Source organism: Erpetoichthys calabaricus, chromosome 12 (genome assembly GCF_900747795.2).
Source record: "Erpetoichthys calabaricus chromosome 12, fErpCal1.3, whole genome shotgun sequence".
Classification (NCBI taxonomy): Eukaryota; Metazoa; Chordata; class Cladistia; order Polypteriformes; family Polypteridae; genus Erpetoichthys; species Erpetoichthys calabaricus.
The window spans coordinates 48,711,368-48,855,546 of record NC_041405.2 but is presented as its reverse complement, the minus strand read 5'-3'; the positions used below and the strand labels follow the sequence as shown (position 1 = coordinate 48,855,546).

The window sequence follows — 144,179 nt, the reverse complement described above, 5'->3', positions numbered from 1 at the left end:
AAGGAGCGGCTTCCGTCTGGCCACTCTACCATACAGGCCTGATTGGTGGATTGCTACAGAGATGGTTGTCCTTCTGGAAGGTTCTCCTCTCTCCACAGAGGACCGCTGGAGCTCTGACAGAGTGACCATCGGGTTCTTGGTCACCTCCCTAACTAAAGCCCTTCTCCCCCCGATCGCTCAGTTTAGATGGTCGGCCAGCTCTAGGAAGAGTCCTGGTGGTTTCAAACTTCTTCCACTTACAGATGATGGAGGCCACTGTGCTCATTGGGACCTTCAAAGCAGCAGAAATTTTTTTATAACCTTCCCCAGATTTGTGCCTCGAGGCAATCCTGCCTCGGAGGTCTACAAACAATTCCTTTGACTTCATGCTTGGTTTGTGCTCTGACATGAACTGTCAACTGTGGGACCTTATATAGACAGGTGTGTGCCTTTCCAAATCATGTCCAATCAACTGAATTTACCACAAGGTGGACTCCAATTAAGCTGCAGAAACATCTCAAGGATGATCAGGGGAAACAGGATGCACCTGAGCTCAATTTTGAGCTTCACGGCAAAGGCTGTGAATACTTACGTACAGGTGCTTTCTCAATTTTTTTATTTTTAATAAATTTGCAAAAACCTTGAGTAAACTTTTTTCACGTTGTCATTATGGGGTGTTGTGTGTAGAATTCTGAGGAAAAAAATGAATTTAATCCATTTTAGAATAAGGCTGTAACATAACAAAATGTGGAAAAAGTGATGCGCTGTGAATACCTTCCAGATGTACTGTATATACATGGTCCCCCTATTTTCAGGGGCTCAAAAGTATTTGGACAAACTAACATTATCATAAATATTATGTTCAGTTTCAATTTCTGGTTGAAAATCCTTTATAGTCAATGACTACCTGAAATCTGGAACCCATGACCATCTCCAACTGCTGGGTTTCCACCCTACTGATGCTTTGCCAGGCCTTTACTGCATCTGTTTCATTTGCTGCTTGTTTGTTGGACTTTCTGCCTTCAGTTTTGCCTTCACCAAGTGAAATGCATGTCCATTTGGGTTGAGGTCAGTTGATTGATTTGGCCACTTCTTTGCCTTGAAAAGCACTTGGTGTGCTGTCACAGTATGTTTTAGTTATTGTCTATCTGTACTGTGAAGCGTCGTCCTATCAGTTTTGCAGAATTTATCTGAATCTGAGCGGACAGTATAGCCCTGTACACTTCAGAATTCATCCTGCTATGTCTGGCAGCAGTCATATCATCAAAAAACACTAGTGACCCACTTCCATCAGCAGTCACGCATGCCCATGCCATAATACTGCCTCCACCATGATTTACGGATGATGTGGTATGCTACAGATCACAAGCCATTCTTTCTTTTCTCTATACTCGTCTCTTTCCTACATTCTGGTGTATATTGATCTTAGTTTCCTTTGTCCAAAGAAAATTGTCCCAGAACTGGACAGACTCTTAAAGTTTTCTGGCAAAGTCTAATCTGTCCTTCCAATGCTTGAGGTTTACCAGTGGTTTGCACCTTGTAGTAAACCCTCTGTATTTACTTTCACTAAGTCTTCTCTTGATGGTATGTTTTGGCAATGATAGGTCTACCTCCTGACGAGTGCTTTTCATTTGGCTAAATGTTGTAAAGGGATTCTTCTTCACCCAAGGACAGAATTCTGTAATCATCCAGCACAGTTGTCTTCTGTGGTTTTCCAGACCTTTTCTAAACAGTTCACAAAATATTTATTTTAAACCCCTTGAATTAAAGCTAAAAAATTAAAGTCTATACTTCAATCACATCTTGATTGCTTTCTTTCAGATCCATTGTGGTGATGTACAGAGCCAAAATTATGAAAATTGCGTCACTATCCTCATAATTATGGAACTGACTGTACATCTGAAATAATATGTCCCTTAAAAGTTTAAGCTATGTAAAGCAGAGATATTACAATGTCAGTCACAAAATGCAAGGTCAACTCTTTTCTGAAAATTGTGTTATCAGTGTAACAATCTTGTATTTTATTATCTGTGGGGCTGATTCTATTTGCTATCTGCTGTGCCTAAATTAATCCTGTAGACACTACTCCTGTCAGAACTATGCACCCTGCAGTTTCTGAGACTGCTTCTTTTGTCTCTAACAATCAATACCCTCTGCAGGGGTGAGAAGCTGAGTTTAGCAATTTGTCCTGCTGGCCTTCATGTTCACCCACCAAGCATTGCACTTTCCAGCATATTAACAATGCAGATCTGAAACCTACAAGAGGGTGGAGAGCAGCACTGGAAGGATCTGAAAGTTGGCAGGCCTCAGGGCAACTCACTCAATTAGCACGTTCCCTGAATATACAGGGAGGTGGAAGGGGTGGTGCGCTCCTTATCACACATATCTTGTTTTTTTCTTGTAGATGAAAGGGGCAAAAGCATTTCCTGTGTCAACTTAGCAAAGATATGAACAGAGTTTTACTACAGTTTGCAATACTAGACAAAGTGGTTCAGATTGTGTCTGCTTGCTGATAGATATTTAGATGATACAAGTTAGAGAGGAGGAGACAACACTGAGCAGTCTTGACTTAATGCCAAGTACACCAACACAACTCTCAAGCCACAAATACAGAAACAGAAGACACACAGCAGCAGCCCAGAACCCCATAATCTTGCTGCTTCTTCTTGAAGATACAATTGGGTGCACAGTCTTAAACATTTTCTAAGTCCATAAAGTACATATAAATAGGCTTGGCAATCTCCCATGACCCCTCAAGTGTCTAAGAAAGGATAAAGAGTTGGTCCACTCATCCACAGAAGAGCAGAATACACATTGTCCCTCCTGGATCTGAGGTTCAGCTATCAGACAGAATCTCCATTCCAGTACAACAGCATAGGCTGAAAAGTGTATTATCTCAGCAATTGGAAGTCATTTGCTTATCCCCCATTTTTAAAACAGAGACTCATCCCACCTATCACCCAAAACTGAAGTAATGTGTTAACTAAAACCCACCCCCACCCCCCACCCCCACTACCTAGTTGCTTTCAGAAGTTCCAGTAGAATCTCATCTACCTTTGCACCTTTCCTCTATAATTTTACAGATTCAGTGACCTCAGCGACAAAGATGGACCCAACACCATCCAAAACACTAGCTCCTCTGAGAAGGGTGTATACACCGAGTTTAGGAGTTCCTCAAAGTGCTCTTTGCATCACTCAACAATATTATCAGTTCAAGTCAACAATTTCCCACCCTTGCTGAGAGCTGCCCTGGCAATGTCTTGTCTGCCTTAATGAGTCATCACATGGTTTGTCAGCACATCTGAAACCCATCCAGTATGACCTCAACAAGCTCCCTTAGCACACAGACCTTCACATAAGCTGCTGCCATGGGGACCACCTATTTGACCTGCCATGACTTCTCAGTCAAAATCTGTAGAACCTCCAGTTAACTTTCTTTGGAAGGCATCTTGACAGCCTTCTGTAGTGTTCTGTGGGTGAGCTGGACTAGAGAGAAAGTGACGGAGACAATACAAACTTTTCTTGTCTTTAAACTGGAGAACCAAAAGAAGAAGCAAGGAAGAGATTCAGTAGTGTGCAATAAATTAAACTAAACTTGTGAGTTGCTAACCAGGCAAACGTTCAAAAAATCAATAAACCAAACAAGAACTTGACTTGCTCAAAATGCAAAATAAATCACTTTTAAACTCTGAAAAAAAAACAAAGTGCAGATTCTAAACAAACCACAGGCAGGTCTTTTATATCATGGCCATTTTGTATCCACACACACCATAGCAACACACAGTGTTGTAGCAATGAACACTTAAAATGAGGCCCATGACATCACCAGCAAGATGCTAAAATATAAACAAGAACTAAAATTTACTTCAACTCTGACTGAGCTCCATTCTAATACACAGTGTTGGGATGTGTCCATCCAGTTTCAGAACAGACCTTGGGTGAAATTTCAAAATAACGAAAGGCATGAGCATCCTTATCTGATACTCTAGGAATCTCAGGGGTCTTAGGTTTTCCAATGCATAAAATACTGAATACAAAAGGCAATAAGATTCCAGAATTTTTTGGACATGATATTATGGCTCACCTTCCAACATGATAGGTGAGGATACGGAAGGTGAAGCAACATCTCGAAAATATCAGCTTTAACTGAAAGTCATGAAAGGTGGGGGGCAGCTTCTAATGGGCTTAAAAGTCACTGGACCTCTCTGATTAATTCTTTTAGAAGGACTCATAAACCTGGGTACAAGAACTAGATGATCAGCAATGTTTTCTAATTTTTGTTCAGCTTTCAACAGGTTTCCACACACCTTGGACAAAGTGTTCTTCAAAATATATAAATGATGTGCAACAGTAACAGTAGGTATAGTTATATATCCAGGATAGACAGCTAGAGCATAAAGCCATAAACACACTCAGTGAGTGAAAATTTCATGGAACAGGATTCCATCCAGGAATATTCTACCAATGGAATATTATATCTCCAATTAATCTGGAAATATTACATTGTGGGTATTTTCCCTTTTTTGCTTACTGTATGTCAATTTATTTCAGGGTGATAACTAAAGTAATTATTGAACAAAAGCCCAAAACTCCTCCAAAATCAAGAAACACTTGATTCTGGAAAATCATGTAATCTAAGGATATCGTTAACGAATGATGAAGCCAAATTCATTGGTTTTTATCTTCTAAGGATTTAAATGAAAGCCTTAGAAAATCAGTGTTAGCATTAGAATTGGTCTAAATCCATAAGACAGAGAGAGTTCGGCAATGAAATTGAATTCCTTAACATTATCAGTCATATCTTTATTGATAGACATCCATCAAAAATGTAAAAATAATTAAAAATTAAAAATAATAACCATCAGGCCTGAGAAGCATTTAGCTTCTGAGTAGTTTTGTAAATAAGTAAAGTTTTTATGGTTGTTCAGTATCTTCCCACCAGACCCTCAATTCTTCAAAAACCAGCCACATTTCCCATCGGGATTAATAAAGTATCTATCTATCTATCTACATAACCAATATTTCCCAAATCCCATCATCATAATTTTGTTCAGCAGAAATTAATTGTTTCAAACAAAGGCATATGAATGCAGTTTCTGTGTATGGGTAGGAAATTACACCTCACTGCCATTAAAGGGTATGATATTCGAGCTTTGATGACATCTCTTAGACTGTCAATGCAATTGGTGCATCAGACACCAATCCAAATCTTTTATTGGTGTTCTTTGTACAAGTGGTATTAAACGTTATGATAGCATTAAAGATCTTCATAAATCATAACTAATAGTTTGAAAATCTAATCAATCACTGAACATGCTTCATAGATTCTGGTATTAGCCATTTCTTTTTAGAGTCCATATTAAGAGAAAGAGATTTTGTATCTTAACTTTAGCACAGACAAGTAATAGAACTCATTCCTTTAACATGACTAATATCCTCTTTGTACATAACTGTGCAAAATGTCCTATAGGGTCACCATAAGAATCCATGTCAGAGGAAAATTTGATAACGTCATCTACATATACAAGAACAAAAAAGACCTATGATAGAAAAAGTGCAGTTAACAAACAGCTGAAAAACTCCAGGAGTGTTAGCTAATCCAGAGCGCACGACAAGGCATTCCAAATGTTTAGATAATGTATGAAAGTGGTCTTCTACTTGTTCCCTCCTTGAAATCTGTTTACATTAGATTAGGCACTACCTAAATTTAATTTTATTAAATTCGGTTGGTTCATTGATTTTGTCTAGTATTGACAAGATTAACTACCATGATTAATTTTAATTGTGATTTTACTAATATCCCTATTATCAATACAGGAATGTAAAGAGCCATCCTGTTTCTTGACCAAAAAAACTGCACTAAGAGGACTACTAGAAGGCCCAATTAAACCAAGATAAAGTTCTTTTGATTGTGTACTGAATTAGATAGGATCAGAGTTGACTTAAAGAACTTGAATCAGGAGACAGAATGAGATCAGGGTAAACAAACTAAGATCATAACCGGAAGTCAAATAACCTAATAAATAAGTCCCAGGTCATTAAACAATAATCATAGTCAATATGTGGAGTGAGAGGATCAGAAACCAAAAGTTCAATTAACCAGAGCCAAGACATATGAAAAAAAAAAAATTACAGCACAGAAAGGAACTTGTAACCAGGGAGCCTTTCCATTAATAATAATTACATTAGGGCTTGAGGCTAAATCCGCAAACTTGGACAACCAGAAATTGCACAATGCTGGTTTTTATACATTTGACCTAACTGTGTCAAGCTCTGCATACTTTCAATCAGCTTTATCTAGCAATGGGATAGCAATCATCATCAAAAAAGTCACAGAAAGGTGGCACACATAAAAAATAAAAAGAACCTCAGGAGAACATAAAAAAATTACTAATATAAGTAAAAACATATTGAAAGAAATAACCCTCAAAACAATCAGTGTTTTTACATGTGCTTCAATAACCTGGTTGTTTACAGAAACCTGATTTCTAACATTCCGTTGGAGAAACCAGGTTTACTGAGGTTGGTTTCTCAGTGAATAAAATGATTATGTGGCCTTGTAAACCTTTACCGAGTTAATTTTAAGGATTTTGTAGCCTGCACATGTCCACTGCACTCTGTGAGACTGCACATGTATTTACTTTGCATGCACTTTCAGTAGCCATGGATAGAAGTATCCACAAAATACATTTCCAGAAGCAAATGTTCAGGCAAATTGCATTATTCCTTCTCATGGCTGAAATAATCTGTTTCAGTATTTCAGAAATTGCTAAATGTATGTTGATGTGCTAAGCTCAGCAGCACAATCTCAAAAGTAGTAGGATAACATATTAAAAATAACGTACGTTATGTAGTCTGATTACTTTTTAAAATAATAACCTAATTCAATACTTATCTTATTGAAGTAAAAATATCTGTTATTATTATTCCTGCAGCACTCAGTGTGAGGCCAGAAGCACACGTCCCAGTATGCCGGCCCTTTGCAGGGCTCAATCACACAGCCAAGCAGAAAAGAGTGTGTTGTGTGTAGTGGAAACCTAAACATATTTATGAAACACAAGACATTATCACAGTGTCATGCTTATTTTATTATTCACTGTGTACGATGATGGAAAAGAAATTGTGAACAATCTCATATCAGTCTTTTTGTCTTTTTTCCAGAATATGAATTCATCCATCCCAAAGTCCCAAGTTTAATTTCTTAGCTAAGAAGTATAAACTTACACAACCTCATCTCCCCCAAGTCATTTAATATAATATTAAATTCTGTCTATGTTACATTTAAAATCTCTTATCCAAAGCACTTGCAGCCACATGTAATTTTGAATTTAGAGTTATTTGATTATGGAATGGTAGTGAATAGTACACATTACAAAAAAATGTTTATAAGGAAACATTCAATACAATTTACTGTATAATGTATTCAGTGGCATACATGACATCAGGCTTGAAGAACTTCTTCAGTTAGAAGAGAGAAACACCACCATCAAGATTTTACAATGTCTCCACATTCTGCTTTATTGATAATGAGAGATACTTCCTTTTCTTCTCAACACTGTTTGTTATCTGTAGCAGTATCTGCTGCTCTGCTTAAGTCTGTAACCATGAAATTCTTCTCAACATTACAAAAGGTCAAAAAATCAGAGAGCAAAAGAATGATGTATGACTAGTGATAGTGCTGAGATGCAACTGAAGCCTTGGACATGAGTGTGATGAGGGCCTTCTGGTTAAAATACAAATACGCTGGAACAACATCACTCACACAATGAACCCCAGCACCTACCATGTGGATAAGGGTCAGCTAGCCAACATGGCCAACCTGTTAATAATATTACATTAAGTTACTATTCTAATATTAATGTATCTTTATGCTAATGCATTGGTTTTAGATCTTAATTTCAACATCGAGTGTTATTATTTACTCTCAAAGTTTAGTTATTTTTTGTGTTTTTCCATCCTTGATACTTTTCTTTCAATAGACAATGACAGTAGGACCACAGAGATAACCACAAAGAAAGAGTTTCTAAATCTTTCAGTTACCTTTTATCATCACTTTGATGTTATTTTAATAATTTCATTTCTTAAAAGAAACAAACAGAAGTCATTCTCAAACAGCTAACACTTGCTTCCACTCATCCATCCATTTTCTGCTGCTTATCTGGGTCCAGGGCATGAGAGAAGTATTCAAAGCAAAGAGGCCCAGATGTCCCTTTTCCCCACCAACGTCTCGAGTTCTTCCAGGGGGATACCAAGGCTTTACCAGTCCAGTTGGGTGATGTAATCTCTTCAGCATGCCCTGGATCTGCCTTGAGGTCTCCTCCTGGTTAAACATGTATGAAAAACCTCCACAGGGGGGTGTCCAGGAGGCATCCTAAACCATCTGAACTGGCTCCTTTCAATGTGGAGTCACAGCGGCTCTACTATGAGTTCCTCACAAATGTCCTCCTCAGAATCTCTAAGGCTAATCCCAAACACCCTGCTTATTTCTGCTGCTTGTATGCGTTATTTAGTTCTTTCAGTCACTATCCAAAGCTCGTGGCCATAGGTGAGGGTTGAAACATAGATCAACAAGTAAACCTATGGTTTTGCCTTTTGGTTCAGCTTACGACTGACCAGCGCAATGTCCGCATAACTACAGACACCACACCAATCTGTCTGTCTATATGTTTGTCCCTTCTTGCCTCAGTTATGAGCAAGATCCCAAAATACTCATACTCATCCTCTTGAGGTAGCACCTTCTCCCCAAACTGGAGATGGCTCTCCACTCCTGTTTTGACTGAGAACCTTAGATATGGAGTTACTGATCCTCACCCCAACCACTGCATACTCGGTCACTAACTGTCCCAGTGCAAAAATGACATCATGACCTAAAAAGCGTGACATTTTATTATATTCATCCTAAATGATACTCATATACGAAAAGGGCTCAAAGTACACTTTGCTGAGCACTTTCTCCCACCATCTGGAATTATGGATATCAGATCATGCTTGGCATTGCTTGGGTTGTGTTTACAGTCACAAAAAGATTTGAAAAATGTTTATGTATTTTGGAGCTTTTCAAATTTCTCATTTACAGAAAGTGACTGTATAAATCACCTGGGGCCAAGTACCTGCTGTGTCACTGTACCTGGGTAGCACTGAGCGATGAAGTGGAGCTGTTTGGTTGACAATGGACTTTCTGGAACCATCCTGTCTGTTGCACGACTTTCTACTGAGTGCCATCCAGGGGTTGAGTATCTTGCGATGTGTGTTATTTATACAGTATAGGAGTACTGAGATAATCGAGAGGTCTGGGGATTCGAGCAGAAGAAAATGATGGTGAGCAGCAGCCTCCAGGTGGATGGCATGGGCTGGAAGTCAAACATGTGACGTAGTGGAGCCCTGATGATTCATATGTAGAGAAAAGGCATTGTGAAGAGGTGGCCATATTCCAGCTGGTACTCAACTAGTGATCATTCCAAGTGTCCATGCAGAGGGAACAACAAGTGGTATCTCAGTGTTTAACAGGAAAGGTGCCATTCTGCATTGCATTCCCTGTGGATCCTAATAGCGGAGACATTTGTATGAGCAAGTGAGGCTTTAGTGATCTACCTGTTCTGTGTTGTCATGTTAAACGATAAGTACGCCTGACTCTCTGACCACTCCAACCTGCTCATCCTGCATGGCGTCTGTGTGTGTCTGGGTGTGTGTGTCCCTATCTCTTTTCTCCTGTTCTTGTTACAATATGTATATCAATCAAAAAGTTTCTCTAAAAATGTTTTAATGCTTTAATATTAAATGGTAGTTGCTTATATGTGTGTGGGTTACTGTAACACAAGTGTGCAGTGTGCTCAAGGTTAAGAATGTTGTAGAAATGACTTACAGAATCTTTATATATTAACCATTTGTATTTCATATTGTTTATTTAACGTTATATGTAACATCATGGCTTAAATATATTTCTGTACTGGTTTCCACGGGTCTCTTGGTACTGTTTGCAGCAATGACCCCTATTGCAAGTTACATAATATACAATCTCTCACTATAAAAGATGGTGGCACACACAACCTAGTGTTTGAACTTTAGATCATGAAAGAAACACTTTCATAATTTAAAAACTATTACACATAAAACAATTTAGCAACAACAAAAGGTCTTGTTTTGACATTGTTATTTTGGAAATTCTGTCTCTAGTTACTGACCATCGCTTGTCTGACTCTTCTTTGGAATATTCTATTCTGTGAAGTGCTATAAAAATAAAATGTATTATTATTATTATTAAGTCCCTTTAAACAAGATGCTTTCCAGCTGCTCTTAAAATAAAACTAGCAGTCTAGTTAATGGTTGCCATTTTACATCATTTTTAACATGACTCCTTCCCTTCCCATATGCACCAAGGAAGAGCAGTTTGTAGGTCTCTATTTCTTTTGGATGAAGGTACAGTAATCCCTCACTTATCGCGGGAGATAGGTTCCAAGGCCGACCACGATAACTGAATTTCCGCGAAGTAGGGACACCATATTTATTTAATTATTTAACGTGTATTTGGACGTTTTTAAACCCTCCCTGTATTGTTTACAACCCACCCTTTACTCTATTAATAACAGGGACAACTGCTAAGCAATATGAAATCGGTAGATAAGTTTACACTTACTGTATAGCGAAGTACACGTAGCTATATATGACGTGATGATGGTGATGAATATGCTGCGCAGTAAAAATGATGACGATGAAGGTGATAATCCCCTGAATGCAGTAGCAAGAGCACGTTAATGCTGAATGAGTGAGATGAGACTTCCTGGTTAATGCAGCACTCCGTTGCTGAGCCAATCAGCAGCACACAGGAACTTAACTGCGTGCTCTGATTGGGTAGCTTCTCAGCCATCCACCAATAGCATCTCTTGTATGAAATCAACTGGGCAAACCAACTGAGGAAGCAAATGCCAGAAGTAAAAAGACCCATTGTCCGCAGAAACCCGCGATGCAGCGGAAAATCCGCGTTATATATTTAGATATGCTTACATATAAAATCCGTAAAGTCGTGAATCCGCGAAAAGTGAACCGCGAAGTAGCGAGGGATTACTGTATATCAGAAATACAAAACTACTGTTGAAAAAACATATTACAAAATGGAAGAAAAAGCTCAAGGAGTCACAAATGAGAACAATCAGGTCACCTGTCCACATCCACTGCTATTGACAATATTTACCATGACTGTGATATGTCTCTGGCAAACAGGCTTATGACCACTGGACTAAGTGTGCTGGCCCACATCTCACTACACAACTTGGAGTTGGAGAGCTCCTCACGCCTAACAACTGCAGTTGTTGGATCTCATCTTGAGTATGACAGATAACACAATTTGCTGATGATTGCTCAACACAGTGTCAGATGTCCTACTGCTCCACAAAAGTATTGCAAGGTCATCACATTTTGGCAACCAATCAACATAGAGAATTTTTTTCATTCTCCACTCTGCCATGGTTACAAAATAGACAAAATGCAGAATAGACAGTTGTGCTCGTTCAAAAAGTTCCACAAGGCTCTCTTCCATTAATGTGGTCCCGAACACCCTTTTTCTTTTGTTTCTTAAGGTAAGTAACCATCCAAACAATCAGATTGCGATTCAGACCTATATATATATGTGCATGTATATATAGTGGTGGATGGCCGGGGCACTTTCCAGGCTGGGACGCCTTTGTAATGGAAGCACTGGAGGAGAGAGAGTGCTAATGGTATTAGCTCCCCTGGAACTCTAGATGGCACCCCCTGGGTTGCTCTGGCACTACAGATTCCCACAGGGCTTCATGGGAGTTGGAGTTTGCACAGCCTTGTTGGGTTCTGTGGGTGCCCCCACAGGATGTTGCAGGGGCTGAAGAGCCCTACTACATTGGGTTTCCGTTTCACCCAGATCATGCTAATAGGCCCCCAGAAGTGTTCCTGACTGTAGCATAAAAGAAGCTCATTGCCTTCATTCCAGAAGCCAGAGTCGGAAGGGAGAGGATGGTGCTTGCCGGGAGGAGTGGAGGCGAAGAGAAAGAGAGAAGCAGCAGGAAGAAGGCAAAAGAGTGCTGTGTGTTGTACTTATTTGTGCTTGGCACAATCTGCAAGTGGCAAATGATTTGGGAAGCATTTCCCACAGAAAATAAAGACTGTCTGTGTGGCAGAGACTTGTGTTCACATCTGTCTGTATCAGGTTTGGGGAGTGGTGTGCCCCCTGATGGTCAGTATATATACACGCACAAGGGTCATTTGATAAGTATGGTAAAAAAGAAAGTTAAACACTGTGTTTTGGGAAAAAAACACTTCAAACATCTGTAGAATGTAAACAACACAGCTTCAGCTTCTAGCTGAAATTTGGTCTGACCTAGTTTGAAGAGTGACGTTTGCTAGCCATGATGTCACCAAATTAATTGTGGTGTCATCTCATAGAAATTTACCAAACTTATCAAATGACCCTCATATATACATATACACTGTATATTAGTTTTACATAGACAGACCAAAAACCCAGAAAAACTTAGATAAATGAGGACACAAACTTTATTAAAATACACTAGTTGCATAGTTGCTTCTACCGCCATGGACACTGTGTTAATGATGTGATTAATAATAATATATTTCATTTGGATAGATAGAGATATCACCCCCATGAGATATCTGATGCTGGACAGTCTTAGAATATTTTAAAAATAAGACCTCATTTGCTTTGGAAGGTTGATTTGTGGGGCACATTTGGAGGCTACTGTAGCCATAGTGAAGATAGCTCAGCTCACTGAAGTTCTTCTACAAGGAACCATTTCTACAAAACATGAGCTTCAAAGGGAAGCACTGAAAAGTATCTCAACTGAAAGGAATCATTAGTTAAAACTATGTATCCGTGGATTATAAAGTCTGTATATTAGCTTGAAATGCAGGGTTTAGGTGACATGAATTACAAATTAAACAAAGACAAACTTCAGTGTAGCGTGCACAGTTTCCTCCAGGACATCATAATGTTGGACAAACAAGTAAGAATTTCCCTTTACTCTGTACATTTGAAAATGCTACTACTAATACTACTATTAATAATAATAATAATAATAATAATAATAATAATAATAAGGCTGAACTAGCCTCTTGCTAATAATACAGTATAAGGGGTATAAAGAACACGAGTTATAGATTACCAATCAGTGGACTATATGAAACGGCCAAATGGATTTGTCCTTCTCCTTGTGGCTAATGCTACTCCATTGTACTATTATGGTGAGCCCATGATGTTTGGAACATATCCTGCTAAGATTTGGATGTGGCAATTTTCTCTGAAGGCAAATTCAATGCTAATCATTGCACGATTTTTCAGATTGATTGTCATTGTCATCCGTTGTTGCAGAATTTTCATGCTGCTGGTAGAAATAATCCTATCAATAATCTCTTAACAAACTCAGGTATGTGCCAGTACATTCTAGGCCACCACTTTAGATTGAATCAAGCTGAGCGTTAATGTGAGATTCTTAAAAAAGGTCTAAGATGGTGATGTCGATCTCCTTCAATGAGGTATGAATGGCATTCTCATCCCTACTACCAATTTTATGCCAGTTTGTTCTAGTGCTACTTTAGCCTATTACGTTAATATATGGCAGTGATCAGTTCTTTTATTTTCTTTCTTACTATCATCTGAGCTCAGTCTTCTAAACAATTAGCACAAGGTCCATTACATATCCACTCACTCACTCTTTGATGCAGTTTACAGTATCCACAGTTAATTAAAGAAGCCCAAGTGTGCACGGAGAGAACATGAAAACCACACAATCAAGGTACCAGGGGACACCAGCCTTTGCTAATTAAACCAAAAATTAAAAAAAAAACAAGGAAGCAAAATAAAAATGCAGGACAGTTCAGTTTTTTGATCATTAGTCAACACTAGCTTCACTAATATAGATCTTCTCTTCATAAACATCATTAGACGTGTGTTCATGTGATGCACGCCATGCTACTTTATCATCATGCATATGGCTGTTGAGGACATTATCTATTGTTATCTATTGTACTATTTTATAATAACAAATACAAATACAGCACTAACTGGAGATTTAATCTAATCAGTCATTGTGACATTTAGTTTTTATTTTTCCAATTTGTAAGTAGTATATTGGTCATTCCTGATCCCTAAAATCTGTGTTCCAATACGAGCTGAAGGGTGGCCAGTGGCTATTTTGGTAGTACTTGATCCAGCCCTGGGCATTCCATCCCCGGCTCCACTTGCATACACTAAGGGCCAGGTATGACTCCGTGGATAACTAAACGTGCAAGGCTTTGAGCATATGAGAAGAAAATCAGATTACAGAGAGGAAAAGTCATACAGAGATAGAGAGGACATGAAGACTCCACCCAGACAGCAACAGGGCACAGAGGATGCCAGATCCGTTATGCCACAGCACTTAGAGCTGAATCACTGGTTATAATGAGTGCATGCAATACAGTAAAAGGAACAAGTTAGTTATCTGTTTAAATCACGCCACCAAAATCATCTAGGGTTGTTTCCTCCCTTGCACCCATTGTTTCATAGTTAAGCCGCAGCCCCTGGAATGTCTTAAGCAGGTTCAATAATACTGTAGATTCATGCCTTAACAGATCTTTATAACACACCAAAAATCACATCTTACTTGAATAAAACTGAAGCACAGTGAAGAAGCTGAGCTTTGGGTCAACCCTGGAACCCCACTCTTGCTGAAAAGTGAATATCAAAACTCCACGTCCTCAGAGGGCCATTGACTTTTGAATCTGCACAATGGCTCAGGGCCAGGTACTCTCTGTGCTGCACTGGCCACTAGTGGCAGCAGAAGGCATTACCATCCCATGGAGTTCACAGATCAAACTAGCGCTGCACATTTGTCAGGATTGTGACCTCGAAACAGAGTGTGGCACATCCACCAGTAATATTTTGCTTTTATGTGCACATTGGAATGTGCTGTCTGCCGGGTGTGTCACTGAAATCAAAATCCACTAACGTAGTAACCTCGCACCACCCTGGTCCTTTTTAGAGCGCATGCGCCAAAGCAATTTGAAAGTTTTAAATGCTGACTCACTTCTTCGTGTGCGTGTATGCTTTTGGCCAAGGTAACGGCTGAGTTATGCTCTCACAGTTATTGGGCCTGAGGAAGAAGTTTGTACTTTCTCTCTGATTGACCCCATCTCCATTTTCCTCCTTTTGTCACTGCACTGTTGCCTGGCACAGCTACTTTTTAGGAGAGACTGCACCTCATGTTAAACCTTCCTCCTTCGTTCCTGCTGCTACACCTCTGTCCTCCGTGTGACTATCATTTGGTGATTTTTTGACCATTTATTTTCTTACTTTTGTTCCGATTATTTATTCTGTAAAGACTTGTTTTGATAGTACTGTTACATTTTATTTATTTTTGATGAAACAGATTTGCTTATTTGCTTGTTTCATATTGTTATCAACACCCCCAATTGAGACTGTCATGGTAATTTATTTCCTCATTAGATGTGCACATGGGGCAGCACGGTGGGGCAGTGGGTAGCGCTGCTGCCTCTCAGGAGATCCAGGTTCGCTTCCCGGGTCCTCCCTGAGTGGAGTTTGTATGTTCACCCCGTGTCTGTGTGGGTTTCCTCCGGGTACTCCTGTTTCCTCCCACAGTCCAAAGACATGCAGGTTAGGTGCATTGGCGATTCTAAATTGTGCTTGGTGTGTGTGTGTGTGTGCGCGTGCCCTGCGGTGGGCTGGCGCCCTGCCTGGGGTTTGTGCCCTGTGTTGGCTGGGATTGGCTCCAGCAGACCCCCGTGACCCTGTAGCTAGGATATAGCAGGTTGGATAATGGATGGATGGATAATGGATGGATGTGTACATCCTGTAAAGGAGACTTGATCCTGTGTTCTGGCAGTCCATCCAGCCCTGTACCTAATGCTGCTGGTGGGTGGATGGGTTGACTGGTTGACTGGATGAGTGAATATATGAGACATCATTTCACATTCATCACGTGTGGAGCTGATCTGAACCTTTTCTGTACTTTGTTTGTAATGGGACTAGAAAAAAGGTAAACAAGAAATGAGAAGAAGAAGCTGATTTCATTCTGAGTAACACTGAAGACCCTCTCTGCAACGATAAGGAAACAGGAACAAGTAGGACCCCTCTACTCCCCCGGGTCGATGCTTAATGATATGCTGTTTGTGTTCAAAACTCACATTTAAAGGCTTTTTTTTTTCTCTTAAAAACAGGAAACAGTCCAAGGGCTGGGGAGCTTTTTTTTCACATTTTTCTTCCATTATTGAGCTGCTTTACGGAAAAGGAAAAAAATATCCGCTATGTCAAAACAAAAGCTGGTGCTAGAAAACAGCCCTCGTTGCCGAAAATCTTTAACCCTTTCAGTTACTCTTTTAAATCAGTACAAGTGGATAACTGAAACTTGACATGAAAGCACCTTGTGTCTTCAAAATCCTGAAGCTCCAGCTTGTCCTCTCGTTCTTTATCAGCTCTAGACTCACTTGCAGTATCTATTATCCCCTAGCAGAGCTGAGCGCCTCTTCTCTCTAAGCTAAAGCAGGTTGCAATCAGCACTAGACAATTCATTTTAACATGAAGTAGTTCTCTTTCACTTCTAAGGCTGCTGTCTCTCATATGGTGTTGCTCTTTATCAGTGCTACAGCACGTCTCTCTAATCTCAAGCGACTCTTATGTAGCCCTGAAAGGCTTCTCTCTAACATGAAGCTGCTCCACCTCAGCCTCTAACATGATGTAGCTTCAGATCAGCTCTAAGAATTCCATTGCTAATGTGACACAGCTCTCTGCTCCTGTAATAACTCCTGTCTTTAATATTCACTAGGACTTCTGTTGCTAATCTGAAGCTAGTTGTTCTCTATCATTGCTCTTCTCTCTAAAATGAAGCCACTCTAGGATTCCTCCAGTATGAAGCTCTTCTACAATATGAAGCAGGTCTTCAATAGCTCTAAATGTTTCTGTCTAACATGAAGGAGTATTTCATTAAATCGAGTACTCCCCTCTAATGTGAGGCTGCTTCTTACTACTGGTCAATTTCTACTGTACTCTAGGAAATTTAGGTCTAGGATTGTAGTGGTAAAGCACAATTTGAGGTGTTGGTTTAATTAAAAACAGTGTGCTCCACCAGAAGGGGTGGGCATAGGTGTGCCCATTAACAGGGCTAAGTGGCACCAGGGTGTCAGTGATGGCAAGGGCCTTTTTCACCAATATCTCTTGCAAGACAAAATTAAATGATTAAGGGGGACACCAATGAATAAAGTGATTGAGCATCCACGAGTCGAAATGACCAAAACCAGAGGCGCTGAAATGGTCAAATCCTACAACGAAATTAAGAGTGAGAAACGACCTGGTGTCAATACACTGTAAGGTAAAATGTATGACCATCTCTCTGTTAAGGAGTTAATTCACCCAGGGGCCTGTGGGAGTCTTAATCTGGCCTTGTGCAGATGTACACGGCTGAGCCAATTTAATCGTTAGCACTGTTAATTAAGGCATCTGCACCCACTGAAGTATAAAAGGAGCCTTAGCAAGACTGACAGGGGAACAAGAAGGAAAAATGAAAAAGCAGAGGTTAAAGAGGATCAAAAGAAAGGAGAGGTAGAATCGTGGCAGGGCCGGTGCCGCTATACAGTGTAGACAAGAGTTCGGGAAGTATCCCAAGGAGGAGTGAGAGAATAGCACTCATGGGACCATTCCAGTTGAGCACGCAAGGAGCAGAGGTGAATCCCGCCGATAGGGTAGAGGCAGGGACATGAGCCAGATTGAAAGGTGACTGTGTTTGCCGATGGATGTCTCCCTTTACTGAAACAACCTGAAAGGGTGAGCAGAGGAGATATTTGTTTTAGAGGGATGCACCAAATCAAGGCTTGTGATGATTTTTATGGTGTTACGTACATGCCCCATGAGAGACAGCTTAAATGCTTTAGTCAATGTAATTACCCACCGGGACAGAAGCTAGCACTGTTCTCTGATCTTTTCTCTCTTTCTTCCAGTGCAGAACGGGTGATTGATGACCCCCCCACCACTGACGTCACCTCCAGTGTCCATCCTCCTGGACTCACCCATTCTTACCATCTTCTTTATCTATTTTACCTATTTAACTGATCACTCCTACCACTTTCTTTTATGTGGATTGTTTCCTTATCAGTATGCTACTGCTGGAGTATGTGAATTTCCCCTTGGGATTAATAAGCTCTATCTATCTATCTATCTATCTATCTATCTATCTATCTATCTATCTATCTATCTATCTATCTATCTATCTATCTATCTATCTATCTATCTATCTATCATAAACCAGGAAAGCAGTTACCTACTTTGGTTCTATTTGGACTTGTGTCTGCAAAGACATCACCGCAACTAATTGAATCTTATTCTTTTCAACTGTCAAATTGTCAAAAATGGCAGGCTCTATTGTTGGCATGGAGCTAGACAGTTTGACATCTGTGGCAGAGCGACGGGCGCTAAGCAGGCTCCTATCAATTATGGAGAATCCACTGCATCCACTAAACGGTGTCATCTCCAGACAGAAGAGCAGCTTCAGCAACAGACTGCTGTAACTGTCCTGCTCCACTGACAGACTGAGGAGATCGTTCCTCCCCCAAACTATGCGACTCTTCAATTCCACCGGGGGGGGGGGGGGGGGGGGGTGGTAAATGTTAACATTATATAAAGTTATTGTCTGTCTTTACCTGCATTATTATCAATCTTTAATTTAATATTGTTTTTTGTATCAGTAAGGTGCTGCTGGAGTATGTGAATTTCCCCTTGGGATTAATAAAGTATCTATCTATCTATCTATCTATCTATCTATCTATCTATCTATCTATCTATCTATCTATCTATCTATCTATCTATCTATCTATCTATCTATCTATCTATCTATCTAAATTATACCAGTTATACCAACGTAGAACCCCAAATCTTTATCTGTGTTCTTTGTGCCATTTTACAATTAATAGATCCTGTCTAGTTTTAATCTTTGCTTTTAACCTGTTTATTGGAGTATTAATTGATGATTGAATTTAACCTCCACCGGAGCTCATTCGATTCTCCATATGCAAAGTACTTCTTGTTAACTGAAGACGAGCTTCAGCAATTCATGATTATGTGCACACTCGTTTGATTTAAGTAGCCCTTACGGCAGATCTAAGTGGTGGCTCTGAGGCTAGGGATCTGCACCAGCAATTGGAAAGTTGCCAGTTTGCATCCTGTAAATAGCAGAAGTGACTCCATTCTATTGGGCCCTTGAGCAAGGCCCTTATCCTGCAATTGCTATGTCCTGGGTATGATGTTAATCTGCATCCAGCCCTGCAGGCAGGTCCTTCAACTTACAAGGGAAAATCTGGAGGTTGGTGGCAGAATTGGCACTCCAGCCATTGTTCCATTCCATTCAAATTAGTGTGGTGCTGAGGTGTCACCCCTTGCATGGCTACACTCTGGTCCTAATTTGGGATCCTGGACTGGTTCATCATGTGGTAGATGTGGTAACACACTGTATCAGTGCGTGCCCCTATCCTCTATGGCAAATTGTCGGTAATATCTATCAAACTTTGGAAAAAACAGAGGAGAGCACAATACCTGAAGATTGAGTACTTGTGATTTTAAGCATGAAACTGATAAGATGCTTGGTAATTTATGGAACAATTTGGAAAAGTTTAGAATATTAATTGTCATAAAATAGAAGAACATGTAACAGATATAGTGGCAGTCTTTCAGCAGTTGATTAATAAATGATAGTTGACCTAGAGAGAGAGAGAGAGAGAGAGGTGTTGACCTATAAAAATAAAAAAATGGAAAAGGGTCCACAATAAAGAAAGTAAGAGTGAGAGGCTGTGTGTCAATCCATAGCTGACCCATGTTAAAGTACATTAAGGTTCAGATTTTGTGCATTGCATATCTAAAAATTACTGGAATCATTCATTTATTTATGTTTCCTTTGAATCGCCCTGTTTGATCATAAACCTACTAGTCTGTGAATGTCATACTTCAAACACTTAAAACAGGCAATGGGGAGATGGCCATCCCACTTGCTTCAGTCCCACAGAAGAGCTACTGAAAAACTTAATGCTGGCCATTAGAGAAAGGTGTCAGAATACACAGTGCTTTGCAGCTTTCTGCATAGTCACAGACCATTCAGGGTGCTCATGCTGTCCTTTATCCACCAAAGAAATTGCTTCCAATGGGTGTGTGAGCATCACAACTGGACCATGGAGCAATGGAAGAAGGTGGCCTGGTCTGATATATCACGTTTTCTTTTAGATCCCGTGGACGGCCAGGTGTGTGTGCATTATTTACCTGGATAAGTGATGGCAGCAGGATGCACTATGGGAGGGAAGAAGACAAGCCAACAAAGGCAATGTGATGTTCTGGGCAATGTTCTGCCCAGAAATCTCGGATCCTGGCATTCATGTGGATGTTACCTTGACATGTGCTACCAACCTAAAGATTGCTGCAGAGCAAATACTTCCCTTCATGGCAAGGGCATTCCCTGATGGTAATGGCCTCTTTCAGCAGAATAATATGCCCTGACACACTGCAAACATTGTTCTGGAATGGTTTGAGGAATATGACAAAGAGTGTTGATTTAGCATCAGTATTCCCCAGATCTCAATCTGATGGAGCATCTAAAAGGGGTTTGTGCTGGAAAAACAAGTCCAACATATGGAGGACCTACCTTATATCTTACAGGACTTAAAGGATCTGCTGCTACCGTCTTGTTGACAGATACCACAGGACACCTTCAGAGGTCTTGTTGGGTCCATACCTTGACATGTAAGAGCTGTTTTGGGGGACCTATACAATATGAGACAGGGTTTTAATGTTGTGGTTGATCAATATATACTGTATATTTCAGTCTGGTCCATTATGACGTAGGGTTATGCTGAGAAGCCGGCTTCGTGAGATTAAGGCCAGAGTTTTATTCTAATTTTGAGGTACGCCTGCATCTTGCATTTTGTTGAGCCTAGCAGTCGTGATAAAGGCACATGTGTGATATTCTTTCTTTTCAGTCAGAGTTTTGACTTTCTGCATACTTACTTCACCTTTGATTTTTGGATAGCATTTTGGGCTCTGTTTCCTCCGGGTACTCTGGTTTCCTCCCACAGTCCAAAGATATACAGGTTAGGTGCATTGGCGATTCTAAATTGTCCCTAGTGTGTGTGCTTAGTGTGTGGGTGTGTGTGTGTGTGCGTGCCCTGCGGTGGGCTGGCGCCCTGCCTGGGGTTTGATTCCTGCCTTGCGCCCTGTGTTGGCTGGGACTGGCTCCGGCAGACCCCCATGACCCTGTATTAGGATATAGCGGGTTGGATAATGGATGGATGGATGGACTTTGGGCTCTGGCAGTTTGGCCATCTGACTTATGGTTTCTGTTACAAGGAGGATTTTTCTTTCATCTCCCAATCCTGTGTTTGTGTGATGTCTTTTGCAGTCTTTGCTGAACGCCCCATTTTCCTGACTAATAATCTGATGGCCCATTTAATATATTTATCCCCTGTTTGTGTCAGCTCAGTATTTTTTGCATCTTATCCACAGTATACCTTTTTGTGATCACATTTACTAACTTGACAATTCTTCTGATTTTCCCACAAAGAAAGGCCACTTAATATCTCTGCTGCTTGCTAAAATAACTTGTTCAATAGGACACCCCACCTGTCTGACTGAACATGATAACATGATGCAGCTCTCGGTGTTAAAGATCCTTTTAACATCATGACGCAGTTCTTTGTCAGTTTGTGAGCTCCACTGTCTCATATAAAACAACAATTTATGAGTGCTGTCAGGAATGTGAGCCTTTGGGCACATAACATTAAAGGAGAGAATGAAGGAGTTGCAGCAGGTGCCAGAGATATGACATGTCTGTGTTTTCTCCAAGATTCCAGAGAAGTCCAGAAGTCACTACACTAGAAGAATTTCTTTGATTTTGACTTCTCACATTTCAGTTGTATGACAAGAAAATCAGGTGGATGAAACTCCATTCCCTACCACACCTGTAACTCATGGGCTATAGTCCATATAGTCGCGGGCAGCAGTGTACTTGAGCACAACTATCCTCATCAATAAATGGGAGTTTCCCACCTGAGATTCCAGTACTTTGTCACCTTTTTTGTCTTTATGTATAGTTCTGACTCATGCCTGCTGTTGAAGCTTCAGTTCTTAAAGTCTCACCACATTTCTTCAAAGTTCAGTAATACATATCCTATACTCCACTTAACCATCACTCACTTATGAGTCATTTTCCTGCTTTCCCGTGTTTCTCTGTTCTTTATTTTCATGTTTTTTTCTTATGTTTTTGAGAAAGTAAACAAGAATACATGCAATGGGCTAAAGGTTGGCTGTGGTGTAAAATCTGCTGGTATTATTGTAAAATTATGCACAGTTCACACCAGAAATATTCTGTAGAGATGAAGGTGGTTAACAGTCTATGGTGGCCAAGGACACACCTTTGGTTAAAACAAGCTGCAAGAAATATCCATTATTCCTATGGTGATCAAAAATGGCAATGCATCAACTTTCCCCTTCTCGGTCACATTGCTCATCTTTCCAATATAATAAACATTTCACCCAAAATGCAGCCAGTTCTTCTGCCATCTTCTGCAGAACAAGTTACGCATCCAGTTCTGAGGCAATTTATTTTATTAACTCTGAAAGTTTCTTTTAAGATTCTAGTTTGGGCTCAAGTGTTTTACTTACCTCAGCATCGACATTCATGTCTGTGATGACTCTTCCTATGAAGTCAGTAGACAAATTTGGAGAAGATGGGGGCCATGAGGTGCTCCTGATATCTTTACAAAAGGACAAAGGTCCAAGTCTTTACAGTCCTGGTGCTCCCTCTTTTGCTATATGATTGGGAAACATGGATGAAGACTGGACTCCTTTGGTACTGTGTCTCATTGTAGAATCCTTGGGTATCGCTGGTTTGACTTTGTGTTGAATGAGTGGTTGCTCATAGAGTCCCAAATGAAGCACATTATCTGCATTGTGAGGGAGTGTCAGTTACGACACTATGGACATGTGATTCCCCAAGGGTGATCCAGCTTGCTGGAATCCTTATTGCTGAGAACCCTAGTGGCTGGACTTGGCCAATGGGATGCCCAGGTAACACCTGGCTGCAGCAGATAGGTAGTCATTTCTGGAGGGTGGGACAGGACCACATGTCTGCCTGAGGGATTGCCAAACAGGATTCTGAGGTGTTTCATCGTGTGGTGGGTACGGCAATGTGCTGTACCAGTGCATGCTCCCCAACCTGACATGACCTGACAGTTCTATGTGACTGTGTAAAGTGAAGGGCATTTAAAGTGTATGAATTTTTCACGCATTCAGAAGCTGAGGTTTTACTATAAATATATCTGGCAAGTATTGTAATTTTCTTCTTTGGGTTGAAGGACTTGTGCTTAGGTGCACCTACCCTTAGCAACATTTTTCTGGCACTTTTACAGACAAGCCTGAAGATCACGCCTTACGGAAGCGATACTGTCATATATGCATGTGACTCTTCTGTTTTTAGCTTGGCAGCAGCTCCACAAACAGCTAGTTTCCTCTTAGAGTAACTGTTCAGTGCTGTTTCAGGCCATGCTCTATAATTTGTATTCTGCAATTACGTAGCGCCCATTTGTATATTCACTTTGTGGATTTTTGTATTTGTCTTTTTTTTTTAAAGACTTATAGTTTTGCCATCTTTCTACACTTTTTGTTCCATTTACTCTTAGACGCTTTCACCTCATTGTGTTCCCTTTGCCCTATTTTTACCCTATTTGTTTCCTGACTTTTTTCCAGCTATTAATATTTCCGTGTCTTCTAACCATTAAACCACATCTTTATGAACCGTCACAGGTTCTCTGGGCTGTCTTAAATACAGAGGCCCATTTAACATTTAAAAAGTGGAGACTTGCAAAGAGACAAGAACCAAGAATGGTTGTTATGAACTCAAAGTGACATGATATTCTTGTTTCCTGTACTCTTAATAATGTTCTTGATGGATGGATGGATGGATCTTTCTGAAATATGCACAATGCTAATATGAGGTTATGCATTCCCATGAACACTTCTCTCAGACTCACATGTATGAGTGTGACAATAAGCATTTTTACTGCAATCCATTAATAATAAAATTACATTAATGATTATATATGCTATATGTGGACTACAAGTTGAATAACTTTCCTGTCTTGTTATATTTAATTTATTAGGTTTACATAAACTGAGGAATTTACAGGAAAACACATTTTGTTCTAATAACCTGCAAGTTATATATGTTTTCTCTAATCTTAATATATAAACAATATGAATGGGAATTTAAATATATATATTTTATTATTGACTTAAAACCTGCTAAACACAGAAATTGTAACCATCATACACAACAATAAAACCACTGACAGGCGAAGTGAATGACATTAACTATCTTGTTACAATGGCACCTGTCTAAGGCAGGACATATAAGGTGAACAGTCAGCTCTTGAAGGTGATGTGTTGAAATCTGGAAAAATGGGGAAGCATAAGGATCAGAGTGACACTAACAAACTAGATGGGCAGAGTCCAACATGGCAGTTCTTGTGGGGCATTCCCAGTATGCAGTGCTTAGTACCTACTAAAAGTGGTCCAAGGAAGGACAACCAGTGAATTGGTGACTGGGTCATGTATGTCTAAGGCTCATTCATGCGCATGAATTTCCCCTTGGGATTAATAAAGTATCTATCTATCTATCTATCTATCTATCTATCTATCTATCTATCTATCTATCTATCTATCTATCTATCTATCTATCTATCTATCTATCTATCTATTAGGTGCAAAGGGTATTCCATCTGGTCTGGTCCCACTGAAGAGCAACTGTAGAACAAATTGCTGAAACACTTAATATTGGCCATGAGAAAAGATATCAGAACACACAGTGCATCAAAGCTTACTGTATTTGGGGCTGTGTAGCTGGGAACTGACCCCTATTCACCGCAGAACCCACTAAGTTAGGCACATGAGCGTCAGAACTGGACCATCGACCAATGGAAGGTGGCCTGGTCTGAGGAATCACATGTTCTTTTAGATCATATTGTCAGCTGGGTGTGCGAGTGTCACTGGGGAAGAGATGATAAGAGGATGCACTATGGAAAGTAGCAAAGCCAGCAGAGGCAGTGTTATGGTCTGGGCAATGTTCTGGTGGGAAACTATGGGTGCTGGCATTCATGTGCATGTTACTTTGACACATACCACCTGCCTAAAGACTGTTGCAGACCACATGCACTCCTTCATGGCAAGAGTATTCCCTGATGGCAGTACCCTTTATCTGCAGATCCTGGCTGTGATTGGCAGGTGGCCTCACCCATAAAACACTTGGAAAATAACAGAGGCAAATGAAATACATAGATGAAACCAAAAATCGAGAATGATAAACATGATCAACACAAATAAAAGAATCAAAAATTACCAAAGCAGACACAAAACATGAATATGAAGGAGGAACCAGGGCTGGAGTACTGGTGCCACCATGCTGCCTATTGCAGTGCATTGAATTGAATTTTCTTCTCCACCTTTGCCTTGTTCCATCTCCATTGGTGTTTGTTATTTTGTTCATCAGAATGGCCAGTGCATGGTCACAAACTCTGAACTATTGTCTCTCTCTCTAATTAATGCTGAATGTCTCTTTAGGGGAGAATTGCACCAAGACATGGTGACAGATGTGAGTGCCAGGTGCCGTACTCTGCGTTGCCAGTGGAGAAGCTTTTCTAGGTTCTCACACTCAGATGAAGACAGCCCATTATTTGACACTCTGAAGTGCGCATTCCTCAGGCCAAACACAGGAGTGCAACAATCCATGACCTTCCCTTAGGCCCTGGACCACCTCGTTCCTTGCATTGTCTTTACTGGACGTCATTTCCCTGACATGTGCCTCTAGTGCAGCTGGCAGACAGGAAAACCTCTGGGTCAGAGGACATGAGCTCCTAGCTTTGTGAGGTGAACTATTTTTTGTATGAAAGAACTCGCTTCCCAGTGTAAAAATGTTGAAAAGATTCTACTCAAATAACTCGATTGACACACAGACAAATAGAAACTGAGACACACACCCTACCTCCAACATATGTGATATATCAAAACTACCAAACCCCAGTGTGCGCCTGGCCTTGTTATCTCACTGATCATGGTGCCGGAGAGTGGCAGCATGTTGTATGTTGATTAGCAAATAAGGATTTCACGTATGCTGTACGTGTGACATTACTGACCTTATCAACTTATGAACCTTAAAAACAGTGAGCATGTTCTTCAAACTGTGCTACTCAAAGCTGCACCTAATTCCCCCACTTAAAAGTAGCAGTTCCCTTAAATGGGGGAAAACAATCAAAAGAAGCAAAAAGAGAATTGCATTGGTCACCTGCTTTTGCTGTGTGTCTGATAAAGACCACAGGATCTGCACTCTCACCTTTAACATGTTTGTAGCAGTTCATATGTCATTATTCCAGCCAGGCAAACCCTCATGTCAGCCCTGCTGAGCAGAAATAATACTGAGATGAAAACAGATCATGAAAATGACTGCCGGAGCTGTGAGAGAGATGATACTGTCTGAGCCTTCATGCTTGATTTTATTTAACAAAGGAAGAAGGAATATTATTCTGTACTTTAACCACTACCGTTAATGACTAAAGACACCAGTGATGTGGAATATTTTAAGTTGTGGACCCCTAGGCCTTTCTGATTTCAACAGCCTCCTTTTATGAACCTGCCAGAACTGTAGAATAATATTTTCAAACCCATTTAATTCAGATCAGGACCCCATGGAGCCAGAACCTACCTCTGCAGCACTGGCTGAAAGGCAAGAAGGAGACCTATACAGGGTACCAGTCCATCTCAGGGTCTACCCACATTCACATTGCTCATCTTTGGTGAGGTGGGTGGAAAGCCAGAGTACTCAGGAAATCTCACATAGACATAGGGAGAACATGCAGGCTTCACACAGACAACAAGCAGATACAGGATTTAAACCCAGGAGACTGGACCTCTATGCTACTCCATCATTTATATTTACTTCTTTGGCTGACGCCTCTACCCAAGGTGACTTACATTTAATTCCACTCTTCCACCCTCATCCCTCTCTGACTGCTTGCAGGAACTTAAATCACGGTTGTCTGCTAACTTTGTAAAATTAAACAGTAAGAAAACAAAGGTTCTTCAGGTTCTTCTTGTCAGAACTAAAACTCTTTTGGCCAAATGTGACAATATTTCTTTAACTATTAATAATTCTCTAATCACTTCTTCCTCTTAGGTTAAGAGTCTTGATGTTATTCTTGATAGTACCTTAAAATTTGAAGCACATATTAATAATATCACTCAGTCTGCATATTTTCATCGACATAATATTTGCCATCTATACCCGTTTCTCACAGCTAGCTGGTTACATCTCATACTGATTAATGTAATTCTATTCTCTCTGGTCTTTCTCATACGCTCCTCCAGAAACTCCATCTCGTTCAGAATGCTGCTGCTCATATCATTACCAGAACCCCTTCCACAGAACATATTACTCCTGTCCTTCAGCAACTTCACCCTCTCCCTGTTGAATACTGCATTGATTTTAAGATTTTGCCTTTTACTTTCAAGACTTTCCACAATTTGGCACCTCCATATCTCTCTGATCTTCTTCTTATCTCTACTCCTTCCTGTATTCTTAGATCCGCCTCCTCTATTAACCTTATTATACCTCCTGCTCGCCTAACTACTATGAGGATTTAGAGCTTTCAGCCCAGTGGCCCCCTCATCTCTGGACCCCATAAGACATCCGTAATATTGATTTTCTTCCTACCTTTAAATCCACCTTAAAACTCACCTCATTAAGCTTGCTTATTCTGTTTGATATAAATTTTAGTTGACATATTTAATTTTTTAACTCTGTTTAAATTTATTCTATATGGTAACTATTGCTATTAATGTGTTTTATAAGGTGTACTTGAGTGCCTTGAAAGGTGCCTATAAATAAAATAAGAGAATAATCTACTCTATATATATAAAATCCTAAGCCTAAAAGTGTAATGATTTTATGTGATGTTTCTGTCACGTTTTTTGTCACACTTTAATTCGGGCTTATTTTAAAACCTACATATATATGTTTGGTATCATTCTTTTCAGAATTTATTAAACTTTAATGTGATGTTGTTAGATATTCAGATTCTTATTCTGTTTTTAAATTATACACTAAAAAATATCAAGAACTCACGTCCCGCGAGACGAGACTTAACCAAGAGTGCCAAGAGATTTAACCACGCCCGGGGCCGGAAATAAAACACAAAGAGTAGGACAGCTGCTGTACAGGCTTTTAAATGTTGGAAGAACCACACAAGATGCAGATCATGTGGCATGGCAGCAGCAGCAAGCCAGCAGCTGATCGAGCAAAGAGGAGGTAAAAAAAAAACTATATTTGTTTCCCATTGTATCATCGTTTAAGAGGGGGTTTCGGAGGAGCGACCACATCTCCTTGGGGTACATTCAGCCCCCCTCTTCAGAACACGAGCAGCAGACTGGCCGCAACTGGGGGTTGGACACCAAAGGCGCCAGGGGGGCTTACCCCCCCCCTAGTCTTTGTAAATAATACGCAACCGTGGCTGTCCGTTTGTCTGTCCAGGATTTTAAATCACCTGTAGCTCACAAACTGTTTGCGTATTGACCTGAAATTTGGTACACATATACTACGTGACGTCTACTATCCGCTTTCAGGTGACGATTGACCTCCAAGGTTATTCCTATTTTTATTTTAATTTTATTTTATTGTAGAATCAACTCTCAGCAGCAGCCAGCAGGATGGCCGGTGGTGCATACATACCAGCGCCGTTCTCATCTCTACCACCTTTGCCATCACTTCCCCTCCCTACCTCTTCATATCTTAAATCTTTCTTGAGGCAGATTGAAGAATTAAAGAAAATACTAAGTAATTGCAACACAAACACTGACTTAATCAGTTTTAATATGAAAAGATGCCAACAAAAGAAGAGAAGAAGTGGGCCGATAGGGTGGAGAAAAGAAGTGCTGCTCTTTAAGCAGAAGGCTCATCAACCTCTGAGCAAATGAATGCTAAACGTACAGAGAAAGAGGATGAATACTATGAATGCTCAAGTCAAATGTATTCACTGCACATTATCGTGCAGTGTGCCGTTACTGGTAGTTTATGATACAATTGATTACATTTCTTTTTTGTTGTTCCAATTGGAGCTCATGCATGCTAAGTAACTTGTTGATGGTCACACAGTGTCACTAATGGGATTCAACCCAACAACCTCATTGCCTGATGTCCAAAGCCTTAACCACTACACCACACTCCCTGCTAGCCAGCTGCACTATAGCTTTCTCTAAGTCTGTTAATCTTTACATTACATAGCACAATTAACCGTTCAGATCATCACAAGGTGCTTTACCAGGTAGAGAAGCTGGCAATACAGTTGTAAATGATGTGCAGAAAACAATTAAAATAGGCAGTAATATAACACTCTTAAACCCATCCATTACACGGCTTACTCATATATAAACCCATACTTACACAAATATGGGACCAACTATGAGTCAGCAATAAACCTGAAACACAAGTCTTTGAGAAGTGGGAGGAAATCCCACTCAGCTGAACCATGTACTGAGGAGACAAAACAACTGACCAAAGGGACTTAATCCAAGAACATCTCAGGGACTGTTCTTGCCTTGTGCCAAATGCTTGCTGGGATAGGATTCAGCTGCCCCTTAACCCTGCTCTGGATAAGGAGGTTTGGAAGATGAATGGATGGTTGGGCAGATGGACATTTGTAGGAAACCAAGAGAGATACATTAAATCTTGAGCCGTGATGTACAATTTGTGGAATGAAATAATTGTGAAGCAAATTGCTGGGCCAAGGAACAACCCAGTATCAATATTTTCATGTATGCAGTATAAACAGAGCAGACAAGTGTTTTGAAGTGCTGGTGCTGACAGCTTACTAAGGTCAGAACAGAGTTTTATAGATGAGCCTGCACCATACAGTAAGTCAAGTGAGGTGAAATTCATCAGGAATGGCCTTCAAGGCCTGTTAGTGGACTTTACTTTGTAATGCACTTATTATGTCAGTTCATTATATAGATATATAATAAGTAGATACTACAGTGACTATAAAATGTATTCACACGTTCTCTAAGTGTCCATATTTTATTGTTATAGAACATTGAATCACAGTGGATTTATTTTAACATTGATCAACAGAAAAAAGGCTGTAATCCTCCCATCCTCTCTCTGTCTCTCCCTCTCCATCTCTCTCCATGGCCAGACCCCTTGCCTGGCTGGGGCACCTTCTTAAAGGAAGCTTGGGGGAGAGAGCATGCATAGAGCACTATGGCATGCTATAGACGGCAGCCCCCCTGGGTTGCAGTAGCCCCACAAATTCCCACAGGGCACTCTTGGAGTTGGAGTTAGATGGCTCTGCCCTGTTGTGCTTCCAGGGTGTGCTGCAGGAATTGCAGAGCCCTACTTTGTTGGGCTTCCCTCTCACCCAGAAGTGCGTCCGGACCACACTAACAGCCCACTGGAAGTTCTCCCAGATGCAGGATAAAAAAAGCCCACTGCCACTTCTCTAGGAACCACAGTCGAGAGGAAGAGGGATGAAGCTTGCTGGAGGAAGAGTTTAGCCGGAAGAAGAGAGAGGGAGAAGGAGGGAAAGGAAGTAAAGAAGATTGCTCGTTAATTATGCTTTATAAACCGTGCTTAATTGGCTATATTGTGCTCTGCAGGTGGGAAACAAAAAGGAAGCATTTCCCACAGCTGAATAAAGCATGTGTTGTGTTTGTGAACTTGTGTCTGCGTCTGTCTGTGTCGGGTTTGGGAAGCTGGTGCACCCTCTGCAGGCCACTATACTGTATACCTATTTACTATATACATATATAGTAAAAGAAAAGGCCAAGCACAGGTAAAGATTTGGGGCACCAAAATCATTGTTTAACTGAGCAACAAAAAAGTTTTAAGTACAATTTACAACTCGTAAAAACACAATGAAAACTAAGTTGCAACTTTAAAGAAAGGAGTCCATAAGAGTGACTGCCATCTCTGGTGCCATCAACATTGAAATAGATCAGACACGAAGGGGCCCCTTTAATATGACAAACCTAAATCTTCATTGGTGCAGCCAGTTGGTTTTAGAAGTCCCATCATTAGTTCAATGGAGATCATCAGTATGGAGTTATCTAGACCTTATCTAGAAGGTCTTGTGCTGAGTCACTATGGTGAACTAACCTACACAACAGAGACAAAAGAGAAAAAACTACAAGCAACTCCATGAAAAGGTGATGGAAAAGCAGTGAGGGGTTGGAGACAAGCTGTAAATCTGCTTAGAGAAGGCCATCCACAAAAACTGAGTGATTGTGCATGAAGAAGACCAGTGAGGGAAACCACCAAGAAACCATTGAGAACTCTAAAAGAGTTATGGGCTACAGCGGTTAAGTCTTAGAGAGACTGTGCAGACAACAACTGTTGTCTAGGTGCTTTGCCAGTCGTAGCTTTATGTAATAAAGTGGCAAAGAGAAAAAAACACATAGCATCTCATCTAGAACCTGACAGAAGACAAATGGGAGACTCTGGGGTCAGCTGAAATAAGGCTTTTTGGTCTAATGAGGCCAAACACACTAAAATCATTGTTTGAAATAAGCCAAACACTGCACATTACCAAAAACACACCATCCCCACCATGAAGCATGGTGGTGGCAGCATCATGCTGTGGGTTGCTTCTCTGCAGCAGGCACTGGAAGGCTTGTGGGCCTATTATGAGGCTGAAAGGCTTTGCAGACCTTGACCTACCCAGTGCCTCTGAACCCGCTTCTCCTAAATCTCTAAAAAAGATGCTGCCTTTGTGGATACACCCTTGACTGAGACCTGGTGCTTTTCGCCTTCTTTGGCTAGTGTTTCTTTGTCGGTTAGCCCCTGAGCAGATGCACCCAGGAAATACTCAGACACCACCCTCAGCACACCCTGCCCCTGCCATTCATCATTTTGCTGACTTGTATCTGCAAAATCATTGCACAAGTGATCCAGAGAGCCTGGTAATCCTCAGCAGCAGCCTAATTCTTTCCAGTAGAAGGCCTGCCCCATACCGTAGGGGCTTTCGTTCCAAAAACAATTGGTGGTAACCTCCCCTAAAGAGGGTAGAAGTGACACTATGTGATTTTAGATGAAGAAGGGTTTATACCCATATACATTCCAAACCATCTTTAATCAAATTTAGAATTGCTGGAAACAACCCTGAGCAGCACGCCATTCCATCACAGAACATGCATACACACACAAACCCATTTACACCAGAGTCGACTATAACCTAACATGTCTTTGAAGATGTGAAAGGAAAGCTGGAGTACTTGGTGGAAAGCCCATAAAGACAGAGAGAACATTCAAATGCCAGATCAATCATGCCTAGATGAGAATCAGATGAGACAACCAGGGCCATCTTAACGCATGGACATGCTGAGTCAGTTGCCCGGTGACCCCACAAACATAGGGGCCCCGTACTAATCTATGTTTGTTGTGACTTGCTGAGTGGTTGTGTAGGTAGGGGCCTCAGTGCACTGCTTTGCCTGGGGACCTATAATGCTGTTAAGATGGCTCTAATAGCAACACTATCCACTGTATCACCAAGCACCCATTAAGAAGAAGAATGCAACAGAATTTGAATGGTCAGTTAGGCACTGACCAGATTCTGCGAACACTATGAAAATCTGAACTGCTTTTGTCCTGCAAAGCCACTGTGATATGGAAAGTTATAAATACAAAGTCACCACTCCCCAAAAATAACAAATAACACAGGAATTTGGTCTAGTGATAGCCAAAGCCTGATAGCTAATCTGCCATGGGGTCCCATAAGACACAAGAAGAGAGAGTGGAAGAAAAAAAATTGAAAGTTGGTCAGATTTAGGATCTAAAGGACAGTAGAAGAGGAACAAAGAAAGGAGTGAAAGGGACAAGGCAGAGTCACACTGATGCCAGGAGGATGGCTGAACTAAGACCCAGACTACCACAAAGACCGAACGATTCAGATTTAACAAGGACAGACTGAGAGTCCAAAAGATTAAGACAAGAACAAAGTGGGCCTGGGGCAGTGCAGAGTAAATAATAGGGAGGGGTGCCTTCTCCTAATTGTGAGGCCTTCCTCCTCCTCCCAGGCTCAGCTCGCTACCCTCAGTTCCTCCAGAGCAGACAGCAGAGGCAGAAACAGTGCAATGTGAGGAATGCAGCTGTGTGAGCCAGCGGAGCTCCCCGTGAGGATATCCTTATTTAGAAAATGAGGAGGGCTTCCTGAGCTGGCCACCTCTCAACACTCGTAGCGCCCGTCTTCTCGTCCCCAGACCTTCAGACCTTCCTCTGTCAGGGATGTACCAAGCACTGGAAATGTTACCGATGCTCTGAAGACCCCCATCTGGTTCAAAAATGACACCACAACAGAGCAGCAGCAGCAGCCAGCCAACTGGGGACACCGAAGAGCTGAGGAGCCGAATCCAACAGTGGGAAAAGGTGAGGGGAGAGCCAGTGGCTGAAGCTCTGGGGATACCAGACAAGTTCTGCTTCCTGGCATCTAAGAATGTACAGGGCATCCTTCCAGAGTTCCTCTCTCTGAAAAGCGAGTCGTTTGATGTCCAGACCAATGTTTATGCTCGGATAATGGGATTGTGCAATGTGTAGGCCAGTGGCAGTCCAGGTCAGGTGGCAATATTGGGGGTTTAGCCCTTTAACAAATTCAATTTTACTGTCATGTGTAGAGTATAGAACAATGTGGACAGACCAGGATTCCTGATAAGTGCAAGCCAGAGCTCAGGACGGGATACGGGGAGCCATATTGCATGTACAACAGTTCTCCTATGGGGGCTGTGGAGATGCTAGCTTTGATAAGAAATTAAAGAGGCACTGGGGGTTTTGTTATCTGTAGACCAGTACCCATGAGACCCTTGGGTGTCATCACCTGTTAGTGATGCTCCAGTGTGGACGTCAGGTGTCATCATTTGCTGACCAGTGCTCAGGTGTGAATACTAGGTGACATTGTATGCTGGGAAGTGCTCTGGTAGGAGTATCATCAACTGTTGACCAGTGCTAAGTGGAGATATTGGAGTGACACTATATGTAGATCACTGCCATTGAGGGCATGTCAAGTGTTTTATTATCTATAGATTATGACCTATGTGGAGATAACGATTGTCCTAATGAGACCCCTGGCCAGGTGTGGACACTGGGTGTCATTTTCTGTTGGCCTATACTGATTTTATGATACTAGAGGTTGATATTTGTTGGCCAGTGGTCAGGTGTGGACCCTGGGTGTCTTCACCTATTGGCCAGTATTCAGTGTGGATATCTGTTTGCCTGAAACAGGGATACTGGACATTTTTATTTATTGGTACAATCCAGGTGTGGACACTGGGTGTCATTGTGTGTTGGCCAGTGCTCGGGAGTGATACTTGTTGCAATCTCTTGACCAGTGTTCTGGTGGGAATACAGGGTATAATTATTTATTGGCTAGTAGAAATGCTGGGGTTCTGATTATTATTATCTGTTGGCCATATCCCAATTGTGGACATTCAGTGTCATTATATTTTGGTATGGACACGGACTGTCATTTTGCTGTATGTTGGCCATTGTTCACTTGAGGATAGTGGGTATCATATGTGGTGTCCCATGCTGAAAAGGGTCAGTATGAGTCCTTATTAGTCTGCCAGTTCTCAGATGGGAAGTTGGGTGTCGTTGAGTGTGGGTCAGTGCTCATATCAGGAAACTGGGAGTTATTATGTTTTGACCAGTACTCAGAAGTGTCACTGGGTGTCATTATGTGTCAACGTGGTGATACTGACTGGTTTATTATCTGTTAAGAACCAGGCTAGGACTCAGTTGAGGATGTTAGATGTTCTTCTATATGTCCACCAGTACTGATGCAATGGTAATGAGTATGATGTGCCAGTCATTGCTTTAATGGTTTGTTCAATGTTTTGATATCATATGAGTGAAGCTGGTTTAGGTGGGCAATGCTAAGGTTGGCATACTGAGTTCTGTGTTACATGTATGAAGGCAGGCCAGGGCTCAAGTGAGAATACTGGTTGCAATTATCTGATGTCCAGTGCTCAAGTAGGGTATACTGGGTGTCATTACATGATAGCCAGTGCTCAGTTGGGAATACTAAGTGTCATTATATGTTGGCCAATGTTCAAGTGAGAATACTGAATATGAATAAATGTTCACTAATGCTCATGTGGGAATACTGAGTGGCATTACATGATGAACGGTGGTCAAGTGGGAATACTGGATGTCATTGTCTGTTGGCAAGTACTCAGGTCAGGATACTGGATGTCAATATGTGATGGCCATTGCTCAGGCGGGGTTACCCATGTGTTATGAAATGGTGGCCAGTGCTCATGTAGAGATGCTGGGTGTCATTATATGATGGCCAATCGTCATGTGGAGAAACTGGGTGTCATTACATGTTGGTCAATGCTCAGGAGGAACACTGGGTATGATTACATTTTGGCCAGTGCTGAAATGGAGATACTAGGTATTTTATTATCTGTTCATAGGCAGACCAGGACATAGAAATATGGGAACCAATACTGATGCAAGTGTGGTGGCTATTAGGTGTTGATCACTGATCAGATAGGCTGCTCAGTGTCTTGATATCCAATGACTGAAACCAACTTTGGTTCAACCAGTAGGGATAGTAGACTTTGTCATCTCTCTTGTACTAAACTGCTCCCTAATAACTGGGCATGAAAGCTCCAGACTGGCCTTCTCAGGTCGGGGGTTCATTAGGTCCACAAAGACGAGTCTGCCAAAGTCCTCTAGACATCAAAGCAGGGCTGAAATTGGAGTGCTGACCAGATGAATGACCTTAAATCTGCAGTAGTTTTTTGCTTTCAGATGGCAAACTACTTGCGTGTCCTGCTCAGAGTCTTGACAGTCTGGAGCCTCGAGGTGGGTCCTGCATATGGCGATCTGTTACTTGAATGTGTCACTTATGTTTACAAGTATAGCTGAGTGTGAATAAATAAGTCAGACTCATGGTGCCAGGTGCTCAGTGCCTTCAAATGCTGCCGTGTGCAAAGCTCTCTTATTTCTGGTGGGTTTTACCTGCTGCTTTCTGAGCTGTTCTACTTCCCCGACTTAGAACCTCATTTTCAATTCACCTTCATTCTGCACAGAAGATTCTGGATAACAATGCATTGTCAAGAGGAGAGGAGCTAGTGCAGCCAGCCATCACATATTCATTCATGAGGTTTGGATTGGGTTTCTAAGTTGTACCAGAACTGGACTACTGTTATCTGATTTGTGAAGCCAGGACCAAAAACTGGTGGACATCTGTATTTTGGCCAGGTGAGGGGAATTCATTGAAAGGAGAGTTTGATGGTGTTTATTACGGTGTGTGAATGAATGCTACTGGGGAAATGTTGTCATCTTCACTGTGAGGACTTCAGATTGTGCTGTGGAGGGGTAATCAGCATGAATGGCTATTGGGAAAGATCACCAGTTTCTTAATGGTCTGGCGAGGGGAGTGGGGTTGAACTAGTGGGACTGGAGGAAATATATAAAGTTCTTAAGTGGTGCTGCTGGGTACACTTGGTTGTGTCCATTTTGTTGCTACTGGGAGACATCATTGGCCTTCACTGTGGAAAACTGAATATGGGCTGCCAAGTAGGTAACCTTTGTGATAAATGCACTGGTTGTAGTCACAATCATCAGATCAATGATTCTGTATCTTAGACAGTGACATTTAGTGAGGAACTGCACCAGGGTTCAAATTAAATGACCCTGTTGCATCAAAAGAAGTTCTCCTTTGTCTGGTTTAGCTTGGTTTTCCTTTTTTTTTTTTTTTTGTTTTTTACATGGTCGGCAGGACCCAAGTTCACATCCCAGAAGGAGTGCTCACAATGAATCCATTTATGAGGTTTGTCCCAAATTAAAAGAGAGAGGGTGCGGGACGTGTGTGTGTCTGCATTGCCGCCTACGATGTGTGTAAGAGTGCTGTTCTTTTTGATAGACCCAGAAACCATTAAATGAGAAACTCAGTTCTAGAGTGAATTGTAAAGAGCTTTGTGAAAGCGCTATATAAAAAAGACTAATGCATTAAGGAATACACGTGAGCAGGAATCTTCTGAACAGGCTGGGGTAGAGCATTTTTGCTTCTCACCATGCATTACAAACCAAGGATAAAGAGCAATTAAATGTAATAGATTAATCTGTACCTGATATAGACTAACAAACCACACACTCCACTGGGGATTTACAGAACATCAAGATAATAACATTGCATCTATACAGCTTACTGAAAGCCACTAAATCTAACTCAGGATCGGGGGGCCTGTCTCAGCAACACTGAGCACAAGACAGGAATTGCTCCTGGGCAGGGCACTAGTTCATCACAGGTGCCCCCACACATACTATTTTAAAATTGGCAATTTATTTAACACAAATATTTTTAAGGACATGGGATGAAAGCCCCAGTAACAGAAGGAGAGCTCATGAAGTCACGAGGTAAATGAGCAGATCCCCCCAAAGATGTTGACATGGTACAGGATTTGAACCCAGCAGGTTGACTCTGTGAAGCAGGAGCACTGAACCCCGCTGCATTGCTCAATGCTCAATGCAGTATTGAATATGCAATGAATATGCAAGTGAATTTTAACAGCATGCAAAGCAGCTTTATAAAAGCATTGCATGAATTACGACACTGACCAAGACGGTCACATTACACGACTTCTAGTTCTGGGGTATGTCTGACTTGATGACCGCTGTTGCTGATCCTGTCACCAGACCATATCAGTTTAAACAACTGAAAATCACTGGACATGTCTAATTTATTGAGTGTGTGCTGACCTTATAGCACAGTCTTGTTTGCCCCCTTTTTGTGACTGCCTGATGGAGCCGATGCTGTATGAAAGGTCAACAGCTATGGTGAGATCAGCCACCATCTCAGGGCTCTCTTTTTTCTTTTATCCATTCTGTTGTGGTACGTAGAACACAAGAAATTAGACAGATGAGCTTCTCTTCTGTTTGTGAGGTAAAAAACACCCACATTCTTCATTCCTCATCACTACTTTTTGGGTACTGTACATCTGGATGAGCAGGGATGTCAAGTGCCCATGGTGGGCCTAGGGAAAAGACTTTTACCTCTTTGTGGTTTAGCAGAAGGTCCCCCATGGGGTTCCACAGCAGTCAAAGATATGTGCTCCTCCACCATTCGAAAAAGACAGGGTGGGTAATCCCACATTGGGCTTGAAAAAATATTAAACAATATGTACTGTAGGAATCATGGGCCTGGGGAATCTTAAGCCTTGTCAAGCCTGCATTCATTGGTTATCATCTCTCATGCACACAGAGCCCACCTCGGTGACTAAAGAGCAAGTCATGGATTACTTGGATTGAGTCTGGAGGCATGTCACATTATGGGATTGGCTTCATGGCTGCACACAACCAAGTGTCCCCAACTTGCTAAGATTATGTAAATGAAGGCTATGGCTGAAAATTGCTGGAAAAGTCGTCTAATGTGACATGGCCTTTAGTGCATGCAATTGAGCAGTTATAGAAACGACTAGTGATGTGCAAAACAGCAATTTTGTAAAATTGACCCTAAAATTAGTTTTGAATATGACTGAAACGCAAAACAATTCAAAATGATATTTTGTGGGTTTTCAAAGTTTTTTGTGGGTAGAAAATAAGGACTATTGCTTCCTCTTATTCTGAGATCACGACCCCAGTGTTCCACGGCTTCATGCGTTGTCATCTGCCTTGTACACTTCCTGTCTGCACATTCACACTGCCTTGTCATATGTATGTTTGGGGTCAGAGGTAAGACCATCTGTGTAAGCCAATCCAATATGGGATCCTCCCGTAGGTAGCCTGATGGCCATATACTTAGGCCAATGGATTTTAGCAGCAGCAAATTGCTTGTGGGCTTAAGCTCTCCTGCTACACTCATCTTTGCCCTGCTCTTCAATAGAACAAACCATGCCTTACATTTTGTACACGGAAAAAAGATTACAGATGAGATGAAAGTCAAAACACAATTTGTTTTGTGACTTTTTTCATGAAGCAGAACTCTGTTTTCCTGCTATTTCACTTTTGTGAGAATCATTAGAAGCAATAAAGTCAGCAGTCTGACAAAATGACAGGCAAGTACCAGAACACATGTGGAGTATATGACAATTATAATGTGATCCCTTTACTGGTAAACTGACTGCTTCACTACACCAGGCCTGTCACGTACATCACCCACAGATCCAGTGTTCAGGGTTAAAATCCAATGAAGTTATCATTTTCTCCACGTGTCTATATGTGTATTCCTCCCACATCCAAAAAGACACACTGGTAACCTTGACTGGTAATTCCAGACTGACCTATGTGAGTGGGTCCTGTAATGGATTGGCATCCTGCCCAGGACTGTGCCCAGCTTTGTGCTGTTGGGATAACCCCAGCTATGGTGACCCTTGTGCCTGATGTGTGAGTCTAAACATGTCATTCCGCTTTTCCTTGTCAGGTGGCTGCTTGTGCAACCCAAAGGCCGTGCTGAAATGTGCTGTCTGTTCTGTGTCTATTTACCGGTCCATCTAGATAAATCGGAATAGAAACATTAAAATCTGATGAAAAACAGAGTGACTATTGGTGGAAAACTATGCATAGAATATGATCATGTTTTTAAATTGAGCAAATCTGTCACGGGGCAGTAACAGTACATCCTCCACTTTCATCAGTGGCTATTGGATTCAAATTGCTGGACGAGCGCTAAGGCATTACATACATACATTGTATTTATATAGCGCCTTTCCCATGCCATGTTTCAATGGCTTCAGAAATACGGGGTGTTTGGTAAGGATCCCTAAACTGAGAATAGAAAAGGGTAAAAATATTCATTGTGGGATGCTGTTAATGTCAAATATATATATTATATATTATATATATATAATATATATATATTATATTATTATATATATATATATTTCTTCAAATTTGCCACCCAAATACCGAGACTGGACTGGTTTGGAATTGTCACTTAACATAACACAGTTTCATGGCAAAGTGGCGGGCACAGACGAACAAGGATTTAAATACAGTCTCTGGAAACTACATAACAGACATTCTAATCTATCTATACAGTATAACAAATATTTCATGATTTTCTATAAATAATATTCTACAAACTGCTCATCCAGACATCGGTCATAAGGCAGGGTTGACCATGGATGGAATGCTAGGGCACTGGTGTCATTTGGACAATTGCTAATTAACTGAACAGATTTTTGGAAACAAGAGGAAATGGAAATATCCAAAGTAAATCAATGTAGAAACTAAGCAAACATACACACTGTACTAATCAGGACTCGGCGTTGATATTGAATCATGGACGCAAAGCTCGTATATTTAGTGGCACACTGGAATGAACTCAGGAGCATATTAAATGTTCAAGAAATCACTTCAGAGTACAGTTTCAGAAAGTAGAAATACATTGTTTTAATGATCTGAGATTCATTTGATTAACTTCTGACGCGAACCAAGCCTCTACTCTGCAAAGAACACTATCTCTCTATATGTAAATCGATAAGATGTCCGTCCATCAGGCTTCTATGCCCCTGCCTGAACATAATGTCATCCGGCGTCGACAAATGAGCAGGAATGTCTGATGAACAAAGGCAAGGGCTTAGCGTAAGATAGTAAATCATACTGCATATGTCCATGCATCCTAGACATCATGTCATCCAGCCTCCACAACAGAATCAGAAGAAAAAGGCACCAAGACGTCCAAAAAAAGAGGGATGTCAGGCATATCCGGTGAACAGAGATTCATAAATGCATGACATGACTGAAACAGAGGGACTTCCTATTGTAACATTAAGCCAATTTTAATAAATGCTAGTATATAAATAAAGTGAAGTGAATGTGTGGCAGTTCTTGCTGTGGTCATGTCCTGGTGTGCCTGCCTTTCTTTTTGTTAGAGCATCCAGGTTTCAGCCTGTGGTATACATATGTAGTTCAGCCAGCCAGATCTGAACAAGAAGTATGTATCTTTTTTGCTGTTCCTTATACTCATTATCAATGTTTTACTGCTCTTGTCTGTGAACATTACATGTCAGTCAGACATCATTCAGTCAAAATCAGCTTAATCTAATACAGGGTCATGAGAGGACAAGAACCTAGCTGGGCAGCACTGAACGCAAGGCCGAAATCAGCCCTGCAAAAAGGCACCACTAAATCATGGTGACTGACCCGTACACTGCACATCTTTTACAAATACAGGAATACCACAGAGAAGGTGCAGACATGACGCATCATGGCAGAAGATGGCTAGTCCACCGTGTGTATATATATACAGTATAATGGGCCACATCTTTTTCCATTTTCAGGTTTATCAATACTGCTTTGGTTTATGAACTTTTTTTGTGGTCTATCATCTTAGCTTGTTTCTTCAATAATGGCTATCTACAGTGTCTGGTTGATATTTTCTATTGCTTAAATTGGACAAAAATGTGATCACCAAAACTAACTAAATAAATAAATGAGAAAGCTTAAAGTATCACACTGGTGTTCTTCAAATAGATATTAGTATTGTTTAGGTAGCTGCCAGCCGGATGGCAATATTATTATAGATGCAAGTAAGAACTTCAGTGTACTCTCTATACATATGACAATACTACTACTACCACCACTACTACTATTATTACTACAACTTACTACTACCACTTCTACAAGTTACTAGTACTACTACAGCTACAACTAAAACCTACTATTACCACTACTGCTACACTCTGATACTGCCACTATTACTACTACCACTACTACAGTTTACTATTACCATTTCTACTCCTACCACTACTACAACTTGCTATTACTACCACTGCTACTATTACAACTACAATTTATTAGTACCACTACTAATACTACTGTTACCACCACTAATACTGCTACTACAATTTACTACTTCTACTATTACTACCAACACCACTACTACAATTTACTACTACTGTTACTGCTGCTAACCACTACTACAATTTACTGATTCCATTACTACTAGTATTACTACTACAATTTACTATTACCACTGCTATTGCTTCTACTACCATTAATGCAATTTGCTATTACCATTTCTACTACTACTACTACAACCTACTATGACCACTATCTACTACTACTACATTTACTACTACCGCAACTATTATGACCACTACTACTATTACCACAATCCCACTAACATGCCTTCCAATGAGGAAGCAGAGCCTGGGGACTCGGAGGTGGGCTCCCCCATCTCTGGGACTGAGGTCACCAAGGTGGTCAAAAAACTCCTCGGTGGCAGGGCCCCGGGGGTGGATGAGATACGCCCGGAGTTCCTCAAGGCTCTGGATGTTGTAGGACTGTCTTGGTTGACACGTCTCTGCAACATCGCATGGACATCAGGGACAGTGCCTCTGGATTGGCAGACTGGGGTGGTGGTCCCCCTCTTTAAGAAAGGGGACCGGAGGGTGTGTTCCAACTACAGAGGGATCACACTCCTCAGCCTCCCTGGAAAAGTCTATTCCGGGGTTCTGGAGAGGAAGGTCCGTTGGATAGTCAAACCTTGGATTCAGGAGGAACAGTGTGGTTTTCGTCCTGGTCGCGGAACAGTGGACCAGCTCTACACCCTTAGCAGAGTCCTGGAGGGTGCATGGGAGTTCGCCCAACCAGTCTACATGTGTTTTGTGGACTTGGAAAAGGCGTTCGACCGTGTCCCTCGGGGAATCCTGTGGGGGGTGCTCCGGGAGTATGGAGTACCGGACCCTCTGATAAGGGCTGTTCGGTCCCTGTACAACCGGTGTCAGAGCTTGGTCCTCATTGCCGGCAGTAAGTCGAACCCATTTCCAGTGAGAGCTGGACTCCGCCAGGGCTGCCCTTTGTCACCGATTCTGTTCATAACTTTTATGGACAGAATTTCTAGGCGCAGCCAGGGTGTTGAGGGGTTCCGGTTTGGTGGACTCAGGATTGGGTCACTGCTTTTTGCAGATGATGTTGTCCTGTTTGCTTCATCAGGCCGTGATCTTCAGCTCTTTCTGGATCGGCTGGGATGAGAATCAGCACCTCCAAATCCGAGACCATGGTCCTCAGCCGGAAAAGGGTGGAGTGCCCTCTTAGGGTTGGTAGCGAGATCCTGTCTCAAGTGGAGGAGTTCAAGTATCTCGGGGTCTTGTTCACGAGTGAGGGAAGAATGGAGCGTGAGATCGACAGGCGGATCGGTGCGGCATCCGCAGTAATGCGGGCTCTGCATCGGTCTGTCGTAGTGGAAAAGGAGCTGAGCCGTAAGGCAAAGCTCTCAATTTACCAGTCGATCTATGTTCCTACCCTCACCTATGGTCATGAGCTATGGGTAGTGACCGAAAGAACGAGATTGCGAATACAAGCGGCTGAAATGAGTTTCCTCCGCAGGGTGTCTGGGCTCTCCCTTAAAGATAGGGCGAGAAGCTCAATCATCAGGGAGGGGCTCAGAGTAGAGCCGCTGCTCCTCCGCGTCGAGAGGAGTCAGATGAGGTGGCTCGGGCATCTGATCAGGATGCCTCCTGGACGCCTCCCTGGTGAGGTGTTCCGGGCACGTCCAACCGGGAGGAGACCCCGAGGAAGACCCAGGACACGCTGGAGGGACTATGTCTCCCGGCTGGCCTGGGAACAAATTGGGATTCTCCCGGAAGAGCTAGAAGAAGTGGCCGGGGAGAGGGAAGTCTGGGCATCTCTGCTCAAGCTGCTGCCCCCACGACTCGACCTCGGATAAGCGGAAGAGAATGGATGGATGGAATGGATGGATACTATTACCACTCAGAAGTTGGTTATTTATTACGCATGGTGCCCATCTCTTTAGATGCACTTTACTTTATGCTCATGGAGCTCAGAAGATGAACATCATCATAAATGTGCCTCTCAGAAGAAATTTGGCTTGTGTGTGACTAGTGTGTGTGGCTTTGAATCCTCTTCAAGCTCAAGCTCAAGTTCCTCATTACGTGTATGCAGTAAAGTGAGACTGTGACTTGCATCAACAGGTGGCAATGAACACAGCACCAGATGATAGATATTCTACCTTCCTCCTGAACTGGACCCCATTTTCCACAAATGTCTCTGGTGTTGAGGTGTTGAGCTGACGTCCCTCTCCTTTGTAACCTGTCAGACTTTGCACAGTTTGTGACATGCTTGTGTGTTGCCTACTTACTGAATTTATCAAGCTTCAGTCAGGTGGTGTTAATTAAGGTTTGGTTCCAAATTTCATGAAAACGTTTGGCCACCCTATTAATGTTTCATGTGGACTGTGAGGGGTGCCTGCCCCTGGCAAGCATAGCTTGGAGGCTTCATGGCACTTTTTGTTTACTCAGGAGCAGTCAGACATGACAGGTGTTGACATATCAGGGACATTTTGTTTACCTCCGTCAGATAAGCCCAGGATTTCAGTGTTTGCAATGCTGCAGTTTCCATGGCAGCGGGGCTGTTGCGGCCAGTGGGTGTTTAAACTGCCCCTCTAATGCTAAGCAGATAGCGCCTGTGTTCTGCAGTGTTTGTGTTTCACAGTGTGCAACCTCGGTCTCCACTTCACATGCCAGCTCACAGAAAAACAAGATGACATTAAGGAGTGTCGCTGTTTAGACAGAACGCCAGCCTGTTTGTTCGAAGGGGCAGATGAATCAGAAGAGCAAATGTGCAAGAAAGGCAATCTATCGTGTGACAGCAATGTGGTAGATTAAGTGCAGTCAGGTCATGTGTGTCGCAGTAGTAGTAGTAGTTGTAGAATTTATTAATCACAAGCCTTTCAACATGTCTGTTTCATGAACCAGGTGCTACGTATTGTGCCATATAATTAGCTTTAACGTACCATATGTAGTATACCATTTAAGATGTGATGTAGGCCAGGCAGAGCCCAGTGTCTATGCAAAGTGTTGTGTTATAGTAGTAGTAGTAGTAGTAACATTGTCACAAGTACAGCATAGAACGAAATTCTTACTTATGACTGACCAACATGCAACACGCTACCACTCTTTGGTGTTATAAGATAAACCAGAATGTATTCAAATACAGAAATTTGTTATTGTCCAGAAATGATGTCTAAACTAAGTAGTATACAACATGGACAGTTGAAGCCTGGCTCAGCCAAATACTGGAGGTCTAATTCATGGGCCTAGACAACTAATCAAATAAGTACGTCGGAGCCCATCATTATGGAACAGAGAGTACCTAAGCTCAGGCAGGACTTAAACAAGTCTATGACAAAAAAATGAAGTAAGACTTCAAAGTAAGGCAAAGTTAGGCTTAACCGCAGTGAGTGACACATCAGATAGCCAGTTCAAAGCATTACATGACCATGGTGACCAAACACAATGCTAGTGGCACACGTTGAAATTTAAAAAAAACCCTGCCACGTTACATTTCTAAAACTGCGTGTAGCCCAACTCCAGCCTTTAGGCAAAGTATGTGACATGTGGGCATTTCTGCTGTAAAGTGGGATGTGCCAAACAATGCGTGCTATAAAAATATTATACAGCCCGTGCCATGTAGCGATAACCATTCAAAGTTTGACATGATGAGTGCCACACAAAATCAGTGCATTTTACACGTGACTTAATAATCCAGTTATCCACAGAAACCTGGTTTCTGAAATGCCATGTCAACAATAGTTCTGGTTAAGAGAAACAAGGTTATTGGACTCTGAGAAACTGGGTTAACAAAGGTAGATCTCTTCAGATGTTTGACCATGTAAACCATTAACCGGGTCACTGCTAAGGAATTTGTAGTCTCTGTATGGACATTGAACTCTGTTAGCCTGTCTATGTGATCGATTCACGTACGCTTTCAGCAGCCACGGGCAGAAGCATCCACAAAAGTAATTTCTTGAGGCAAATGATCAGGCAATCTTATTATTCCTTCTCCTAGCTGGAATAATCTGTCTCAATATTTCAGAAATTGCTAACTTTAAGGGACAAGCTGAAGGTGCAATGCCAAACTTAGCAACACAATCTCATGAATAGCAGTATAATATGTTATAAGTTACGTTGTCTGATTACCTTTTAAAGTAATAGGAAACCTAATGCAGCACTTTATCGAAGTAAAAACACCTGCATTGTTATTATCCCAGCAGCACTTGGTGCAAGGCAGAAAGCACACATATCTGTACATGCCATCCTTTTGCAGAGCTCAAGTGCACAGCCAAACTGAAAAGAGTGTGTTGCATGCAATCTGTGATTAACAGAAACATATTAATAAAGTGTTAGTTTAGTTTTAATCCATCTATTTGTGTGGTTGAGTGACATGAGTGTTCATGCCACACGTTATTGGTGGCTCAGGTCGAGAATATAAAAAGGGGATGGATCTAATTTACTTCACAGCACATAAAGGACTAAACGTATTTATGAAACACAAGAAGATGATTGAATTTGGCTGTGTTTCCAGTCAGTTTCACAAGCATTCATATAAGGGCTTAGAATTTAATAATACTGGGTGAGTCAAAATTAAGTTAACATTTGAATGGTGGAAACAATTTATTTGCAAAACATACTTCATATGTGCAAGATGATTTACAGGAATGTCTCAACCTGTTCGCCATCATGTTCAACACATGTACCATATGTGGCACATACTGTAAATTGTCCACAAAAATTGCATATAAGTAAATACATAGCAGTACCATTAGTGTTAACATAATTTTGACTCACCCTGTAAAGGCTGGCCAGTGAAATGGACAGCTTTTCAAAATAAGAAAGTAACATAAAAGTAATGCACTGTTTGTAATGCATTACATTTTATAAAAAGTAACTCTATAACACATTGAATTACTTTTTTGTAAGTAATGGGTAATGTAATTAAGTTACTTTTAAAATTAACGTTTCCCACTCTGCTCTGGATAGATAGATAGATAGATAGATAGATAGATAGATAGATAGATAGATAGATAGATAGATAGATAGATAGATAGATAGATAGATAGATAGATAGATAGATAGATAGATAGATAGATAGATAGATAGATAGATAGATAGATACTTTATTAATCCCAATGGGAGACGCAGCTTCCATGTTTATGTTCAGATTCATGGTGGCCGATGAAGTCGTTTAACCCTTTTTTGCCCAGTTTAAGGACACTGACACTTTTCCAAAGGAGAACTTCAGAAGTGTACTTTTATAAAGCCAGGTTTCTGCCTTAACCAGGTTATTCACCTTAGAGTGGCTTAGTGTGTGCACGTAAACGCACTGAATGTGGTGTTATGTATACAATTTCATACCAAATGTAATCTGAGCTAAAAAAAGATGCTATATACAATACTAGCTGTCCCCCATGGCTTTGTCTGCGTATTAATGAAACAGGACAGTGAGGAGGGCCCTGCCTGTCTCCCCACTCCTGACGTCACGCTTCCCCCTCTACTCGGCCCACAGCCTCTGTTTCGAATTAGCACAAATTTATCGCTATTGCAAGCGAACTATGATTCTTAGCGTGATGAGAGAAGTCGCAAAATCAACCGGAATGTTCAAGCAAATTATTGAAAAAAACCCGATCTAAATCTGTTAAGTAGTTCTCTTAAGTAGCTAAGTAGAAGTAAGATATGCCCCGAAGCTGGCACATGAGTGAGGAGGGCCCCGGCCTCCCTCCCCTCAGCCCACTATGACTCTCTTGGATTCGCGCAAATAAATTGGTACCACAAGCAAACTATGATACATAGCATGATGACAGAAGTCACAAAATCAACCAGAATGTTCAAGCAAATTACTGAAAAAAACCTGATCTAAATCCGTTAAGTAGTTCTCTCGTGAAAAGCGGGTGGGCGGACGGACAGACAGACAGACAGACAGATGTTGGATTTTATAAATATAGAGATATGTGTGGCATGTAAAATCTGACATAAGAAGCATGTTGTGTGTCATACAAAGAGTACTGTAGCACAGTTAGTGTTGCCTGCATTGTGTGAGCAGTTCAAAATGAAATGTGTTATAGTAAACTGGCATGTGCCATAATGTGCAAAGACAGCTCATAATACATGTGATGAGTGCAGTGCAAAGCGCGTTATTACCAGCACGGTATGGCATAAACAGAGTGTCCTAACAAGAGTGATGCGTGAGAGGCAAAGTGCAGTGTGTCATAATAAATGTGATATGCAATGTGTGCCATAAAATTTATACAGCAGGTATTATATGTGCCCAGTGTAGAATGTTAGAACATTACAAAATTAGAACAATTGTGACGAGAACAGGCCATTCAGTGATGTATGCCATGTAAGTTGTTGTTTAATATGCCCAGCATTGTTTGCATACAAAGTTTGCATTTTAAAGTTCAGTCTGCTCTGTTAGGAGTGTCATAGTGAAAGAAATAAAATGAGTTACAAATCACAGCAAATTATGCAAACTCATCTTGAGGGGGTGCCTGGAAAGGCAAGGGAATCTCCAAGATGGCAAAGAACAGAGGGCAAGGAACCACTAATCAAGAGAGAGCCACACTGGTACTGGCAGTATGAAAACAGAGTCTCTGCTAGGGGGTGAAAAATCTCAGCCAGCGTCACAAGTGTGACCAAAGGAGAGTGACATACTGGGAGGGAACATTCAAAGTCATCTCAGAGTAATTGATGCCAAATGCCACTAGATGTAGATCTAGCCTGGTGTCTGTATGGCCAAACAGGGGATTCCAAGATCCCATACAGTAAATGATTCTACAGCTTGGTCATGTAAGACAACTACAGAGGCTGAAGATGTCAGGCATGAGCTCCTCAGTGTCAGGAAGAAGAGAGGTCACAGTTATGAGGGCGAAGGAAGCCAAGCCAACAAGACATGTTGATTGTCGTGGAAAGTGAGTTAGCCACCCTACCTGGTAGACAGGGGTCCAAACCTGTGCAAGTTATGCCCAGTGGGCAGGTACGGTTTGGATTTGCTTCTTACTTTGTGTTCCCCCTTGTTTCATTTCTATACTCAATGCACATTTTTAGATATATGCTGTGTCTAAGTATTATTCTGGGTGTGAAGTGATACCAGATGAGTGCTCTTCTTTCACAGTACTTAAGTGTCCCAAGTGTAGAGGCCCACAGTAAGTGTGAAGTGTACTCTGCAGCTCCCAGGTACCATATATAGCGTGCAGGACAAAGTATGATCCATGCCCAGCAATTCATATCTAGATTGGCTTTTGGACATCAGACCCTGACTTGTGGGTTCAAATCCTGCTACTAACACTGTGTGACCAACTAATTTCTCCAGTTTGTGAAAGAAATGTAACCAATAGTATCTCAGATGCTGTAAGTCGCCTTGGACAAAGGTGTCAGTCCAATAATAAGTATTAGTGATGATGTCTGCCATTCAATACACTTTTAACCACACTAAGCAGTGCACTTATTAGCTGATGTGTGTGAATAAAGTGTGTTGCATGTTGAGCAAACTCTTGTGTGCAACACCTACCTCAAAGAGCACTTGGTTTTGTAGATCAGAATCGTAGGCCCCTATCACTTTAAACCACAAGTTTGACAAGAGGTGGTCTAGTTTACTCTCTCTCTTTCTGTCTCTAGTGCTACAACACATCTCTTTTAGCCTACTAGAATGTTCTTGCAGGTCTCGGGCCTCACCTGACTCCTGGTCAGCATGTGGGCTCTCCAGTGGCCTATGAGTTTATCATTTGAGCATCGACTAAATGACTGTGTAGCCTGACCCCAACCGTTTCTGCTGCTTTTTTGAGCGAGGTAGAAACTCCTGCTTCTTCTAGATGTCTAAGTGATGTCTAAAAAGATGTTGACTGCATCTTACATACACCCACAACCTCTTTCTGTTTCTTTCTTTAGAAAATGAAGTCAACAATGCAAAGGAGGCGTTCGGCACCATCAGCAATCAGCAAGGCCCTCGGCAGGTCCCGGGTGCAGAGCAGGTAAGAGCCCCCATCCCTTAAATCATGTGGTAGGCTGTTGTCCTACTCAGGCCATTATCAATCCTGTCTAGTCTAGTTTAGTTTAGAGTCAAAGGAGAGACAGAGCTTACCCCAGCAAACTCAGGAATAAGGCAAGAATCAGCTGTGGAGAAGGTGCCAGGCCTTTATTTGACCACTTTATGAAGTAACACATGCTGCAATACATCGACACTCACAAACTCATACATGGCACACTCTGGAGAGGACAAGGGAATTACAGAGGGCATCAGCCAGCATGTCTGGGACTAATGGCTTATAAGCTAACATGCTCACTTCACACCAATTCTACCTCAAAGTCCCACCGCCCCCCGATTCAGCCCTCTGCACAGTCTCTGCGGCCAAGCTGCACTCAGACGGCACTTCCATGAAAGAATTCCTGACTTTATTTGGCTGCAAAGAGGAGTGCTGTGGTGGAAACTGCCGCTGAAGCATAAAGCAGGAAAATCTAAACAGTGCTTTGCAAATATCCCACCAGATTTCATCACAGGAGCACAATAAGGACTCAGGCGTCCCCCTTTCGGATTCTCTTGTCTCTTCCACCTTTTTGTCCCATACGTCCCAAAATGCTTAAACTTTCAGTGGTCTTCTACTTCATCAGTTTTACTGTCACTTATTGGCTCAGTTCTCCTGAAGCCTTGTTAGATTCTTTTCACAGACCACCACAGTCAGTTTAATTTATATAGCACCTTACAACATTATCACAAGTTATTTTTAAAAAAACAATACACATAGGGTTGTTTTGTTAAATTTGTAGTGTTTTATGTATTTATTATGCCTAGAAATTCACGCAGTCTCTGGTTTTTGGCTTCATTTTCGGAGAATGTAAATCATCCATTCAACCATTCAATGTGAAGCATACTTAATACAAGTTATGAAGCCTCAAAGATCTAAAGTAACTAACAACATGGGACACAAGGTGAGCACAAACCCTAGAGCAGGGGCAGTCTAATACAGAGTTGGTTTAAATCCATCAGTCAGTCATTGCCTAACCCACTTAGTCTCCTGAACAGGGTCACAGGGTCTGCTGGAGCCTACCCCAGCTAGCACAGCACAGCAAGCAAGGCAGGAACAAACACTGGACAGGGCACCAGTCCATCGCAGGGCAAACACACAGAAATCCACACCCTAGCCACACACCAGGGTTAATTTAGGATCGCCAGTTCACCTAACTTGCATGTCTTTGGACTGTGGGAGCAAACTACACAGAGAACATGCACACTCCACACAGAGAGGACCCAGAATGCAAATCCTGGCCTCCTTACTGAGAAGCAGCAGTGCCACCACTTTGCCACTCCTTAAATCATTCAATCCATCTTTATTTTATTTAGCACCTTTAAAAAGCTACAGTATTTACTTCAGTTGTATGATACTATTGTGTTCAAGAGAATTACTTACAAACCCTTTGAAACCACATCAGTTGTTTTTATTCTTCACCTCCTGACACACCTGTACGAGAAAATTCCCACATATGAGAAACGGTTTGACTCATCTTGATGTCTAGCTATGCATGATATTGAGCATTTTGGCCCTCTAGACCACCTCTAGTCCAAAACAACCCTCCTTTTTAGGCAATTTTTGGACGCTATTTTGTGCAAGAAATTACACCCTAATGGTGAAGAGTAAACCAATAGGTGTCAGCAAAAAAATAGAAAGATTTGATGTTGTGCTTGTCACATCCACCAACCTACAGGGGTTCACCCACTGATGAGAAACGATGGGTCAAATTTGTAACTTTTCAAAATGTGGATCAGTAATGTCGGCAATGGAGTGCTATTTTGAGGATGATAATCTAGAAAATGATGTGACGATTCTTTACTTGTCCTCCTAGCCCTTTAAGAACCAGTCCCAGAAAGTTAAAAATGATACATTTCAAACATAAGCATATGGGGTCTTGTTTTAGACTATTTAAAGGTAAGTGATTATGAAGAGGAGAAGAGAGAAGTTGGGAGCATGCACTGATACAGCACATTGGCACACCCCAACCCCCACAACAAACCACCTCAGGATCCCAAATTAGGACCCGAGTGCAGTCATGCAATGGGTGACACCTCAGCACCACATTAGTCTGAATGGAGTAGAACAGTGTGAGGTGTTTTATGGTGGATGGAGTGCCAGTCCTGCCCACAACCCCTGAGATTTCCCTATAAGTTGGAGGACCTGCTTGAAGGGAAGGATGCAGATTAATGTCATACCAAGGATGAGCAATTGAAGGTTAGGGGTCCTTGGTCAGGGACCGAAAGGAACGGAATCACTTCTGGGATTTACTGGAACTGACATTTTTTGTTTTTCTTGTAATACTTTACTGTTTGTTATGACATAATTCTTCTGAGCCTGCAGTCTGAAGAAAAATTCTGTATTGGTTTATATCATCCATCCTTCTATTTTTAAATACCAGTGACCTATAGAAAAAGATGTAGCTGAAACTGAAGACAAAGAAGTGAGGTGTATTAAAAAAAACTAAAGTATGCACAGGGTGCCATTATATATGATATGATATCAGGAGTTCCCAAGTTCAGTCCCGGGGTACCTCTGCGGCTGCAGGTTTTCATTCCAGCAGTTTCACAAATAAATCATTCAGACTTACAAATTATCTCATTGTTTAATTAGTCTTCTTCTTCCCTTATTTTGCATTCAGATATAGGTATGTGCAAGTATATTTTCATACAGTATAAACACAATTCAGAAGTTTGCCTTTTTGACAGATCTTTAAATGTTCATTTTCTTTTCCTAAATTCTTTTTTCAATTCATCTTTTCCTGTGGAGTTTACTCCCTTAATTGTATCCAAATACTGGAAATTAATGATGAGCCATGCAGACGCAGGTGCAAATATCACTGAATGTTAAAGGGAACAGCAACTTCAGTATAAAATTCATTTGTGATCTCATTATTAAAAAAAATGTTTAAATGAGCAGAACTTAAAAAAAGAGCAAAATTTTTAAAAGCAAGAAAAGAACAGCAATTAATGTCACATTCATTTCCAGATTGACACAAAAAAGGCAGAAACTGGGAAATAACAGCTTCTATAATAAAGACAGGCCGGAAAAAAAACATTAGATTGATGAGACAAAAGAGTGATCCCCGATTTGTGAGACTGTTTGGAATGAAAGCCTGTAGGCACAGTGGTACCCCAGGACTGAATTAGGAATCCCCTGTTTTATTATATTATATTACCTTCAGTCGCCAACCCCAACCCCCCACCCCGGCCTGCACTACGTGCCAGCCATTTCACATCTCTGCCATTCACGTATGTGGATTTCACTTTCACCAACCAACAAATGTTTTAATTCTCACAGATACGCCTCTTCATTGGGAAGAAACACTACCTTTCCCTGATGGCAACACGAATTAGATGATCTACAAGTCTCCGACTTAAAGTTTAAATCCGAACAATATATTTGATCTCTTTTCACTGTTCTGTTATTTCACCAAGTAATAATTTCCATTTGTTTGTGCTAATGCGATATTTACTATAATTTTTTTGAGACTTTCGAATTTTAGTACTTTCATTATCTCTAACCTTTTTTGCATGTGTACCTCGCCAACGTTTTTGAACCTCTTTACGACATTCTACATTGTCTTCTACTATTTGTCTTTTATTTCTAGCCCCGGGCGTCGTTAAATCTCTTGGCACAAAGTCTCGTCTCATGGGACATGAATGTATCTCTCTGAAAAAGTCACATCTCGTCCCAGGCTAAAAAGTCTTGTCTCGTCTCAGGATTTTTTTATTATATTATATTATATTATATTATATTATATTATATTATATTATATATATTATATTATATTACTAGGGGGCTGTGCCCCCTACTTGCTACACTTTCCCACCCCACAACCCCCACCCCCGTGGGTGCACTTCACGCTAGGCACTTTGCGTCTCTGCCTCTTGCGTTGTGAAGGGGGGGGGGGGGGGCTGAATGCACGCTAAAGATGGATCAGCTGCTGGCTTGCTGCTAGCTGCTACCGAGCTGCGTGATCTGCATGTCGCGCTGCGTGTCGATCATTTAAAAGCCTGTACAGAAGCTGTCTTTTTGTCTCATTTCCTTGTCTCGTGGGACGTTAAAGTGTCTCCGAGAAATTGTTTGTAAGTAGGACATGACGTGCAAGAAGTCTCATAGGACTTCAAAGTGTCTCCCTGAGATGATCACGTCTCGACCCAAAATTTTTTTATATAACAGATAGATATTATGTTATACAATGAATAACAAATACAATAAGAAAATGACTAACCTAAAGTCTCTCTCAGTCTGCTTCAGCAATAATGTCTGTCTAGTGTAGCAGCAGATCCACTTTCCCACACTGCACACTTAACAACACTCCTTTACCGTCCTGTCTTTACTCCAAACCCATACTGGCCACTTTTCTTCCTACCAGATGATCCCTTGCCAGCACTTCCACTCCAAACCCCATGCTCATCCTTATAGCGGCCAGAAGGGCCTTTTAGGCCTCAGCGCACAGACATTTTCAGGGTCACTTCTTCTCCCCTAGGGAACACTTCCAAGCCAGGGTCCAGCATGTTATTTTGCAATTGACACCAAGTCTGAGTGTTAGTGTTAGAGTCTTAGTTAGAGTCTTAGTGTTATGGACTGTCTGTGTAACCCCACAGAGGTTTGTCTACAACAAATAAAAAGGCCCCAGCATTATGCAAGGGTCACACATTCAAAGCACATATCAATCCATTAATTTCTAAACCCACCTAAATTTTGCACTGTGAGGTTTAGTAGGAGATTCATGCAGCAGCAGCAGCAACAGTAAGAATCATTCCTGGATGGGCACCACTCCACTACATTTGAAATCAATCAGTATTATTTGATATAGTGCCTTTCACAATCTGCTTTGAAAACTATTATACTATACTGGTTTGACGGTAGATTTGTTTTACTAGTAATAAGGTTAATATTTGTGACTATAAATGTACTTAACCTTCAACCTGAGAGTTGGCTCTGTGAGGGTTTAAACCACCAAATTCGACCATACATTAATTTTTAAACCCATCTAACCCGTATTTTAGAGACTTGGGGAGCCAGTGTCTAGTTAAAGATGGGAAAATATTATCCATTTAAAATTAAATCTACAACACAAGAAAGTGTGCAGAAAGTGAAGGGGTCTGAATACTTTCTAAATCCACTGTAGTAATCTACTGTATAATATAAAAGTTTACCACTTAGAAGGAACCCTCAAATGTTCGAATTCTTATGTCACATGCTTTCCTCATCATTCAATACTCAAGCCATTCTGGTTATAGAGCTGCTCTTTATCTTCAAATGGTCTCATCCTATGCACTCCTATGCACTATGTCTTCATACTCTCCTGGCATGCTTACTTCCCATGTCCCTTGCCTTTATACACTGCAGTATGCTGTAATGCCATTCCCTATGAAAGGCACTATATAAAATCAAAACTGACTCTCAGGCTTTGTTCTAGTCAGTAGACCATTAGTACTGGTCTCCACCTTTCCTGATGACTTTCTCATTGACATCACACTATTAAGCAGACACCGGGGACAGAATCAACCACAACACTGCAGGCAGGGTACAAGTGAAGACAATAATGGGAATAAACAGAGAACTGTTCTTTACTGTGTTCTCATTCCTATCTTCAGGGATGGACCCCTCCTGCTACCAACTACCTCTGCAGCCAACAGCTCCCTAATCCGGGCATTTGCCACCCAGAAGTCAACATTCATCATGGAGGAGCATGTACAATTGTCGGCGGGCCTCCAGACCCAGGAAAGACACCTGCTGCTGTTCAGTGATGTCCTCGTCATCGCCAAACTCAAGTACTCAGGCCGGCAGACCAGTTTTGCTCTTGTGTTATTAATAACTTGTCTGGCTGATTGGACATCAGTTTCCCAGAACTGGCAGAGCCTTGCCAGAATGTACGAAATAAACCTGAGTGAAGCGAGATGGGGGTGCAGAATGTTCTCCACTTTTGACGGGCCGTAGTGTTACTTAAAGGGAGTTTCTCAAAATGTTGAGAAGCTTGTTTATTAGATGGAATGTGTCAGTCTGATTATGGGAAACAGTGGCCTCATGTTTGGGTTAACATTGTGTGCCTCTCATAGAAGACTAAACTGGTGAACTGAAAGGTCAGTCCAATCCAGTGTTGTCACTAAGCCGTGTCACCTTACTTCTAGCAGTACATCTGCAAAGGCTAAATTTTACACAAAGTAAACAATTTGAAATCAGGAAGCTGGCAATCAGGTCACCTTGGAGCTCTTTGGGTAAAGAAGAAATATCGAGTCACATCAAAATGCCTGCCTCTACAGGTCAGCATGGACCTACCAGCTGAATATCAGGATAATCAAACTCTCCTCCTCTGGACAATTGGTCTCATCACAAATGATAAACTCATAGTGTACTGTAGGGGCCACTTAAGAGCCATCCTCAAATCCAAATAAAACAAAAGGAGACCAAAAGTATAAACATATAAGGGAGCATAAAGGGGAAGGCTGAACACAAGAGGGAGAACACAAAGTGCAAAACAAAAAATGACTGATGCCTCTCAGGGCTTGCCTATACAGTTAAAGTCCCCTTACTATGGTGTGGGCAGGTTGGTCCTATAGCTAACAGTCCCACCTTCCACCATACTCCTCTCCACACCTCGGTCCCCTACCTCCACTGGTTGAGCCCTTAGCAAACTCCAAGCTCACTATTATGTTGGCCAGATAGATTTTTTAATCCCAAACCTTCTGAGAGACCCCTTAGTGAAACCTCAGATCTTTTATAAAGTGTTGGAGCAAAATGTCTAGGTTTCCATATTCAGGGCCTTCATCAGAGGATTAGGGGACACTGCATCTCTTTACCATCAATAGGACTAGAGAGTGTCCAGACAGATTGCGTTCCCTAATGACACATAGGAATTAAAACATATTCCAGCGGGACTCCATTCTGCACCCTAACATCTTGTAGAACTCCCACTTTACTGAAATGACTTTGTGTGTTACTGTTTAGTTACATTCAGGGTTTGTACAGCCCTCTACTGGTCCTTTAGTATCCCTAGTTGGCTATACAGACACTCTTACTATCACACTGCCTTTCCCACAGGTCCTCGCTGAGTCTGAAAGTGAAACATCAGGTACCTCTCTGTGACATGTGGGTTGCATCCTGTGTGGTGGACGTGGCTGATAGGCAGTCAAGTGCTGAAAATTCTTTTGTCATCGGCTGGCCAATCAACAATTACGTGGTCACACTGAGGTATGATGGTAGTGCCTGATAAAATTATCTGGAGAGGACAGCATGAGGGCTGGCCAGTATATAGCCAGTCAGAACAGTGTGATTTTACTAACCAAAGTATTCGATGCAATGTAAACTATGCAGATCAGTGATGACAAAGTCATGGTCTAAATTGGTCAGTGGGGGCAAACAGAAAGTTTTACAGACTGGACAGTTTGGGTTCTGAAGGATTTCATCTGGGAGTAGGAAGGACATCCATCCACATTTAGAATTGAGATAAATGAGGTTTCTGTAAAGCAGGCTGCCCTGTGTGGGTACAGACAGGTCATCTCCCCAAACAGGACAGTATGATGACATGGAATCATTCATCTGGCAAAAGTAGCAACTACTGGAGTGTAAATGTCATCTCTCCAATCAAGGAACTGTGAGAATAGGAAGGTCATTGTGTAACCCAGGCATTCCATGGGGTGGAGTGTTTTAAAAAGATCCTTGTATCCAAACTGACCACTACATGGTGGCAAAGTTGTCTCTTCAGACTTAGAAGTGTAGGATTGAAAGGTCATCTCTCCAAACTGGGAAGTGTGAGTGTATAAACAGATCATACTCTTCAAAATGGCCAGATGCAGAATCGCTAGAACCTGGACAGTGTGAAAATATAAAAGGAGAATACTCTCCAAATCCATTAATGTAAAGTTTATCTCTCCCAAATGGCCAGTCCAAGAGTAGTAATTTAATGATCTAAAGTTGCTAGTTAGAGTCTAGAAAAGTCATCTCTCCAAACTCTGATAGTACAAGAGGAACGTTTGTCCAGTCTTGTGTAGGTCACCTGTCCATACCAAAAAGAGGGAAGGTAGGAAAGTCATTCATGCAACTTGAAAGTATGAGTAAGACTTCTGAAAAGCTAGCAATGTCTTTGAGAAACAGAGAGGACATCTCCTCGAACTGGACAGTGTGAAACTGGAAAAGTCATCTTTCTAGACTCACTAAGCAGTGTCCTTCCTGCGTGTTCATTTTCTTGCCTCAGGTGACTCAGACTGTATTGTGGCCCATTGCCACATAAATAGTGAGAAACCTCTGCTAATGCATCTTTTATTGAATCTTGTTGCAGTTCCCCATCAGTCAAGCAGAAGTGGCTCTCAGCTCTACAGTGGTGAGACTCTCCTTTTTTTACTCTCTGCATCTTGTGGTTAGACTGCTGAAGGCTACCACCCTCATATTTCACTTTGTTGGACTAGTGGCCCATAACTTAAACACTATTGAGCAGGACTTGTTTTCCTTTTTAGGCAAATCAGTGAAATCAAGCGTGAAGACTACCCAAGACGAGTGCCAATGGAGCTCCTTCTGCTGGATATTGGGAAGCGAACTACAGTGAGTGAATTCTGGTGGTGATTCTATTCAGACAAAACCCCATTCAGAAATAAGCACTGTGACTTTCATTGTTTTTTTGGATTTCCTAGCAGACAATGACCCTCAGTGTGGGGAACTGGGACACTGCAGAGAAGATTATTAAACTGGCCACTCAGCAAATTGGAGTTGTAGTAAGTATGTCAAGCACATCGGCACTAGTACATCATTTCTTCAGTACTGAACCTCTCAGTTCCCTCTCATAAGCAGTGCAGGGACCAAGTGACCAGTATGGTGGTCTTCATCTGGTGGTGACCATTTCACACTCAGAAACTCTTTTACATACTGAGCAGCTTCTATTAAGCAATCTTTTCCTTAACAAATAGTTCCCACTATTTATGAAAAGTTCCATTCCTGTTGGTCTTCATTTAGCAATCAATTCCCTTCAGATACTCTTTGCCATTTGAGGAGCTTCCAATAAAACAGTCTCTACATGGTGTCTTCACTGAGGTAATCTTTTCTTCCAGTGATCATCTACCCTTCTGGAGGTATGATGCATAATGATCACTTTCTTCTCTAATGGTCTTTGCATAGCAATCCGTTTTCCTCTTCCACCTAGCAAGCAGCTCTCACTAGGGTACTGCTCTTTACGATCAGCTCCCTTTTTGGTGGTCTTCTTCTAAATGTTCGCACCACTCAGTAAATGATACCTAGTGATCAGCACCAAGTATCCTGTAAAGGAAGTGCTCAGTGATTTGGAAATAGCTGAGAAAGAAGCACTGCTAGGATTACAAATGTTGAAAACAAATAAAACACTGGAACCGGATAACATTTATCCTAGAGTGCTTAAGGAAGTTAGTGATTACATTCTGTATATAAATCGCTAGCAAATATTTTTCCAAAATCACTGCACACTGCACACTGGGGACATTCTGAAAGACTGGAAGCTAAGCAATGTCTCATTAAAGAAAGAAATATGATCAGGCTGATCCAAGTAGTTATAGGTCAGAAAGAGTAACATGCATTACAGGTAAACTAATGGACATGACTGCTAAGGTTAAGAATCAAAGAGGTGTGTTGGTGAACAGTCACTAAGAGTTTAGACAGGAAGCTTGTGTTTCACTCAAGAATTCTAAGAGGAATAAACCAAAATTATTTAACCAGAGAGATGCATATGATAATGTTAATAACACAAGAAAGGCCAGCACATCAGCAAAACAAAACCTCCGAAGAAAGACAAAGTCACTTAGCCTCTAACATCGGCAAAACAGTATCCCTTTTACTTTTCCTCATGCTGCTAATACACAAGCGATGTGAGCACATCGGCAAAACAAATCCTCTTAGGAGAGAGATGTCCAGAGTAATTCCTTTCAATCGCCTGACATCTCTACATTTCAATTTTTTTCTGACGATTTCAATAGTTTCTAGGACCCCAGGCTTTTTACAGCATGGGCTTACACAGCTAGTGTATTATAATTTTCAATGATGGCCAAATGAGAGGTTGATGATCAAACTAAATCATGTTAGAACTCAAGGTGAACTGTGAAGATGAATGCTGAAAAGCAGAAAGTGAAGGATTATGGTGAAAGGATATTTTTCTGAATGTAGTGATGTTAAAACTGGTGTTCCTCAGGGAAGAGTGCTGGGACCTTGACTAGTTAAGTTAGCTGATGACACCACACTAGGTGGAATAAAAGAATCAGCAGAATCAGCAGAATCATCACAGATGGATGTGCATGGAAATCAGGCCTGGGCAGATGAACTTTAATGTAAGTAAATGTAAAGTATTACATGTAGGAAGTAGAAATGTTATTTTTGACTTCACAATGGGAAATCTGAAACTTGAAAGTACAGCTCATGAGGTGGACTCTTCACTTTCTACAGCCAAACAATGTACAGGGTGATTAAGAAGGCTGATAAGATGTTAGATAATGTTTCAGAATGTGTGGAGTGCAAAGCAATCAAGGTTATCATCATCAGGAGTACTCTGTGCAATTGTGGTCTCCATACCCCATAAAACATACAACGGTGTTAGAGAATGTCCAGAGCAAAATGACTAGACTGATTCCAGGACACAGAGGTATGAGCTATGAGGAGAGATTGAAGGAGTTGAACCTTTTCTAAGATTAACATGACACAGTGTTTGAAATTATGAAGGGAATTAGAATGGTAGATAACAAGATTATTGTAAATTGAGTTCTTCAACAAGAACATGGGGACTCTGATAGAAGCTGATTAAGAGTAAACTTTGACAGAAAGTTTTGTTCACACAGTAAACCATAGACACATGGAATAAATTGCCAATTAGTGTGATGGGCAGCAGGACATTGGAAACATTCTGATCTCGACTTGATGTTATTTTGAAGAAATTTTTAGGATAGGATTGGAGAACTTTGTGGAGCCTGTTCTCATTAAAATTGCTGTTATGTTCTTATGTTCAGTCTAGTAGTTTTCATAATGTTGATTACCCCTCAATGAGGTTTCCCTTTCCTTTCTGATCAACTTCCACTCTAGTGATCATCACCATCTGTTCAACTCTCCTAAAAGCTCATTCTTCTGCCTTTCTGATTGTCTTCACTTCACAGTCATTTCCTAATCTAGTTTTCTTCACTTAGTGATGAACTCATATTCAAGTGGTCACCTCCTAATTATTATATCACACTCAGGTACTCTTTTGTTTATTTTTTTGTTGGCTCCCATTCTAGTGGTCTTCAGCAGGTCAGCACTTCCCTAGTTACCTCATTCATAAGCAGTGGGCTCTCCTGTTACCGATGTCTACTGATCATCTTTGACTCAGATAGTCTGACCCTGCAATAAACAGCTAGCTAACAGATACTAAGTGGTGCCTCTTATGAATATGCATAACACCGCCTCAAATGCCCTTAACAAAAGTTTTGGACTGAGTGTTCCTTTTGATTGGGTAATATCAGTCTCTTTCTGATTTGTAGGTTCAAATCTCTCTGCTGACACAGTATGACCATGAGCAAGTCACTTGACATTCCTGTGCGCCGGTTGGAAAATCAAAAGAAATGTAACTAATTGTTACATAAATGTTGTAAGTCGCCTTAGATAGAGGCGTCAGCCAATAAGTAAATATAAATGTAATGAAATGTAATGGATATCCTAGACATTCCAATCAAGATGCTACTTACTGGTAGTGTCACTCTCGATAGCCACCTGAGCTAATTGTTTTCTAATATTTCTATTGACCAATCTTTCCTCTGTTTTCTGCTATTTCAGATCCATCCAGGGGAGTATCACCTCTGGGTGATTTCGGGAAAGGATGACACACCCCATCTTCTCCTAGGTAAGAATGTTAGCCCACCTGACTCCTTTGACTGCCATATCAGTGTCTGACAAAGAAACAGCCTTGCAATTCTTCAAGTCAAAGTAAAATGAATGGACAATGTTATTCAGACATCCACGTCACTACCAGTTTTGGTTACTTTGTTTGGTGAATGCATGGAACAAGAAGCAAATGAACTGGTGACCTGGTGCATACCAGTCCTAATACAGTATGTAGGCCATTGCATTGCCATGCAGTTCCAGCTAAGGACATCTCTACTTATCTTACCCACAGAATTCCAATCAATTCTCATTATTCTTGGTTCCTTCAATAGGGCACGAGTACCCCTTCAGTATCATCATGAGTTGTTTCAGAGATCTGGTGGAGCCGTCTTGTGGAGACCCTGTGCAGGACTGGAACCTCCTCCTGGAGCAGCTCACTAAAAGTCAGCAGTGCAGATTCATTTTGAAGCCCCGCTCCGCAGCACGCAGGAGAGCTGGTGAGTGTACCTGAGTAGGACAATCATGTATAGAGGATGGTCCAATGTCTATAAGAAGAGCCAAGACAGACAGACAGACAGACAGACAGACAGACAGACAGACAGACAGACAGACAGACAGACAGACAGACAGACAGACAGACAGATAGATAGATAGATAGATAGATAGATAGATAGATAGATAGATAGATAGATAGATAGATAGATAGATAGATAGATAGATAGATAGATAGATATAGGCTTTTTACAGAAACTCAAGAAAATTATAACAAACAACAACAACCCTTTCAAACACACAAGAATTACAAAAAGGCCCAAACATCTGACTCATCTAAAGATGAGAGAGCAGTCACAGTGAGGCTTTATGAAGGTTTATTGCTATTGGTATAAAGGAGACCCCAGTAACATTTTTGACACACTTCTTTTGGATAATTTGTAAGTTAAAAATGCTTAATACTTTTGTTTCAAGAAGAGGATGTGCAGCACAGGTCATAGATCATCAGAAAAAGATGTTTTAGGGCAGGTTTATGCTTTATGCTCAGAACATGTTCTTGCAGGCATCACAGCTGCCATGCGTTCCCAGCATTCATTTGATGCATCCTCTGAGCAAATCCTCAAAAATTAACAAGACACGTGTGCGAGTAGTAGTACTAGCAAAAATTCAGGGGACGCAGTGTTCAAGTTGGAACGTCACGTCAAAGCCTCTGTTTACTATCAACATGTGACAGTAAACCACCTTGCAGATCGTACAGGATCAATGTGTGTGCTTTGATGTCTGACGAATAGTTCAATGTGGTGAAGCAAATCATCAAACTTACTGTAAATGCTGACATGCAAATGTATTCGTGGTGCTTTTCTTCATCTATTTCTCACATAGGCAATACAAGAATCACATATTCCCTTCGTAATGACCCGATACATTTTAAAGGTTTCACATACAATCTGTGCCATCTTTTTTTCTTTTTTTTTTCTGCACTTCACAAAAGCATATTTGAATCACGGTGAAAAAAAATATTTGGGACACAGTGAAGAAAAAATAGGTCTATTTTGTGATTAAAGTGGAAATTAGACCCGGGTTCACTTCCCGGGTCCTCCCTGCGTGGAGTTTGCATGTTCTCCCCATGTCTGCGTGGGTTTCCTCCGGGTGCTCCGGTTTCCTCCCACGGTCCAAAGACATGCAGGTTAGATGGACTGGTGACTCTAAATTGGCCCTAGTGTGTGCTTGGTGTGTGGGTGTGTTTGTGTGTGTCCTGCGGTGGGTTGGCACCCTGCCCAGGATTGGTTCCCTGCCTTGTGTCCTGTGTTGGCTGGGATTGGGTCCAGCAGACCCCCGTGACCCTGTGTTCGGATTCAACGGGTTGGAAAATGGATGGATGGATGGATGGAAGTGGAAATTTCAACTTTAATCTTGTAGTTTATTTTGTCATTAAAGTAGAAAGTCATAAACATCATCTTAAAACTGACCTATTTGTTAATCGCTATGCACTTCTGGGGGTTCCTCCTGCTCTGATAGCGGCAGGCAGCAATTGCCACACAGAACACATTACATTTATGATATTCCAGCTTTCTGCACATTTAGAATCCTTAGATTTATACTTGATATCACTTTCATGATGAAATGTGTTAAACATGTACTGTATATTTCATTTTACAGATAATTATATTGTAAGTAATTACACATGTGGGGGCAGCACAGTGGTGAAGTGGTAGCACTGCTGCCTCTCAGGGAGTCACATCCCTGGTGTTCCCTGCCAGGAGTTTGCATGTTTTCTTAGTGGGTTTCTACAGTGTGTTCCGGTTTCCTTCCAAGGAGACACAGCTTTGGAGATCTGGTGATGCTAAAATGACGCTAGTGTATGTGTGTGCTTGAATTCACCTTGTGATGAGCTGATGCTCCGTCCAGTAATTATTTCTGCCACACAGAATGGGTGCATCCCTGGATTGATGAATGTAATCATCAAACATTTATCTCTTTCAGAAATATTGTGGCAATTCACAACACAGTGAAACCGAATGTTGTTTTCTCACTGTGATGATATCTTGCACTGCCACCCAATGGAATCCACCAGATTTACATAAAGTATGACTGCAAGTAAACTTTAAACAGTACACTACTTGTGTAGCAGTAGTATCCACAGGCACACGCGCATGCGTCATGTCATGTAAAGTATAAACCCAGCCTTAGTATCAAAGTAAGAACAGATCTGTGCAAAGTGTTTTAAATTAATCACAAATATAAAATACGAAGTCATTAATCACCCCACCTCATCAACAATCCCCCCCCCCAAACATCTACCCTGCCCTCCTTATTTGCTGTATTGCCTTGGATTCCTGTAAGTCTAATTGTTTTCCTCTGATGATGATTCCTGATAGGAGTTGAAAGTTTAGGAATAAAAAATATTTTAAGATATGTGATTCATTTTCTCCCTTCATGGATTTCCAGCTACAAATACGCAAACTGTATCACAGACCTTTGCTTCTCTCTCTCTCTCTATATATATATATATATATATATATATATATATATAAACTGTGTTTAATTACGAGGGAAATTGTGTGTGCATGTCTACAGGGGGGCAGGTTAGGGGTAGATGTATGTGTGGGTATCAGCAGGGGCAGATGGATTTCACAGCTCTGGGGAAAAAGCTGTCTTTCAGTCTGCTGGTACGTGTTTTTATGTTTCTGTACCGCTTCCTGAAGGAAGTGGTACAAACAGTCCATTTCCTGGAAGGGTGAGACCGGCAGCTATAAATTTGGCCCTCTTCTGCACCCTTCCAGCATATACAGAGTCCAGGTCTAGGAGAGGACTTCCCACGATCCCCTGTGCTGGTGTCACCACCCGTGCCAAGTCCTTCCTGTCCTGTGCTGTGCAGCTGCCGTACAACACTGTCATATTGTGATAGAGAATGCTTTCTATAGCGGATCTGTAGAAGTTTGTGAGCAGCCAAGAGGAGAATCCAGCACATCTCATCTTCATGAGGAAGAAGAGTCTTTGTTGGGCCTTCTTTACCAGGTGAAATGTTTTCAAAGACCAGGTCAGATCCGATGTGATGTGGATACCCAAGAACTTCATATTGTCCACACACATTACAGCCTCCTCATATATGCATATAGGAGCATGTTCTGTTCTTCTGGACCTCCTATAGTCCACAATGACCTCTTTGGTCTTGCTGGTGTTCAAGATGAGGTTGTTGGCTAAGCACCATAGTGCTAGTTGTTGTGTCTCCTCTCTGTAGTGAGTCTCATCATTGTCTGATATGAGACCCACCACAGTCGTATCATCCGCAAACTTCACAACCATATTTGTGGCATGGATGGCACAGCAATCGTGCGTAAATAACATGAAGAGTGCTGGGCTGAGCACACAACCCTGTGGCGTGCCTGTATTCAGACCCAGAATGGCTGATGTATGATCTCCAATTCTAACCACCTGAGGCCTGTTGGTGAAAAAGTCCCTGATCCAGAGACTTAATGATGTGGACAGACCCAGATTATGAAGCTTTTGTACCAGGTTGTCTGGGATTACGCTGTTAAACGCTGAACTAAAATCAGAGAATAGCATCCTAACATATGTATGTGTTAGGGCACTGCAGATGGGTCAGTGCTGTGTGAAGTGCTATTGAGATGGCATCCTCTTTAGATCTGTTCCTCCTGTAAGCGAACTGATGGTTGTCAAATCCAGCAGGGATGGCATCCTTGATGTACTTTAGGAGGATTCTCTCAAAGCACTTCATTATTACTGGGGTCAGAGCCACAGGGCTGTAATAATTAAGGCAGGTGACCGCTAATTTTTTAGGCACTGGCACAACAGTGGAGGATTTGAGGCAGACAGGGACCATTGCAAGTTGTAGAGAAAAGATTGAAAATGTCCAGAAAGACTCCTGCCAATTGATCAGCACAACAATGTGAATTTCCCCTTGGGATTAATAAAGTATCTATCTATCTATCTATCTATCTATCTATCTATCTATCTATCTATCTATCTATCTATCTATCTATCTGTCTGTCTGTCTGTCTGTCTGTCTGTCTGTCTGTCTGTCTGTCTGTCTAGTTTCAGTGTCTTACCCGACACCTTATCTGGTCCTGCAGATAACAGGCCAACGCCTGTTGGCGTTGATCCTCCTCAGGGCGGACCTCACTTGGTGTAGTTGCAGGACTAGAGGCTGATGCTGCTCCTCCAGCCAAGGGAGATGTACAGTCTCCCTGCTGCTAGATGCATCAAAGCGTGCAAAGAAACTGTTCAAGATGTCAGGGAGACTAGAGTCATAGCTGACATGCTGATCGCTGCGCTAATAATCCGTTATGGTCTTTATGCCTCTCCACATGTTCCGTGGGTCGTTGTTATCAAAATACTCCTCGATACGCTGTTTGTATCTGTATTTTTCCAGATTTATTCCTTTTTTTAGTTCTTTTCGGGCTTTGCTATACAGTATGCCAGCCTGTTGTCTGACCTATGTGCAGCGTCCCAGGCTTTAAGCAGGGACCTCACCGTACTGTCCGGCCACGGTTTCTGATTTGGAAACACCCTAAAGGTCTTCGTGGTCAGGACAGCATCAATACAGAACTGCACATAGGATAGGACAGATGATGTATATCCCTCTAAATCTGAGCCCTCTTTGAATGCTCCCCATTCTGTATGCTCAAAACAGTTCTGTAATGGTTAAGATGCCTCCTTAGTCCATACCTGTACTGTTCTGGTAGTCCGTTTCATCTTGCAGATCATAGGAGTATAGGCTGGAATCAGCTCTGGTATCAGCAGAAGGATGTGTGGAGGGTGCAGTACTCTGAGGTGAGAGTGAGAGTGGGTTAGGGTGGTCAAACCTGTTAAAGAAGTTGTTCATTTGGTTTGCTCTCTCCACGTCTCTCTCAATGGTGGCACCCCGCTTTGAGCTGCAGCCAGTGATGATCTTCATCCCATCCCACACTTCCTTCATGCTGTTATTCTGCAACTTCTGCTCCAGTTTTCTTCTGTACTGCACCTTCGCCGCCCTGAGCTGGACTCGGAGTTCCTTCTGCACGCGATTGAGCTCATGCTGATCGCCGCCTTTAAAAGCCCTTTTCTTCTGGTTCAAAAGGCCCTTGATGTCACTTGTAATCCATGGCTTGTTGTTAGCATAGCAGCGTACAGTTCTTACTGGAACTACAATGTCCATACAGAAGTTGATGTTAATCGGTAGTGCAGTCAACAACCTCCTCAATGTTCTCACTATGTGATTCCTGCAGAATATCCCAGTCTGTAGTTCCAAAGCATTCTCTCAGAGCCTTCTCTGCCTCCGGGGACCACTTCCTGAATGAGATGGTGGTTGTAGGTAGGACCCTCACTCTTGGTTTGTAGTGAGGCTGAAGCAGAACCAGGTTATGATCTGCTTTCCCAAGAGCAGGCAGCAGGGTGGTGCTCTATGCGTCTTTAACGTTTGCATACAGTAAATCAATAGTCTTATTTCCCCGGGTGTTACAGTCCACATACTGGGAGAAGGCAGGTAATGTTTTGTCCAGTGTCACATGGTTAAAGTCTCCAGCGATTAGCACAAGCGCCTCAGGGTGCTGCGTTTGTAACTTAGTAACAGCAGAATGGATGATGTCACTCGCTGTCTCCACGTCTGCCCAAGGAGGGATATACACAATAACAACAATGACATGTCCAAACTCTCTGGGCAAGTAATAGGGATGCAAACTTACGGCCAACAGTTCGATGTCCCTGCAGCAAGTGGAGACTTTGACGTTAACATGTCCAGAGTTTCACCACCGTGTATTAACATAGAGAGCGAGTCCTCCTCCTTTGTTTTTCCCACAGGTACTTGCATCTCTGTCCGCTCTAACTGTGCTAAACCCGGGTAGCTCCACGTTAGCATCAGGGATGGTGGTAGTTAGCCATGTTTCACAAAAGCACAACAAACTGCATTCTTTGTAGGTTCTGACATTTTTCACCAGCGCAGCCAGTTCATCGATCTTATTTGAGATTGAGTTCACATTTCCCAGAATCACAGAAGGCACCAAGGGCTTAAAACGTCACTTTCTCGCAAGCCGCTTCATTTTTAGCTTAGTGCCGGCTCTGCTGCCACGATACCGCCTTCTTACCTCGTCGGGTAAATAGGTTACCACTCCGGCACTGGCATTTGTTCTCAGCACTCGAAGTTGAGTACTTGAATAGATGAGTCTCGGCGTTTAAAAATCCTTGCCCACATTGTAAAAGTAAGTGTGTCCAGGGAACGAATCCACATAAAATAAAGTGATAGGAGTGATCAATAAAAAAAGAGAAAAATAAAAGTAGAAAAAGTAGAAAAATAAAGTCGTACACGGAGCTGCTGAAAAGGCTGCCACTCTCAGCGGCGCCTGAGTCATTGAGTACTAGCTAGTACCTGGTTAGACCCCCTTTTGGCTTCAGAACTGACAAAATTCTTTGTGTCATAGATTCAACAAGGTGCTGGAAACATTCCTCAGGGATTGTGGTCCATATAGACATTATAACATCACGCAGTTGCTGCAGATTTGTCAGCTGCACATCCATGATGCGAGTCTCCCATTCCACCAGAGGAGCTCTATTGGATTGAGATCTGGTGACTGTGGAGGTCATTTGAGTACAGTGAACTCATTGTCATGTTCAAGAAACCAGTTTGAGATTATTTGAGCTTTGTGATATGGCACATTATCCTGCAGGCAGTAGCCATCAGAAGATGAGTACACTGAGGTCATAGAGGGACGGACATGGTAGGTAACAATACTCAGGTAGGCTGTGGCATTTAAACAATGCTCAGCTGGTATTAAGGGGCTCTTCTGCATACCTCAGTTGTAATGACAGGTTATTTGAGTTACTGTTGCCTTTCTATCAGCTCGGACTAGTCTGGCCATTCTTTGACCTCTGAAATCAACAAGGCATTTTTTCCCAGAAAACTGACACTCACTGGATAATTTCCCTTTTTTGGATCATTCTCTGTAAATCCTAAAGATGGTTTGATCTTCTGATCAGCAGTTTCTGAAATACTCAGACCAGCCTGTCTGGCCCCAACAACCATGCCATGTTCAAAGTCACTTAAATCACCTTTCTTCTCCATTCTGTGTGTGTGTGTATATATATAAATATAGGTATAGGGTATAGGAGCTGGTATAGAGTATAGAAGAGCTTGGCATGTACAGTATGTGTACAGAATGAGAACAGGGTCGTATGTACAGGTAAAGAGATCATTTTTATGATCCTATAAAGGGAGCATTGGCATAAGCATAGGAGAAGAGCATGTGAATGTCCATTCTTGTATGTGCATAAGCATGTGTCCATTATTAGACAATGTGTATGTTCCAATTGAGAGACTGTCTGTGTACAGGATGCCAGCTTGTATAGCATCTACATGAGGAAAGCATCTACAATTCCTTCACTTTTTACACATTTTTTTTATGTTTTAGCCTTTGGTTAAAATCATTTAAATTCATTTTTTTAAATTTCATACAACACTCATTTCCCCAGAATTACCAAGAAAATCAGACTTTTAGAATTTTTTGCAGAAATATCACATCGACATTGAAGTATTCAGAACTTTTGCTATGGCACTACAGATTTGGCTCAGGTGCATTTCTTCCATTTATTATTATCACTGACCTTGTTTGGATTCCACCAGTGGTCAATTCATCTGATTGGACATGATTAGGAAAGAGCAGGTGTTTCTACACAAGAACTGCATTTGAGTTACTGAAGAGACAGTTTCTGTGTGTGTACCCCCTGAGTATACAGAATGGAAATTAAGAAAACACATGTTTGAACACAAGGGAGGTGACAGCGTAGAATGGGGCAGGGGACGAACTTGTCTTTATTATGCAGCAGAGCAGATAGGTGAGACTAAAACAAGAAAGCAAGTGTGACTACATGGGAAGATAAGCATTGTGCAATGGAGGAATGTGTGTGTGTCCACAAGGAGTGCCTTTGTCTGCAAATGTGTTTACCTGGGAAAACAAGTCTGAATACACAAGAGCAGGAGCAGCATACACTTGTTCTAACCAGGGCACATCTTCTCCATGTTACACTCAATTCTCAGCTGAGTTTGAGACTTGGTGCCCAGACCTTCACAAGCAGCTGGCTTCTGGAATCTCTCTGAGATTTTTCACGGCCAACTGTTTACAGATAAAGAGCTGAGCCATTTGTGATCCTGGGTGGATAAGAGGTAACTCTGAAACTCAGGGAGCAAATGGTTTCCTGTCACGCACGGCCAGCAGTCCAGGGCGCCTCCTGCAATTAAGGGCCAATTTGTAGTTGAGGAAGAGGCTGCTGTGTCTGTCACGGAAAACTGGAACACCCTACCCCATGCATTCCAGTGTTTTCTTGTGTCAGGGCACAGGGCACCATCTGGAGCTGGCACCAGTTGGGGTAAGTGTGAGCAGCCAATAGGTGTGTCTCAAGGCTTCTTTATGGAGGGCATTGACTGTTTCTTACAGTTCACACAGATACACACACACTATCCAGGACTAAAGAAAAAGCATCACTACCAATACATACAACCGTAAGTCCCCAAATAATCCTTTACACAAAATTACATGTAATCTCCCTACCACACACAGACTGCATTCTCTATGCACACGCCACACCACATTCACGGGTATCATATTTACATGACAGCATACTGAAACATGCAAACACACACAAACACATACTGGTAAGAGCTCACAATCTTCTGCACCAAATCCCAAGTGTCCCTATATATATATATATATATATATATATATATATATATATATATATATATATATATATATATATATATATATATTGTAAAGAAAGACACAAACTGCGCATAAAGGGTTGGGGTTTTCTGGCCCCGTATACTGTACAGTATGCAAAAAGAAAACAATCATACAGTCCAGAGTACTTTGCATTACACTACTGAACAACAAGATGGCGTGATGGGGGAACATTTATAGGGCGGACTGGAATAAGCAGAGGAATGTTGGGTAACGAGTTGTGTTGCATTCTGGGATCCTGACGTCATCAGAGGGGAGGAGGATGTGGAAGTGGAGGAACGGGAGCCGGCTCAGGGTGTCGCCGTTTCCTTCTTTCTGGGAAAAATAGAGAAAGAAAGGTTAGTTGCCTGCCAGTCCCTTATAGCCTTCGGTTTTGCACTACTTCCTGGGCCATTCTGCGGCTCCCCATGTGCGCGTGCATGACAATATATATATATATATATATATATATATATATATATATATATATATATATATATATATATATATATATATATATATATATATATATATATATATGGATGCACTTATTATAATGACCACTCTCACTCACATACAGTACACTGACACATAAAGAAGCACATGCATGCAAGCTTTATGCTTACTGCTTTGTTTCCATATTTCAGATTCCTTACAGAAGCAAATAAAAAGAAAGAAGTCTCTGATCGACTGGGCCCTGAGAAGAGGGCAGAGCAGTGCATCTGGCAGCCAAATGGAGTCTCCAAAGTCACCTCGTAAACTCTTTGGTCATTCACTGTCCTCCATCTGCCATAATGGGAACTTGCCCAAGCCCATCATGGTGAGTGTGACATGCACCCCACTTCCCAAGTGTGTAAATGACATCCAGCAGGGATCACATTAAGCTATATACGCAAGTAATTAATGACTACCCAGACTTAAAGCCTGCCTTGCTACAGTAATACCTAATTCTCCAGATGCACACTGTCTATGTGTTTTGCATGTTCTTCCATTGCAAGTGTGGGATTTTCTCCACATTCCCTAAAAAATTGCTGTTAGAGTAATTGGTCACACTAAAGTGGTCCACTGTGAGTGTGACTGACATCCCCCTCAGGCATACTGCCATTTTACCTTTATAGCTGCCAAAATGGTACTATCCATCCATTCATCCATCCATCCATTATCCAACCCACTATAGCCTAACTACAGGGTCACGGGAGTCTGCCGGAGCCAATCCCAGCCAACACAGGACGCAAGGCAGGAAAATGGTACTAGCTCCTGAAAACATTGAAGTGGGTAAGTGGGTCTGAATATGGATGGGTGGATGGATGGATGGATGTCTCTTTCATCCATCTTACTGATTAGGGAGCATGGATCCATAAATAACTGAATCAAACTTGCCCACTTGCCAGGGGGAAACTGAAGCTGAATGTGCTGTGTGACTGTCTCCCGTAGGACATGCTCTATCTGCTATACAACGAGGGGCCCTCCACAAGGGGCATCTTCAGGCGATCTGCCAACGCAAAGACCTGCAAGGAGCTAAAAGAGAGGCTGAACTCTGGAGACTCAGTCCAAGTGGAGGGAGAGTCTGTTTTTGTGGCTGCCGCCATTATCACGGTAAGAAGGTGACTGAGACCAGAGTCAGGGCTCACATGTGCTAAGCCTCGAGTGTGAGACACAAAAACACAAATAATAACTAAACATAGGATGCAACAAAAGTATTTGCTTTAACTGTCCACCCTCTTTATGAATCCATGTGTAGGATTTTTTGCGAAACATCCCTGGAAGCATTCTCTCAGCAGAGCTTTATGAAAAATGGATGGAAACCATTGAGATTGAAGATCAGAATGAGAAACTGGAAGCCATGAAAAGGTACAATTCTGGAAAATGGCAAATTGTGTTGAATTGTGAATGTTGGAAATCAAATGTGCAAGTACGAGAAGGATGGGGATGGAAATGCGAGTGTAAATATAAATAATCTGCAGGAGTCCATCTGTCTGTTTGTAAAAAAATTGGAAAACACTGCCAGACAGATGGGCCAAAAATCTGCAGTTTGCAGCAGGGACTGGCTAGTGCAGTGGTTCTCAATCTGTGAGGCGGGCCCCCCTAGGGGGGCGCGAAGTAACAAAAAGGGGGGCGGAAAGATGTGAAAAAAAGAAAACAAGAATCAAAAATATGAAAAATACATCTATTGAAACCAAAACAAATTAACTTAAACTACATTCTGATACTAGAAAAATAAATCTAGAGTTAGATAAATGCAGATAAAAGTTAAGTAGGTATAATAAATATGCATCTATGATATATCATTAATTTAAAAAGAACAAATTGGTATTAGTGGGCTCCTTTCAAAAAAACGTTGGGGGGGGCCACGATTAAAACTGTTATGAAAACTCGGGTCGCAAATACTTAAAGGTTGAGAAACGCTGGGCTAATGCATAAACTTAAAAATCAGAAAATTGAGATATTTACAGTATTGGGGTGGCTTTTAAACCCTTTTGCTGCAATGTGATAACCAGTAAGGTTCTAGGAGTGGGAGAGATTATAGAAGATTAAACTGTGCCTCCTCAACAATGGAACAAAATGATGAAGAAAGGTTCAACCAACCACTCCAGCCAGAAAGAAATGAGGACAACTGGGTGAGAGTAGTGGTTAGTGCTGTTTCTTCAAAGATGGGTTCAGATCCCAGTCCATTCACTTATTGTTTACCTATGTGTTTGTGTGTGTGTGCGTGTGTGTGTGTGTGTGTGTGTGTGAGGTTTTCTCCTGGTACTCCAGGTTTCATCCCAAAGGCACTTTTATTTAGTTTATTGGTCCAGTGAGTGACTGAGTGAATGAGCATTGTGATCAACTCACTGGTCCATGCTATTTCAGTAGTAAAGCCCAAAAGCTGCTGGAGTAGGCTCCAGTTCCCAGAAACCCTGAATGTGGTGAGCAGATTAGAAAATAGATGGATGGACACAAATGGAAATAAACTCTCATTTACATAATCTCTCATATTTGTTTGAAAAATACAAACAGTTACACAGTAGAATAGAGCAGTCTATAGTATAAAAAACAGAAAAGAGACCTGAAGAGCGTTGTGATTTCATGTAGGAAATCCATCCTTCCATCCATCTTCCAAACCTGCTTTATCCTGAGGAAGATCATGGGGTGACTGGAGCCTATCCCAGTAAGAATAAAGCACAAGGCAGGAACAGTCCCCAGACAAGCACCAGTCCATTGCAGGTTGAACACAAACACATACCAGGGCCAATTTAGCATCACCAGTTCATCTAACCTTGGACTGTGGGAGGACATCAGAGCACCCGAAGGAAACTCACAATGACACGGGGAGATATACAAACTCCACACAAGTTGGACGCAGGGTGGGAACCCTGGACTTCATGTCGCGAGGCAGCTGCACTACCACTGTGCCGCCATTCAGGTGTGAGATAATCTGTTTAATGCAGGAATCAGTGAACAGAGGGTTAGCAAGATAAGTGCACCTTGATGGAGAAATGAGGGGCACAAAAGACAAGATGTGGTTGCTGCGATCATTCTTTTAAAGAGTCAAAAATGTAATATGACAGAAGGCTGGGAGGTGGGTGGAGTCAGTAGAGGGTCACCAATCTTCTTCCAGGTCAATGACTCCGGAACTGAAAAAGAAGTAAAACCTCACTAGAAGAACCCCAGTGCAGATGGATAAGCTAGGTGAGATACTGGGCTATTAGCTAAATGAACGAGCCTGCTGGACTGAATGGTCTCTCTCGTTTGTCAGATTTCTTTTGTTCTTGAACACAGGCTGTCTCCATTTATTTTAAAATCTTCCCCCATAACTCCAAACTGGGTAAACTGTGACAAATCTGTGTTTTGTACTCTTTATATTCCATTCATTTTGTTTTTGGATTTTTTTAATACATTTTTGGGTTGCTTGTAAATATTCCTGTTGTTCTGTCAATGCCATATTGTGTTCCATGTGTTGCTATCAGGATTGTCTGATTCCTTTGTAGTTTTTTCTTTTCTGTGAATTTTGCCATTTCTTCCACTTGCTTGTTTGTTCTTTGTAATACTTGGAATTTTGCTCTGGTTTCATTCCTCTCAGTCTCTTAATGAAATATGACCCAAAGTGCTTGACTTATGTCGACTTTCAGCAGTTGGCTGAACCATTAGCCTTCTCTACTTTTGATGTTCATTGCCCTTTTGTGCTTTCCTTATTTTACTGTTGATTTTGTACATTTTGTTGATCTTCAGGACAGTTTTGATTATTTCTTTGGCTTCTTGGCTGTCATGCCTAGCAGAGAAAGAGAAATCAGGAGATAAAAGGTGTTTTGTCTTGGTAAAGTAATATATTGCTCTTACTTAATTTGTAGCCTTTGTCAGACTGCCTCAAATCTCACAGACTTACCACTGTTTATAAGGTATTGTACCATATAACTTCTCCCCACCTTCCCTTCTACATTTACAACCTCAGGCAATTAGGTGTAGTAAAAGACAAGCAGGAGTTAAGTTACAATTTAAGTAATGTATTACTGATAATATTCATAAATAATAACAATATGCAAAGTACATTTGAATATTGGCAACCATACAACCTGATAAATGCTGATGTGTAGTTTCAGGTGGCACATAGACTTGTAGTTACTTTAAATGTCTCTAGTTCATTTTTGGTCAGCTTTCTTCAGAACAGGTTGCATGTCTATCTCAATATGGCTGCCGAGTTGTGGTCCTCATGGCAATGGTGTGACAGAGAGATGCTTCATCATTGTGATGTTTGTAAGAGACAGAGGGAGGGGTAAAGAAAGCAAATGTGTAGATTCTCTGTCCAAACCCTACAGCCAATAGGGCGTCATGTTACTTAATGGCTTCTGATACAAGCCAATTCCAAACAGCCATACTTCAGACCAATGGAGCAGAGAATACCATTCACACCTGCCCCCAAAACCATTTGTGGAGCTGATGTTTGCCAGCTAGGTAGTTTGGCTTTCCTGTGGGGGTTGACTGAGAGAGTCCTGCAGAGGATCACTTGCCAGACAGGTTTGAGGCACTTCTCCTAATCCTGTCGTAAAAAAATTACAAAGAGACTCAGTCATAAAAGGGGGGAAAGGGGTTCTTAACCATCAAACCATTGCTGTTTTTAGCAATGATAGACATTCATATTATAAGTTACAAATAAACACATACAGTATTTTGCGCACCATAAGGCGCACTGGATTGAAAGGCGCACTCTCAATTGCGGGGCTTATTTCTGTACTTAAGCCATACATAAGGCGCACTGTATTATTCGGCGCATGCAAAAACAAGGTAACAGAAGTAAAACAATGAGTTTAGTTAAACCTTATTCTACTACGTATTTAAAAATACACTCACATTGTTTTTTGATCAGTTTGTTGTCACAAATCCATCGAAGTCCTCACCTTCTGTATCTGAATTGAACAGATGGGCAAGTTCGCCATCAAACATGCCGGGTTCCCTCTCGTCATTGTCGGAATCAGTCTCGTTGCCGGGTGGCTGTTCAGCAATGATTCCAGCTTTCGCGTAAGCTCGGACAACAGTCGAAGCAGACACCTTAGCCCAGGCATCCACAATCCATTCACATATGGTGGCGTAACTCACCCGGCGCTGCCTTCCAGTCTTAGTAAAGGTGTGTTCGCCGTCTCTCATCCATCGCTCCCATGACGCTCGCATCTTCACTTTGAACGCCCTGTTTACACCGATGTCCAGCGGTTGGAGTTCTTTTGTTAATCCTCCTGGAATGATGGCAAGCTCCGTATTCATTTGCTTCACTTGTTTTTTCACAGTAGCGGTGATATGGGCACGCATGGAGTCGCAGATCAACAAAGACGGTGATGCATGGAAAAACCCACCCGGTCTCTTCACATACACCTCTCTCAGCCACTCTCTCATTTTCTCCTCGTCCATCCAGCCCTTTGGATTGGCCATAACGATGACTCTGGCTGAAAACTTTTCTTTTGGCAGCGTCTTCCTCTTAAAAATGACCATAGGTGGTAGTTTCTGTCCATTACCGTGGCAACCAAGAACAACAGTGAAAGCCGATTTCTCATGCCCCGTGGTGCGTATGGATACCGTGCTGGTCCCCTTTTTCTCCACAGTATGGTTCACGGGGATGTCAAAAGTGAGAGGGACCTCGTCCATGTTGGTGATGTGGTTGGGCTGGATTTTTTTGTCGGTAATCTTGTTGCTGCAGTAGGTGCAGAAGATGGTCAGCTTTTCTTTGTAATCCGCTGGCAGTTGCTGCGCCACGGTAGTTCGTGCGTGGATGGCGAGATGGCGCCTTTTCATAAAACGAAAGCACCAAGACGGACCTCCTTGAAAGTGCTCGAGCTTCATGTCTTGTGCTATCGTTATTGCCTTTAGTCGAATGGTGACTGTAGAGACGCTTCTCCCGGCTGCTCTTTGTTCAAGAATCCATTGTTCAAGTTGGTCTTCCAACTCTGGCCACCTCGCCTTGTTCCCGCGGAAACTCTTTTTTGTCTTTTTAACTTGGCGCAATTCATTCTCCTGCTTCCTCCACTTACGAACCATAGATTCATTGATTTTAAATTCTCTCGCTGCTGCTCTATTCCCATTTACAACCGCGTAACTGATAGCCTGTAGTTTGAATTGTGCATCGTAAGCATGTCTCTTCTCTGATGCCATTTTCAGGGTCCTTAGCCAAACAAATGTGGTTTCGCAGTGCACCAGTAGTACAATATACCTACCTGCCGTAGGCGTGGCGGAGGTAAGTGTACGTGGCTTTACGTAATGTTCTGCAATTGGTTTATCGCTGCCAGCGTTCATAGTGTACGTATTACTACGTCCCTATGTCGGCAGGAAATGGTCTGACAGTCAATCAAGCAGAGCGCTTACTAAAATGCACAACAACATTTTTACAGATATTGGAACTCAGTGCACACATAAGGCGCACCGAATTTAAAGGCGCACCGTGGATTTTTGAGAAAATTAAAGGCTTTTAAGTGCGCCTTATAGTGCGCAAAATACTGTACAAAATATTTATCGACTTATATGCACAATTTCACACCAGTGCAGTACAAAGGACTAACAGGTGTAATCGCTGCCCTTTTCTTTGTTTTTTTATTCTGTCATTGTATGTAAAACGTGAACAATCAGACAAACAAGTTTCTCTTCTGTTTGTGAGGTCCAAATCACTTGCGTTCCTTCTTTTTTATTGTTGCATGATCTGCATTGAACTATAGGGTGAGCTTTCATTGTTTTTCAGTCACCCTATGAGTAAAGACAGGGGGTGAGTGATGGACTAGTTGGAATAAATCACTAGGTATGTCAGACCAGAGGACTGCATGTTCACACACGAGCGCGCCTCCGACTGTCACCAACTAGCTATGATTATGTAAATGAAAATCCTTGATGTGATGGCACAGAACCTACTTATACCTAAATATACAGTAAGCTACTTTTCTAATTCTTTACATCACATCTGAAAATTCAAATAATCCAGAAATGAGAGACACTGACCTTTATACTCCCTAATCTGTGATGTCACATGTAGCCTGACCACAAATGTCACTCCAGTGAAACGCCTAAGAAACCAGTAACCAAAAAACACAAGGAGATTTTGATAAAATTTGAAAATGGTGTCACAAGAAGATGTTATAATATTTCTGAATCTTTAAAATGAGAGAATTTGACCAAATTGCGGCACGGTGGCGCAGTGGGTAGCGCTGCTGCCTCGCAGTTGGGAGATCTGGGGACCTGGGTTCGATTCCCGGGTCCTCCCTGCGTGGAGTTTGCATGTTCTCCCCGTGTCTGCGTGGGTTTCCTCCGGGGGCTCCGGTTTCCTCCCACAGTCCAACGACATGCAGGTTAGGTGGATTGGCGATTCTAAATTGGCCCTAGTGTGTGCTTGGTGTGTGGGTGTGTTTGTGTGTGTCCTGCGGTGGGTTGGCACCCTGCCCAGGATTGGTTCCTGCCTTGTGCCCTGTGTTGGCTGGGATTGGCTCCAGCAGACCCCCGTGACCCTGTGTTCGGATTCAGCAGGTTGGAAAATGGATGGATGGATGGATGAATTTGACCAAATTAATACCAAACTTTGATTCAACGACCCAAAAAATGTCCTAATAGCAGCCACTAAAACATTTGATTGCAAATGCTAATCCCAACATACAGCAGACCTTTGGGTCTCATTCTTGATTTACTCTTTTGGTTTAGCTGATTTGATCTGATAAGGTTTGGATTACCTTTGCTTCGCTAATTTTTGCTGACTGTTTAATTTGTTCTGTGGTGTTCTTCGAATTTCATATTGTTATGTTTTTAGAATTTGTATTCTTTTCTGCAAAGTTTTGTTTTCTTAAGAACAATTGGAACAATAAATTACACTTAAAGAATCAAGGTTTTGTGATTTGGGGCCAGGGGTTTAGGGGTTCTCCCCTTTCCCTTCTTGGATTTTTTATGCCTCTGGTCTTTTTGAGGTTTTGTAGGCTCTAGATTTTTTTTTAGAATTCAGGCCTTTTTAATTTGTAAGGCCTAAATTATAACAGTTGGAAAGTTGCTGGCATTTTGTGGATGTCTCTGCATGGCTGTGGTCATATGGTTTTTCAATTTGTAGCACAGGCAAGTCAGGTCAGATGAGTTGCTCATGGTCACATAGTGTCAGTAGTGAGATTTGAACCCACAACCTCTGGCGGCTCAGTCTGGCCGGGATGTCACTCAACTAAGAGAAAGAGTCTTTTTAGGACACTACATCCCCTGGGCCGCTAGATGGCAGCTCCTCTGGACAGAAATGGTTACTAGGATTCCCGCAGGGCAGCATGGGACATGAAGTCCGGTTCTTCAGCCCTGTTGGGTGCCGTGGGTGCCGCCAGGGGAAGCTCACCAAGAACCCGGGGACTATTATGGTGGCGCTAACCCGGAAGTACTTAGGAGTCACAAGGTCGGAAACCCGCAGTACTTCCGGGACACCTGAAGAAGGCATTTGACCCGGAGACGGAATATTTCCAGGTCAGAGACTTTAAATGGACTGTGGGAAACCCCATCAGAGGGAGCCGAGTTGGGAGGAAGGGTGACTGAGCTGCTGGGAGTGGAGGAATAGTGTATTATTGGATGATTATTGATTGTTTATTGTGGATGATTGTGGAGTGGAGGAGCTTTGTGCACATTATTATTATAATAAATATAATTATTGGACTTTTATCTGGTATCTGATGCATTGTCTGAGGGTCAAGGGGACAACAGTGCCCCCTATCTGTCACACCAGTTAGCAACAGTGAAACTGTATACAAAGACCTTTTAATATGATATCCTCAAACTGCAGGAATGCAGTTCAGGGCTCTTGGTGCCTATTCAAGCCACATCAGGCATTGTGCAGGTAATAGTCTCCAATGGAACAACTGACCATAACAGGACACACTCACACACCCTCACCTAACCCAGCACAGACACATATATGGCCACTAAGAGGAAAAAAAGACATGAGGAGAATGTGGAAAGAAAGTGACCAGGCCAGGACTCAAAGGATAAAGGAACTAAGAGGTACCAATGTTTATCACTGCACTGTTGTTCTCAAAATGACTTAATCCAGTTTAGGGGTGAAGGATAGCAAAGCCCCTCTCAGGAGAACTGAGCACAAGGCAGGACACAGCATTGGATGGAGTGACAGTTCATTCCAAGACCCACTCATAAACACAGCCACATGCGTCCACTTAATAACTTCCATTTTATCTAACAGGCATGTCTCTTGAGTGAGGAGGAAGATGAAGACTGGAGTATCAAAATGGAAAGGCCCACAAAGATATGAAAAGAACATGCCAGTTTCACCAGACAGTGACCAGCAGTGCTGTGCCACACGTAAAAACATTTTGTCAGATTAAAATGAAGCTAGTATATTCTGTAGTAAATTTTAATAACTTTGTTACTGTCTGATACAAAATACATACATTATGACTGTCTGTGAACTTTCCTTGTCATGCATTACAGTAAAAACAGAGAATTTGAAATACACACACATTTTAGCTGAGCCACTGCAGCGGCTGACGCTGCTGACTCACATCTCCACAGGCCAGTTGTGTCCCTGTCGGTGTTCATGTAGAGAACCTGTTGTTTCATAGTCTGGCCCACTATGAGTGGGTGAGTGTGAGAGTGTACCATCTGAAGGAAGAGTATCCTCATCTGGGCTGCTTCTTGTCCTTTTCTTAATATATTTTGGGATCATCTCCCTGTAAAACTGTAGTGGAAGATGTGGAAACACAAAGAGAGTGGCTTGACACAGAGACAATATTTCCTGGAAGTCCATCAAGCCCTTTTGTCAGTATGTTAATATCACAGATGTTTTTGCCATGAAAATTCTGGTGGAGTCACACAGACCTGAATTAGAGACACAGTCAGAAGGGCAGAACCATCCTGAGGAGATCTATAAAAGGTGTGTGAGTGTGAGAGATGGGGAAGCATTTAAAGAGCAGCACTTATGACACCCACTCCTCTACTTAAATCCATTGGTCTGCTGTATTTCAGCTAGGGTTCCTCTTCTGGCTTCATGTTCTTTTTGATTATGCGTAATTCTTTTGTTTGTGTTAATATTGTAAATTATGATAGAAATTTCATATTACTTATGTATTTTATTAGTTTGGGGTATTGATTGGTTTCTATGTGTATAAGCTGCCTTTGTTATGTGCCTTGTGTTTTGTGGATGGCTCCTCAAGAAGGGTGACCACCTTCCCATCACTGCCTGGGACTTCCCTCAGCCCTCAGTGATTTTTCTGTGCTTATGCTTTTTTGGATATTTTTAACCTGAGTTCTGTTTTTTGACTTTGCCTTGAATTCTGTATTTGAACTTTCTTTGCCAGAATTGCTTTTTGTTGCTGGCAATGCCTTCATGCCTTTTGTGCTTTTCGGAAATTGCAGCATAATAGAGCATTGTGTGAGAATAAATGGTTATTTTATACAGATTCTTTTTGTATCTAGCCCGGGGGTTTTAGCAGGATTTTTCCTTCTAGTGTGCATTTTGGAAAGGGTTCTTGAAACTCTTTAGTGCTTTGGGACTCCTAGTTCACAACATGGCCTGAGTATATGGCCACCATCGAATCTCAGGTAGGATCCTGCCTTGGATCAACAAGTTGGTGAAAATGAGGACAGATGGTGTTGCACACTCCAAATGAGTGTTGTCAGGCAGAGCAGGCAGTGTAAATGTGCAGGCAGGGAACACGGCACAGAAAAAATCATTGAAGCCACATGGAAAAATGAGAGTGGTGGCAGAGGCATTGGCCGGCAGCTGATAAAGAAGAAGGCCAGCACTAAATTCATATGTAGGAACAATGCCATTTCACAATGTACTAGGCTAACAGCACAATAGATGATAAAATGTCAGGCAAATAATGTCATACAAAAGCCACCCTAAATTCAGATCTATCAACTTATTATCATATAGTACAAACACAGTGTTAAAAACATATCTCAACATCAACATCAAACACTCAACTCCAAAAACAGAAATGTAAATGATGTTCACAAATATCTCATTTCTGTTCAGCGGTCAAAGTGTTACATCATATTTCACTAAGTAATCAACACAACTCATGATAATGATGATGGCTGCTACACCTTAGAGAGATATACAAATTCATGCATCCCTTCAATTGTGTGGCAAAAACTTAATCAATGGTCACTTAAAGGGCTCTAGCCTTAAAGCCCCGTGGTCAGAGGTGGGTAGAGTAGCCAAAAATTGTACTCAAGTAAGAGTAGCGTTAATTCAAAATAATATTACTCAAGTAGAAGTAAAAAGTAGTCATCCAAAAAATTACTCAAGTAAGAGTAAAAAAGTATTTGGTGAAAAGACTACTCAAGTACTGAGTAACTATTTGATCATAATAAATGATTTATTTTTTAGAAATGTTGTAATAAGACAGACAAAAATATAAAATAATGTGCAAATTCTGCTATTTCCAAATAATAAAATAAAAAATGAGTAAAAATAAATAACATCTTTACAAAATAAAGATGCACAAATAACACAAAGTTCCAAATCTCAGTTTTTCACAACAAAGCTTTTGAAGCCAACACCTACAGTAGGTAACATGTATGTTTGAACAGTGCAAACTACTTACAGTGACAAGATACACTGTACACTGACACTATAATACTGCATATTCACTTGCCCTCCAAATAGCACAGTTGATAGAAAATAACATTAGAACAAGGCAGCTTGTGCACGTACAAGAAGTCTCACTTTACCTTGACTGTCTGTGTCTGTGCATGTTTGGTTAAAACCTGCTTGTTCTTCACTCAGTGAAGTGGTGGTTAAGCTTCAGCAGAAGGTGGCTCTCATTTTTCATGTACAGTATTCTTTCTTTCCCTGTCTGCTGTCTGTGAGGAATTTGTGCCGCTAGGATGCGACAGTTTGTGTGTGGTCATGTGACTGCATGGCTACGTCTGATTGGTGAAACGGAGTCTTGTGATTATTGTTGCTACGTCTGATTGGTGAAACAGCCATGCAGTAGATCCACTGGCGGATTCTCTCTGGCAAAAATATGGCGTACTGTATCTAATGGAAAAAAAGTAACGATTCAAGTGTTACCCAATGTAGCGGAGTAAGAGTAGCGTTTCTTCTTCACAAATGTACTCAAGTAAAAGTAAAAAGTATGGTGCAGTAAAACTACTCTTAGAAGTACAATTTTTTTAAAATGTTACTTAAAAAAGTAAATGTAACAGAGTAAATGTAACTCGTTACTACCCACCTCTGCCCGTGCTGAACTGAAAAGTTCAGGCTGCACCCGCATACACATGTCTGAGAGGTCACTGCAGGGTCAAAGGCCAGAAACAGGCTAGCGACTCACATACTAGTGAAGCTAGCTAGCGAAGTTCACATACTCCAAAAAGAAAATGTTTTTTACATAAGAAATTGCATTAAGCATATCATGGAAAATGGTAAACATTTGATTATGATACATTTTAACAATGCATTAAATCACTATACACATATCACATAACAGTGTTATCTGCTGGGAGATGGGGGTAGTGCCCCACTTTACCTTAAGGTATTGATGCCACGGGTCAGTTACATTTTGACCTTTTACATAAAACCTTGCTTAATCCAAACCAGTCCTTATTGGAGAGGAAAATGCTCATATAGTTGATCATTTGTTTCTACAGTAATAAAATAAACTGATTACAATCAAAGAAAAAGTGGTGCAGTGGGTAGTGATGCCATCTCCCATTCTGGGCATCCCAAGTTAAGATGCTGTGCCCAGATATTTTCTGCATGGAGTTTGCATGCTCTCCCTCTTCTCTGTGGATTTTTGTCCAGGCTCTCCAGTTTTTTCCCATTCCATTCCCCTAGATGTCTATGTTAAGTGAACTGGCAGTTTCAGACCGGCGTGCGGGTGTGTATAAGAGTGATGTTCTGGCCCCCTTGTCCAGGGCTGTTTCCTGCCCTGTGCACAGTGCTGCCTGGATGTTAAGGTGGTCTGAGGAGGTTATGTTAAAGGAATGGCTTGTAACCCACAAACTTTGATTTGGTGAATTCAGTATTAGTGGGTATGTGGCCAACATTTTTACCCGAGGTCTTTAATGGATTGACATGTTTCTCCAGGTTTTGTTCCTGCCTTGCATCAAGTGCAGGAGGACAGGGTCCAATCTCTTATGGAGAAGTGCTGCAGGACATATTTTAAAAAGATATGTCACTTTAGATAGTCAGGGACATGGATTTCAGCACCAACTGCATCCTTTAGTGACCTGTGATTTGTGTCCTTCACTCTAGACTGGTTGAGCAGCTCCCTGAAGCAAATGTCATTTTCTTGCGGCACCTCTTTGGGCTTCTGCACCTCATTGAGAAGAACTCAGTTGAGAACCAGATGACAGCTTTTAACCTGTCACTGTGTATTGCTCCCAACATGTTATGGCTTCCGGTGACTGGAGGTCCTGAAGAGGAGAGTCAGTCCACTCGAAAGGTAAGCTTTTGTCTATCAATGCCCCATCATTTCAATGACAAGTTTTTCTAAACCAGTTTTTGACGTGTCACGACTATCTGTTATAAGGTTGCGGGACCTCTATACACTTAAGGTCCATCCCAATCACTTCATGACCTGGGGTCCACACGCCACCTCATTCTAATGCCTAACTCCTCAAAAGGGATCAATAAAGCCAAGTCCCTGCAATCACTTTTTCTTTAATACCATGTTTTTTTACACTAAGCAGAATTTGTTTATAGTTATGTACCATCACACAAACCCTGTAGGCAGCATGGTAACACAATTATTTGTGGTACACGCTCACAACTCTGTGGATCTGGGTTCAAATCCAAATTTTTCTCAGCCTGTCTAGAGTCTGCATGTTCCCCTCATCTCCAGATGACTTTTCATCCTCTGCTTTCATCTCTTCTAATATCACAAATTCTTGGGTCTTTGGTTCATCGACAATTCTTAGGTGTGTTAACTGTGATGGACTGGCCAATCATCATGATGTAATGAAGTAAGTGAGATGTCAAGATAGATAGGTGATCAGACACACTCTGCAAGCCATTCACAATTTGTTTTTTTTTTCTTTTATGAGATTTTAAAAAGTCATTCAATAAGTGTTAAAGGATGCATGGACAATTAGGATGATCCCTCTCGTTGGGAGGATCCACACAACATAAAAAGATGTATAAGTGAGCACCCAGCTCTCACAATTCAGTCACTCGGCATTATTACTGTTGGCGGTGCTGTAGTCTGTCACTTCCAAGAAGGTCAATGACAAGACTTGTGCAGCCAGGTTGGAGGAGTGTTGAAATGTATTATGGTTAATTCGGTACACCAGCCTTGACGTCATGGGATTCTTCCCAAAGGCATTTTTCCATGTGTTATGTTCCAAGATGATGATTTCTTAAGCGGTGATGTCAATATTGGCCTTCATGTGGTTGCCTTGACCGAGCTGGCAGAATAAAAGCAACTTTAAAAGTCTGGCATCAGCACAAAGTGCAATGACATTAACCTTAGATGATCCCTTTTCAGGATGCCTGTGGTGCCTCGTCCATCATTACATATGAAGAAGATGAATACATTTTACAGGCAGAAACACAGACTTAGGGTTTTGGTCCACATTTATGGTTCATTGTCATTTACTTTTGGTAATTTCTTAGTTTCTCCACAAGCTGGACCAGAATTACTGGATGGGCAATTCTGAAGAGGCACGTCCATCTCCTGAATTATCTGCCATGTCTATCATATAGAGCCTTTCACTATCTTTCCGTCTATCTATTGTGGAAGCCGGCCCGGACACAGACAGACGGACATGACTGGTTCACCCACAACACGTTTATTTACAGCTATATACAATAGAGTGCACCTCAAAACCCCCAAAAGTCCCCAAAGTCCAGGCCAACTCGAATGCCTCACTTCTTCAGGCTGCCTCCTTGCCTCTCCTCCAAGACCTTGTCTACTCGTCCTCCCGACTCCAGCCAACGAACGGAGAGAGGCGGCCCCTTTTATAATCACCTGGATATGCTCCTGGTGCTTCCCAGCAATCTTCCACCGGCACTCCCCAGTGTGGCAGAAGTGCCGGCTGCGCACCCGGAAGCACTTTTCTTCCCCTCAGCACTTCCGGGTGTGGCAGAAGTGCTGAGATCCCGGGCTCCATAGGCATTGGGGGCGCCACCTGGCGGTGACCATGGGCCCCTACAGGGTTGAGCTTCAAAGCTCTGTACCCGTGGTACCCATAGGTACCAGGGCGGTCACCCCCACGTGGTCTGGGGAAGGAGTAAGCCCTCTTCCAGTCCTCTGGGGCGTCCCGGCCAGGTCGCCCCCCCAGCCACATGAGACACTATCTAGTCACCACTCCATTCATTATCTGAAATTTTTTTATTCAAGTTCAGTCACTTGGTAAACCAAAGCATCAGGTAAATTCAAGAATCTCCCTGAGCCACTCCATCGCAGGGACAAGCTGAAGTTTTCAGTCAATCCAAACTCACTATACAGTTGTTTTTTGGGTTTTTTTTCTCAAATGTTCTAAATGCAATTTGTGGTTACAAGGAGCTGGAACTTATCTTAGGAGCTTCAGGTACAGGGCAGGAATCAGTCCAGTCACACACACAAGGCCATTTTACAGTCACAAATTAGATTATTCAGCATACTTTTAGGGATATCGGAGAAAACCAAAATGCCCAGAGGTATTCAGTTACAAAGACATGGGATTTGAACAAAGGATGCTGGGTTTGTAAGGAAGCAGCCCTTACCACTACACCACTACCTATCATGATTGCTTTAAATGGCTTTTCATGGATTTCAGGTTGGGTTAATGTGTGACGTCTCAACAGTAGCAGTTCTTGTTCTAATGTTTTGTGTGTTCTTTATATGGCCTTAAGATATTTTGAAAAACGGAGACCCGCTATACTGGACTCCGAATCTTAGAAGGTGAAGGGTGTGGCTCTCTTTGACAGGAATGCAAGTTTTTATTATACCTGTGACCATTATAGGTCAACCAAACTATTTAGGAAGGGTCCTTCCTGATGTTCATTGCCTTTCACTCGGCTATGAATGCTGCAGAGGGAGAATGAAGTCGCTCCCGCCATGACAGTTTAGAGTTTTCTAATTAGCCGAATCTGTCTGCCTTTAGAATGTGGAAGAAACGGATACAGAGAGAACTTGCAAATTTGGCACAGACAACATTACATTAATAGTATTTACTTGGGAAATTTCCTAAGACAATAGGGCTCAGTTACAGTTCTGAGAGGTAATCAGATAACTCACAAGTACTATGTACTGTAAGTAACTGAGTACTTTTCTGATTACAATTCTCCAGGGGAGATATTATAATTACTGTAATTCACTAGAGCTCCTAACTCTTAAATATGCTACATACGATTGCACGCGAGTAAAACATTCTGCCGTACATCAATTCTTGCTTTTCCTAGTGACTTGGCTTTTGTCAATGGTCATTTGCAATACACAATTTTGGATGAAACTGCAGTTCTTTTGAGTTCAAACTGGTAATTAGTCCTGCATAACACACATTTTTATTTTGCTGTGGGAAACACTTCCCAAGTTTCCCACTCAGTAAGCACAGTACACTGAAGCACAATAAGCTCAATACAAGAAGTATAGAGAAGTTTGTCTTTTCCTCTTCTCTCTTCCTCTGTTTCTGTGTTTGTCTTTGTCCTCTGCCTCCACTCCTCCCAGCAAGCGCCATCCTCTCCCTCCCGACTCTGGCTTCTGGAGCAGTGACAGCTGGCTCCTTTTATCCTGCACCCAAGGAGCAATTCCGATGATCCGCTACCATGGTCCAGAAGCACTTCTGGGTGAGGCAGAAGCCCAACAATGTAAGACTCTACAGCCCCTGCAGCACCCCTTGGCAGTACCCACACACCCCAACAGGGCTGTACCAAACTCCAACTCCCAGGAGGGCTGCCATGTAGTGCTCTTGGGGGAGGTAATGCCATGTGCATGTTCTCTCCCCCAGTCCTGTCCTGTCCACGTAAGGGCCCTGGCTGTCCACCACAGGGTATACATATATTTTTCACCCTGTAGCACATTCTGTAAAAAGGTAGCTTTAATCAAATCAAACCTTGAAGGAGCCTGACTCCTGACTAAACACAGGAGACTCTATGAAATAATAATAATAATAACGAAAGATTTACTACTATTTACAAGCCGTTTCTATCTTTTTGGTACAAGAAAAAGTGCATAGCATCAGCACAGGCACTTCGGAGAGCTTTCATTGTGATTTAAAAAAAAATAGAAGAAGCTAGCTGCTTCAATCATGACACACCACTTTGAATTTTCTGTCTTTAAAAGACCTGCATATTTTTTCATACTTTTCACTGCGATTTCCACTTTCTTTTGACGGAATACATGATTCCGCATTTCTGACTGCCTTTTTTCTTCTTTGATCTCAGCAGTGGTTAGTACTGCGGTCGCACAGCTCAAGTCACCTTTTTGGCCACAGTAATCGTCCAGTACAATTGGCTGACATTTCGCATGCTCTCAGGGACACTTTAAAGATGACTGCACTCTTATAATCCAGTCAAATCTAGTTCTGTTGGTCCATCATCATTGACTTCAATGCATTTCGCCGAGTTCGGTGATATTTGCGAACACTTCTGTGATTTCTCTCAACTCGTGGAGTTTAATTATCGCTATTCATAATTAAGAAATCGCTTGACAGCATTTTAGGAAAGCACGCCTTGAATAATGCTATCAGGTTCTTCCGTGGGTATCCGTCAATAAGGGCGCGCACATAAAGGCGACCTTCAAAAGGGCGACCTCAATTGGGCGCGGCGAATAAAAGCGCACATAAATAAAAGCGATCTTCAAAAGGGCGACCTCAATTGAGCGCCGAATAAAGGCGCGCGTAAATAAAGGCGAGCTTCAAAAGGATGACCTCAATTGAGCGCCGAATAACTGCGCGCATAAATAAAGGAGTGCTTCAAAAGGGTAACGTCAATTGGGCGCTGCGAATAAAGGCAAACGCAACAAAATTATTACAGAAAATTTATTAGATAAAGGCAATGATTGAACGTATAAAAAGGTGAAAGCAAGAATATTAAAACATCCAATTAATTAATGCATGAACTTCTAGCGAACTACTTCTAACGAACTATTTCTAAAGCTCTCTATATTTCATTGTTTTCAAAATTACAGAAAATTAGATTAAGACAATGACAATGTATAAAAAGGTGAAAGCAAGTTACACTTGAAGCTGTAGATTATGTGCAATGCCACGTAGATATTCGAGATGCGGTCTATTAGCATAATCAAGGACAATTAATTTAATTCACTCCAAAGGTCATCCTTTTGAAGCTCGCCTTTATTTACGCGCGCCTTTATTCGGCGCTCAATTGAGGTCGCCCTTTTGAAGATCGCTTTTATTTATGTGCGCTTTTATTCTCCGCGCCCAATTGAGGTCGCCCTTTTGAAGGTCGCCTTTTTGTGCGCGCCCTTATTGAATAGAACCCTTCCGTGCTGTATTCCTTTGGAGTGTTGTGGAGGTAATCAAATCAAAATTAAATTACATTTGCCACATACAATTATACACAGTGCAAATTGTAGTGAAATTCTTAGTTACAGAAGCTCTGGAAAATATAAATATTACAAAAAAAAACATTAACTCCACCCCTAAAAAAACACACACAGAACATTTGGATTTTCGGGTGCCCTCCTATCTAAGATTAAATTTCTCACATTATGTATTATATAGAGCTTATTGCCTTACTGGGAAGTTTGCGCTGAGATGAGACATTTTTTATGAATAATTCATACATTTCAGTGACTGTGCGATTAAATTGGTCATTAGGAAAAGCTGGGCTCATAATGAACAACAAGTATCAACTCTTCTATTACTGTAACATCTACGTAGTTGGGAAATGATTTACAAGAAGACAATTATGCTTCAGATAAACTTAAAGATAAAGATACCAAAGTGGTTCTTTAGAGCGATGCCATAACCATTTTTGGTCCCCAAAAGAACCACCCAGAAGAAGGTTCCAGAAAGAACCTTGGTTTATTTAGATCACTCTCAGTGAACAGATGATAACAGATTTGTAGAATACCAAAGGGTTTGTGATTTTACAGACCCCCATAATTGGTTAAGGTTTTTTTTCCCCTCTGCTAGTATCCTGCTAAGTAGCCTATAAAGATTTCTGCTTTGTCCGGATATTAAGGACCTTTTCAAAGCACAAAGAACCAACTTCATACGCAGGGAACCCTTCCCACAATGAAATGGTTCTTTGTCAAGCAAAGGTTCTACAAGGAGGCAGGGAAACCAGTAAAGTGCCATTAAGGAACCAGTATTTTTAAGAGTGTACGATTCTGAATATGTGTACCTCTCAACGTCATTGTGTGCTTTCCATAGATTTCATGGCCTTTTCATATACTCGAAGTGAATAACGTTCACAACGAGAGAAATGCTCCTTTTGATCTATAGCTTAATGATTGCAATTATTTTTATTACGTTTACACAAGTATGCACTATTTTCCTGTGCTCAGTCGCCTTACGTGACGCGTGCGCGAGTTGCAGTATCGTTTTGGTTCGTGACGTCAGCATCGTCGTTTACTATCATGTGACTGCAGGCTTACAGCTCCGACAGGGTCAATGTACAGTACGTGCTTCGATGTTTCGATGCGGTGAAGCAAATCACCAAACTTAAATGCTGACATGCAAATGTCTTCATGGTGCTTTTCTTCGTCCATTTCTGGCATAGGCAATACAAGCGTCGCATATTCTCCGTCGTAATGACGCGATACATTTAAAGGTATCACAATATTGTCTTGACATTCTGTGTGGCAGTTGCCGTCTTTTTCACCTTCACAACAGCGGCAGAATGCAAATAATTTTTATTTTTAACATCTTTCTTCTCTCAACTCACAACACAACGATAACTTGTTTTCTTCCTGTGATGGTTTCTCGCATTGACCCCTGGTGGAATCCTCCAGATTTACTTTAAGTACGCGTGCATGTAAACATACTATAGTCCGTACACTGGTTGTGTAGCAGCAGCATCCTTGCTGATGATTCGCCTGCCGCCCGAAAGAGACACAGCCTGATGCAAAGATTTCGCAAGACGGTCATTACTTGTGCATGGATACAATGGCCTGTACAAGACTAAAAGTCACACATGCAAAATGTACAACTTATAAAATGTTGACAGTAAATACCTATGCAGTAAACTGTAATAAATGCATTAATGTAGTAAGGCTAAGAAAAGCATACATATTACTGAAATACAGTTGGTAAGCTTCGAGAAAAGTTGCGTCATTTTGGTCTGCGCATGCGTAATATCAGTGAGTAGATCATTTCGATGGGTAGGGTGTTTCGTTAGAACACCTGCCCGGGCATCCTTCAACGAGTGAGGTGGCGAGGTCGACCCACTCGGACCATTACTCATTGTAATTTTCTTAAAAATTGTGATGAGTACGCGGCTCGCCACTTGCTATGCGCCTATGATATGAACTCTATCTAAATAGTTGCCAAACGGAATCTGTACACTGTTGTGTACACAACTTAAAAGTTGACGACATGCTTAGAAATACAATTTAATGAAAAATAAAAATTTAGTAACACGGCTTACACTTTAGGGCGGCACGGTGGCGCAGTGGGTAGCGCTGCTGCCTCGCAGTTGGGGGACCTGGGTTCGCCTCCCGGGTCCTCCCTGCGTGGAGTCTGCGTGGGTTTGCTCCGGTTTCCTCCCACAGTCCAAAGACATTCAGGTTACGTGGATTGGCGATTCTAAATTGGCCCTAGTGTGTGTTTGTGTGTGTCCTGCGGTGGGTTGGCACCTTGCCTGGGATTGGCTCCAGCAGACCCCCGTGACCCTGTGTTCGGATTCAGCGGGTTGGAAAATGGATGGATGGCTTACACTTTATTAGAGTACATGTCAAATGTCAATGTCATGTCCAAGTGCCAGTACCCTATAATAGCTTACGCAGTTCGCTGCTTTTAGCAGCCACATCATCAACAATACTGTTAGTGTCAAGTTTGGCTAGGATGCCGACATCAACATAAACGTCTCAAGATGTTCTTGCGTCATTGTGTAGTATCATCATACTAATAATCGCAGCTGAAAACCACTAATTATCACTCACGCCGACGACCAGAGAACAATAAAGTGCATAACAGATAATCTAAACTAATTCTCAATACCGAAGAATTTAAATACTAAAATAGATTGCAATAATGTATATGATAACCGAAATGTGGCGGTATCGAAACAGAAATCGGCAAACGGCAGTTTTGACCAACTTTTTCGCTGCAACGTTGTGTGCTGACAACTAAAAACAACTTGATGACGTAATACAGTATATTATATAGGACTATATAAACCGCAGTACCGGACAGATAATTTTAATTTATAATGTCAAACAGTAACCAGTACATAAAATTTATTTCATGAAACGGTCAGCCCACCGGGCATTACCCAAATGCCCTAATGGCCAGTCCGCCCCTAAAAGGAGGTCCAGAAGACTTCGAGGTGTAATTATGTGTAGTGCCTGTTGTTCCAATAAAGATGGAAATAAATTCATAACTTGAGAATTGTTCCGAGTGGTGATGATAATGTTTTCTTTGGACTGTACTACGTTGTGTGGTCTTGATCGAGAGCTAGTGCGGTACTATCACGGGTTAACTACAGCTGACCCCCTGAGACACCAGAGTTAGGAGGTCATCTGTTGGCTCACTTTTCATTATTTTATTTTTGATCTGTTGGTAAATAAAAAAAAAACAATCAAGCGTTTCAGTTCTGATTATAGTAACGTATTATGTTGAATTAGCAGCGGTAACTAGTTACCAGTGATGAAAGTGGCGGAATGAAAACCTGCCTTCACTGCAGCCCTCCAAGATCTGCGTTTGAAATCAAAAGTTGTTAACAGACTTTACACTAACGCATAATGTTGGAGTACTATGGTGCTAGAAAACCGGGGCGCACGCGAGAAATGAGCAGCTGAACTCATAAACACTGGCCTCATTTTCTCAAGTTACTGGAGAAAGTCGATGAAGGTTTGGGCAGTTCTGCTCTTTCAGTTTTTAAATGGACGCCCTCGGTGAAAAAAGCACGACAATCATGCGATATGGCGGTGGTTTGGCGCCCCCTTGTGGAGACATTGCTATATGGTCAATGCCTTCTTGTGGGTCCTGACGCATTCTGTGTTTTAATTGAGCGACCCGACTGAATGTTGTTATGGCATTAGCTGTACAGAATAACAACATCTGACACTCGGTGCCTGTTGAAATTCTCCACCCTCTGTCTTGTGCCATGCAAAATCCCAAAGAGTGCAATCATTTCTGGCAGAATTATTATAAGTTCATACTGGGTGAAAATGTTTTATTAATAACATTATTCTAAGAAGCCCAAAATAATAATGGAGAATAAGCACTATCTTTGTATCTCTTATCCATCAATTTGCTAAAATCACAAGGTTGTAGATAATGGGGGCCTTTCCCAGCAGCATCAACTGGAAGGCAGGGAGTTGCTGATTTAACTTTTCTATTTACTGATATTATGTTTTACACTTTAACATATCTGAGTGTCACCATGGTGCAGTGACTGCACTGGTGGCTTGCAGCAAGGAGGATGGTTTCACATGTTGTATCTCCCTGCATGGAGTCTGCATGTTCTCCTGTGTCCACAGGAGTTTGCTCCTAGTGTTCCGGTTTCCTCCCACAGTCCAAAGACATACTGGATTGGGGGTAATAAATTGTCCCTGCTGTGTGTGTTCACCCTGTGATGGACAGGGGTATCATGTTCAGGAATTATTCCTGACTTGCACCCTATGCTTTCTAAGATTGGCTCCAGCTTCTCTGCAACTCTGCTGTGCATATAGCAGGTTTAGAAAATGACGCCTACCATGGTGTCTCTCTTTCTTACATCTTGTATTGAGTCCGTCTTCACTTCTGCTCTGCTGGCCCGATTTGGAAGTCTTAGCGTCAGAAACCATAACATGATAAATCAAACTGTAAAATGGAGCTGTAAAATAACAATCCAGTCTGACAGACCTGTTTATTAAGCAAGCATTATAGAAGGCAAAGTGTATTTTGAATCACAGGACTCACCCGTTACATTTTTAAATTCCAGTTGTTGCCATCAGGTCACCGGTTCAAGGTACCGAAGATAAAAAGCAAATCATTCCCGCTGCTATTAATCTTTTCAATTTCATAAACATTCACGGGCATAATTTATAGAATGAGCCGTTAGCATTTATGTATTTCTGTCGATCATCAGTCAAGTCTAAATGTTGGTTTAATTTTTATGTCTAATATGTCTGATCTAATATTTCGCCATAAGTATCATGTTTATTACTGTATTATATGTATCTGTGCTATGTTTCTGTGATGGTGAGTTCTGTCTTTGTGATGTGTTTTTAATGTTACATTGTTGTCTCTCTGCTGACAAATTTCCCCCTTGGGACAATAAAAATACTGAATTATTTCATTTTTCCTTCCTAATTAAGGTCGCCTCGCTTGTCCAGCTCCTCATTGAAAACTCACCTCGGATTTTTGGCGGTGATATTGCGTCACTCTTTAAAAAGCCCCTGTGGGATGGACAAGGTATGCAGAAACTGTGGTGTGTGCTGTGTGAGCTTCTGAGACTAACAAACGCTCTCCTCCTGCTCCTCCATGTGATTCCCTAACCTGCTCTGCATGTGTACCTCATTCATTCCTCCGTGTCACGCTCCATGTGTCTCAAGCCTGCACCACCCTGTTGTGATACATTGCCTCTTTCAGTAAATACTGGACCTGCTCATCCATGTGACCCTGTGTTTCATGTTCTTCACAACATGTGACAGTCTGTTTCACTGCTGTCACCTTTCTTTCATGTGAGGCATTGAAATCCACCGATGTATGTGATCATCTATTTCAAGACATACAACTAGATGCATTGTGTCTCTGAGACTATCAGGCCGCATTCCACCATGTCTCAGACCAGCTCCTCCACGTGCCTTTGTATGTGTCGTACACTAAAATTTAGGGGTTGCATGCAAGGCAATACCACATGTGCCTCAGAAGAGGTCATTCACCTGAACCTAAGTATGTTCTGGCCCGGTCAGTACTCGGATGGGAGACAATCTACGAGAAATCACTGCAGAAAGAAGTGTTGGAGAGGCCAGTAGGGGGCGCTTACCCTATCGTCTAACTGTGGATCCCCATGCAGTGATGGGGAGACTGTGCTGTAAAAACTGGCGCCATGCTTCAGATGAGACACAAAAAGGTGCTGACTGTCTGTGGTCATTAAAGATCCCTGGGCATCCTTTGTAAAGAGTAGGGTGTATCCTGATGTCCTGGCTAAACTGCCAAGTCATGGCCCCCTAATCGTCCCCTGTCTCTAGTTAGCTATCTCTCTCGTACCACTTCACCACCTAACAGATAATGAACATACAGCAGCAATAATGGCTGCCGTCACATCATTCAGGTGGATGCTGCACATTAGTGGTGGTTGAAGTGGCTCCCTGCTCACTGAAGCACTTTGAGTAGTGAGAAAAGCGCTATATAAATGTAAAGAATTATTGTTATTATTAAGGCTGGCACAACTGTGAATGCTGAAACATGTCCAAAGGGTTAGAGGGAGAAGAATACCAACTCTGAGATGTCAATGTCTGTCTTGCAGATGCAGATTGTGTTCCACATGACCAGGAGAAGACGAAGGCCTCTGTGACATCACAAAGAGATTCCCTATTTCTTCCTTTAGGTGACTCAATCCTAGGAGAAGAGAAGGAGGATTGGGGTTTACTGGAAGAGATGGACGCCTACAAGAAGAAGATCCTGAATGCTGATGGCGCCAACAGCCGCGACAACCTAGATGACATCTCCTTCCACTCACATGACTCCCTCTGCTCTCTCAGTGCTGCCCAGGGTATCCAGTCAGCCAGGGACCGCTGCTCCTCTGAGCCAAGTGTGTGCATGGACTCAAAGTTCCTGGGCAGGTTCCATGCACCAGTGGCACGCCAGTCTAGTTGTGATGGGGCAATGATTCGGGGTCATCATGAAGGATTCCTGCCCCTACACAAACTGCAGCTGGATGAGCGTAGGCCTCTTGTGAGCAATAGCAGTCCTACAATGAGTGGCAGGAGTCAACAGGGCCTCTGGCGATCACCCCAAATCGTTTCCCGAATCAGACAGCTGGGCTCGCACAGGATGACACTATCCAGTTTCTCCAGCCTTTCTTCCACGGCCACCACTCCTTCAGCATCGTCTCTCAGTTCCCTTGAGAGCAGTTTTTCATGTTGCTCTGACTCAGTCTTTGGACTGGCCGATGCCACAGCATTTGCTGGTCCACCTTGGAAAGAGGAGATGAGCAGCATGGTGCAGATGCCTGCTGATCTGGACTGGCACAATGAGTATAGTAAGATAGAGCAGGAAAGTATTGACCACAGCAAACCAGAAGGCCTTCAGCTGAAAGAAGATGATGAACAAAGCCCAGAGAAAAAATGTGGTGAACCTGGACTCGAGAAACCAACAAAGGCAGCTGAGCCAAGGGAAGAGGCTGGCATTGAATCACGAACACCACATAGAGAGACTTCTTTCAAGCACATCCAGCTGGTGAGGCCCAAGACAGAAGGGGTAGGCAGCGAAACATTAAAAAGGACCAAGATAACTTTCTATGTGTCACCCAACCAAACAGTAGCTAGGCCTTTCTTGGAGCCAGTAAAGAGTGAAAAGCCCACAATTTCGGTGAGCGTCTCCAACCCAGTGGTGAGCCAACAACAGCCAACTCCCAGCGTGCAACTCTGCATACCACAGACAGTCTTTTATGGACAGAATGCACCACTGGTTCTTCAGTCTGTATCTACCAGGAGAAACTCCATGAACACCAATATGGATGGAGATGTTAGTAACCCCACAGAGGCAAGCACTGAAGCAACACTGTTAGCCAGGAGTGCCAGTCGGGCATCCAGTACCATTCGCCACACCATTCGTATCATCCTGCCAGCCTCAGTCAGAAATACAGTCAAAGAGTACTTCCAGCATAGTGACCCCAAAAGCTGCCACATGGAGGTGAAGGCTGTGGAGAAGGAGCTGGTGAGGAGCAAGGCAGAGTGGCAAGTCAGGAAGTGCCCTGGTGGTACAGGTGGCACCACTGACACCTCTTATGGTGAGGAGTCCTTTGTCTGATGACCACTGGGGAGCCAGACCTGTCAAGAAAAACTGAGAAACCAAGCCATTGCTTTGAAAGGGCATGTGCCATCTTCCCTTCCAGTGTCTTGGGCTGTTATGGATGCCACCTCCTCGTTACACTTGCAAGGAGCTCCGGTCTATAGGATACCTTTGACCTCTCCAGCTCCTGCCTCACTTAGATGATGGGCCTTGTTAAATGCTCTGAGCTGGGAGGTGGAAAAGGTGGACATGGTGGGCATAAGTATGAATATCTGCAGACCAGAGAGGAGAGTTCTCCCACATCATACAAACAGGAAACCAGCAAAGGACGTGCCTTTTGTTAAGCAGGCCATTTAAAACTACAGACCAGCCTGAGGCACACGCTACTAGAAAATAAAGCTCTTGACCTTTGAGCTTAAGAAGTGCAGCAAAAAATTGAAATACAAAATAAAAAGCAACAGCTGCAGGCAGCAGGAAGCATAAAGAGAAAGGACAGGTGGAGTAAGCTGACACTCTGTGGGCAAGGTAGGCAAAGTGGGTTGGCATGAATGCAAAATGAGAAAGGGAGAACAGGACCAAGTGAGCATGATAACAGAGAAAAGCTAAGTGGTAGATTGTATATGTTAAGTGAAAGAGGAATGACTTGGAGCATGTCAGGGCAAGAGTAAGAACAGGAAGGGTGAGGGCAGAGCTAGTGAGGGCAGGCAGGGTGCTGGACAATCAGACAGAAGTTATAGACCAAGAGAGGGTAAGGCAGTCTGAGATAGAACACAAAATGGCACAGTATGAGGCGGTACGTGTAAGCAGAGCATGAAGGAGGAGAATGGTGGTGTTTCAAAACAAACTGAGGTGGGCCTGATGAGACAGATTAAGTCTAAGTAGACCTTGAGAGTTTGGGGATGGAATGTTCATGCTTGGTGATGTGGAACATTTATCAAGAAGGTCTTTCAGGATGCTAGTATGCATTTGGGGGTCATTCAGTAGTTTTGAATCTACAAAAGCAGGCTAAGGTAGAAAGAAGCTGGAAATGTTGTGGAGTGACTACAAAAGTCCTGATGTCACTTCAATGGCAAAAGTGCCCATCTCTGCTGAGGAGGCTTCCTAATGTACTGGCATAATGGTGCCATTCCTGCATATAGAAGCCGGTCACCACTCCACATTCAAAGATCACATTACAAGGACTCGATCTTCCTTTTATTTGTGCATCCAGCTGCTAACTTCATGTTTCATGACCTTTTTTAATAAACATCTTTAAACCATTTGTATTTCTGGTATTTTGAAATTCATAAGATATTTTAGGATGTATGAGGGGGAGTCAAGCTAAAGTCAGGAAATGGGATTTATTAGAAAATGGAACAAACCTTAACAAAACTGATAATGTCATTTCTCAATGTAGTCTCCATCCTTCTCAATGCACTTGTGGAACCTGCCTGGAAGTACCTGGATTCCAGCAGAATAAAAGGTTTTGACTTGTCCTCGGAACCACTCATGAAACGTTTTCTTTACGTTGTCATCTGTCTTGAATCAACGACCACCCAGATGTTTAGCAGTCCAAAAAGGTGGAAATCACACGGTGCCAAATATGCAGAATAAGGAGGATGTGGCAATACCTCAAACTTCAGTTTCTCCAGACAAGCCTTGGTGTTCTTAGCAGTGTGTGGGTGGGCATTGTCTTACAGCAAAAGGAGTCCTTGAGACAGCAGTCACTTGCACTAGTGACTATAGTACACCTCGCTCGGCATTTAGCGTTCGACTGTAACTCAGGTGCACGAGTGGTGGCAAGGACAAGACAAAACCTTTTATTCTGCTGGAATCCATGCACTTCCAGGCAGGCATGGCAAGTGTATTGAGAAGGATGGAGACTACATTGAGAAATGACATTATCAGTTGTTGTAAGGTTCATTCCATTTTCTAAATAATCCCATTTTCTAACTTTAGCTTGACTGACTCCCCCTCGTAGAATACATATGACTGTGTGGTTGGTTGTGCCACTTGATGTGTCTGGGAGATGTTCAGATTTGTGACACCTAAAATGGTGATCTACTAAAATAATTCATCCAGGCAATATCTCCAGTGCAGTGCTGCCTAGTAACTGCACAACAGAAGGGTCTTAGACATCATCCCACAGATTTTATGAGACAAATTTATTCATTTATTTAATTTGCCACATACTGTATTTTGAAGGGGCACCACACATAATGGGTCTCACAGTGTGGACAACATAATATTGAGAGATAATGAAACAAAAAACATAAAGATGCTGGAGTGTGATGTATTTGGCAAAAGATCTGTATTGCATTTCATTACTAATGTGTGTTAATGTTTTTTTATCACCAAAAAGATTACTAAGCCCACTTCACTATGTAACATCTTTTGTGTCTATAGGACAAACATTCCTGCCCTCCATGTGAAGCCCTCACGTCCACTATTCGAGTGATCGGCCCACTGCCTCATACCTCATCTTGTATGTCTCAGATGCCCATTTTTGCACAAAGCTCTTTACCTCCTCAACTTACATGCCCACTTCTTCTCAATGCACTTTTCTCAGGTCCACTTTCCACATGAAGCTCCGTGTAAATCTTTGACAAAGTTAAACTGTTGCTGCTTTTCTGACTAACAGATACACTCCATCAAGTGACACCCTGTGTGTCTTAACCTGATCTCTTCTGGCATGAGGATATCCACTATGTCACACAATGTATGACTGAGAACAAGTCAGACTGAGTGGTAACACAGGAATATCCCTGTTATAGAAATCACTCATTTCATAAACGTGTCTGCTACCAACATTTGTATTAAGTCCCTACACTTTCAGAATGCATTCAGATTTAATCCACATCAGATGATTATCTCCTAATCTTCAGATCTCGAAAAATGCATCCATAGTAGCTGAACACAAATGAGCATGTCATTTTTGTATTATCAGATTTTGTTTGTGTAACTATTCAAGGCAACAAGCGATTCAATGCATTCAAAAACAAGGAGAAAAGAATTCCTGTTAAACAGCGTACTTTCCATGGTATACTCCATACCTGCGTGAAGTTGGAAGCATTTTCCACAACAAAGTGTGATATCAGGGGAAAAGCAGTTTACTTGTGATGGTTGTCATCTGCGATAGTTCTTCCTTCACGCCACTGAGATGTCTACATTAGCAGCTTTGCAAAAGGGTCCCCAGGAATACAAAATGGAGGAGCAATCCAAGTCTTGGACAGGTACATGGACAGACTTTGTTATCCATACATGAACATTTGTTCTGGTTTATTCAGTTACAATGAACAGCATGGAATACACCAAGTTAGACAGTCCATCACTTCATCAGTCATATAAGCCATAATGAAACAGAAAATGGACTATTGTTGTAAACAAGATTGTATCTGACGCTCTTGTTAGGTCTTTGATCATTTTATTCATTGAAGTTCACATAGCACTAAACATGTACAAAAATATTTACGGAACTGCAAAAAGACCACAAGGTGCCGTTAACTGGAAGAACCTTCTCACCATTTACAGGAGTGAGAATGCGTCTAACTCTGAAGGTGTGAGGAAGTCATTATTTTGTTGTTTGCAAGTGTGGCCCTGCTCCATCTGAATACTACAAAATGTAGATGGTGTCGAACAGTGGTTCTCAAACTTGGTCCTGGGGACTCCCTGTGGCTGCAGGTTTCTGTTGTAACCAAATTTACAATAAGTGATAGTAATTGAAGTGATCTCATTTAGTTAGCTGGTCTTTCTTCTCTTTTCTTATTCTGCATTCATAAAAGCACAGCAGTATGATTTTTACATTGTAAGATATTTAGAAATATTTCTGTTTTTTGCTATAGCTTTAAATGCTCAAGTCCTTTTTTGTTGTTTTCATATTATTTTTCCCTTAAGTCCGTTTAGTCTGCTTCCTTTATTGTATCCTAAAACTGACAATTAAAAACATGCAAAGCAGACCAAACTAAAAGATGAAAGGCTGCAGCTGCTTCAGCGTCAGACCCACTAATTAGTCAATAATAGAAAAGCTGAATGGAAATCAGGATGAACATAAATAAAAAGTAAAAATGCTTAATTTTTAGATAAAATTTATTAACACGCTTTTGTTATTTCTTCATTGACCCCAAAACACAGAAACTGGGAAATGGCAGCTTTTTCAATTAGGCTAGGAGTCTAATTAAAAACAGATGTTGGTTGGAACAAAAACCTGCAGCCCCAGGGTTCCCCGGGACCAAGTTTGAGGACCACAGGTGTAGAGAAGCTTCCCTCTGATTCTTCAAATTCTGTGGGGGAGACAGGGACGGAGCTAAGCTTATGGCTTCAAGCACCCATCACTTCAGCAACAAAGTGGAGACTGATGAGGACTGACATCCAGAGAAATGTCTGGATGTCAGACAGCAAACTGGCAACAATTTGGTAAACTAAACATTCAAAAGTCAAATGGCAATACCATATTTTTGGTATTTCTAGTGGAAAAATGTATTTTCTGAGTTTTGTATTGTTTATTACAGGCACTGATCCCCTGTGACTTTATGTCCCAGAACTGTTTTCAGAGAGATGTTATGCATCCCTAGCTGAAAGGCATGTTTTTAATATGAATACAATGAATGTACACTTCAGAAGCATGTGGTGGACACTTCTTAAAGGATGCAACATAAACTTTAGTAGTTTGAAACATAGCCGGCAGCTTGCATCAGAGAATATGGCCAACTGACAGGAAGTGACAGCTAAGGAAATAGGAAACACAAAGCATTAGGCACAGGACTTGTTAGAGGTTTCTTCTTTAAGGCATGGGTGGACAATGGCCAGATCCTGCTTGTCAAAAATAATGATAAAGGCCAAAAGGAGCAGGAAAGTACCAGCATCATTTCCTGACTGCAGCTACTTTGAATTTCATATGAAGCAACATTACAAGTCTGATGAGGATCCTGGTTTCCTCAATGAAACAGTGATATGGGATAACAACACCCTAGGCTGCCACAGGCCGAGTACTCGGAAAGTGAAAAGGATGAGATTGCCCAAAATGTTATTCACCCTGGCTAGATTACTTTGTTGTCCTATCACATTTCCTCTATGCAGAAATATGCATTAAAAAAAAAGGATGGCCTGGTAACATCATGGTCAGTATAGTCTGTGCAAGTGTGGGAATGGATGGATTAGAATCCCGACTGGGATTAAGGATATAACCCTACCTGCCAGGAGTTATCGCCAATTTCTATCCCAGTTGGGAGGAACTAATAATGGATGGATTAGGGACAAAGGGATTTTATGAGCAGTTCGTCCCCCAATGTAAGAAGTGGCAGTTCTCCTCTCACAGGGGCCCAGTTTGGACACCCACAGGGTTGGCTGGGACTTGAAGTGTGAAAGGGCAACCCTGTCAGGGTCCACAAGTGCCACAGAGATACGCTGTGAAGATTGGATATTCCTATTATAGGGAACTTCTGTCCAACCCTTTAAGCCAGGTCATAGCACCGGAAGCATTCCTAGGTCCAGCACAAAAGGGGGTGCCTCAGATTACCTCAGAGACAGAATTGGGAGAAGGTGGATGAGGCTCACAGTTTGTGTTTGAAGGAGAAGAGGAGATTGTTCTTTCAATTATATTGTGTTGGACTGCATTTACTGTGTTATGGTATGATTATAAGATAAACAGTTTATTTTACTTGAAATTGTATTCAGTTGAGAGGTGTCCAATGTTTGGGGCTCTGGGGTGCCCCCTACAGTCCACCCCTGTCAAACACAACTCCAGACAACAAAGTTTAATTCTTGGCACATTCTCTGTGTGTCTGTGTGGCAGGGACGTGCGGTCAGGGGAGACAGGTGAGACAGAGCCTCACCTGTCATCAGGAAAAGTAAAAAAACTAATAATGATAACATAAAATAAATTTGTCCACTGGTCTGTGCTATAAATTTGTTTTCTGTATGATTCCAATAATTGTGATAGTTTTTATAGTCAAAATCGATGAATTGGCGCATTTCCAGTTCAAAAACGGGAGAAATGAGAGGTGTGGCCTCACCTCAGACTGCGCTCTCCCTCGCACACGGGCTTGATGCATGCAGTTGGCGCGTGCCTGTTGCTGTCTCTCTGTATGTCACCAATATAATGTTTGCAGACACATTTATTATACACCCTGACCTTCCACAGCCTGTTTATCTTGTTATCCTTTTGTTGAACAGTATGCATTAAAGTTGATTAAAGCATCAGAATTAAAAGCTTTTAAAAACAACTAAATATTTCAAGCAAGGTCAAAATTGAAATCCATTTTTTGTACACCACTCAATACTTTCATTTGTATTAAATGAGTTTGAATTGTGGAATTGCAATGGCAAATTTAGTACACATGGAGGGTGCGGAGCACATGCGCTCTCTCCGCTCTCTTGCTGCTATAAATGTAACGTTCTTTCTTAACCAAATATGTACCTTACCTATGTTTGTGTTAAGAATGCTGATGAGATATGAAATATAACCAGTAGTCAATGTGCATGCTGGCTGCCAACTGAATAGTGAAAAATCTACTCTTTGGGTTCATATATTTGTAAATCTGACTCTGAAGGAGTCCATGCCTCATCAGTCATGAACCTCACCGCACGTCACTGCTGTGTGGGATTGCTCCAAGCAGTCCACTTTGCTCTCACTTGCTCAAGACATACGTTAGGTTGATTGTACACTGTAAAATTAGTCCAATCTGAGCAAGTGTGTGTTTACCCTGTGACATACTTGTAATCCACTTGAGGCTGGCTTATGCTTTAAACCTGAGGCTGCTTGGACAGGCATCCCCTTTACTGGATAAAGCTGGTGATGAAAATAGGTGGATGAGTTCTGATAATTGACCATTGTATTTGAATTATTCTTTTGTTGCTCCTTGCATTTTTCTCCTTATTTGACAATTTACTAAAAGTATTAAGTATACTGCCAGCAAGTCATAATTTTGAAAATAACAACATGGGCAACTGCATGATGACTGTACAAGTGATTTTAGGGAAAACGTGAGCGACAGAACCCAATTCAGTGACGCAGGGGCTGGCAAGTAGACATTTCATTTCCTTGCTGATTCCTTCTTTCTGCGCATATCATTCATTTCTTGCGGTACCCGTATTACGATCCCATCCATCCACTTCTGAACACAGATTTGACAGCCCAGACGTGACCTGCAAAAACAAGGCCAAAAATACACAGAAAGTCTCGGAACTCTTCTCAGTACCAATGGAAAGTCTGGCATCTGCCTGTGACTGCCTTTAATTTAAATGATTAGAAGCAGCAGCTTACGTGTCTGTCAGTCCGTATGACAGGTCCAACATGTCCATCTCTTCATCCAAAACTGGTCCCATTTTCTTGAAGACATCCTCATCAAAGATGAGATGGCATGTGGAGCACGCCAGTGTCCCCTCACAGGCACCTGTGGGACAAACACAGTCAGCACAATCACATGTCAAAGTTATCGATGGAATGAAACTTGAAGGGCTGGCATTAAGAAAATAAGGATGGGTCATTTATCCAAACACAGATTCTCATTTTCTGTTTGCATAATTTTTCAAAAATATTGTCATGTTGAAGGCCTCCAAGGTGTTGCTTTCAATTACACATGGTAACTTGCACTGTGTGTTACACAAGCATATTCCCACTACTCAAAAATTATTATTGTATTATTTTGCAAAAGTATTGCATTATTTCTCAAAAATTATTGCATCATTTCACAAAAGTATTGTGTTATTTCAAAATAATGTTTGTGTTATTTCACAAATATATTGTGTTATTAAGACATTCCCTACTGGGGTTGGTAATAACATGGTATACACGCATGGTCTGGCCATTTGGTGACAGTTATTGAGGATGAGGTTAAGCATGTGCATAGCATGCAATCAAGTGACAAGAACTGAACAGTCATTATAAATGTACATTTAATAATTTATGTGCTGATGGGTAAATTAAACTGACCCATTTCAGGGCCAAAAGGAATCAGTGATTAGATAGATAGATAGATAGATAGATAGATAGATAGATAGATAGATAGATAGATAGATAGATAGATAGATAGATAGATACTTTATTAATCCCAAGGGGAAATTCACATCCCAAGGGGAAATTCACAAAGTTCACAAAAAAAAAAAAAATCACAAATTCACATTACTGCAGCAGCACTGGGTTTAAGGCAAAGAGCAAACATGGTGGATGGTACAATGGTCTTTTGCAGATCACAACCACGCAGCCAACCAGAAATTAGTGTACTGCATCCAATCCAGAAAACGAAACCTATAAACAGTCAGTTTAGTTTAAATCCACTTATTTTCAAAAAGATACATTGAAACAAAGTGATATTGTGTAGCAGCAGTCAATTTTCATACCACAGATCTTCTCTAGCAATGGAAATGGATTTTCTTTGCAGCACATGAAAGACTAAACATATTTTCTTAATTGAGAAGTATTACTGACACATTTCCAGTATTAATGTTAAAACAGGCGATCATATGCAGTTTATCGCATTCACTGATACCAATCAATCCACAAATCCATGGGGAGAACTTGCATACCCCATAGAGACCCTGGTGCTGTGAGACAGGAGTACTAGCTCTGTGCTATCAGTCTGTGTTAAAGCATCTTCACTAAACTTACTAAATTCTAACCTGATTAAAACTAGCTTTGAACCTATGATGTCTGTTCAGTTTTTATCAGCTGATTGCAAGGTACATGCAGACTTAACCTCCCCTCAATAGCTGTCACTAGCCGTCCAAAGCACATCTGTACACAATGGTAACAGCTGCAGCAGGCAACATCATTGCAAAATAACATAGTACTTTTGCAAAATAATGCAATATGTATTTTTTCTGAGTGTGTGTGCGGCAGGAATAAACATCTATAGTGTATTTATAATTCAACTTTGAAGAAATACTTCCCAACATTTATGTTCAATTTACCCTTCACCACCTTCCATTTGTCCCCCCATTTTATTGGTGAAAAAACAATTTTAGAATAACACCAGGCATTAATCTTATGATTCCTTTCATAGTTTAACTCTAATGTCATACTGCGCATTCTTTTAATATCAGTTTATTTAGTCAAGGTTATCTGGCAAGCCTTTCATTTATTTTATTGCCATGACAATGCCAGTTGCGTGGAATTTTATTTTGCAAAGCTCAAATAAAGAAATGTCAACGGAAACATGCAAAACATAAATCACTTACATACAGTAAATTTAGCAGGACAGCCATCCCAGCACCAACTCTTGCTAAAACTCGCATTTGTCCTCAGCTAATTTAGAAAAGTTCCTCAATCCTGGAACATGATTTTTTGTGCTTAAGCCATTTTAGTTCTGATGATCAGACTCCCATGGAGGGGATCTGCAACACCTAACTATCCCTGTGGACCTCATAACCTGAAAATCAAAAATTGGGATGGTCCATGAAAATAATTTAAAGTGTTATAAATCACTCCACTTCCCTCAGTATTTCATCAATCGACTCAACACAGGTCAGGAGGATAGACAGCAGTGTGTGACCATTTCACAGGCTGGCCAGGAGGGTAGATGATTGAGTGGCAGAAGGCTATCTGGTAGTAAGGTAAGAGTGTCCTTGACGAGCTTCAAAAGGATTCTAGAAAGAGGGTGGAGACTTGCAGAGAAAAACGATAAGCCATTTAGTGCTTTCCCTTGACTATGCACTGCTGAAGAGTGTTGCAATATGTAGCAAAAAGTGACAGAGACTGTGAATACTGTCCATGTGTACAGTGCAGGGGGGCACTGCTTCACCCTAAAAATGATGTGCTTCTGCCTTCCATGCCCTTAAATAACTATAGGCGCCATGCTGGCCTGTAGCATGGGGACACAGTGGTCGATTGGTATACGACATCTAATTATCTTAATGTTTCTGATGAACTGGCCGTATTAACATTGAACACATAGCAAGTAAGTGTGTGTGTCTCATGAAAAATGACTGTTCTGTATGGTGCTGGTCAGAAATAAAAGAAAGTGTGGCTTTTGTTTGCAGACTGAGTATGTTACATCTCAGCCAGTGTTCATCTCCTGGTTGGGGTTCAAAGTCTTGTTTTATGTCCTTTTTGCTCTTTGTTGAGTCATTTACAGTATTTATGTTAATATTACTTTTGTTAATTATCTGCAAGATTTTCTTTACCTACGTTATGTTCCACATGCTTTGGGTAGTTGCCCAAAGAGATGAAGCTACCTGTTAATCATCATCAGGAACTGCCCTCCACTGTATAATTTCAAAAAGGTCATCCACAGTTCCTGGCGGCGCATTTTGAATGCACTGAATGCACTAAGGAGCTGGTGAGTTTACTTGGGTTTACTGTTGTACATTGATTTATTAGATTTCTGGATTTTCTACCTCAAGCTCTGTTTTTTTACTTTTCTTTGGATTTTGTTTTGGGACTGTTTAAATGGGATTGCCTTGCTGGCAACTCCCTTATGCCTTTTGTGCTCTTCAAAGCGTCATACTATCACAGTACATTTTTTGTGAAAAATAAAAAAATTTATTTTAATAAGATACTATGTTTGTCTTCATTACTATCCAGGGTTTGACAGTTAATCTCCTCCTAGTGGGCATTGTTTAGCAGGGCTTTTTGAAATTCAGTTTATTACCTGCAGTGGTTTTGTCTAAATTGAGTTACATTTGTCCTACAATTACAGGAAAAAGTCAATTGATCTCGACACAAAATGAAAGTTATTAAGCAGTATGGGGGGGGAAACAAAGCAAATGCGATTGCATGTGATATAGAGTTATCCCATTGTAACTGGTGTTCACTGTACGCACTGGCCTTGAATCCCATTTTGTAAGAACTGCCACAAAGGGGTAATGCAACCTCATTGAACTCCTTTATCTGATAATGCTTATTATTAACAGGCTGAAATGTTAAAACAGAAAACATATTAATGCTCAAACTCTGCCAGTACAATTCCTTCTCTCAGAGTTAACACAATGAACACTGGGAGAGGCTCACACCGATGATGTAACATAATACAGACAAAGAAAGGATTTGTGAAGTTGTTCAAGGTTCGGCACTGATGAGAGCAACAGTAATAACTAAACAAAATAATAAAACAAATATTTACACAAAAATGGCAGAAAATCTGCTCAATGTGCCAAGAATGATGATAAAAAAGGATATAAAACAAACTACTGCTTAAGTGACTTATGTAAAGTACTATATAAACGGTTAGGTTTGACTACATATACCGGTCCATCTTACGTCGAGATTGACTTGTGACTGGCCGTCAGAACTAAACATGGTTGTAAGTTGAAAACTACCTGTATATTGTTTGTTCCATAGCACCAGAGTAAGATCTAAGTGTTCAGGCTACACTGGAACACTAATGGAAACCACGGCTTACCACAAGTTATTTTGAACACTGCCATGGAGTATCTTACTAAAAGCTTTTTGAAATCTGAGTTAAATAATATCATGAACTCCACCATAATCAAAAGCTTTTGGTGTGCCCTTATAACACTCCATCCTCTTAGTGGAATAAGAGATCACTCACATTCAAACACATATTGATTGCCCACCAACAGATCCATGTAAAACAACTGGCTCTCTAATGCTTTCTTTTATAACTGCATCTATTAAATTGCTTGTGATTTACATAAAGCAAGCTGACCCTCCATTTTCCAGGGTCAGCCAAATCATCTTTTCTACACAATGACGCAACTTTGGCGAACTTCCTGTCCTTAGGAATTTCCCTGGTATACAGCAGCTTCTGAAAAATATGCTTGAAGTTTTGTATTTATTTCAAAGACATTTTTGATAATTCAAGTGTGCCTGTTTTCTGATCACTGCTATCTCAGAAGCATTTCTTTAACATTAACTAGCCTCCTCCTAAGAGAATAATTCAGAGTAAATATGAGCTTAGCAGTACTTGATAGTGTGATTTCCTGCTTACTGTATGTTAATCCCCTGCTAACCTCAATTCTTATCACCACTTCTTGACTCTTCTATTTGACTGCATTAATATTAATATTTGCTGACTGTACTAGAGGCAGCTTCTAATGGTCTTTTCTTTTTGTTGTGCCTATAACTATGCTAGGGGGTGAATGTGTTTTTAAGAAAAGAGAGAGAGAGGCTGGGAGCATGCGCTGATAGCACGTTGCTGCACCCATCACACAATGAACCATCTGGATTGGGACCCAAACGCAGCGGGTGACACCTCAACACCACACTGGAACAGTGTGGAGTGCCACTCTTTTCATCAACCCCCAAGTTTTCCATACAAGTTACAGGACCTGCTTTTAGGGTTGGATGAAGATTAACATAATACCCAGGATGGAACAATTGCAGGTTAGTATGGAGTTTATAAAATTCTTTAAATACTAGAACAAAATAAAAGTTAGGGTACCGTGGAAATAAACTTGAATTTGAACAAGCATATTCAGTGTTTTAAATATTCGACTCACCCCCACAGAACACTATCATCACCGCTGCAGTCATTCTCTTGTGCCAAGGCATATTTGTGTTACTAAATGCTTTGCCATTATTATACTTGTTGCTTGCACAGTATATTTAGAATGATCTTGCATTTTAGATATTTATTGTCTGTGACATTTAGCACATGAGTGATATTCAAGACTTCTTCACAGACATGTATTTTTTTATACATGTGAGTGTTAGGAATAGGAGGGCACAGTGGCTCAGTTGGTTAGGATTGCTGATTTACAGCTTCAGCATACTGGGTTTGAATGCAGGCCCTTTACTGTCTCTGTGTTGTTTGCAGGTTCTACTTTTATCCACATGGTTATTTCTCCAGGTGTTCTGGTGTTCCATTCCATTCCTTAACACATACTGTCAGTCAGTCAGTCAGTCAGTCAGTCAGTCTATCATTTTTAACCCACTAAGTTCTGAAGATGGTCACAGGAGGTGCTGGAGCCTATCCCAGCTAGAGTAGAGTGCAAGGCAGGAACAAACCCTGGACAGTCCAACACTGGGCAAACACACATACACTCCAACCACACACTATGGCTGATTTAGTATCACCAATTCACCTAACCTGCATATCCAAAGAAAACCCACATAGACACAGGGAGAACACGAACCCTGGTCTCATTACTTTGTACCACTTTGTCACTGTGCCACCCTTAACACATAAATGTTAGATTAAAAGACAATTCTAGATTTTGGGACAGTTTAATAAATACATGTATGTATATGACTGTAGTGTGTTAAAGGCCTGCAACCAACCCAGTGTTTATTCCTACCTTGAGCCTGATACTGCCATGACAGACTTAAGACCCCACCACCATGAATTAGATTACGGGGATTCAATAAGGGTTGGGTGGTTGTTATAAACATCTTTCTCCATAACTTTTTATGACTTGGATGCAAACAGTAAGTTCTTATCCACTGTCACTCTTTAGTAAAAGTGGTTGCAGTTCAGAAAAATAACAACTAAAAATGTAATAGGCCAGCCTAATGGTGAATGTGATTGAATTGACTAATGCTTCACAAGATGACCTCAGCAACTCTGAATTTACAAAATGAGGACTGAAACGGGAAAACAAGAGGCTGCTTAAAGCAAGGAAACTGGATGGAATGAGTAACAGTCACTGAAGACTTCAATGTACTAAGAGAAGTTACCCTATATTAGCGGGCAAATGTAGTCGCCATGTCACAAAATAGAGAACCATGTACTCAAACAAAACTGTTAGCACTGCCTGTGTGTCCGTGTCTACAGGCTCAAGTATTTCAAAGAAACCTCCTTGCTTCTTAAAGACGTGTAACAATCAGTACCCCAATAACAGCCCGCTTTCCCTCTTCACTTGTATCCAAATCTTATGATTCACACTCATTTACAGCAGACTAGCAGCCGCATATTGTTACCGTACCAGGAAGGCCAGCTCACATCGTGAAGATGTTAAATGTGATGCACTACAAAAGCATTTAATGGGGTATCCCTTCCAAGATTATTTGGACTTCACACACAAACAAGCTGTTAACTCTCTGCACTTACTGGAGACTCACCAAAGCCGTTGATGTCCAGATTCTTGTTCAATACGATGTCTAACAATGTCTCCCCTTCAGAGGCTGAGGTAGTGATTTTCTCTCCATCTTGATTTATAAAGTGTATGGTCACCTTTTCTCGCACCTTTCTATAAAGGTTAAAAAAATAAGGAAGGACACTTTCATTACTAATTCTATACCTATTTATCGTTTTTCTGAGCATAAAGTTTTCAATTTAGGCTTACGAGGACCTCAAGCCAATCCAGAGAGCTACTGGCACAAACTCTGGAAAAATGCTGGATGGGGCAATAATATTGAATATGGCACACGCATACACACACACACACACACACGATCATACATTTCCACAGGGGCAATTTAAAGACAACCAGCATTGTAGTATATCTTAGGATTGTGAAACCTGAGTCCCATATGTAGGCTCAGAATTCCCAGACAGGAAAATATTTAACAACCTGGAAAGCTGCACAGAGGCCTTTATTTTGACAGAAGAAGAGCAATAAGAGGCTCTCTGCTCTTGTATATTGCGCAACGAAAAAGGAAATACCAGGAAACTCACATTTTAGTACTGGCAGCCACTGCTTGAAATGAATTCGGCAGCACACCAGAACTATCTGTTACTTGTGAGTGTAGACCTGCAAGAACGGGCATGCTGTATACCACCATACCCTATAAGCTGACTGGTTTCATTATTACCAAGGGTTCACAGAGAGATCTACATTTAGAAAGGGACTCTTGGAGATTCCTATGATAAACAGGACCTGAAAGCATAAAGGCAGCTTGCCATGTCAAAGGCAGTTTGGAGGAAATGCAGTGCTTTCTAGATTCACAGGACAAGCACTCAGCATCTTTTCTTTTACACATTCTACTAAACTACAAGTAAACATTGAAAATAAATAAGGAAACTAAGACATGCAGAAAAAGTCATCAAATTAACTGTGTCACCATATATATAGGGAAGTCTGTGTTCGCATTTAAATGATACAAACATAGGTAAGATCTTCATATAATACAGTATGCGCATTGATGAAAAGCAATTTGCAAAGAGAACCTGCAGGGTGAACTAGAACGGTGAGCATCAATGCTGCCAGTCGACCCTTCTACAGACTTCACTATTCTAACACTTACATTAAAGTCAAACTTAGACTGAATTATTAAGACATTAATATTGGCATGTTGGTATAAATGTTGAAAAACAAAACCATTCACACTTTTTAATCGTATGACCACTTGTAATGATTATTTCACATAATTAAAATTCAGAAAAAGAGAAGACAGCAGTTCTGTAAAAAAAAAAAAAAAGCATAAAGTTATAAGCAAGACAAATGCACAAAGTTGTTGAAGGTGACTTTCAGAAATAACTTAAAGACAATGCATAGGACAAGTAATATAAACTATTTTTGATATTAAAGCTAAGCTAATTCAGTGCAATTCAGTAGAATTGCAAGCTGATATTTACCTGGCAACAGACTAAAGATTAATTATGAAGAATGTGCTTTGGTTTTAAGTACATACAATATAGAAGAGTGGGTCAAAGAAATGCTCTATTTCACTTCTCAATTGTATTAAACAAAATACACCGCCATCACCATTGCTTGTAAATCTGCATATAATTGATTTCATATTTTGTCTACAGTGACCCTTAACTAGAGCTAGTCTGTGAATGGTATGCTATGTTAAATGTATTTTTAAATAAATGTACAGTCAGTGGACACTTTTTAGGTATACATATTGTATCTAGTACCAGCTTGAACCAGTGTTTGCCTCCTGGACAGCTCAGATTTTTAAAGCATAGATCTAACAAGGTGCTGGTAATATTAAATAGGGACTTTGGTCCATTTGGACTAAAAAGCATTACGCAGATTTTTTGTTCACACGTTCATGCAGCTAACCTTTCATTCCAGTCTCCCAAACTGTGTTCTGTTGCACTGAGATGTGCAGACTGTGCAGGCCAATGGAGTAACCTGAAGTTGTTGTTATGTTTGTGGAACCACTTTGAGGTGATGCATGTATTCTTCATAACATGGTGCCTCATCCTGCTGGAATTACAGTAACCCTTTTATCAAGTAGTGTGATAGACATTGGAGATTTAGGATACTTAAAATTAAACTTTTCATTACTTTGGAGAAATTAGATGGATAGGAATGGGAAGTCATGTTGGGCCGAATGGCCTGATCTCATCAAAATTGTTCTAATATTCATTTAAAAAAAATGTGTTAAGTTTGGCAAAAAAATAGGTGCACATTGGTCATGAGGAATGTGTGGATGTGCTGTAACTTTGCAAATAATTCTCAACTGATACTACAAAGCCTAATGTGTTATTAAAAACACTACTCACATTATTGCACTACCATCTCCAGCCTAAACTCTTGAGACAAGGCAGGATGAACTCAAGAATTCACAATGTTTATGCCAAATTCTGGCCACTGCATCTGCATATTGCAGCACAAATTGACATTAATTGGACCAGACAATATTTTTCCAGTTTTCAGTCATCCAGTTTTGGTGATCACCTTCAGCCTCCTATTCTTAACTTGCAAAAGTAAAATTCTGAATGGTCACTTACTGTTGATGCCCTCCTGCACACTTTTATTTGAGTGGCCTTTATGTTAGTTTGAACAAGCCATTCTCCTCTGACCTCTCTCACAGAACTACCGCTCAGTGGATGTTTTCTTGTTTTGTGCCACCATTCCCTGGTCTAGAGACTGTAAAAATCTTAGAGGCCAGCCTTTTCTAAGGTGTTAGAACCAACAATCCTGGAGTGAAAGATCAAAATCAAACATTGCCTAGATGAAGCCTCATAGCCAATCAAACGTCTAGTCAAACAAAAACTAATGTGACCATGTCTGGATGCTGCATAGGCTGAGATGCAGCCATGTAATTGGCTGTTTGGAAGGGTGGGCTATGGGCAGTAACGAGCAGATGGACCCGCTATGTGGCCAGTTAGTGTAGATATTACATATTGTGTAAGGGCACCGGTATGGAGTACTGGCACTTCTCCATTTTTTTAGTTAAGTACCGGCAGTGTTTGGTGCATTCCAACAATCATCACGCGTATCCATTGGGAACAACCCACACCCCCCGACCCCTGCTCTACAGCACTCAAAACTACAAGGGGAACATCCCCCAATACCCCCAGCTCTAAGATCTCGGTCCTTGAACTTCTAATCTTTACAAACTTAAAACAAGAGTACCAGCTTTATACAGTATATAGTATATCCATTTCAGGCACTGAGTACATTACTAAATTAAGCTTTGGTGAGGTTTTCTGTCATTAATTTAGAGCATAATACTTCTTTTTTGATATCTTGTTGGTCAGCTCTATACTTATGTTTTTGAAAAACGTGTAATTCACAGCCTGCCTTCACTTTAATTAGTTTATTTCAAGCTTTTGCCCATAATTGACATTTAATTAAAGTGCTAATTTTTATTTGTAACACTGGTTAACATTTAGCTTTTAAATGTGAACATTTTCTTAGTCACACTCTATTATATATTGTAATTTGTCACTATATTGTTTTTGAAAAGAGAGACCACTAGCTAAGACAAACATTTATTTAAATACTTTTAATTTTTATATTCACTAAATAAACTGGATTATAAAAGCAGGAAATGGATAATACTTTTGGTGTGATTCATGTGGTTCATTATGAGCTCTGAACATCTGTTCATTACATTAAAAATAATTTTAATGACACAACGACACAGGTGGCTTCAATATATTCCAACCACATACAAACATGTGTTCATTCATTTATTCAGTGATTCATTTTACAATTGCTCTTATTGGCACATTGCTGAAGACTATCCAGGGTACAAGACAGAAACCAGCCCTAAATGGGACACCAGTTCCTTAAAGGGAACTCCCAAACCACCCCACTCACTCACACCAGGCAAATGTAGAGTTGCCAAACAACCTAACACACACATAATATGAAAACTCCAGTGACCGGACCAGGGTTCAAGCTAGACTCTAAACCTGTAGGTCAGGTAACTACTGCATCACCATACCACACAGCTTACAAACAGAGATCAGCAAATGGGAATAAAAGCATAATAAATGCCAGTTTAGCACATCAATTACTATCTATGGAGCAGTAAATAATAAAGGATCCAGAGCTCCTACACACAACTAATTACTAGATAGTTAATTCCAAACACAATGCTTTTAGCATGCTAAGGAGTGGCCAGGTATTACAGTATTGTATTGTGTTTTATCTGTCCATGATTTACATTTTATAGTGTCTTGTGTGCTAGTCAACTGACTGACCATGCTGTATATCCGAAAATAAGAACAAGACGACTTTTAAGACTTCAGTAATCCTAATGATGCCATGGCTGCAAAACTTTGCGTGCTTGAGATTTAGCAAACTAAATCCAAGAAGCTTTTTGAAATTCCATAAAATTCCAACAGGATAGAAGTAGAAGCACTACAATCCTTCATGGCACTATTCAACAGTTTATGGAGAACACAACTCTGTCCCTCTTAGCTTTGAAACGAAGCCACACTGTGTCAGTTGCTACTAAATATGAGACCTCATGAGCACTGTGGCACCATGCCATATATCCTTCCATTTGCCTTTGTAACATAGAATTAATATACTGTATATAAACATATTATGAAAAAATATTAAATTACTGTTCTGAGTTTTCATACATATTTCATTTTTGTTTTACTGTTGAAAATGTAGATACACACCATGTCATTGGAACACCTCACAACTGAAAAATATTGGTGAAAACAAAATTTAACTGCTGAGTGACATAGTGGTGCAGTGATTTACTGCACATCAGTTGAAAGGATGCTGGTTTAATAGCCTGTGTGGATTTTCCATAATTTCTGACTATACCATTATTTCAACATCCCAAAGACATAAATGTTAGGATAACTGCAAACTTTAAAAGTACAGTATCCTGTTTTGAGCAATGTAGTGAGTGTGTCCTGTAATGAATGGGCATCCTATACCGCACTGGTTTCTAGATAGGCTCCAATTCCCAATATCTCTGAAAAGAAAGAATCACTTTTGAAAACAGATGGTGGGATTTTTTAATAGATCGTTCATATCACTTGGATCCTAGTTGGATTCCATGTTTGAATATCTGCTGTGTGAAGCTGACGTGATCTCTCCATGCAAATGAAAACCAGCTTTACAAGATAAAAGTATGCAAATTCAAAGAAATATTTGAAAGTGCTTGGATCACAACTTTGTGGTGTGCATTGTGAAATGTGTGTGTTATCATTATATTTAGTATGGGCTTCTTCCAGAAACTTTTGTTTTTTTCGTAATGCTCAAAAATAATATTAGATTAGGGAGTAATCTGATATGGTGTGGTAGTACAAGCAAATGTGCAATGCAATTAAGCAACATTCTATTTAGCATCAGTTCATATTGTGCACTTGCCACTTAAAGAAGGTTCAGAAGTTAATACTGTGTAGTTGATACAATGAGTGTATTACTGAATTCTGCTCATTGGCTAAATCACATTAAGGGGATTTAAAAATGAATAAGTGCAAAGAAAAAGTAAGTAGCAGTGCTAATTTTATAAAGCAAACTGGTAAACGTATAAAGCAAAAGGTAGTCATTTGTGCTGAAAACTCAATTCTGGATTACTTAATGTCCTAGAAGAATTCAAATACTCAACTAGTGCTCCAAATACAAGAATTTATAAGACAGGATGGGATGAAATGCATACATGGTGCTACATAATGCAGAGTTTCATTGAAAAAAAGCGAGATTGGAAATTTGGGAAAATGGAAGCAGCCTGGCTGATTAGAAAGCATGAGAACAAACACTTAACTAAAGAAAAATAAATGGAAGTAGTGCGATGGCAGGAGACGTGAGGTGAATTAAAAATACTACGAAAACGAACAGAATGTCCATTTGTGAACAGCCGTTTAACATTTTACTTACTGCCTTTCAACTTTGTATTACTGTTCTATTAAATCTAATTCTTTGGTATAAATCATACATTTTTTTGATATGATTATTAGCATGAATAAATATTTTAAAGCTCTTATGCACCTTTAAAATTTGAAAATCTAATAGATATAAAAAGCAGAGGACAGGAGGTTAGAGTTTAAAGTGAAACAGAAGAAGCCTGAAGCGAGACGTCCTTACCTGTCGTCGGGCGCGGTGCACATCAAGGCTCTGCATGGGATGCGTGTGGGGCCCCTTAAGGCGACTCGGAGGTAAAGGTATGCACGAAGCCCCGCTGTTCGCGCTATGTTCTGCGCCATAGTCCTCCACCGCCACTGCCACTGTCACCAACGAAGCCACTTCTTGCCTTCTTAGCAGTGTGTGCACGCGCCAGCTCCATGAGCGGCTCTCAAGTATTTCGCGAAGACCTTGAAGTGCGGGGCGGGGCCTTGTGAGCGAAGTGTTCATCCATTCAGTAGCGTGTGTAAGACACGCCCCCTGAATTCCGGCCCAGCCCCTTTACACGACAAACTTCAACAGACAGACACACGTGCATCTAGCTGCTTCGCTGTAGTGGTCGCTTATTATGTTCGGTTGCTGATTTCACCTTCAGCACTCTCATAGACAAGGGGTCTGTCTACCGGCTCAGTCCTTCACTCACGACTCACGACATGCAACCCTCATTCACACAGATGTGTTAAGAATCAGGCAGGCAGCACGCGTAATTCTCCTTGCTTCTCGTTTGTGAAGGACACAAAGTGACCCTGAGCAGTCACGTACTTAGTCTGCCCCGTGATTAATACAATTTAGATGCAAATTAAAGTTATAGTATATTCCTCTGTAGCTGTAAAGAAAATACATATGGCGAATAGATAGGTGTTATACAAAATAAGGGTCATTACTGTCAGACTCGTCCAAAAATAATGATGCACTTCATTTATCAGTATCATAAAGCAAGCTCTACCTCCCATTCTGCATTCCCAAGTACAGGATGCTGATCACCCACACATCACATCATTCATTATTCTCACAGATGGGAAAAGTCCCTGTTCATCACTTTCAACTATCAATACTGATTGACACATCTTATAGTCAGGGCTGGCACCACAATTAAAGTGAATTACGCATTCGCCTAGGGCACAGATCATAAGGCATGGGGATTGGGGGACCCAGCCACACGGGTTAGCTACAGAACAGTTGGTTGGTGCACTAATAAGCTTGGCCTAGAGCACAAAATAACCTAGCACCGGCACTGCTCACACACACTGGGTGTGAGGAGGATGGATAGGATTAGAAATGAGCGCATTAGAGGGTCAGCTCAAGTTGGACGGTTGAGAGACAAAGTCAGAGAGGCGAGATTGAGTTGGTTTGGAAATGTGCAAAGGAGAGATGCTGGGTATATTGGGAGAAGGATGCTAAGGATAGAGCTGTCAGGGAAGAGGAAAAGAGGAAGGCCTAAGAGGACGTTTATGGATGTGGTTAGAGAGGACATGCAGGTGATGGGTGTAACAGAACAAGATGCAGAGGACAGAAAGATTTGGAAGATGATCCGCTGTGGCAACCCCTAACAGGAGCAGCCAAAAGAAGAAGAACAATGTCTCCAAATTTGTCCTATACACCAATGATTATCAAGTTCAGCCCTGGGGACACCCTGTAGTTGCAGGTTTTCATGCCAACCAAGTCCACAATCAGTGAGCCATTTTAGCTTTAAGTGATCTAATATTTTTATTAGTTGTCCCTTAGTTCACTGATGACATAACTGTGCTGGGTTTGATGAACAGGAATGACAAGTCAGCATGTAGAGTGGAGGTGGAACAGCTAGTGGTCTTTTGGTGCAGGGATAGCAATCTGTCCCTCAACATTGACAACACTAAAGTTCTGATTGTTGAGTTCAGGAAAACACCTCGCCCTGACTGCATCCCAGTCAGTATGAGTGCATCATTGGAGACTGTAATAAGTGCCAAATCCCTCAGTGTGCACATAATTGAGGACCTTACATGAATTAACAATGTCACTTCTGTAACTAAAAAGTCCCAGCAGAGAATATACTTCTTGAGGCAAGTGAAGCAAGTGGGCCTCACATCTCCCATTAACACCATGTTTTACAGAGTCACCATCAAGAGTGTTCTGTCAAGCTTCATTAAGGGCTGGAAGAGCAGTTGTAACAAGTCCCACTGCAAGAGATTTCAGAGAACAGTAACAGCAGAAGAAAATATGGTATTATCAGGGTACTTCTCCCTTTTCAGGAAGGCATGTTCTCCAAACATTGACATGAAGCTTGCCCTTCTCATGGAATCTTCATTCTTTTGTCATCTGGAAAAAGATACTGCTGCTTCAAAGCCAGACCTATTAGGTTGTGTGGTAGCTTCCCCCCACCCACCAGGATGTCAGACTGCTACACACAATGCAGCCCTCCATGGCATTCCACTCAGGCATAACATCACAAGCTTCCCTCCTGTTTATGCACAAGTCACTTTATCTATCATGTCAAAAGATCGGTCATCACATTGATCTGTGGAACTTGCATTTAATGGATCTCTGTGGAATTGTGGCTGTTAATTGTATTGGCATACTGGCTATTTAAAGAGTATGATAGATAGATAGATAGATAGATAGATAGATAGATAGATAGATAGATAGATAGATAGATAGATAGATAGATAGATAGATAGATAGATAGATAGATAGATAGATAGATAGATAGATAGATAGATAGATACTTTATTAATCCCAATGGAAAATTCACATTCTCCAGCAGCAGCATACTGATACAATAAATAATATTAAATTAAAGAAAGATAATAATGCAGGTGAAAAAACAGACAATAACTTTGTATAATGTTAAATGTTAACGTTTACCCCCCCGGGTGGAATTGAAGAGTTGCATAGTTTGGGGGAGGAACGATCTCCTCAATCTGTCAGTGGAGCAGGACAGTGACAGCAGTCTGTCGCTGAAGCTGCTCTTCTGTCTGGAGATGATACTATTTAGTGGATGCAGTGGATTCTCCATAATTGATAGGAGCCTGCTGAGCGCCCATCGCTCTGCCACAGATGTTAAACTGTCCAGCTCCATGCCAACAACAGAGCCTGCCTTCCTCACCAGTTTGTCCAGGCGTGAGGCGTCTTTCTTCTTAATGCTGCCTCCCCAGCACACCACTGCGTAGAAGAGGGCGCTTACCACGACTGTCTGATAGAACATCTGCAGCATCTTATTGCAGATGTTGCATGGTTTTGTCTGTTTGCACACTCTCTTGTCTTTTTTGCTCTATGTGCGCACTGTGAGCCTCACCATGTTCATTTCTCTGTATACTTGTGTATGATTGAGATGACAATAAAGTTCACTTTGACAATGACCATTTCTTCTCTTATTTTGCATTCAGAAAAGTGCAATACTGTTAGATTTATATTTTTAAAAATTGTGTTTTTGCCATATCCTTAAATCTTAACTCTGTTTGCCATTTTCTTTTAATTCACTTATTCTGTGATGTTCACAGGCTTTGTATCCAAATGCTGATGATTAATGACCAGCAGAGCAAACACCAGGCAGATGACATTGAATGCTAAAGAGCAGCTATTTCAGTGTCGCCCACTTATTAATAAATAATAGTGAAAAAAAAAATAACAAAATATTAAAAAGCACAAAGAATAAATACTTAGCCATCTGACACATAAATTCATATTTCGTTCAGGAAACATTTACAATAACAAGTTTGTAATTTTTGAATTGATACTGAATAACAGAGACTGGGAATAACAGCTTACTTAAGTATGGTAGGAGCCTATTTAAAAGAAGAAACTGGTTGGCATGAAAATCTGCAGCCACAGGGGACATCCAGGAGTGTTGGAAACTAAAAGATTGAAATCAGTTATTGTGGGAGGTGATTTGTCTTTCTCTCTGCACTTTAAAACCCAAAATAAACTCATGTCAGGTGTCAGGTGGACCTCACCTTCCTCTACAAATGGTTTATTTCTAATACTGATGGCAGTTAATATCACATTCACAACTGCTGTAGTTAATTCATCACTCTCACACACAGGATACAAACCATTTATCATTCTCCCATAAACACCTTAGTGACAAATGGCATACTTTTCTGTGTTCCTAAGTAAGGGTGAAGCACAACACCTAGTAGTTTACAAAGACATAAAGTGGTCTAATACTCACCAGCAGGGGTGGCACGTGCTTCTCTTTATCCCTTTATCTAGGTCTGTTCTTCATTTGGCAGCCCACAGCTTAGGCACTCTAGGACACACAGGAGACAGCCCCTAGCACTCCATTTTTCCACACAGGGACTATACTCCTATAATTGCAATAGCACATAATAAAAGGATACATCCTACTTATCATTCATTATCATTCATTCATTTTTCAAACCAAATCATTTGGGCTGGAGCCTGTCCCAGCAACATCAAGTCCAAGGCAGGAACAAACTCCCAGCTGGTACACACACCCACAGATGGCTGCTGCCTGTCCCCCACTAGTAACCTTATAATAAAGAAGCCTCATCTGTCTCTGCTCTTTCATAGGCAGGGTCATTCTAAATTCACACTCCAAGTTACCCACATTGTGCTCGGCCAGCTGCTTCCACTCAGCCAGCATGCACGACTCTCACACAAAGCAGCTATTGTTGGAACTGCAGTGGAATTACCTTGGAATTTGTGCAACCCGGATTTGCTCTTTTCAATTCTCATTTTTATGCAGAAAGCAGAAGTACAGTAGATTTTCTCTCAGCTTTGTCAGCAGCGAGGCCACTAACAGCTACCACTTCAAGGTCAACGGTCCTTAGTAGTGTTGCAAAGAGCCAGGACTATAAAGGTTGTGAGCAGTCCTCCAAACACTATAGGTGAAAGTTTTGTCCCGGGGCTGAGTCTGGGGTATTGGGGGTGGGGTGGGATGTGAATATATATGTAAATCTAAGAGTTCATATCCCCTGCTGTGTCCCAAAAGTGACAGACAGCTACATCTCACTCACACTTTGATCATCTGCTTTACCAATCTCTCCATCATGCAGATTACATTGAGGATGACCTTGATAGTTGTAACCATGAGGCACATGTTATAGTCAAGGCCTGTTTAAGTCTTGGCAGATGATGAGAGGATAGAGATAGTGAAGGAGTAAGCAGGTGATGGGGTATCGTGTGTGAAGGAAACTCTCAGCAGTCTTAAAGGTGTCTATTATGATGAGTTGGTTCTGCCACCATAGCCATTTTCTGGAATTGTCCTTCCATCACAGTATTTGGGAAAACAGAAAAGTAATCTGTGTGTTCAGCACATGCGTTTCCAGTGCTGTGATATTAACAATAAAATATAGCGTGCAATAATTATTATGTGGAATGAAATGATACAATTATATCTAGTTGGAAAAAATACACAGTCTTCTTCAGTTTTACTGCAGTTGGGACATAAAGTATATAAAAATGTAAAATCATTACCTCAGTGGAGGAAAGTCTACTGAAACAATTTTCATCAAAATTAATAGAGTAGTCACACTTCACAATGCTAATGACTGTGACACATTTCTAATTTGGATTTGAGTTATCGGGTCCACAGACTCACACACAGAGGCACACATGACTCCAAAAGGGCTTCAGAGATTCCTAAATCCATTGAAAGCTCACTCTATCACAATACTTTTCTTATACATAGTGTGACAAAGGTGCTATATATGCACCCAACCCGACACAGACTGACAACAGAGGCATGTTAAAATTAACAAAATGATTTTATTTTCTTCAGCTGAGGTCAGGTCCACGTCTTTCCGTGTCCCTCAGCCCTAACACAGTCCCAAAGCACACCAAATAAACTAAAGTAAAGCACTACACCACAAAGTAAAGGACACTTTTCTTCCTCCACCACTCATTCCAGCCAACCTCGTCTTCGTTCTCCTGACTCTGGCTCTCGAGTAGTGGCTGCTGGCTCCTTTTATTAGGCACCCAGAAGTGCTCTAGGTGCTTGATTGCAGAGTCCCGGCTGCACTTCCGGGTGTGGCGAACATACTGCCCACAAGGGCCCAGCAGCTCCCACTGCAGCACCCCCTGGTGGTGCCTGTGGAACCCAACAGGGCTGCACAAAACTCCAACTCCCATGAAGCCCTGCGGGAGTCCGAGGCACCGCTGCAACCCAGGGAGGCTGCCATCTAGCGTCTAGGGTGAGTTATTGGGTCTCCCATGCTTGCTCCCCCGGAACATATGCTGAAGGGGTGTCCTGACTGGGCATGAGTCCCAGCTGTCCTCCATAATAGTTACATATTTTTACTGTGTATATACCAATAAAACAGAGTAAAGACCCTAGTGTTAATTTAACCCTTAAAGAGGATATATGGAAACAGTCTTTCCATATACAGAGTATACTTTTAAGGATTTAAAGTAACATTATTAGAGTTCATTTAATACTGTGAATTCTGGTGTTTACATTGTATAGCAGAAAAGAGCTGATCACAGCCTTACTCGGTGTGTAACACTGGAGAAAGTTGGTAGAAGTGGAAGGAAATGGATCCATGGCCCTGAGGAAGTCTCTAATCTGACCTGTTCCAGGGTGGCAGACACAGTAGACATGGGCTTGTTAAGCTGATGTCACATTACACGATTTCTAGTTGGAGCTGATGTCAAATATGACAACTACAGTTGTAGATCCTGTTACCTGAGTTGCTCAGATTTCATGATTTGAAATGTAAGGGGGTTGTGATTCTGACACTACATAAAAATAAAAGCAGGTGAGGCCTTAAAAAAGACCCACAAAAAAACAGCCAGAAAACTGACTGACCTTACCTAATATAAGCCTCACCTAGGCTAGCCTTATTCTAGTCAACCAGAAGGCTTCAGGCCAGACTAGGCCCCAAAATGGAATACAGGCTTTAAAAGTAAAATGAATAGAAAAGAGTCTCAAAAAGCTATAGGTATATCCCTTCTGGCAGAGCACTATAAAAAAAACTTTGGCTAAGGGTAGAGACACTTCCACAAAAATCTTTATAATTACTGTATAATGTTTATAAAATTGAAAAATCTGAAAAATGTAATGAAATACTCAAAATTACAAAAAAAACAGGTTGCCAATAAGGCAATCCAAAGGCAAATTAGTCCCAATACAAAATACTAAATGAAAATCCTAAAGCAGAAACAAAAAGAGTTTAAATAAACAGAAAATCCAACAGTAACACTTACAGATACACCACAATCTACCAAAGCACATTCAATGAACATCAAGCGACAATTGCGATGGGCTGGTGGCCACCCACAAAATACAGGGAGTGTAAAGACATTTAAAGAAACAGTACATAAAAATTTCTAAATATAATAATGTATTAAACATACATGGTAAATGAACAGAACAATATTAACATAAATATCTATACTAAATATTTCAAACTGAAAAATTAATGAAAAGGACAAAAACATAAGCCAGGGACGGAGCGCTGGCCAAAGCCCAGCACAGGGTATGTCAAATCAAGGTCTTGTCACATTACGTGACTTTTCTAGGGATTTTCAGTCACAGACTTCATTTACAGTCAGAGGCAGTCGTGGTGTGTTCCTGTGACTGGCAGTCATGTAGTCTGGCATACTCAGTAACTCAGTCCAACTAGTCTGCGACTCACCCCAACAAAATCAAACAGGTTTAATGATGTCTTAAGTCATAAGAATGGGCTTTGTGCGAGTGGAGAACTAATGAGCACTCAGCTGGAAATACAATACATAAAATGCAGCAATAAGGAATCAGCGACATGAGTGTTTTGGACTGTGCTGACAAAACAGAAGCATCTGATGTCTTGTGTTTTACATACTATGGCAGAATGGAGAAAAAGAAAAAAAGACTGAGGTTCAGCATTTGTACAGCATTGCCTCTGTTGGACAAAGCATTATTGACTATCAGAAATTAAGGGTGAGCTTGTGGTACTTTGGAAATATGAAACTGTGCTCGAAATTCATCATGGAGTCATCTAATTTGTCATATCCATTTCTAGTTATGCCATCTGACATATTCGGATGACGAGATCAGCAGCAGCATTCATCAAGTATGAAATTACCTCTGGCTCGAAATTGTGCAATGTCACATCGACTCTACAGCACACTTTCATATTTCCAAAGTACTGTGAGTTCACCCCTTTTTCAGAAAGTTGCCTGATTGAGCTTGTGCTGTACAAATGTTTTACAATAGCAATCTTAACCCTGTTTTTACTTTTTCCATCCTGTCATGGTACATAAAACATGAGACATCAGACAGATAAGCCCCTCTTCTGTTTGCGAGTTACATCACACCTGCATTCCTTATTCCTCGTAGCTCCATTGTATGCATTGTAGTTCCAGGTGAGCACTTATTGGATGTCAGGTCTCACATGCACACAGAGCCCACCCTGATGACTTTGAACAAAATATATTCTGTTTGATTTTGTCAGCGTGAGTTGCAGACTCATAGAAATGAGTTGCTGGGTATGTCAGACTACATGACAGATGGTGACAGCAACGCAGTATGATTGCCCCCAACTCATTAAAATGATGCAAATGAAAGCTCTGAAAATCGCTGGAAAAGTCATGTAATGTGACAGGGCATTTAGTCGAGGTGGTGGGTGGGTACAGAGGTGACTATGCCTTCTTCATTGTCAGTTTCAATTCATTTTTGAGACACTTGAGGAATTCCAAAAATATACTATATTTTGATACAGCACTGCCATACATGGTTCTTTGATAAGTTTACACACTTCTATTAATTCAAAATAAATCTCAACCACTCCATGAGTTTACAGGATAACATGTTCATTCTCAGCCCTGTTTAATTCACAGGTATCCTGTAAATCTTTTCTCATTTTGAGAGAACAACAAAGCATTTCAATTGCAGACTTCCACAGACACGTGAACATCCTGAATATTTATTCTTATCTTGTTATTTCACAAGCCAAAAAACACCAATTACACAAATTCACGACCCTGTTAAGTTCATATATTTTCAGAAATTCCATTTATCTTCTATGTGGCTTATCCAGGTCAGGGTCACAGGGAGTAGCGCTGAATACTAACATGAAATACATTTATTGTCATTCTGAAACTGAGAATGTATATAAAGATGTGGAAATAGTGGTAAACATAACTAAATTTAAAAAATGCATATAATCTCAGCCTTCCTTAAATTCTCCAACATTAGTTTTTTTTTTGAGAATTCACATGTTATATAAATCCCACAAAATTATAGACTTTCACAAACTATAAACATCTTCCTTATTTATCATTATTTTCTTATTTCACAGACTTAAATAATGTGACAGATATTGCATAAATGTATGTACCACCAGTGAATTTAGCAATGATAATAAATTCTCATCTGTAATGTGACAGACTTTTGTAAAGTGACATTATCTAAAAACTAAGTCACCAGGGGCCTCATGTATAAACGGTGAGTACGCACAAAAATGTTGCGTAATAACGTTTCCATGTTCAAATCATGATGTATAAAACCTAAACTTGGCGTAAAGCCACGCACATTTCCATGGTAGCTCATACCCTGTCATACGCAAGTTCTCCACTTGGTTTTGCAGACTGGCGGCACTCAGCGTCAAAGCAGTGCTACTGTTCCTGTGTGGTTATCCTTTCTTTTTTAGATCCACATCCCTGACGTTGCTTTATAAATACTCTGAAATTAACCGCGTATTGTTTATCAGTTTATGGCATCTGATTGTAATTAACCTGTAACAATATAATGGTCCACAGAATGGTCAGACTATTCCAAATACCATAACTGCTTTAGCATTGTTACTCTCACTGCACCTTCTTCTTCTTCTTTCAGCTGCTCCCATTAGGTGTTGCCACAGCGGATCATCTTTTTCCATATTACTCTAACTGCACCACTCAGAGTATTATTATCACTGTATCTGAGTGTGAATCACAGCTCTACAGCAGCTGATCGGAAAGAGAATTATCGGTATACAGCATCAAGCACATGCTGCCTTAGCCATGCTGTCTATTAAACTGCTCTTATACGGCAAACGCTTCAGAGCCTTTCATCGCAGTTCATAAACAGTTTCATCCCAAGAACTCTAAACGCACTCAATCAGTCCATCATGTGCACCTTGTAGAACTGTTTGTACTTATAAGTACAATTACCTCACTGTAAACTTGCGATACAGTTATAATATTGCACAATCTGAGCCACTTTATAAAGCGCGTATTTACATTTTTAAGATGAAATGAGGCAAAATATGTTTATTATATTATACAGATAAAACTTTAACTTCATTTAAATAATCTATATTGTTAATAATTAAACATGTGAGGATACGGTGCCGCAGCGCTAGCGAGCCGCTGGCGCTCCATTCATGAATTGTTCCTGCCTCGCGCTGTATTCTTGCTGGTACTGACACAACACTGGAAGTATAGATGGATAGAATAATTAAACATGTACTACAAAGATATTTCAATGTTTCTTAAAAGTTTTGAAGAATCGGCATTCTAAGCTTACAGATGGCTTAACGTCTATTACAGAGCTGATTGTATGGCGATTGGGTATTTGGAGAACAAAAAGTAAGGAGAGGAATTGGAGGTTAGTACGTTTGAAAGAGACAGTACTGCTACATTAAAATATTTCATCGAAGGTCGGGCATGGCGCAGCAAGCATCTTGCGTGAGACATGATCAATCACTGCGCTACATTTTTTCCCATGTTTAATAACATGCTTTAACTCCTACCATCATGAAAATGATATCACGTATACATCTCAGTATTTTAATTATTCAGAGAGCTGTAATATCATGAATGTAATGGATTCTGTGTCCTGTCGGAGGAAAAGAAAGCCCAGAAGCACGTAGTGATTCACATACATAGAGCACATAGAAGACCAAATACAAAACAAAGCATTTAACGTGCTACTTTAGTTACGATTTGAGAAACTAGTAAATTAAACAATTTCAAGATGAAGTTTATGATGTTCTGCTTTAATGGCAAAATAAACTACGTGATTAAAGTGGAAATTTCGAGATTAAAGTTGACTTTTCGTGGTTTTTTCCTTCTGCGTGCCTTTTTTTTTTTCTCTGTACCCTAATAGGCTTTTATATGACACTCAGACGGTGGGTTACAACTCGTCTTTTCACGGCGACTTTGATATGTGACAACTTTTTACTTCGGGCAATGTGCAACTTTGTGAACTTTGTGAGCTTTTGAGTTTCTTCAACACGCTATGTCACTCGATCAACTTCCTTCTGCTGTTTATACCACTGTTTAAACCAACAAATAGTATGTTTTTCCTTGCCTCCACTTAGTATTCACTGAAATTCTATTTTCCCTCATGCTTTTGCCATTGCCTTTTCACAGAACACTGAGGTTAAGGGCTGTTTATATTGATTTGCATATTAAAAGAGACATAATTCAGGAAGGAGTTGGGGTGGTGCAACAGGCACGTGCACACGCTGACCGGGATTTATGTAGCGGAAGAACATGGAAGCTAGCGTTTGCACAGATTTATGCATCTGTATTTTTTTGTGCGTACGCCCATTTCCACTTTTGTGCTTACGTCATGTTATAGTGCAAATTCTACAAACAGTGTTATGCAGGAGGCCCCAGCCCTGTAAATGGATGTTGCTCAGATTTGTAAGTAGGAATTTCACTGTACTCTGTATACATGATAGTACTGTAACCCTACTAATGTGACAGAGTTCAATAAATTAATTGAACTTCTGTGAGTTTATCCTCATTTTGTAAACTCCCAAGCTTACATAAATCCAGGAAATTTAACAACAACCCTGTAAATGTGCTTCTACATATTGATTGCCTTCCTACAAATACAGTATATCGCCATCATATTTCAGAAAGTGGTACATACAGTATTCCATAATTTATTAACAAGCTTGTTAATAAATTCCCAAACAGCATTAACTCAATGTCATTTTGTTGTTCTCCAGAATTTTGTGAAGTGTGACAGCTAGCAAGTTATGAGGCAAGACTTCAAAGAAAATTTATAATGACTGCTGTACTGGCAGCCATTATTAACAGCTTCAGGTAAAGCAATCAATCCATACGCTCTTGTAAAAGTAACCACCACTAGGCATTTTATCCTCCCACAGGGGTGTCCATTAAAGCCTCTCAACCAGCCAGACTTCTTTGAAGACTCACAGAGAGTTGTCCTCTATTTGAGTTTGGCGTTTTCAATACCTTCTAAAGGGTGGGTTTGACCCAGAGGGGGTGGCTCCTTTCTTAATTGTACAATTCCAAAAGTCATGTTAGTCTCCCTTAGTCTCCAGTCTCTCTTCTGAGGTTCTGAAGTTCAAAGTTTCCAGTTGTCCTCATTTTCACCCTTGCAGTTTCTTGCTGCCGAGAGAATAGAACAGGCCTTGAGGCTCTCATAGTTCTCAGTTTCAGTGAATTCCCCTGCGCTGCCAGAATGTTTAGCACAAAGCTATGCCAAAAGTGAGTATATAGTATATACAGTATAAGGCAACACTGAATGACTCTCTCACTCATCAACTAAAACACCATTGCCCATTTAATTAAAAAGGCGAAATTTGGAAAAATGGTACATCTAAGTTAGTAGGTAGCCATCAACAAAGGACATTTCAAAAGATCTGTATTTAGAAATAACCTTCTCAACATTAGAAAAATGAAATATCCCAAAATCTCAATAATAATTGATTTGATTGCAATTTGGTGATGTTGTAGAAAAAATAAAATTAGCCAACCCATAATTTTTATTAGTTGTCACTATTTATTAATATTATGCTAACATACATGCTCTGCGCTGCACTGAGATGGGGTTTTATGTAAACAAAGCATGTAGCAGAAACAATTGGCAGACCATGTGAACAACAGCGCTAACCAATAGGGTGGATGGACAACTGAAGAAGGGATGGTGTCCTGGACAGGAAAAAAGAGACACGATTACATTTTTTGATGCATTTCATTTAAATTTGCTGAGTTTATAGAAAAAAGAAAATTAGCCAACCTGGGTTTTCTTATTTGTCAATATTTGTCAGTAATAATACTGTATTGAGTGGGCTATGGTAAGGCACCACATCCTGTTTTTCAATGAGCAATGGGGCTTGCCCATTTATGCAATTTAAGACATCAACCAGACACAATATGGAAGAACAAAAGCATGCAGCACTCCATATTCTGTGGATCTCTTCTTGATTCTTATGATGTGGAATCATACATACTGTACATACAAATTCCAGCGAGGAACATTTTGTTCTTTTTAAATTGTCAAGCATGGTAACATACATATATGTCAAAAAATGGAAGGGGCCGGAGGAGGTAAGTGGATTTCCTTCTTGGATAATTGGTGTGTCCCCTTCGAGGTCAGAGCACAATGTGCCAGTACACTGTGGCTGACAAAGCAGAAAGAGGGAACTGCCAGTACAGCACACCAGCCCACTTCAATCCTGGGTACAACACAAGCCAGGAGCAACAACATGCCTTGGTCAGTTTAAACACATGCAAAACTCGTAAAGGAGTCTACCACTGAGAGAACATAAAAGAAGAGGACATTGTACATAGCCCATAATAATATTTCTTTGCACCTGTTCCTTCCTATACAATGCTTATAATGTTCAATTCAGTGCAAGGGACATGTAAATGTGCAGTCTGTAAATGTTAATTCTGTATGTAATAAGTTCAAGGAAACCACAATTCAGTGTATACTGCTTTTGATCTAAACCCTCCAAAACTTTTTAATGGTGCAAGATTACAGATCAAAATCTTACATTCAAATCTTTGAAGCTACTGTTTGTACAAGATCTGCTACAGGGGAAAATTATATTTACTGTATACCCAAAATTTGCCATGACCTCTACTTATAGCTTGTTTCAATTCAAAACAATAGAGTCTTCTGTAAAATCATGCTTTCCAATGACCATCAACAAAAGCCAAGTCACTATGAAAAGCAGAAATGGACATAGGGCAGGAATGCTTTACTCAAGGGTAATTGTACGAAGCATATTCAAGAGTGAGGTGCTCCAGTGACCTAATAATATTAATCCTGGTATATATATATATATATATATATATATATATATATATATATATTGTGGAACATGACCCGGACACAGACAGACAGACACGTTGTAATAACCCCACACACGTTTATTCAGGTGCTCCATGTTTACAAATTTGCTCACAAGCCCAAAGTCCCCAAACTCCTGGCCAACACACAACAATGCCTTCACTTTCTCTTCAGGCCGCCTCCTTGCCTCCTCCCAGACCTCGTCCTTCTTCCACCCGTCTCAAGTCCTGAATGAAGGGAGGCAGCCCCTTTTATCCTCACCCGGATGTGCTCCAAGTGCTTCCCGGCAATCTTCCACCGGCACTCCCCAGTGTGGCAGAAGTGCCAGCTGTGTACCTGGAAGCACTCCGGGTGTCCCCTCTCTGTGGTGGAAGTGCTGTGGTCCAGGGCCCCCAAGGCATTCGGGCGCCCCTTGGCAGTGACCACAGGCCCCTACAAGGATGAGCTTCCAAGCTCTGTACCCATGGTCCCCATAGCCGCCAGGGCGGTCGCCCCCATGTGGTCTGGTGAAGGCGTAAGCCGTCTTCTGGTCCTCCGGGGCGTCCCGACCAGGTCGTCCCCCCCAGTCACCTGCGACAATATATATATATATATATATATATATATATATATATATATATATACAGTAATCCCTCGCTATATCGCGCTTCGACTTTCGTGGCTTCACTCTATCACGGATTTTATATGTAAGCATATTTAAATATATATCGCAGATTTTTTGCTGGTTCGCGGATTTCTGCGGACAATGGGTCTTTTAATTTCTGGTACATGCTTCCTCAGTTGGTTTGCCCAGTTGATTTCATACAAGGGACGCTATTGGCAGATGGCTGAGAAGCTACCCAACCAGAGCGCGTATTACATATTAAATAAAACTCCTCAAATATATTGTGAGCACGGGGTCTGTTCACACCCCTACAGGATACAGCCGCTCCTCAAAAAACGCTGAAAGATTACCTTCACATTGCTCTCTTCCTTTCTGGGCTTACATGTGGCTGTTTTGTCAAGCGATATGCTTCCTGCACGGTGCTTCGCATACTTGAAAAACCAAACATCACGTATTGATTTTTGATTGTTTACTATTCTCTCTCTCTCTCTCACTCTGACATTCTCTGCTCCTGACGGAGGGGGTGTGAGCAGGGGGGCTGTTCGCACCCCTAGACGATACGGACGCTCATCTAAAAATGCTGAAAGATTACCTTCACGTTGCTCCCTTCTGTGCAGCTGCTTTGTCAAGTGACATGCTTCCCGCACGGTGCTTCGCATACTTAAAAGCTCGAAGGGCACGTATTGATTTTTGATTGTTTGTTTTTCTCGGTCTCTCTCACTCTCTCTGACATTCTCTGCTCCTGATGGAGGGGGTGTGAGCAGAGGGGCTGTTTGCACACTGGCCTAGAGGATACGGATGCTCCTCTAAAAAATGCTGAAAGACTACCTTTACATTGTATATCCTTGCAGTGCTTCACATACTTAAAAGCCAAACAGCCCTATTGATTTTTGTTTGCTTTTTTTCTGTTTCTCTCTCTGACATTCTCTGCTCCTGACACACACTCCTTGGAAGAGGAAGATATGTTTGCATTCTTTTAATTGTGAGACGGAACTGTCATCTCTGTCTTGTAATGGAGCACAGTTTTAACTTTTGAAAAAGATACAAATGTTTGTTTGCAGTGTTTCAATAAAGTTCCTGTCTCTCTACAACCTCCTGTGTTTCTGTGCAAATCTGTGACCCAAGCATGACAATATAAAAATAACCATATAAACATATGGTTTCTATTTCGCGGATTTTCACCTTTCGCGGGGGGGTCTGGAACGCAACCCCCGCGATGGAGGAGGGATTACTGTATATACTGTATATATATATATATATATATATAAAATTCAGATTCCCATGGGCTCACCACCTATGGGAGGGGCCAAGGAGGTCGGGTGGGAGGGGCCAAGGAGGTCGGGTGTAGTGAGTTGGGTAGTGGCCAAAGGCAGGGACCTTGGCGGTCCGATCCTTGGCTACAGAAGCTGGCTCTTGGGACGTGGAATGTCACCTCTCTGAAGGGGAGGGAGCCTGAGCTAGTGCGTGAGGTCGAGAGGTTCCGGCTAGATATAGTCGGGCTCACCTTGACGCACAGTTTGGACTCTGGAACCAATCTCCTTGAGAGGGGCTGGACTCTCTACCACTCTGGAGTTGCCCCCGGTGAGAGGCGCCGAGTGGGTGTGGGCATACTTATTGCCCCCCGACTTGGAGCCTGTACACTGGGGTTTACCCCGGTGGACGAGAGGGTAGCCTCCCTCCGCCTTCGGGTGGGGGGACGGGTCCTAACTGTTGTTTGTGCGTATGCACCTAACAGCGGTTTGGAGTACCCACTCTTTTTGGAGTCCCTGGAGGAGGTGCTAGAGGGCATACCTTCTGGGGACTCCCTCGTACTGCTGGGAGACTTCAATGCTCATGTGGGCAATGACAGTGAGACCTGGAAGGGCGTGATTGGGAGGAATGGTTTCCCCGATCTGAACCCGAGTGGTGTTTTGTTATTGGACTTCTGTGCTCGTCACGGATTGTCCATAACAAACACCATGTTCAAGCATAGGGGTGCTAATATGTGCAGTTGGCACCAGGACACCATAGGCCTCAGTTCAATGATCGACTTTGTGGTCATGTCGTCGGACTTGTGGCCACATGTCTTGGACACTCGGGTGAAGAGAGCAGTGGAGCTGTCAACTGATCACCACCTGGTGGTGAGTTGGCTTTGATGGTGGGGGAGGATGCCGGTCATGCCTGGTAGGCCCAAACGTGTTGTGAGGTTCTGCTGGGAACGTCTGGCAGAGTCCCCTGTCAGAAGTAGCTTCAACTCCGTCCCGAGGGAGGTGGGGGACATTGAGTCCGAATGGGCCATGTTCCGTGCCTCTATTGTTGAGGCAGTTGACCGGAGCTGTGGCCGTAAGGTGGTCGGTGCCTGTCGTGGCGGCAATCCCCGAACCCGTTGGTGGACACCAGCGGTGAGGGATGCTGTCAAGCTGAAGAAGGAGGCCTACCTGATCCTTTTGTCCTGTGGGACTCTGGAGGCAGCTAACAGGTACCGACAGGCCAAGCAGAATGTGGCTTCGGTGGTTGCTGAGGCAAAAACTTGGGCATGGGAGGAGTTTGGGGAGGCCATGGAGAACGACTTTGAGATGGCTTCGAGGAGATTCTGGTCCACTGTCCAGCGTCTTAGGAGGGGGAAGCAGTGCAGTGTCAACACTGTATATGGTGGGGATGGTGCACTGCTGACTTCGACTCGGGACGTTGTGGATCGGTGGGGGGAGTACTTCGAAGACCTCCTCAATCCCACTAACATGCCTTCCAATGAGGAAGCAGAGCCTGGGGACTCGGAGTTGGGCTCCCCCATCTCTGGGACTGAGGTCACCGAGGTGGTCAAAAAACTCCTTGGTGGCAGGGCCCCGGGGGTGGATGAGATACGCCCGGAGTTCCTCAAGGCTCTGGATGTTGTAGGACTGTCTTGGTTGATACGTCTCTGCAACATTGCATGGACAGTGCCTCTGGATTGGCAGACCAGGGTGGTGGTCCCCCTCATTAAGAAGGGGGACCGGAGGGTGTGTTCCAACTACAGAGGGATCACACTCCTCAGCCTCACTGGAAAAGTCTATTCGGGGGTTCTCGAGAGGAGGGTCCGTAGGATAGTCGAACCTCTGATTCAGGAGGAACAGTGTGGTTTTCGTCCTGGTCGCGGAACAGTGGACCAGCTCTACACCCTTAGCAGAGTCCTGGAGGGTGCATGGGAGTTCGCCCAACCAGTCTACATGTGTTTTGTGGACTTGGAAAAGGCGTTCGACCATGTCCCTCAGGGAATCCTGTGGGGGGTGCTCCGGGAGTATGGGGTACCGGACCCCCTGATAAGGGCTGTTCGGTCCCTGTATGATCGTTGCCAGAGCCTGGTCCGCATTGCCAGCAGTAAGTCGAACCCGTTTCCAGTGAGAGTTGGACTCCGCCAGGGCTGCCCTTTGTCACCGATTCTGTTCATAACTTTTATGGACAGAATTTCTAGGCGCAGCCAGGGTGTTGAGGGGGTCCGGTTTGGTGGACTCAGGATTGGGTCACTGCTTTTTGCAGATGATGTTGTCCTGTTTGCTTCATCAGGCCGTGATCTTCAGCTCTCTCTGGATCGGTTCGCAGCTGAGTGTGAAGCGGCTGGGATGGGAATCAGCAGCTCCAAATCCGAGACCATGGTCCTCAGCCGGAAAAGGGTGGAGTGCCCTGTTAGGGTTGGGAGCGAGATCCTGCCCCAAGTGGAGGAGTTCAAGTATCTCGGGGTCTTGTTCACGAGTGAGGGAAGAATGGAGTGTGAGATCGACAGGCGGATCGGTGCGGCGTCCGCAGTGATGCAGGCTCTGTATCGGTCTGTCGTGGTGAAAAAGGAGCTGAGCCGTAAGGCAAAGTTGTCAATTTACCAGTTGATCTATGTTCCTACCGTCACCTATGGTCATGAGCTATGGGTAGTGACCGAAAGAACGAGATCACGAATACAAGCAGCTGAAATGAGTTTCCTCTGCAGGGTGTCTGGGCTCTCCCTTAAAGATAGGGTGAGAAGCTCAGTCATCCGGGAGGGGCTCAGAGTAGAGCCGCTGCTCCTCCGCATCGAGAGGAGTCAGATGAGGTGGCTCGGGCATCTGATCAGGATGCCTCCTGGATGCCTACCTGGTGAGGTGTTCCGGGCATGTCCAACCGGGAACCTCACTAAACCATCCAATCGGTAATAGCAATGGGCAGTCTGTACAAATGGCAGGGACTTAACCAGTGTGAGCTTATGCTGGAAATTCTTCATTTCATGGGAACTAATTGCAGGCCCCTAGTCCACATCACAAGTGGGGATGAACAGCTTACCCATGCATCTCAGTGTCAAGTGAAAACACATCAATCCATTTAGTGTAGCATGTGTGCAACCACCAATATCTAAGGGCATCCCAGACCAGTTAAGGCTCAATCTTACATGTCGCTGTTGTGTGATCAGCTTCACAGAATTTTTTTCTTCTTCCCTGCATGGCCGCAGATACACCCTCCTGATGTCCAATCCTGCCCCATCCTGCAGCCCACAACATGGATTTTATCCGTGAACAGACTGTTGTTGCTGTCAAATAGGTTTCATTGTTAATAATAGCTGATAAGTGAATCCATACAAACAGAATCTGTAGATAGTGAGGATTTACTGTATCTCATAATGGGTCATTTATGTTTGCTTCTTTCTTTTTATCAAGTAGTACAAAGCAGTATTCTAGACTTGGGAGTCTGTCCCTCAAATACAGCATGTGTTTTATCGTCCTTGCTGACCAGAGGTTACTTTAGGCTGATTCTGTGACATGGGCCACCAGATAATACATAAACATGTCTTTCTTTAATAGCTTTTTGATTACAACACCATTTGTGGTCCTTCATTCTTCCAACCAGTATTCAAAGTGGGCCATAATTGAATGTTATTTTATTGTAGCGCTTGCATTTTCAAAGAGGACAAGCAGGAGGCACACCAGTAACATACCCTGACTTGACCTGACCATTTCATCTGGTATCAACTATCTCTCCTCAGGCTTATGAGTGATGAACTTTCCTCATGAGACAAGGTTTTGACTTTTGTCCTTAATGGCATTCAGCTGCAGTCACTTAACTTGTTGCTTAACTTGAGCGCCACACTGAAATTATCCCAAGAGTGGCTATAACATTACAGATCACATTTGAATGAGTGTAATTCTCAGTGTATTTCAGCAGCTGCTTGCAACACCAGCAGCTAGCCTATGCCAGATGCCTGCCAAGGACAAAACATTGATGGTGGCATTCGGCTGTCTTCTGTGAGATGATATATTGCAGCCATATCCTTGAGGATAACAAGGTTTAGGACTCTGGGAGGACATGAGGCCAGCCTCTCTCTGTTTAGAAGATTTGTTTCTACAGTTCAGTTCAGTGTTTGTGCCATTCTGGAACCAAAATTTCCACGTTCTTCTCTTTCTTCAGCCCTTTGCTGACGAGGTGCCATTTTCTGGGTTTTTTCTGGGTTTGCTGGGGTTCAAATGCTATTTTTGCACCTTTCTTGTTCATTTTTGCATCCGTTGTTTATGCTAACAGTGTGGGTCACTTAGTTTTTATGTACCTATGTAACTTATTTTATGTTCTGTATGTTATGCGGATGGCCCATCTCTGTCACTGGACTGCGTTCAGACCTACAAAGGCTGAAGAAAGCCCACAAATCCTTGAGGTTCATTGTGAATGTGCATATGGTGTGGTGAGTTCCCTTGAGTTTTTCTCTGTGCGTTTTTGTGTGAATTCTGGATTATTTTGAACCCTTGCTCTGTTTTTATTTTTTGCTTCACCTTCTGGATTGTGTATTTGGACATTGTCTTTGGTGTGCCTGCTTTGAAAGCATTTTCTTATGTGCTTTAGTGCTCCTTGTAGCTTATTTTTTATTAAAAATAAATCTTTTTATTTATAAAGACTCTTTCTTGCCCTTTATTTACTAGCTGGAGTTTGACGCTATTTTCAACTCTAATGGCCGTTTTTGGGATTATTTTGATTTAGGAACTGTTTAGCTCATAACACCCGTAGTTAGGGACACTTTCATTAGGCTGCCAGGCAAAGGCTCGCTGAGGTTTGCACCAGGTGATATCATCAGCAAAACAGCCTTTAAGACAGCAGCAAGAACCATTCACGTTTGTGGATACAAGCTAATCAGTCAGTCATTTTCCAACCCGCTATATCCAAACACAGGGTCACGGGGGTCTGCTGGAGCCAATCTCAGCCAACACAGGGCACAAGGCAGGAACATACCCTGGGCAGGGTGCCAGTCCACCACAGGGCATGCACACACACACACACACAAGGCACTCACTAGAGACAATTTAGGATCGCCAATGCACCTAACCTGCATCTCTTTGGACTGTAGGAGGAAACCGGAGCACCTGGAGGAAACCCACGCAGACACGGGGAGAACATGCAAACTCCACGCAGGGAGGACTTGGGAAGAGAGCCCAGGTCTCCTTACTGTGATTCAGTAGCACTACCGCTGCGCCACCGTGCTGCCATACAAGCTAATATCTACTGTTATTGTTTAAACATTTAAAAGGAATTTTTGAGCTCTTTTCCGCCTCTCAGTGAAGATTTACATCTTCTGGCTAAAACTTAGGAACTAGGTTGTTATGGGTGTGAGGAAGCCTATCAGCACTAGCTAATGTTAAGAGTGGTGTCCCATGGGGGGCAGTTTTAGGGCAGCTACTATTTCTAATGCATACAAATGATTTGGATACAAATATGAGCAACAAGCTGGTAAAGTTTGCAGATGATACCAAGCTGTGTGGATTGGCATATAATCACGAACTCATTGAATCATTACAGAGAGGCTGGGACAGAATAAAGGTGTGGGCAGATTTGTGGCAGATGGAATTTATTGTGAGTAAACATAAAGTATTACAAGTAGGAAGTAAAAACGTTAGGGTTTGAATACATAATAGGAGATTTGAAAATCAAAAGTACACCTTATGAGGCTAACAGAATGTTAGGTTATATAGCGCCATGATATGTGTAAAGTACAAGTCCAAGGAGGTTATGCTCAAGCTTTATAACAAACTGGTGAGGCCTCATCTGGAGTACTGTGTGCAGCTTTGGTCTCCACTACAAAAAGGTCTCTATGTCTCTATGTATGGCCTCCATGTAGGACATAGCAGCCCTAGAGTCCAGAGAAGAGAGACCAGGCTGATTCTAGGGCTAAAGGGGATGAATTATGAGGAAAGATTAAAAGAGCTGAGCATTTTCAGTTTAAGCATGAGAAGAGGAGACAGGATTGAAGTGCTTAAAATTATAAAGGGAATTAGTCCAGTGCATCGAGACTGTTATTTTAAAACAAGTTCATCAACTACACGGGGACACAGTTGGAAACTTCTTAAGGGTAAATTTCTCACAAACATTAGGAGGTTTTTCTTTACACAGAGAACCACAGACACATAGAATAAGCTACCAAGTAGTCTGGTAGACAGGAGGACTTTAGGGACCGTCAAAACTCGACTTGATGTTAATTTGGAAGGATTAAGTGGATAGGAGCTTTGCTGGGAAGAATGGTCTGTTCTTGTCTAGATTGTTCTAATGTTCTAATGTCTAACATTTTGGCTTTTAACCCTCTTGTTAGGGGTCTCTTCTTACAATTCTTATCTCACATCATGGGCTTTGTTTACTAAATCTATTCTTTCTAACAAGGCAATACTCAGTATGGAATGACAAAACAGAAAAAGAAGGAAGAGAAAAACATATTCAGCAACATAAGTTAAAACAGAATACACCCAAGAAAGTGCAAATAAATAAATAAATAAAGAGAAGATTCTTGAGACAACAGTGAAACCCTGCCTTTATCATAACATTTGCAGGTGTGCTGTTCTAATGGATTTTCTTTCATGTAGATAGTAACCCTGACCCAAGATGTTCATCCATCCATTTTCCAACCCTCTGAATCCGAACACAGGGTCGTGGGGGTCTGCTGGAGCCAATCCCAGCCAACACAGGGCACAAGGCAGGAACCAATCCCGGGCAGGGTGCCAACCCACCGCAACCAAGATGTTCAACTTTTTTCAAAAACAATTTGAATCAAATCAATTCAATTAGTATTTGTATATAAATTGCTGTTCACTGACACAGTCCAAAGACATGCAGGTTAGGTGGATTGGCGATTCTAAATTGGCCCTAGTGTGTGCTTGGTGTGTGGGTGTGTTTGTGTGTGTTGGCACCCTGCCCGGGATTGGTTCCTGCCTTGTGCCCTGTGTTGGCTGGGATTGGCTCCAGCAGACCCCCGTGACCCTGTGTTCGGATTCAGCGGGTTGGAAAATGGATGGATGGATGGATGACACAGGATCACAGCTCAGGCAATACCAAAAGTCCACTCATCATTTAAACACATGAACAAAACCAAGCTTTCATGAAATCAAGCTAATTGAAAATGTCTAAACCTTGTGCCTTTTCAGATGTTTTACTGATGGATTTTAGTGGCCACTTTCATTTAAGTCCTGCCATGCCTAGATGTCTCAGATTCTACAAGGCCTTCTTTCTACTATTAAACCAAGCCCTACCGCACCCACAGCGGCAGCATAGCAGGAAGCTTACTGGCTGGTTTGGGTGGAGACTATGATGTGGGTAAAACTTCTGTTAAGGAGACCTGTACTTTCTGGTATATTTGTAATGCGCCATGACTGACATTTTTCCAAAATTTCCTGACGCTTAGATCACCAGCCACAGTGAACAGGACAGTCTGCCTGCACACCCTTCTGCATAATGACCATTGATTTTTCCAAGGCGCGTCTTGGCACATTTCTGAGCAAAAAACTTGCGATGTGTCTACTGCCTTTTATGGCCTACCACACATTTAATTAATTACTGTGGTCAGATAAGTGACCTGATACTCATTTTGTGCCACTGTGATAGTGCTAAGCATAGGTGTTTTAACACTATGGGGCCAAGTGTCGCTATAAGAGCATCAACATCAGTTGCCTGTTTTTCCACTGCGAACTTGAGAAGCAGTCACTGGCCTCAGGCCCTGAAGCTGAAGATTTGTGCTTTTTTTAAGAAGCACAAATGCATAAACGTCAAACAGAGAAATCCACTGCTTAAGCAAATAGCACCATAATATATTGTCAGTATATTTGTTTTAGGTTGATATATTGCAAAAATACAGACTGTCTTAACTAGAATTCTTGCAGGGCCAAATGTGATTCTTGGAAGGAGAATACATGTCTGTGGCTTGTAGTGAAAAGTGGCAAAATCTTCTGCTGTAAAGGTTCTATCCACAGGGTTTCTTCCTGAAAACCCTTTAAGCGTTCACTTAAACACATGTACTTTAAACATTTGGGGTTGCAGTGTCCCATTTCTCCTCATGTACTAGATAAATATGTAAAATAACTATTGAAACACATGGAGAGAGAAAAAGAAAATGGGCAAAAGACAACACTGAGACAAAATAGAAATCACAGTTATGAATTCAGGAATTCAGTAACTAAAGCTTAATTTATACATCTTGCTGTCATTCTGACACTGCATAGCATAACAGCAGCAAAAGTGTTTAGAGAAGAATTGTGGTGTTTATAATTCCTAGGAGTTGAAACACTGCGACTATATTCTTGGCATTTTTAATTCAACAGTAATTTTAACTTCCTTGATTTATTTGTTTAGAAGTGCAGTGGGAATGAGGGTGCCGTGTAGCCTCATCTTTGGTTCTGCTGGAATCGGGTCGGAGTCGTTAGCAACATTTACTCTTCTCGGTGTACTGAGGACTGAAAATGGATCTCCTCTTGCTCTTCTTTAGCCTTTCACTTTTCCAGTTCTTTCAATCTTACATTGACACCAACTGTATCGTAGTAACTGAGAACAACAGACGCCGCGTAACACCGATGGCAATGAACTGTTCACATGTACCACTACCCCAGTGATGTCTTTGAATGGTTAATTATTGTAGTGACCCTGTGTCCAGACCTGACAGGGTTACACCCTTCGGGACTATTGTAGGGTCAGGGATAACCAGAGAACCCGGCAATATAAGTGACCCCATGAGTAGTTGTGCAGACATGGCACTGTGAGAATGACCTTAATTCTTTCTGCTGCTGAGGACAATTTTGTGTGGCATTTGGGTTGCCACTGACCTCAGGTGAGCCTAATGAGGTGGATCTGGCTGATGTGTGAGTATACAGACCAAGGGAACAAAGCAGATTGGAGATCTGGTGCCATATAAGATCTGGTGGTGTGGTGAAGGCATCACTGAATAAACCAATGGTACTTTTTAGGGCCACCCCAGTGGCTGAATCCATTCTTCCCTCTCTTGCACCTCCCAAGTCTTTTTTTAAAGAATCTCCTTTGCAACATGTTATGTTTATTTTTAACACATATAATGTGTCCTCCACGCACATGACACAAATCTATATGTTTAACAGAGGCCTTTGTAGGACACTTTCATCCATTGACAGTTTAAGCATAGGCTAGTTTTCTGTTGGACCATGTTAATAAGACTGCCATCACTATTTGCTGTTCAAACCACCCACCTACTCTGAGCACAACTTCAATGAGGCCCTGGATTGGTTTAGAAATTTTGACCTGAGTAAAACATCTAAAATTGTTCCCACCGACTTTTAAACCAAGTTCACTCATGGTTGTCTCCAGACGTACTGTTATATTAAACATCTGGCTCTGTGATAGCAGAAGTTGCCTAATTCCCACACCCAGTTCTTAGGTTGCATTCATAGCCTACCAATGAACAATCTATCTGTAGGCCTGTGCCAGTAAGATGGTTAAACGGCTCACTTTGGTGATGTGGCCCTTACTCATGTAAAATATGACTTACTGTGTTTTTATTTTATTTTTTTAAACACTAAACTGTGACCAAAAATCTGAGCACCCAACATTTATTAAACTGTTAATTTAAGAAATGAACGGGGGTTGGGGTCTGGGGCCCCCAACGGATACACTATGTTACTAAAAATAAATCTCTAATTAAAGGTTGTTATATATAGTTTATATTCTATTTTACAATGCCACAATTGATGTAAATATGTTGGTGATCAATGAATACAATGAACCATCCTAAGCAACTCTCATTTAAACCTTACTTATCCTTAAAACTGAGAAACATTCTGTTTTGGATAAATTAATTTACTGTTTCAAATTTAGCTTGAGGGAGGTCACTTCAACTTGTATATTTTGTACTCTTTTATACTTCAAATATATATGCCTGCAGCCCAGAGTCTCTATGCTGGGACTCCAAGCCGGCAGAGTTAACTCCGATGGGCATCCATTTAGATGGAGATGACTCCAGTGGGTATCAAAACAGTTTAGCTGCAGACCTCTAGAGCTCTGCCTGGTTACTATATGGTTAAGATTTTGGTTGTGGTAGGGTTATCTGATTCAAAAAATGCCAAATACTGTTCTGTATGTTAACTCCACCTACTTACCTAGTTGGCAAAACTCAAGCAGCTATTTAAATGACCACTAAGTGGCGAACTTGCATTTATTTGTCCATGTGTCGACATCTTATACTGCATTCCATTTATCTCAGAAATTGGATATCAGAGCTGGAAATGATGTCACGTCCGACTTGACCACGCTCCACTAAAACCTTTGTTGTGCTTGCTTTTTCGGAATAAATACCAGTTGATAACAAAGCATGTGGTATTTTGTGCATCCAAACACCATAAAAGCTTACCCACAAAAAGAAGTTGGACAGTACTGTGTTTTTATGACTGATTTAATGAGGCACAAGTAGACAGAAGTGCTAATACTACAGCTTTCATTAAAGTTTGTCGCCATTTTGGATTGATGTCATAATCTGAAGTTGAATGAATTTGGGCTTAACAGACCAGACTCCAGTTTCCAAGTAGGAAAACTGACTTGTGGGGGCACCTCTGTTGAAAATTCCATCTAGGAACTTGGAAATCTGCGGTGGGCTAGCGCCCTGCTCGGGACTTGTTTCCTGCCATGCACACTATGCTGGCTGGGATTGGCTGCAGCAGACCCCCGTGACCCTGTAGTTAGGATGTAGCGGGTTGGATAATGGATGGATGGATGGAACTTGAAAATTCTCATTTCCTAGTTCAAATGAACACAGCATTATGTGCCGCCTGTACAAACGACGGTGTGGCAGTCTGAGTCACACATTATGCACACCTCATGACAAAATATTCAATAAGCAAAATGTCTCTTTGATGAAGCAAATAACAAGTTAACAGTGATTCAATTTTCTGTTAATCCATTCGTTTCCAAAACCCATACAGCAGGGATGTCGAGAAGCTCAGCAGGTCCAAGAGAGGAATAATTGCTGGACAGGGCGACAGCCCATTGTAGGATGAACACACACTCACATATCAGGGGGCACTTTAGTGTCACTAATTCAAATTAAAATAGTTAGCCCAGTCCCAGAAATCCTGATGCCATTGTTTAAAAAAAAAAGTTGTTTATTTTTTTCACAAGTACAGTAAGCATACAAAAAAGTGTTTGGTCATTTCAATATTGTTAACTAAACTTGTGCACTTTTTAACATTTTAAA

General features: G+C 41.6%; 2 protein-coding genes across 4 annotated transcripts; one reads left to right on the top strand and one right to left on the bottom strand.

The window, feature by feature from the left end:
• Positions 1 to 33,044: 33,044 nt before the first annotated feature.
• On the top strand, positions 33,045 to 98,584 carry arhgap20b (Rho GTPase activating protein 20b). 3 transcript variants are annotated; one of them, XM_028815488.2, is made up of 15 exons: positions 33,045 to 33,449; positions 49,712 to 49,794; positions 55,434 to 55,610; positions 56,878 to 57,027; positions 58,115 to 58,156; positions 58,290 to 58,374; positions 58,467 to 58,544; positions 61,591 to 61,657; positions 61,971 to 62,135; positions 71,486 to 71,658; positions 72,273 to 72,434; positions 72,580 to 72,689; positions 84,523 to 84,712; positions 94,679 to 94,775; positions 95,833 to 98,584. In XM_028815488.2, exons 1-15 carry the CDS (start codon positions 33,366 to 33,368, stop codon positions 97,335 to 97,337), a joined length of 3,168 nt encoding a protein of 1,055 aa, XP_028671321.2. In that variant the 5' UTR covers positions 33,045 to 33,365; the 3' UTR covers positions 97,338 to 98,584. The 3 variants fall into 3 exon arrangements, with proteins under 3 accessions (XP_028671321.2, XP_051790456.1, XP_028671320.2); XM_051934496.1 differs by having other exon boundaries at positions 58,464 to 58,544; positions 95,914 to 98,584; XM_028815487.2 differs by having other exon boundaries at positions 58,464 to 58,544.
• Positions 98,585 to 100,434: 1,850 nt separating this feature from the next.
• On the bottom strand, positions 100,435 to 117,626 carry fdx1b (ferredoxin 1b). Its single transcript, XM_028815486.2, has 4 exons — positions 117,372 to 117,626; positions 111,256 to 111,383; positions 104,560 to 104,689; positions 100,435 to 104,441 (listed from the first exon to the last, which is right to left on the bottom strand). The coding sequence occupies exons 1-4, from the start codon at positions 117,488 to 117,490 to the stop codon at positions 104,330 to 104,332; spliced, it is 489 nt and encodes a 162-aa protein (XP_028671319.1). The 5' UTR covers positions 117,491 to 117,626; the 3' UTR covers positions 100,435 to 104,329.
• Between the last annotated feature and the right edge of the window lie 26,553 nt (positions 117,627 to 144,179).

What these genes read in the sequence shown, in the direction of transcription:
- fdx1b (XM_028815486.2), bottom strand. Translation starts at nt 117,490, where the DNA reads ATGGCGCAGAACATAGCGCGAACAGCGGGGCTTCGTGCATACCTTTAC. An exon ending in TGCACCGCGCCCGACGACAG is followed by an intron (nt 111,384 to 117,371) that starts GTAAGGACGTCT and finishes TAACCTTTATAG; the next exon opens with AAAGGTGCGAGAAAAGGTGA. An exon ending in TCTGGACATCAACGGCTTTG is followed by an intron (nt 104,690 to 111,255) that starts GTGAGTCTCCAG and finishes TTTGTCCCACAG; the next exon opens with GTGCCTGTGAGGGGACACTG.
- arhgap20b (XM_028815487.2), top strand. Translation starts at nt 33,366, where the DNA reads ATGACACCACAACAGAGCAGCAGCAGCAGCCAGCCAACTGGGGACACC. An exon ending in AGGTCCCGGGTGCAGAGCAG is followed by an intron (nt 49,795 to 55,433) that starts GTAAGAGCCCCC and finishes TCCTATCTTCAG; the next exon opens with GGATGGACCCCTCCTGCTAC. An exon ending in ATATTGGGAAGCGAACTACA is followed by an intron (nt 58,375 to 58,463) that starts GTGAGTGAATTC and finishes TGGATTTCCTAG; the next exon opens with CAGACAATGACCCTCAGTGT.